Genomic DNA, 122,762 nt, shown 5'->3' on the forward strand with positions numbered 1-122,762 from the left:
GGTAGATCACTACAAGCCCAGAAAGACATAAAAGGATGCATTAATACAACTAATGGAAGGTATTGAGTGGAATTATAGCCTTAGAGAAGAATAAAAATTATAGGAATAAGAAAAAAATGAAGTTTAAAAACTATTGTTATATTTTAGGATAGGTTTAAGAGCAAGCAATAGGTTTTGTAATAATTTCTTGGGATATATTTGCCACTTAAGGTGTTTGAGGTACTCAAAAGACTTAGCTTAACTAAATCTGTAATTGTAGTTTAAATTTTATATAGGACTTAAGTAATTTTGTGTAGGACTTGAGTAATTATGTTGAAATCACTATTCAAATGTTTGAATAACTTTCTTTCTTTCTTTCTTTTTTTTTTTTTTTAAAGACAGGGTTTCTTGCTCTTTCAGCCAGGCTGGAGTGCGATGGGCGATCTCGGCTCACCGCAGTCTCTGCCTCCCAGGTTCAAGTGATTCTCCTGCCTCAGCCTCCTGAGTAGCTGGGATTACAGGCATGGGCCACCATGCCTGGCTAATTTTTGTATTTTCAGTAGAGATGGGTTTTCACCATGTTGAGCAGGCTGTTCTTGAACTCCCGTCCTCAAGTGATCCACCCACCTCAGCCTCCCAAAGTGCTGGGATTACAGGCATGAGCCACCAGGCCAGCCTCACATTCTTTTTATTTGTTAATTAGTTAACTATTTGTGTGTAACAAATTACTAAATTATCCCACAACTTATGCTTTTTGTGGGTCAGGAATCCAGTCATGGGTGACTCTGACTTAGGGTTTCTCACAAGGCTGCCTTTGGGGTGTGGGTGAGGGCTACAGTCATCTGAAGGCTCAGTTGGGGCAGACTCATATCCAACCTCATGCGCATGCTGTTGGCTGGTCTGAGGTCCTCACTCAGTGTTAATGGGAGAAATGTCAATGTCTTGCCTCATAGACCTGTCCATAGAGTTACTCACTTCATGGCAGTTTGTTAGTTTGTTTTCTGCTGGGGGTGTGTATGTGGGAGAGAAAGAGAAACAGAGATGCCAACTTGAGCACACGCTCTGGGAAGAAGATTACACACTGGCATGAATACCAAGAAGCTGAATGACGATTGGAGTTATTTTAGAGGCTGTCAACCACAATTAGGTATTGTACATTTGATAAACTAAAAATGATTCAAATGACAAATATTAGCAAATATTAGTCACCACTTGTAAAAGCCCTTGGTAAAATTTATAGTGGTAAATTTGCATTTATGTATTCCCATTAAACTATAAATTCCTGGAAATCATGCATGGAGACTTCATCTTTTTCATCAGCAGGGAATAGAATATCCACCATGTGGTAGGTACTCCAAAAACTCAGGTTGAAGAGATGAATTAGTGAGCTACAAACTGAGTGTTACAAACTGTTTGAGTTTGTAATCTTCATTTTATACGTTTCAGCTACAAACTGTTGAGTGTTACAAACTGAGTTTGTAATCTTCATTTTATATGGCTCCTGATAATTTTTAGGAATCCAAACAGCAAGAATGCTTCTGAAAACGTATAAGACTTGAGCGATTTGCCATCGCCTTATAATTTTGCTCATGACAGTTTTCAATAGGTTTTTCACTTCTGATTCTGTAATTTTGTACTATGGCCACCAGATGGCATCACGACATAAGCCAAACTCTAAAACCAAGGCTTATTTTAAAATACGTCTTGCTGGTCAGAATAAAGTGATAACTATATTCTGATAAACTGCTGTAGCAAATGTTAGTAGATAAATACTGCACATAAATTCGGCAAAATATATTTATAGCCTTAAAAATGGTAGTACTTTTTTGAGCCAAAGAGTCTACTAGAAATCTATCTTCAGAAGACAACATGGACAAAATGGTACACACTCAAGATTTTACCTTAGCATTACTGGAATTGTCAAATACCAGGTAAAATCTTGTGTCCAACAGTAATGAAAGGGTTAGTATATATGATACAATCATACAACTAAAAAACATACACACTGTCAAATGACTTTTATGAAGTATTAAATGACATGAGAAGTGCTTCTGGCATAATGCTAATTTATGAATTGGGTTGTAAACTAATGTGTGATTCCCAGTATGTTGCATAGAAATTATAGAAAGGAAACATATTAATGTAATTTTATAAGGAAGTGTTTTTTCTCTTCATATTTCTCCTTGTTACTCCAATTTTCAACAATGACTCATTGGAACATCATATGTTAATAAGAAAAAATCAAGTTAACAATAACATAACATTAGTTTTCTTATGACTGGGTGTAGTGGCTCACGTCTGTAATCCCAACCCTCTGGGAGGCTGAGGCAGGTGGATAACTTGAGATCAGGAGTTTGAGACCAGCCTGGCCAACATGATAAAACCCCATCTCTACCAAAAAATACAAAAATTAGCTGAGTGTGGTGGCTCACACCTGTAGTCCCACCTTACTTGGGAGGCTGAGGCAGCAGAATACTTGAACTTGGAAGACTGAGATTACAGTGAGCCAAGAAGGCACCACTACACGCCAGCCTGGGCCACAGAGCAAGACTCTGTGTCAAATAAATTAAAAGCTTTTTAGTACTTGTAACTTAAAATTCTTTGTCTTCTGTTATGTTAAACCATAAAAATATGCATTCATTGAGCCAGGCATGGTGGTTCATGCCTACAGTCTCAGCACTTTGAGAGGCCAATGTGGGAAGATCGTTTGAGGCTAGGAGTTTTGAGTTCAGCCTGGACAACAGAGCAAGACCCTGTCTCTATAAAAAGCGAAAAATTTTAAATATTAGCTGGGCATGGTGGCACATGCCCATGGTTCTTGCTACTCAGGGAGCTGAGATGGGAGGATTGCTTGCGCACTAGAGACAATTGAAAGTAGAGGCTGCAGTGAGCTATGATCAGGTCACTACACTGTGGCCTGGGCAACAGAGTGAAACCCTGTCCCAAACAAAAAACAAGTATCAAAGAGAAAGCATTCATTCAGTAATTATTTGTCTAGTGGTTTTTATATGACAGACATTGCACTGTATATTGATGGTTCAAAAGTGAGTAACAGAATTTCTGCCTTCACTGAATGTATGATCAACTTGGATTGAGAACTATATAAACAGATATTTTGTAAAATAATATAACAAGTACAATACTAAAGACTAATAATGGTATAATAAACTTTCTTCATCCCATTTAATAGTTGTAACTCTTCCAATTTGAATTATTCTATAATATTCGGTTTATGTGACATACTGAACTTTGAACATATATTTTTCATTGTATAATGATTTCCAACAGCAAATATGGTACATGAGTAAAAAGTATTTGCATTTGTTACAGGTATTTCTCTGTTGGAAAGGATATCTACCTGTGAGAAAAAGATTATTGGTGCTGTTATTAATGCAGATTATGGTAGAAAATACTGTTAATAAAATACCTTGGTTGTTTGATTTTTCCAACATTTGAATTGTGAGGCTGAGATGATTTTTAATAATATGGATTTCCACAAGATTGCCCCTCTTCTCTAGCACTCAGCATTTTAACACAGCAGAATTTGTATGTGAAGAGGGAGAATATGTATAGGCAGCTCTGTTTGGAGAGGAGGAGTTACCTTTGGAAAGCAGCTTTTAAAGATGGTTTTCCTCTTTCTAGCAGCGGATAATTGAATTATGATGAACAAGCACTAAGGTTTGAAGAGTTCGGAGCTCCATAGCGGGCTAAGGTATTGTTAGGACTTTGAACTGTGAACTTAAGGGTGTGTTAGGGAGATCATAAAATCTCCTTCCCTAAAAAGAAGAGTTTATGCTGAGGGTCTAGCTGAGGACTCTCAACTTGCTAAACACTGAAGTTGCAATTCTGATGATGGAGACACAGCAATCATTTTGAAAGCTGAAAGGTGGGTGTAAAAATGCTTTCTATGGGGCAACGAGAGTGAACACCTTTCCTTATTTAGGCTGCAAAATGACACTGCTTAGTGGCTCTCTCCCCATTCCACACAGTTCTCCAGAAAACTCCCAATCTGCCTACTTTTCAGCCCTCATATTAGCTACTTCCTCTCTTCTCATTCATTTTCTGGTATCACTGTGAGCTCATGTTGGCCACCTGGAGGCAAAAATCCAGCTTGTCCCAGTTCCATCCCTGGAGCTCATAGTTAAATTTGTTGGGGGGCCGGGTGCAGTGGTAAGCCCAGCACTTTGGGAGGCTGAGGCAGGAGGATCAAGAGGTCAGGAGTTCAAGATCAGCCTGACCAATATGGTGAAACCCCATCTGTACTAAAATACAAAAATTAGCCAGGCGTGGTGGTGCGCGCCTTTAGTCACAGCTACCCGGGAGGCTGAGGCAGGAGAATTACTTGAACCTGGGAGGTGGAAGTTGCAGGGAGCCGAGATGGCACCACTGACCCCAGCCTAGCCAACAGAGCGAGACTCTGTCTCAAAACCAAAAAAACAAACAAACAAAAAATCACATTTGTGTGTGATATCCCTTGAATGTAAAAAACTAAGTGATTTGTATGGAAAGGACTTTAAAAAATTTTGACAAACGTTTTCTATAATTAATTACAGAAAAGTAGGGTAAGAATAATCACAAAATTTATCCTCTTCTTCCTACCTATGTAAGTATAAGCAAGGATTAAAATAGACTACACAAAATATAGATGTGCATTAGTCAATTGAATGTCCTTTTGTGAGTCACCTAATGCCCCTAATTTTTCATCTCTGAAACATGGATATCATTTTGGAGAATTAGATAAGATGATATATATGTCAAACAGCAACAATAATAACAACAAAAAACCTAGCCCCCAAAAATCTGTATTTGGCATGTGTCTTTTCTATATATGGGTTTGATTCAGCTAGTAAACCATGGAATATGAATGACCGCACAAAGAATTCACCAATGCTTATTTTTGAAGAGAGTCAATAAAAGGAATTAGTTTTTTCACTTTCAATAAATAAACCCAACAAAGTAAATACTTTACAAAAATATGGAATCTAAGGTAAAGTATGACTATTAAGAAATCATAAAAAAATATGAAGGAAAACTTCCAAAAAGACAAAAAACAAAAATCACCAATCTGGGTCCAAACATTCTATTTTCAATCATCAGACATTTTAGTCCAATATCGCATTCTCATGTGAATGTTTCTTACAGTAAACCTATAGGGAGAATCCGTACTCAAGAGGCCAAATTTAAAGCAAACCAAGGATTTAAAGGTACATCTTAAATCCCTGCTAGTTTAACAATTAACTTTTGCCTTGTTCCTAGACCTTGGATGAAAGTGGGAGAAGAGAGGAGATCTTGTAAGGGTCACCCTGGGCCTCCTGGTACACAGTAAGTGAGCCCCTGTGTTTGAGGCTTCCTGTGTGGTTTTAACTCACGGAGCCCAGGTAGCTCCAGCTGCAGCTCTTCCTCTGGTGGGCTAGATGTCGTTAACCTCTCAGGAAGTATCTGGGTCTATTTTATGCTGTATTTTCATAGTGTCTTTGATAATAGATTTTCAATTCTTACGAGGTTGGAGGATTGAGTTGGCGTGGTGATGTAGAACTCGCTTATGTGTTATTTAATTATATATTTTATGTACTATTTATTATTCACTATAATTATTTCCATTATTATTTACTATATTATTTGCTGTTGGTTTGAATATGCTTTGACAAGATGGTATGACATTGGCTGAGTTTTAAACAATGGATTGCCAGTGAAAGTGGGCCGAAAAGATGAGGTACTAGGAAGAACCTAGGTGGGCATGAAAAAAATGCCAGTGTATACCCACTAGGTAGAGGAGTAATTGGAATGAGTCACTGAGAATGTGTTTAGAGCTATGGTGTCTACGCTATAAATTGACCCCCTATAGGCACTGCGCCTGTGCTTGGTGTTATTACCATCAGGCAAGAGGCAGTGCTCTATTAGGCTCAACCTGGAAATTATCATTTTCAGGTATTAAAAATTGAGAAGAGAAAAGAAACGTAAAGCATAATTCAGTCTAGTTTTTATTCTATAAGTATATAAAGAAATCCTGCTATTTGTGACAACATGGATAAACTTGGAGGACATTATTCTAAGTGAAATAAGCCAGACACCAAAAGACAAATATTGCATGATCTCGCTTGTATGTGGAATCTAAAAAAGTTGAACACACAGTAACAGAGAGTAGACTGGTGGTTACCGGGGGTTGGGGGGAGAAGTTAGTCAAACTTTTAGTTAAAAGATGAGTAAGTTCTGGAGACCTAACGTACAACATGGTGACTATAGTTAATAATAATGTACTGTATACTTGAAATTTGCTAAGAGTAGGTCTTAAGGGTTTTTACCACACACACACACACACACACACACACACACACACACTAGTGGCTAGGTGAGGTCATGGTTATGTTAGCTTCATTGTGGTAATTGTTTCACAATGTATACGAAAACATCATGTACATTTTAAATATATATAATGCTTGTCAATCATACCTCAATTAAGCTGGAAGAAAACCAACGAGATGCTATATAAATGATTAAACATATTCCCATTTTGTATCTAGGTTAAGAAAGAATTTTATATTCAGGTATAGCCTTGCTTTTGAACTATGGTCAACCTCTATCATTTAACTTTTTAGTTTCTCATTTTTATTTATCCCACCCAGGGGATTAATGGTAGGGATTGTTCACAGCTGTGACTCATTTGCTTCCAGTGCTAGCACCAGGGGATTTCAACCTTCAGTTGGAATAAGAATCACCTGGAGAGCTTGTTAAACTACTGATTATTGAGTCCCATTTCAGAGTTTCTGATTCAGTGATTCTGGTGGAGAGTCCAAGAATTTGCATTTTTAACAGTTCCCAGGTGACTGTTTAAGAGTTCCCACGTGGGGAACGCTTGCTCTGGTTTATTTTCAATTATTTCTCACTGAAAGTACTAATGATGCTGACCAATACTGTTCAGTCAATCTGAAAATTCCTTCCTTGGAGTTGCTTTCTCTGGCAGAAAAATATTCTGTTATTTCCTTAGACAAAGCCCCAATTGGCCTTTTCTTTCCAGAGCCTTATTTTCTGATTAAATGTTTTTTCCCTTAATAGAATCTGTTTTCTTCCCTCATTAAGGTTCACCACTTCCTGATGTGGGTAGTGTCAGACGGTGTCTGCTTTCCTTCCTCTTATGAGAATCCCACTTGTGAACGAAGAGTTCGGTTCAGTTCTGTCTTGACCAGTTGGCAAGACTGTCCCTTCGTGATTCTCAATCCCACACAGCGTGTCCAAGTTTCCTATCTTCTCCTCGGGGGAGCTTAAAAGTGACCAGAACTGTTGAAGTGGCAAGTTGTTCACAGGTGACAGGCAGATAGTAGAAAATGCATGACCTTATTTCTGTTCCATCGTGTTCAAGGGTTCTCTTGTTAGCATCCACTATCACTTCATTTTGCACTCTGCTTTTCTGCCTTCCCTTTCCCAATGCCTGGGGGAAAACATTGGGTTCAACAAATGAACTTTTACTTCAGACTCTTCAGAATGTTTTCTTTGCAAATTATCGTCAGAGTCCCTGGCTGGGGTATGAATGAGAGGGAGGGAAAATCCCTGAGAATAAGAAAACAACTGGGCTGTTAACCCTATAACTCTGTCTCTCTAGATTTGGATACCAGTTCATACATACGTCTGTTCATTCATACATTCTTTCTTTCCACAAATATTTATTAAGCCCTGTGTGCCTTTTGCTAACACTAACCACCACTTTTTAAGAGATTGATTTCCCTCTACATATACTATTTTCTAATTAAATTCAAATGGTATACATTATAAACATATACCTGCATATTAAACATATATTTAAATGTGCACTAGTGTAATATATATGTAAGGAGTGTGTTTAGTGTGTATGTGTTTTAGATTTTACCTCTAATCTCCAATCAAAGATGATGTAGAATTGATTTATGATACAAACATACAGGTGTTTTGTTTGTTTTTATCTCAGAATCACCAAGAGTTAAATTTTTTATTTTTATTTTTTGTTTTGCTTTAAGGTGCTATATTTTATTGAACACATTTCTGGAGTTTCTCTACAATGTCCTCCAGTTATTGTGTGCTCTTCTCTATGTGTCTACCTCATAATACATATGACATATGAAATTTTACAAATGTGTTTGTACAATATTCTCAAAGGCATGACCATGTGCAGATTAAATATCTGGAAGCCAGAATGAAATATTATTATTAGAAATAGTTACATAAAAGCACAAAGAAGACAAATTTCACCATTTATAATTACTTAAAAATTCTTTTAAAGATTACCTAAAATTCTTTTAAATACTCTTCCAGCCATTTTAAAATTTTTAAAAGCTTGTTTAATTAAACAAACAATTGCTTCTTAAAATACATTATAGATTCTATACTAAAACTTAAAATTGCAGCTAATTGCAAAGGAAAAAATTTTTTAAATCCAAAATGTTATATGTAACCAAGAAATAGTCATTGTGATTATATAATCTATTAATGTATTATAGTTGGATATATATACAGATGAATAAGTAGAATATTAAGGCAGAAATGCATTTAGTAAAATAGGATTATACTCTACGTATTATGCTTTAATTGTAAAGAAAGTATTAAATTTTATGTTAGCAGGATCTAGTAGAAAATAAAGACAGAAAATTAAACTAAATGAATATTTGAATTAATACTTCTTTAACATAAGACATTATTTCCTAAGTTTTCCCTTTTAAGATTAAGAGAAATACTATTTTTACAAAGATTTTGAAGTCATTAGACTTTTATTCTTTTAAAAATATGTTTTACTTGTAATAAAGATTGTTTTTCTGGTATGAAAACGTGAAGACTTGAACACTTTCATGTTTCCGTCCTCAATTTCCAAAGTTATTTTCAGATTAATAGTATCAACTGTATTTAAATCAATTTAAGATCATCACTATTAATTTTGTATGCCTGATTTTATTTTGATTCAATTTTTAAGTTAAAAGGTGTCATGGATTCTTATTATAAACATATGAAATAAAATATATAAAGTGTAGCCTACAGTTCACTTAGTAGAGTGCCCTCACTGAAAATCATCCAGAAATATATTTTTACAAAGGACTTTATTGCAGCAAAGCAATATTATAATGCTAACTCAAAAATAATCTATTAACAGAAACTGAACCAGTTGAGTTAAAAAAAAAAAATCATCTTGCTCGGACTTGTGCTTAGAAAACAAAAAGTCACAGAGATAATCGCTGTCATCTGACAACAAGAAAAATCCAGATAATGTATAAAATTATAACTTTGAGGATATCAGAGTGCTGAGGTCACAAGGCAACCACTTAAACTGAACTACAAGAGGGACCTGCACCACTAAGGAGAGATGGGACTCATAGACGGTTTCATTTTCGGCAGAGCATAAGAGGAAAAGATGGCAGACATAAAAGTAAAATAAAAACGCTAAATTTTGAACAAAGTCTTTAAGCTCAGTTGGGCTTTCATAGGTCACTCAGAGTCCTAGCTGCAAGGGAGTCTCCAGGTCTTTTCCGCAGGCCTCAAGTGGGAGCTCATTAGAAGGCCTGGGGCAGGGCAGAGCCAGAGAAAGCCCCTTAGCCATGGCGATGTCTAGGCATGAAACCTCAGCATTTCCCAATGCCTTGTCTCACCTGAAGCAAAACCTTTAAGATACTTAGGGAGGGCCAACCAACCCTCCTGCTCCCAGGAATCAGGCAGAGTTTGAGTGCTTTTAGAGAAGCAGTATAAGCAAAAGTTTTCTTCCCTTGGGGGAGGGGTAGGATAAACCTCTCTTTCTCCTGGTGTATAGAGAACGTAAGGTGATGCAAAGAGAAAGCTAGAAGCAAAATTTCTTTGTAGCAGAGAAAAGAGGAGGAAACCACCATACCTCCCACCGCAAACCTTGCCCCAGGCAACACACGATAACAGTCTACTGCTTGAAGAGGGGCAGAAAACTCCCCCATTACTGATTCTAGACAAAAACCATTCTGCTGTTGAAGGAAGGCGAGAAGAAAAAGATGTTCAAACTGAGAGAGGAGCAGGAAACCCTCTGGGGTCAAGGATCCCACAGTGACACAAGGCAGAGATCTGCTATGCCAGCAGAGGAGAAATTCGTTCCTGCCCAAGACTCCCCATAGACACAAGAAGAGCTTGGATGCTGAGGAGGAGGAGAAGGTAATGCTGAGGAAACCACACTCCTGAGGCCAAGGCACATAAGGCCTTGCCCAAGACTAATAGGCCAAAATAAATTAGAATTTCTGTTTCTCCCAATACTATCGTTATTTTCACATAACAAGCCACAAGAGAGGAGGGGCAAGAGCTTAGAGAGAGAACCCCTTCACACTGCAGCTGACCTGGGCCTGCTGAAATCAGAACAGAGCTCTAAGAAAGACCCTCCCACTCCCCAGACCCTGCACGAAGTGTAAGGTAGCGGCAGTACACCACCGGGAAAATGTGAAGCCTGTGGTGTACTAAAGGTGACCACAGGAAAAATGAAACATAAACTAGCTCAACACCCCAACTTTGCAGATTTACAGAAGAGGTATTGCCATGCTGGCCTGACATACAGTGTTTGCCATTCAATAAAATTCATGTTTCCTTCCTCAATTTCCAAAGTTGTTTTCAGATTAATAGTATCAACTGTATTTAAATCAATTTAAATTAATTTAAATCAAACCCCAACTTTGCAGATTTATGGAACAGGTATTGCCATGCTGGCCTGACATACAGTGTTTGCCATTCAATAAAATTCATGTTTCCTTCCTCAATTTCCAAAGTTGTTTTCAGATTAATAGTATCAACTGTATTTAAATCAATTTATTAATTTAAATCAAACCCCAACTTTGCAGATTTATGGAACAGGTATTGCCATGCTGGCCTGACATACAGTGTTTGCCATTCAATAAAATTATAAGAGACAAACACACAAAAAGTAAGAAAAGGACCCCCTGCCAAAAGAAATATTAGCTGAAAAAATTCAAGATATGTGTGTTCAAGATGTTGAAATTATCGGTGAGAAACTTAATTTTTTAATATGTCAAAGAAACAGTGGAAATATTAAAAAATGCATGGATATATGCTGCAATTTTTCAGAGATGAAAACTATGTTTTTAAAAAGAGTCAAATGGAAATGCCAAGGATAAAACTATGATATCAGAAATAAAGAATTCCTTCCATGCACTTCTTAGAAAAACTGGACACAGGATAGGGAAAAAAAGTCAAGTGAACTTGAAGATAAACAGAAATTATCCCAACTAAACTACCAAAAATAAAAAAAGAGTTAAAAAATAACGTAACAGGTCATCTAAGAGTTTAGAGACAATAAGAATTACAATTTCACATCTGAAACTGTGCAGATCAGAAGATGACAAAGTGACATTTTTGTTATACTGAAAGAAAATTCTGTCAATTACTGCAACAGAGATAAAGAATATTACATAATGTCGATGAGATCAAAAGCAGTAAGATGACATACAATTCTAAATGTATATATAACCTAATAACAGATCTGAAGATACACAGAACCAGAACTGTTACTTGTTACTGGTGGAGGGTGTCCAGATTCTTGGCATTTTGAACAAGTAATTGGATGAAATGCACAAACAAAACAATGAAAAAAAAAAAAAAAGCAGATTTGTTGAAACAAACGTACACTCCACAGAGTGGGAACAGGCCAAGCAAGCAGCTCAAGAAACTGGTTACAGAATTTCCTGGAGTTTAAATACCCTCTAGAGGTTTCCAATTGGTTACTTGGTTTACACCCTATGTAAATGAAGTAGTGGCCTGTGATCAGTCTGATTGGTTGCATAAGGTGACCAATCGGAGGCTGAAGTAAAGTTACAAGGTTACACACGAAGACTTGGCCTGTAATCGGTCTGATTGGTTTCAGGAGGGAACCAATCAAAGACACTTTCATTTTTCGTCTTCAATGCAGAAAAGGGGTGGGGGATGTTGCAAAGGGAGTAGCCCCTGATCCTTTTGTTACTTGGATGTAGAGAAGTGGGGTTTTCCTTTTGATTCAGTTCTAGGAAGTCAGCGTGAATCAATCTTAGGTTCCCTGTCTCCTGACCATATTCTCCTGAATCAAAACTGCCAGGACTGAAAGAAGAAATAGGAAATCCTCAGTTATAGTCAAACATGTCAAAACACTTCTCTCAGTGGTTACTGGAATATTTAGAGAAAAATCAGTAAAGATATAAAAAGTCTGGAAGAGCACTATCAACCAAATTGAAATAACTGGCATATATAGAATACCCTACTCAACAACAGAAAAAAAATACTCAAGTGCACCTAGAACAGTCACCAGGATAGACCATATTTTGGGACAAAATAGCCCATATGTTTAAAATAATTTAAATTATACATTGCATGTTCTCTGACCACAAATAAATCTAAAAATTCAACAACAGAAAAATATTTGGAACATTCCCAAATATGCTAAAATTTTAAAATGCGCTTATAAATAACACATAGGTTAATTTGCTAATTTTAGCAAATATTTTGAATTGAATGAAAATAAACGTGCAACATAGCAAAATTCTGCTACTATTGGAGTACTGCTTGGAGAGAAGTTATAAAATGCTATTTAGAAAAGAGAGGTCTAAAATCAGTTATCCAAGATTCCAACTTTGGAATTTAAAACATAAGGAAAATTAATTCCAAATCCAACAGAAGAAAGGAAATAATAAAGATAAGAGCAGAAATCCATGAAATAGGAAATAGGAAGTCAATAGAGAAAAATAAATCAAAAGCTGATTCTTTTAACATGCCAGCAAAATGGATTATTCCCCAAAACTGTAAGACAGAAATTACCATTATCAAGAATAAAAGTAGGAAAAGTAATACAGATGCTACAGATATTTAAAGGATATATTTTTCTGCTCATTAATTCTATAACATGTAAAGTGTAAAAATTTCTTGAAAGACACAATTCCACAGTCCACTTACGAGGGAATAGTTAAACCTAACTAGTTCTATATCTATTAAAGTAATTCAATTTGCAGTTAAAAAGCCTTCCCACAAAGAAAACCCACGCTTTCATGGTAAATTCTACCAAACATTTAAGGACAATGTAACACCTATTCCACTTAAACTCTTCCAGAAATTAGATGAGGAAGGAGAATTTCCCAATCATTTGATGAGACCAGAATTCCTCTAATATAAAAATTAGACAGGCATGTTGGGGAAAGAAAACTGCAGACGAATATCCTCCCTCAATAGAACTAATCTTTTTAAACAAAATATCAGCAAATCAAATTCGGCAATGCTCTCAGGGTGGGTTTTGGCTGGAGGTGAGCATGCGCAGATCCTGCAGTGCCCCCCCCCCCCCCCCGCCCCCCGCGCCTGCCAGGCCCAGAGGCAGGATTGAAGTCAGGAGGCGAGCATGCGTAGATCCTGCAGTGCTCCCGAGCGCCACAGCGCCTGCCAGGCCTAGAGGCAGGATTGAAGCCAGGAGGCGGCTGAGCAGGACCTGAGGACATTAACCTCCTCCAACAAGTGGTGGCCTCGGGCAGCAGTCACCTGCATCTCCAGGACACCCCTGGACGTGCTGAAGGTCCGCCTGCGCTCTCAATGCCCTGCTGTGACTGACACCTCGCTCCAGACTCTGGACCTCTCCTAAGCCAAATCGCCCTCCTCCTTCCAAGCCACAGGGCGGGGCCTCCTGTGCGGCAGTGGTGTCCTGGAGCCCCCGCACCTGTCTCCAAATGGTATCCGCTGTGCCATCAGAACCCGCTTCACTGGCACCATGGGTGCCTTTGTGAAGATTGTGAGGCACCAGGACACCTGGGGACAGCCTCCTAGCTACCCTGGTGATGACCCTGCCAGCCACCACCATCTACTTCACTGGCTTACGACAAAACTCCAGGCCGTCCTGTGTGACAGAGCCCTGACCTCTGATCTCTGCGCACCCTTGGTGGCCGGAGCTTGTGGGGACACAGCTGCAGGCTCAGCACGTGGCCTGCCATGAGCTCGGCACCCGTGTCTGCCTGTGGTGGCTCAGGGCGGCTGGCGCTCCCTGTGGCAGGGTTAGGCCCCACTGCCCTTCAAGATGTGCCCTTCTCAACCCTGCACGGGTCCAACTCTGAGCTGGAGAAGAGCTGGTTGAATGCTAAAGGACTAGAGGTTAGCTGACCTCAGCTTTGTGGCTGGTGGAGTCTCAGAGATGGTGACTGTGGTCCTGACACTACCCTTTGACGTGGTGAAGACTCAATGGCAGGCTGCCCTGGGAGTGGTGGAGGCTGTGATAGTGATGTTCCGCCCATCACACTGACTCCATCAGGCCCAGTGGGGCACCAGGGGACTCTGCAGACCTCCTCCTGAGGATCTTCTAGGCTGCCCTGTCCTGTGCCATCATGATCAGCCTTTATGGGTTCAGCAAAAGCTGCCTCCAGAGGCTCAACCAGGAATGGCCTCTGCGCCATGGAAAGAGGCGAGGAGAGGCGGACCCCATCTCTTCATAGGTAAGGGAGTGGGGGCAGGAGACTGAGCCAAATACCTTTTCCTCAGCAACGAGGGGAGGGTCCTTGATTCACTTCCCTCCCAACTGCCAGCCTCAGGGCCCCTCTGGGCCACCCAGGCCTTCCGGAGGATCCTCACTTTCCCACCCCCCAAGTTCGAGACCAAAGCTCTTAGAAAACTATAAATAAAAGATTATTAAAAATGATTAAATTATTTGTATAGATACGTCACCAGAAAAGATATACAGATGTCAAAAAAAAAAACCAGTATAAAAATTATTGGTTAAGAGGCGGAGCAAGATGGCCGAATAGGAGCAGCTCCAGTCTTCAACTCCCAGCGCCAGCGACACAGAAGACCGGTGATTTCGGCATTTTCAACTGAGGTACTGGGTTCATCTCACTGGGGAGTGCCGGACGATCGGTACTGGTCAGCTGCTGCAGCCCGACCAGCGAGAGCTGAAGCAGGGCGAGGCATTGCCTCACCTGAGAAGCGCAAGGGGGAAGGGAATCCCTTTTCCTAGCCAGGGGAACTGAGACACACAACACCTGGAGAATCGGGTAACTCCCACCCCAATACTGCGCTTTGAGCAAACAGGCACACCAGGAGATCATATCCCACACCTGGCCGGGAGGGTCCCACACCCACGGAGCCTCCCTCATTGCTATCACAGCAGTTTGTGATCTACCGGCAAGGCAGTAGCGAGGCTGGGGGAGGGGCGCCCGCCATTGCTGAGGCTTAAGTAGGTAAACAAAGCTGCTGGGAAGCTCGAACTGGGTGGAGCTCACAGCAGCTCAAGGAAACCTGCCTGTCTCTGTAGACTCCACCTCTGGGGGCAGGGCACAGAAAACAATAACAAAGCAGCAGACACCTCTGCAGACGCAAACGACTCTGTCTGACAGCTTTGAAGAGAGCAGTGGATCTCCCAACACGGAGGTTGAGATCTGAGAAGGGACAGACTCCCTGCTCAAGCGGGTCCCTGACCCCTGAGTAGCCTAACTGGGAGACATCCCCCACTAGGGGCAGTCTGACACCCCACACCTCACAGGGTGGAGTACACCCCTGAGAGGAAGCTTCCAAAGCAAGAATCAGACAGGTACACTTGCTGTTCAGAAATATTCTATCTTCTGCAGCCTCTGCTGCTGTTACCCAGGCAAACAGGGTCTGGAGTGGACCTCAAGCAATCTCCAACAGACCTACAGCTGAGGGTCCTGACTGTTAGAAGGAAAACTATCAAACAGGAAGGACACCTACACCAAAACCCCATCAGTACATCACCATCATCAAAGACCAGAGGCAGATAAAACCACAAAGATGGGGAAAAAGCAGGGCAGAAAAGCTGGAAATTCAAAAAACAAGAGCGCATCTCCCCCGGCAAAGGAGCGCAGCTCATCGCCAGCAACGGATCAAAGCTGGGCGGAGAATGACTTTGACGAGATGAGAGAAGAAGGCTTCAGTCCATCAAATTTCTCAGAGCTAAAGGAGGAATTACGTACCCAGCGCAAAGAAACTAAAAATCTTGAAAAAAAAGTGGAAGAATTGACGGCTAGACTAATTAATGCAGAGAAGGTCATAAACGAAATGAAAGAGATGAAAACCATGACACGAGAAATACGTGACAAATGCACAAGCTTCAGTAACCGACTCGATCAACTGGAAGAAAGAGTATCAGCAATTGAGGATCAAATGAATGAAATGAAGCGAGAAGAGAAACCAAAAGAAAAAAGAAGAAAAAGAAATGAACAAAGCCTGCAAGAAGTATGGGATTATGTAAAAAGACCAAATCTCCGTCTGATTGGGGTGCCTGAAAGTGAGGGGGAAAATGGAACCAAGTTGGAAAACACTCTTCAGGATATCATCCAGGAGAACTTCCCCAACCTAGTAGGGCAGGCCAACATTCAAATCCAGGAAATACAGAGAACGCCACAAAGATACTCCTCGAGAAGAGCAACTCCAAGACACATAATTGCCAGATTCACCAAAGTTGAAATGAAGGAAAAAATCTTAAGGGCAGCCAGAGAGAAAGGTCGGGTTACCCACAAAGGGAAGCCCATCAGACTCACAGCAGATCTCTCGGCAGAAACTCTCCAAGCCAGAAGAGAGTGGGGGCCAATATTCAACATTCTTAAAGAAAAGAATTTTAAACCCAGAATTTCATATCCAGCCAAACTAAGTTTCATAAGTGAAGGAGAAATAAAATCCTTTACAGATAAGCAAATGCTTAGAGATTTTGTCACCACTAGGCCTGCCTTACAAGAGACCCTGAAGGAAGCACTCAACATGGAAAGGAACAACCGGTACCAGCCATCTCAAAAACATGCCAAAATGTAAAGACCATCGAGGCTAGGAAGAAACTGCATCAACTAATGAGCAAAATAACCAGTTAATATCATAATGGCAGGATCAAGTTCACACATAACAATCTTAACCTTAAATGTAAATGGACTAAATGCTCCAATTAAGAGACACAGACTGGCAAACTGGATAAAGAGTCAAGACCCATCAGTCTGCTGTATTCAGGAGACCCATCTCACACGCAGAGACATACATAGGCTCAAAATAAAGGGATGGAGGAAGATTTACCAAGCAAATGGAGAACAAAAAAAAGCGGGGGTTGCAATACTAGTCTCTGATAAAACAGACTTTAAACCATCAAAGATCAAAAGAGACAAAGAAGGCCATTACATAATGGTAAAAGGATCAATTCAACAGGAAGAGCTAACTATCCTAAATATATATGCACCCAATACAGGAGCACCCAGATTCATAAAGCAAGTCCTTAGAGACTTACAAAGAGACTTAGACTCCCATACAATAATAATGGGAGACCTCAACACTCCATTGTCAACATTAGACAGATCAAGGAGACAGAAAGTTAACAAGGATATCCAGGAATTGAACTCATCTCTGCAGCAAGCAGATCTAATAGACATCTATAGAACTCTCCACCCCAAATCAACAGAATATACATTCTTCTCAGCACCACATCGTACTTATTCCAAAATTGACCACGTAATTGGAAGTAAAGCACTCCTCAGCAAATGTACAAGAACAGAAATTATAACAAACTGTCTCTCAGACCACAGTGCAATCAAACTAGAACTCAGGACTAAGAAACTCAATCAAAACCGCTCAACTACATGGAAACTGAACAACCTGCTCCTGAATGACTACTGGGTACATAACGAAATGAAGGCAGAAATAAAGATGTTCTTTGAAACCAATGAGAACAAAGATACAACATACCAGAATCTCTGGGACACATTTAAAGCAGTGTGTAGAGGGAAATTTATAGCACTAAATGCCCACAAGAGAAAGCAGGAAAGATCTAAAATTGACACTCTAACATCGCAATTAAAAGAACTAGAGAAGCAAGAGCAAACACATTCGAAAGCTAGCAGAAGGCTAGAAATAACTAAGATCAGAGCAGAACTGAAGGAGATAGAGACACAAAAAACCCTCCAAAAAATCAATGAATCCAGGAGTTGGTTTTTTGAAAAGATCAACAAAATTGACAGACCACTAGCAAGACTAATAAAGAAGAAAAGAGAGAAGAATCAAATCGACGCAATTAAAAATGAAAAAGGGGATATCACCACCGACCCCACAGAAATACAAACTACCATCAGAGAATACTATAAACACCTCTACGCAAATAAACTGGAAAATCTAGAAGAAATGGATAATTTCCTGGACACTTACACTCTTCCAAGACTAAACCAGGAAGAAGTTGAATCCCTGAATAGACCAATAGCAGGCTCTGAAATTGAGGCAACAATTAATAGCCTACCAACCAAAAAAAGTCCAGGACCAGATGGATTCACAGCTGAATTCTACCAGAGGTACAAGGAGGAGTTGGTACCATTCCTTCTGAAACTATTCCAATCAATAGAAAAAGAGGGAATCCTCCCTAACTCATTTTATGAGGCCAACATCATCCTGATACCAAAGCCTGGCAGAGATACAACAAAAAAAGAGAATTTTAGACCAATATCCCTGATGAACATCGATGCAAAAATCCTCAATAAAATACTGGCAAACCGGATTCAGCAACACATCAAAAAGCTTATCCACCATGATCAAGTGGGCTTCATCCCTGGGATGCAAGGCTGGTTCAACATTCGCAAATCAATAAACATAATCCAGCATATAAACAGAACCAAAGACAAGAACCACATGATTATTTCAATAGATGCAGAAAAGGCTTTTGACAAAATTCAACAGCCCTTCATGCTAAAAACGCTCAATAAATTTGGTATTGATGGAACGTACCTCAAAATAATAAGAGCTATTTATGACAAACCCACAGCCAATATCATACTGAATGGGCAAAAACTGGAAAAATTCCCTTTGAAAACTGGCACAAGACAGGGATGCCCTCTCTCACCACTCCTATTCAACATAGTGTTGGAAGTTCTGGCTAGGGCAATCAGGCAAGAGAAAGAAATCAAGGGTATTCAGTTAGGAAAAGAAGAAGTCAAATTGTCCCTCTTTGCAGATGACATGATTGTATATTTAGAAAACCCCATTGTCTCAGCCCAAAATCTCCTTAAGCTGATAAGCAACTTCAGCAAAGTCTCAGGATACAAAATTAATGTGCAAAAATCACAAGCATTCTTATACACTAGTAACAGACAAACAGAGAGCCAAATCATGAATGAACTTCCATTCACAATTGCTTCAAAGAGAATCAAATACCTAGGAATCCAACTTACAAGGGATGTAAAGGACCTCTTCAAGGAGAACTACAAACCACTGCTCAGTGAAATAAAAGAGGACACAAACAAATGGAAGAACATACCATGCTCATGGATAGGAAGAATCAATATCGTGAAAATGGCCATACTGCCCAAGGTAATTTATAGATTCAATGCCATCCCCATCAAGCTACCAATGAGTTTCTTCACAGAATTGGAAAAAACTGCTTTAAAGTTCATATGGAACCAAAAAAGAGCCCGCATCTCCAAGACAATCCTAAGTCAAAAGAACAAAGCTGGAGGCATCACGCTACCTGACTTCAAACTATACTACAAGGCTACAGTAACCAAAACAGCATGGTACTGGTACCAAAACAGAGATATAGACCAATGGAACAGAACAGAGTCCTCAGAAATAATACCACACATCTACAGCCATCTGATCTTTGACAAACCTGAGAGAAACAAGAAATGGGGAAAGGATTCCCTATTTAATAAATGGTGCTGGGAAAATTGGCTAGCCATAAGTAGAAAGCTGAAACTGGATCCTTTCCTTACTCCTTATACGAAAATTAATTCAAGATGGATTAGAGACTTAAATGTTAGACCTAATACCATAAAAATCCTAGAGGAAAACCTAGGTAGTACCATTCAGGACATAGGCATGGGCAAAGACTTCATGTCTAAAACACCAAAAGCAACGGCAGCAAAAGCCAAAATTGACAAATGGGATCTCATTAAACTAAAGAGCTTCTGCACAGCAAAAGAAACTACCATCAGAGTGAACAGGCAACCTACAGATTGGGAGAAAATTTTTGCAATCTACTCATCTGACAAAGGGCTAATATCCAGAACCTACAAAGAACTCCAACAAATTTACAAGAAAAAAACAAACAACCCCATCAAAAAGTGGGCAAAGGATATGAATAGACATTTCTCAAAAGAAGACATTCATACAGCCAACAAACACATGAAAAAATGCTCATCATCACTGGCCATCAGAGAAATGCAAATCAAAACCACAATGAGATACCATCTCACACCAGTTAGAATGGCAATCATTAAAAAGTCAGGAAACAACAGCTGCTGGAGGGGATGTGGAGAAATAGGAACACTTTTACACTGTTGGTGGGATTGTAAACTAGTTCAACCATTATGGAAAACAGTATGGCGATTCCTCAAGGATCTAGAACTAGAAGTACCATATGACCCAGCCATCCCATTACTGGGTATATACCCAAAGGATTATAAATCATGCTGCTATAAAGACACATGCACACGTATGTTTATTGCAGCACTATTCACAATAGCAAAGACTTGGAATCAACCCAAATGTCCATCAGTGACAGATTGGATTAAGAAAATGTGGCATATATACACCATGGAATACTATGCAGCCATAAAAAAGGATGAGTTTGTGTCCTTTGTAGGGACATGGATGCAGCTGGAATCCATCATTCTTAGCAAACTATCACAAGAACAGAAAACCAAACACCGCATGTTCTCACTCATAGGTGGGAACTGAACAATGAGATCACTTGGACTCGGGAAGGGGAACATCACACACCGGGGCCTATCATGGGGAGGGGGGCGGGGGGAGGGATTGCATTGGGAGTTATACCTGATGTAAATGACGAGTTGATGGGTGCAGCACACCAACAAGGCACAAGTATACATATGTAACAAACCTGCACGTTATGCACATGTACCCTACAGCTTACAGTATAATAATAATAAATAAATTTAAAAAAAAAAAAGAAAAAAAAAAAATAAAATAAATAAATAAATAAAAATTATTGGTTAAATCCCAGCACTTTGGGAGGCCGAGACGGGCGGATCACAAGGTCAGGAGATCGAGACCATCCTGGCTAACATGGTGAAACCCCGTCTCTACTAAAAATACAAAAAACTAGCTGGGTGAGGTGGCGGGCGCCTGTAGTCCCAGCTACTCAGGAGGCTGAGGCAGGAGAATGGCGTAAACCCCGGAGGCGGAGCTTGCAGCGAGCTGAGATCCGGCCACTGCACTCCAGCCTGGGCGACAGAGCGAGACTCCGTCTGAAAAAAAAAAAAAAAAAAAAAAAAAAAAAAATTATTGGTTATTAGGAGAATGAAATTAAAATCACAATGACATACTATACAGCCAATCAGACTGGCTAAAATTAAAAAGATGCACAATACCAAGTGCTCTCAAGGATGTAGAACCTGTAAAAACCTTCATATGAATGTGAAGTGGTATAGCCACTATTACTTATGAAGTTAAGCCGCTATTACTTATGAAGTTAAATATATACTTAATATATGACCCAGAAATCACGACTGGGTATTTACCCAGAGAAATGAAAACATGTATCCACACAATCCATATGACGTAAATGTTATGACTTCTTTATTCATAATTACCAAAAATCATAAGCAACTCAAATATCCACCAACTGGTGAATGAATAGCAATTCAGACAATGGAACAATTCTCAGCTGTTAAAAGGAATGAACTGCTGATACTCAAAACATTTATAAATCTCAAAAGCATTCTAATAAGAGAAATAATTCATAATTGAGCAGTTGTATATCGTATGACTCCATTCATACGAGCTTGCAGAAAGGGCAAACATAGAGAAATTATATTAGTAGTTGCCAGTGGTTGCCAGGGAAACAGGTAGTGTGAGACGATTATCTACAAAGGGGCATGAGGTAACTTTTTGGGAATGGAAACATTCTATATCTTGATTATGCATGTGGATACTGACTGTATACATTTGTTAAAATTCATCCAACTGTACTCTTAAGGCGAAAATTAGTATATGTAAATGACAAATCAATAAAATATTTCACTGAATAAATTACACTGTTGAATAAATTATCACATTTATCAAGCATCAAATCCTTATGGAGTTTCTCTGTTAAGGGCTCAGATGATCCCACTGATCTGGAGAGAAAACCATGACCATATTTTCAAATTTCACTGTCTCCTGTGATTGCACTTTTAGTAACTGAAGAACCATTTTTCTTCTCCTCCTCCTTCTATTCTCAGGGAAAAAGTTAAAAATCTCAGGAAGATTTTGAAAGAGAATCATAATATTATTCCATTTTAGATTTTAGGTTTAAGCATTTTAATTCTTTTCTATCATTCATCAATATCAACAGCAGTCATTGGGTATAACAGTGTAATTTATTCAAATATCTAGAAATTGCTGACTGGAGAATGATAGACAATTTCTAAAGAAGGTCTTTGTCTTTATCTTTATTGGTGTGGTAGAGGTGAAATATTTTCTGGTAATGTGCTTGAGGTAGATTGAAAACTCGGTACAATTTTTTAAAAAATGAAATATAACTATAATATCAATGTAGCTTCATTTTAAATTTTTGAACATCGGAATTTTTCATATCATCAAATTAGGACACATCATAATTAACAGTCAAGTTTAGTTTATACTTAACATTTTGAGAAAGAGTAGCATTCTAATACTCTATAAAAACATATATACATGTATGTATATACATGTGATATGTGTATGTAAATAAATGTAATTTTACTTGTTTGTGTATTTCAGATGAAAGCAGCATCATTTCAAGAACTTGGACTGATATAAATAATAAACACGAAGTCCAGGAGTAGGGTTGGCTGTAAACATGTTGCAGTAAGACTTTCAGGAACCTAAGTTCTTCTCATAATTGTGATATGGCTGTTGCAGTTCCAGGCATCACAGCCTGCACAGAATCTCCAGAGGAGAAAGGGGATCATGTTTTCTTTTGTCTTTTTTCTTTAAAGAAAGAAATGATTTCTCTGCTGAAGACTTCCTCTGTGTCTCATTGGTAAGAACTGGGCCCCATTCTAATTCCTTAATCAAATCAAGGTGAATTAGATGAATCTGGAAGAGAATGTGGTGGATATTGAAGAATCAATAAATATGGAAACTACAATAACTCAAATCTATTTAGGTATAAGGAAAGACTAATTTTTTTCTAGATGGTTAATTAATTTTCCCAGCTCCATTAATTGAATGATGCTTCATTCTAAGTCCTGATTTGATGACAAATTTATACTTTTTTCAAAACTGCATACATTATTTAATCACAGTATATAGTTATAGACATAGTATGTATTATGTTTAGTTTTTATTTATTTAAATATTTTTTAGAGACAGGATCTCACTCTGTCCCTAAGGCTGGAGTGCACTGGCACAATCACGGCTCACTGCAGCCTGAAACTCCTAGGCTCGAGTGACTCTCCTGCCTCAGCCTCCTGAGCGGCCACTACTACAAGCTCACACCACTACACCAGGCTATGTGTTATGCAATACATACTAATTACACAGTGTAATTAAAAGGATAAGAAAGTTGGATCTGAAAATAAAAATACAAACACCCTTGGCAGTATGATACGTGTTACAGACTGAAAGTCAACTTTACCCCTCTGGGTTTTGTTTTAGTATAATATTAACATAAAATTGTAGACTCAAAAATTATTCTTGAGATGGTTTAGTTTAATGTCTGGTTACTTACATGAGGAAACTGGAGAAGTCATTTTCTTAAGGCCATACAATTAATTTGTGGCATACCAAGGATTAGAACTGCTTCCTAGATTCAAGTTTAAGGTTCTTTCAGAAAATCTTGAGCTCACTTTGTTTTGTGGAAGATCGAATAGCAAAAAATTATGACTTTTAGATTGCTCACACTTTCCTGAAGTAGCTAGCTTTTACTATACACTTCAGGTTTCAGAGTGGACTTTATCATCACAGTCTTTAAATACTCATTTGTGGCTTGCGATTGAGAACATATTTATCTCTTTCCTTACACTATTAGTTAGCTTAGGTTTGCTTATTTATAATTATTTCATTAAAATAGGTATTTTATAAAGCAATAGAGGACGGAATCAAAAAAATACAAAAATCAAGGTTTAAGTACGTTAGTCAACTTAAGCCTCAGTTGTTATTGATCAACTCCTAAATGGTTTGAGTTTTGTTGTAGTCTCAGGAAATTTACTTAACTTATATGTAATTCATAGTTTTTCTTATTATTTCCTATTTTGTTTGCTTCTGTTTTTATTCTTGCTATTGAAGCTACTGGACTTTAGAGTTTCCATGAAATTGCTTATACCCAAGTCATCCCCGCATTTCTGTGAACTATTATAGCCCTTTGATATTTATCAAACTTCTAAGCTTTATTAGAGCTAAGGCTGGACTTTGTGCTCTAATATCTCATTTGATTGTGGCTTTGCCATCAATGTCTAACATCTGCACATAGATTCACATTACAAACCCTGTGAAAAACTGTTTTAGAACGACTTTTTTTCACACTAATGGTTTAGAGTTTTGAGCCCTTTACTGCTTTGTAAAGCCTAAGAGTATAGGCAAATCAATGACTTAGATCTATTGATATTTCAAAACAAAAGTGGCCTTTCATTATATTTATGTACACTCCTAACATTTAGCAGTAATATCTGACTGTACTAATGAACATGTAATTTTAGTGCTTCTTTGGAGACCTAGAAATAATAAAGTACATTTTTAACCTGCTTCTAAAATACCCATGCATTTTCCCTAGGTGTTAAAATATAAACAACTATAATTTTTGTCATACAGATTTTAATGACAGTATAGTTTGTGTGTGTGTGTGTGTGTGTGTGTGTGTGTGTATGTGTGGAAGAGACAGTGAAAGAACAAATATATTGCTTTAGGAAAGAAAATATTTTATTGCTTCAAGTTTGAATGCATAAAAAATATTTAAAGTGAATAAAATACGCCAATTGGAGTAATTATTACAAATAATTAACAGTGATTTTATGTTTATGATATTTCAGATCTTTGCATGCATTATTTCAATGCACAAAATCTTCAAAAAAGATGGTATGATTCTCATATTTTAGATAATGGAATTTATTTGTCTGATTATTCCAGGAATTTTACTTATTTGTCTGATTATTCCATAGTGTAGCTGTACCTTATCAATTCTTTAGGTGGTGAGAATTTGGGTTATTTTCAGTTTTGTTGTTATGACTAGTTCTTCATGCAACATTCTTCGACATGTCTTATGTGAAAGACTTCTTTTTTTTTTTTTTTTTTGAGACGGAGTCTCGCTCTGTCGCCCAGGCTGGAGTGCAGTGGCCGGATCTCAGCTCACTGCAAGCTCCGCCTCCCGGGTTCACGCCATTCTCCGGCCTCAGCCTCCCGAGTAGCTGGGACTACAGGCGCCCGCCACCTCGCCCGGCTAGTTTTTTGTATTTCTTAGTAGAGACGGGGTTTCACCGTGTTAGCCAGGATGGTCTCGATCTCCTGACCTCGTGATCCACCCGTCTCGGCCTCCCAAAGTGCTGGGATTACAGGCTTGAGCCACCGCGCCCGGCCTGAAAGACTTCTTCATGTGTCCTCTCTTTATCGCAAATCACCCTATGAGTAGAATTGTTGAGTAATAAGGTGTGTAAGAATTTAACTATACAGAATAATTTCAGATTATTTTCCTTTTTAAGTTCTTGCGTGTGCATTTTATTCTAATGCTTTCTTTTTATATACAACTGTTACTCTGTATATTTGAGTAGAAGGGAATAAGCAGTTCTAAGAATTCACAATCTAAACGTAAGAAATTTAATCTAATAATAACAAAGAAAGAAAATGATTACAGGAGACATCTTAGAATGTACCAAAGGAAAAAACACCATCATCATCATGATCATCATCATCATCATTTTAAGCAATAGCAGCAGCATTGCTAATGCTTATTGAACACTTACTATATTTTCCTTTCTAGCATATTTTCTTTTTTTTATTGATACATAGTAGTTGTATGTATTTGGGGAGTACATGTGATAATTTGACACCTTAAAATAATGTGTAATGATCAAGTCAGAATAGTTAAGTGCCATAACCTCAAATTTTTATTTTTCTGTATTCTAAGAACATTCAAATTCTTCTAGCTATTTTGAAATATATAATACAATATTGTTTCCTATAGTCACCCTACAGAGGTACTGAAGACTAGATTTTATTTCTTCTAACTATATTTTTGTGTCCATTAATCAACCTCTGTTTGCCTGACCCCAGTCCCCTTTAATTTCTCTGAGCCTCTGGTGACGGCCAGTCTACTCTCTATCTTTAAGATATCTACTTTTTTAGCTCCCACATATGAGATCATGGATTATTTGTCTTTCTGTGCCTGGCTTATTTCGCTTTACATAATGTTCTCCAGTTGCATCCAAGTTGCTGCAAATGACATGATTTCATCACTTTTTATGGCTGAATAGTATTTCATTGTGTGTATTATATACCACATTTTGCTTATACATTCATCCATTGATGGACTTAGGTTGATTCCATATTGTATTTTCAACAGTGCTGCAATAGACATGGGAGTGCAGACATCCCTTTGATATATACCTTTCTTTCTCTTGGATACATACTCAGTAGTGAAACTGCTGGATCATATTTTTACTTTTTTTTTGTTTTACTTTTTTTTTTTTTTTACTATTTTTTTTTTTTGAGTAATCTCCATACAGTTTTTCATAATGGCTATCTTAATTCCACCAATAGTGTACTGTGGTTCCCCTTTCTCTGCATTCTCACCAGTATCTGTTTCTTTTTTAAATCCTTTTCATAAAGCCATTTTAACTGGGGTGAGATGATATTTCACTGTGGTTTCAATTTGCGTTTTCCTGATGATTAGTGATATTGAGTATTTCATTGACCATTGTACGTCTTCTTTTGAGAAATGTCTATCCAGATCATTTGTCCATTAAAAAAACTATGTTGTTTTCTTTTTTGTCCCTGACTTATTTAATTTTCTTATATACTGTGGTTATTAATTCCTTATCAGATGGATAGTTTGCAAACATTTTCTCTCATTCTGTAGGTTGTCTCTTCACTTTGTTGATTGTTTCCTTTGCTGTGCGGCAACTATATACCTTGATATAATCCCGTTTGTCTATTTTTGCTTTCGTTGCCTGTGCTTTTGAGGTCTCACCCCAAAAAATCTTTGCCCAGAACAATGTTCTTAAGAATTTCTCCAGTGTTTTCTTCTGGTAGTTTCATAGTTTCAAGTCCTGCAGTTAAGTCTCTAATCCCTTTGGATTTGGTTTTGTATTTGGGGAGACATAAAGGTCTAGCTGCATTCTTCTGAATGTGCATATCCAGTTTTCTCACCACTGTTTGTTGAAGAGATTGTCCTTTCTTCAATGTATGTTCTTGGTATCTTTGTTGAAAATGAATTGGCTCTTAATTCGTGGATTGACTTTGGGATTCTTTATACTGTTTCATTAGTCTATGTGTCTGTTTTATACTAGCACCATGTCTTGGTTACTATGGCTTTGTATCATATTATGAAGTCAGGTAGTGTGCTTTGATAAATGGACAGACCCTGCAATACTGAAATATATGTTTTTGATATTTCATTTATCAGCAGACAAGAGACTGAATTATTTTTGAGATTCTTTACCTCTCACTTGACACAAGTTGCATACTTTTCATCCCTTATGCACATTGAGTATTAAGGAACTATCTTGTATGTTTTATCTTCATGCAGAGTATCATAAAGTTACTTTCAGCAAGTCAGACTTGAATTGGCATATCTTTTAAGGAAGAGGATAATGAATGAAAGTGGGAGAATGGCTCTTCTTCTCCTGGCCCGTAAGTTTCTAGTATATAATACAATTCCTTATTCCTTTCTCAGTGTTTCAATGTGTTTTGCTTAAATTTTATAAGTAATAAAGGCAATTAGCTATTTTATAATTTGTGTAAATATGCCTCTGTTATTAGATGATTTGATTATAATTTTTACAATAAATACAATATGGGGAAGAACATCATTATATATGAATTTTGGAACATCTCTGATATTTTTATTGGGAAGAAGTACAGAATTATTATTGTTTGGCCAAAGAGTTTGTACCTTTTTTGTGGTTTTAAGTAAAATTGTTAGATTGCTCTGTAGAACACTGCATTAGACAACTATGGGAAGCTGTTTTATCACTCTTTGCCAATGTTAGATAACGTTTGATAATTTGGATAGCTGATTACTTTTACTTTGTTCTTTTCAGTTATTTTCTTTTGATGTTTACTGAGGCTGTTATTCCTATAACCTATATAAAAATCTTTTGCCCATTTGATTGTATTTTATTGCTTAGTATGAATTTCTTATATATTAAGCTTATAAATTCTTCCTTGGACATCTTGCCTTTTTTTTTTTTTTTCTTTAGCAACTTGCCTTTAAAGTTCATTTGCTTTTATTGAGTGAACAAATGTTTGACATTTAAGTGGACTGAAATTATCTTTATTCATTTGAAATTTATTTTAGGATGAGATGGAAAAAGTTAAAGCACATACATGTGTATACATACATAGGCAGAATTATTTCTTTCTATATATATTTCAATTCAGCATTCACCTGCCAGGATACTGTTTGGATGATTCACTATTCTTTCATCACTGATTTTAATGTTATATTTATCATACAGTAAAAAATTAATATTTAAATAATTTGTGATTTAATAGGCAATTTAAATATTTCATAATCTACGCAAATATTTTTATCTGCAAACATATTTGGATATTTTCCTGGAATTGCTCATACTATTGCATCAAACTGTGAGTCTACTCTTGCTTTTATGATAATCATTTTAATTTTGTAATGTTGTTATTTGATTGTTCTTTTATACTTCAAACCTTGTACAATGTTTGGCACATAGAGCACTCAATAAATATGCTGAATTAATTAATAGGAAATGTATACAAATATGTTGGCAATATATTTTTTCTTTTCTTTTTTTTCTGAGATGGAGTTTTGCTCTGGTTGCCCGGGCTGGAGTGCAGTGGTATGATCTCGGCACACTGCAACCTCTGCCTCCCTCCCATGTTCAAGCGATTCTCCTGCCTCGGCCTCCTGAGTAGTTGGAACTACAGGTGCCCAACACCATGCCCAGCTATTTTTTTTATTTTTAGTAGAGTTGGGATTTCACCATGTTAGCCAGGCTGGTCTCAAACTCCTGATCTCAGGTAATCTGCCCGCCTCGGCCTCTCAAAGTGCTAAGATTATAGGCGTGAGCCACTGCGCCCGGCCTGCAATATATTTTTTCTAACACAGTTCAGACTTTTTAATTCCTTTGACATTTCGAAAAGGAATATATTATGTGTTTAATAATTGAGCAGATAAACCTTTGCTGATCCAACTAAACTGTCTTAATTTTGTGGTTAATAAACCTGTAAAATACTTATTTTATTACATTACTCAGAAGTGTAGGAAAACAATAAGGATTTTATGTGCCCATAAAATCTATGTGTGACTTTCATGCCTTAAATATAAATTTATTCATAATTAATTTATTAATTAATTAACATAATTCTCTTGGATGTATGCATGCATGATCAAAATTTTTTGGAAATTAATGGTGATAAGTGATATTTATCTGATTAAGGTTTTTTATTGCTGTCAAAATGAACCATAAATATATATAACTACTAATATGGTGGTTCTTATTCAAATGATGTTTCAAGTAATGTGGGAAAGGACCATTTATTTCATGAAAATTGGTTGTGCAATTTGGATAGTTATGGAGGCACAGTATACATTCCTCTTATACTATATGCCAAATATACTAGAAAGCATAAAAATTGCATGAGAATTAGAAACTGTAAAAATATTTGAATAAAATATAATAACTGAAGTCATGATCTGAAAGTCTTTTTAGAGCTAAAATTATAGTAAATATTTTTCAAATTTGGGTGGTTTAAAATTAAAAATCTAACTCTGGCAAAAACTGATGATTTTTCAGAAGAAAGGTAAGATTGTTGGAAATATATTCGCAAGCTACCTGACAGACAGTAAGAAAATACACTTAATATTTACGTGTGTCATATACCTCAGTTAAAAAAAGGAAGACCTCAAGGTGGTATATAGATAGAGTGCTAGAAAAATATTGTGGAGGAATAGGCAGAATTAAAGAATAATATTCTAACAATGTTAAGAATCTTGATAAAAATCTCACAGTAAAGCAATAGTTAATGTTTCTTTAAACATTTAACAGGACAATATAACAATAGATATAGAGAAATAATAGAGCACTAAGTAGCAGACAGGCTGCCCACTGCCAGAATGCCACTTTCTAAAAGAATTCATTTGCTCCTCAACACTCAACATAAAATGCAGAAACAAAGAAGATAAGTATTGTATTCGTATTACCCTCACATAAATAGTAGATTTTTTGAAGGAGGTCAGATTTTATCTGACCATTCTCATGTGCTTTAACATATAAGAGATTTTAACAACATTTCCAAGAATTTATATACACATATGTACACACAACTTTTTATACTTAAATCCTATATTTGAAGAATTTTTTTTCTGAGTCTATTGTTTCATAACTTTAAAAAGCAGAAAAATTTTAATTTGCTCTACACTAACAAAAGAAAAATTTTGATTATTCACATTTATTCCCTTAAGCTAATAAGGGAATATATTTTAATGTTATATATGGAGATTAATATTATTTTAGGTCAGCAGTAGAACCCAGGGATGTATAATCACAATGCCATCCTCAGTGCTGGTAAAAAGTTTGAATTACTTTATCAGAAGAACATGACAGAAAGTATATTTTCAATTAGTTACAGGTAAATACTTAAAAAAATAATGGACCATTGTAATCTATTTATAGGAAAATGGATCTTGAATATACAGCCTGCTATTACATTTCTAAGAAGACACAAAACCAGCAACACACAGAATAATTCTACACTAAATATTTTTCTTCTTTAAATTAAGAAGATTAATTGTTGTTATATTTATTTTTTGTTCAAAACAAATAGCTATGTCGTGATTTGTATTATAATTTGCATTTCTTCAAATTATGTTTGAGTGATGACCATTAATAGATGCTATATTGGAGATTTATTACAATAGCTTTATTGTGGTATAGTTTATGTACAAAAAAACTGCACATTTTTAATATATACAATTTGATGAGTTTGGACATATGCATACATTCGTGATACCATCACCCAATGAAAATAGCAGGCATGTTTATCATCTATGAAGGTTTTCTTGAGGACCTTTATTTTGGGAGCAGAGGGCAAGTAAGACACTTGACATGAGATCTACCCTCCTAACAGATTTTAAAGTGATCAGTGTATTGTTGCTAACTATAGGTACTATGTTGTACAGCATATCTCTAGAACTTATTAATCTTTCATAACTGAAACTTAACCAATTGAAAATGAGTCCCTGGTAACCACCATTCTCTGTTCCTATGAATTTGACTACTTTAGATAACTCATGTAAGTATAATCATAAAGCATTTCTTCTTCTGTGACTGGCTTATCTCATTTAGCTTAAGGTCCTCAAGGGTCATTCATGTTGTCATGAATGGCAGAATATTCTTTAAGGCTGAAGAATATTCTATCATATGTACATACTACATTTTCTTTATCCATTCATCTGTCAATGTACATTTAGGTTGTTTACATATTCTGGTTATTCTTAATAATCCTACTATTGATGTGGGAGTGCAGATATCTCTTCAAGATACTAATTTTAATTCTTTTGGATATACTGTATACCTAGAAGTGATATTATTGGGTAACATGGGTAGTTTTACTCTTAAATTTTGAGGAAGCTCTATACAGCTTTTTCATAGTGCATTCTTATCAACAATGTGCTAGGGTTCCAATTTCTTCACATTCTCACCAATATATATATAGATATATATATGATATGTATATGGATATATCATATCCATATATATATGGATATATATGGATATATCATATCCATATATATATGGATATATATGGATATATTCATTTTAAGGAAGAGGGTAATAAATGAAAGTGAGAGGATGGCTCTTCTCCTCCTTCTGGATATATATGTAAAATGACCATCCTAACAGGTGTTACGTAGCATCTTAGAACATTTCCCTAATGATTAGTGATGTTGAGCATTTTTTTTGTACACCCACTGGCCACATGCACATCTTTTGTGGAGAAATGTCTATTCAAGTCCTTCATCCATTTTTAAAAATTGGGCTATTTTTTGTTTTTGGTATTAAGTTGTAGAGGTTCATTATATATTCTCGACATTATTACCTTAACAGATATGTTATTTGCAAATATTTTCTCGAATCTATAGGTTGCCTTTCACTCTGCCATTTCCTTTGCCATGCAGAAGATTTTTAGTTTGATGTAGTCCCACTTTATATAATTTTGCTTTGGTAGTTATGCTTTTATGAATATTTGATGTTGTTAAAATATGCATACTATCCAAATACATCTATAGATTCAAAGCAATTCTGTTCAAAATCACAATTGCATTTTTTACAACAATAGAAAAATATTCCTAAAACTCATATGGAACCACAAAAGACACTGAATAGCCAAAGCAATCTCCAGGAAGAAGAATAAGGTTAAAGGCAGCATACAACCTGATTTCAAAAATATTACAAAGCTACCGTAGTTAAAACAGTATGGTACTGGCATAACAGACATACAGATCAAGGAATCTTTGAGAAATGTAAATCAAAACCACAATGAAATACCATCACCAGTCACAATGGTGATTCACATTTGACATTTTGATTAAAATGTCAAAGAATAAGAGATGCTGGTGAGGTTGCTAAGAAAGGGGACACTGATACACTGCTGGTGGAAATGTAAATTAGTTTGGAATTTACACTGTGGAAACCAGTTTGGAGATTTCTCAAAGAACTTAAAACACAACTACCATTTGGCCCAGTAATCCCATTACTGGATATATACCCAAAGGAAAATAAGTAATTCTACCAAAATACACTGGAATTTGTATGTTTATCACAGCACTATTCACAGTATTAAAGATATGGAATCAATGTAGGTGCCCATCAAAAGTGGATTGGATAAAGAAAATGTGGTACATATACACTCACGGAATACTATGAAGCCATAATAAAGAATAAAAAGATGTCCTTTGCAGCAACATGGATGCAGCTGGAGGCCATTATCCTAATCAAATTAACACAGGAACAGAACACCAAATACTTACATATTCTCACTTATGAGTGGGAGCTGAACATGAGTACACAGGGGCATAAAGATGAGAACAATAGACACTTGGGACTCCAAAAGGGGGGATGAAAGGAGAGGTGTAAGGGTTGAAACACCACCTATTGGGTACTATGCTCACTATTTGGTGATGGGGTCAATTGAAACCCAAACCTTGGCATCACACAAGTTATTTATGTAAAAAATCTGCACATGTACCTCTTGATTCTAAAATAAAAATGAAAGATTGAGATAAAAAAGAGATAAAGTGTATTTAGTACAGTCTATTAGGACATTCCTGGATTTAAATTGTTTCTATATAATATTTCTAATATGTAAGCTATTCCCCTATGTTTTGTTCTAGGAGTTTAAAAGTTTTAGTTCTTACTTTTAAATCTTCAGTTGAGGCCGGGCGCGGTGGCTCAAGCCTGTAATCCCAGCACTTTGGGAGGCTGAGACAGGCGGATCACGAGGTCAGGAGATTGAGACCACCCTGGCTAACACGGTGAAACCCTGTCTCTACTAAAAAATACAAAAAACTAGCCGGGCGAGGTGGCGGGCGCCTATAGTCCCAGCTACTCAGGAGACTGAGGCAGGAGAATGGCGTAAACCCGGGAGGTGGAGCTTGCAGTGAGCTGAGATCCGGCCACTGCACTCCAGCCTGGGCGACAGAGCGAGACTCTGTCTCAAACAAACAAACAAACAAAAAAAAAACAAAAAACCCCACAAAAAACAAAAATAAATCTTCAGTTGATTTTGATTTGATATTGTGCCTGGTGTATGATGAATCCAGCTTCTACATATGGATATCCAGTTTTCCTAACCCAATTTGCCAAAGAGACTGTCATTTCATGACATCCTTTTATTAATATAAAATTAGTGACCACCTGGGTTTATTTTGGGGTCTTCTATTCTGTCCCATTGATCTATATGTCTGTTTTTTTCTTTTTTAATCAGTACCATGCTGTTTTCATTATTGTAACCTTGTAGTATAGTTTTAAGCTAGGTAATGTGAAGCCTCCAGCTTTTTTGTTTGTTTGTTTGTTTGACATTTGGGATCTTTTTTGGTTCCATATGAATTTTATAATAGCTTTTTTTCAGGTCTGTGAAGAATGACATGAGTAATTTGATAGGAATTGCACTGAATCTGTAGATTGTTCTGAATAGTACAGACATTTTAACAGTATTTCTTTTTCCAATCCTTGAGCATAGAATGTTTTTACTTTTGTTTGTGTCATCTGTTGTTTATTTTGGCAATGTTTTATGGTTCTTCTTGTAGGGATCTTTCACCTCTTTGGTTAGATGAATTTCAAGTTATTTTATTATTTCTATGGTTATTGTAAATGAGATTGCATTCTGGGTTTTGTTGTCACCTTGAACATTATTGGTGTATAGAAATGCCACTAATTTTTGTATCTGAAAACTTTACTTAAGTCATTTACTGGGTTTAGGAGTCTTTTGAAAGAATCTTTAGGATTTTCTAGTGTAGAATCATACTCTCAGCCACACGAATTTACAACCCAAATCTACCAGACGTACAAAAAAGAGCCGGTACCAATCCTGCATAAACTCTTCCAAAAAATTGAGGAGGTATTTCTCCCTAACCCGTTCTGAAACCAGTGTTTCTGATATTAAAATCTGGCAAAGACACAACAAAAAAGAAAACTACAGGCTGATATTCATGATGAACAGAGGTGCAAAAATTCTCAACAAAATACTAGGAAACCACATCCAGCAGTACATCAAAAATATAATCCACCACAATCAAGTGAGCCTTATTCCTAGGATTCTGGCATGGTTCAACATATACAAATCAATAAACATAATTCACCACATAAATGGAATTAAAAACAAAAACAATATAATCATCTAAATAGATACAGAAAAGGGACTTGATAAACTGTAATATCACTTTATGATAAAAACGTTAAGCAAACTAGGCATTGAAGGAACGTATCTCAAAATAATAAGTACCATCTCTAATAAACCCACAGCCAATATCTTTTTTTTTAAATTTTTAAATTTATTATTATACTTTAAGTTCTAGGGTACACGTGCATAACGTGCAGGTTTGTTACATATGTATACTTGTGCCATATTGGTGTGCTGCACCCATCAACTCGTCAGCACCCATCAACTCATCATTTACATCAGGTATAACTCCCAATGCAATCCCTCCCCCGTCTTCCCTCCCCATAATAGGCCCCAGTGTGTGATGTTCCCCTTCCCGAGTCCAAGTGATCTCATTGTTCAGTTCCCACCTATGAGTGAGAACATGCGGTGTTTGGTTTTCTGTTCTTGCGATAGTTTGCTGAGAATGATGGTTTCCAGCTGCATCCATGTGCCTACGAAGGACACAAACTCATCCCTTTTTATGGCTGCATAGTATTCCATGGTGTATATGTGCCACATTTTCTTAATCCAGTCTGTCACTGATGGACATTTGGGTTGATTCCAAGTCTTTGCTATTGTGAATAGTGCCGCAATGAACATACGTGTGCATGTGTCTTTATAGCAGCACGATTTATAATCCTTTGGGTATACACGCAGTAATGGGATGACTGGATCATATGGTACTTCTAGTTCTAGATCCTTGAGAAATCGCCATCTGTTTTCCATAATGGTTGAACTAGTTTACAATCCCACCAACAGTGTAAAAGTGTTCCTATTTCTCCACATCCTCTCCAGCACCTGTTGTTTCCAGACTTTTTAATGATTGCCATTCTAACTGGTGTGAGATGGTATCTCACTGTGGTTTTGATTTTCATTTCTCTGATGGCCAGTGATGATGAGCATTTTTTCATGTGTCTGTTGGCACAGCCAATATCTTACTGAACAGGTAGAAGTTGGAAGCATTTCTCCCAAGAACTGGAATAAGACAAGTATGCCCACTGCTACCATTACTACTCAACACAGTACTATAAGTCCTAGCCAGAGTAATCAGGCAAGATAAAGAAATAACAGACTTCCACCAGGAAAAGTGGAATTCTAATTGTCTCTTTATCTAACTCTTTTTATCAGAACTATATGTAATACATATGTAACAAAATTTAAGACTATATTTACATTAAGTTTCTAAAACAAATTTTTCATTAATTATTTAAACAAATATTTATTAAGAATCTTTTTCATGCCAAACATGCATCTAGGTTCTGAGAATACAAAAGAAGAAAAAACAAAGAAGTCACTGTTCACATGAATGACCTTTAGTGGAAAGACACATAATGAATGAGTAAATTACATACATAGTCCTTGACTATAAATAATCATAACAAAGCAGGAAAGGATATTTTGCAGTGTCAAATGGCATGTTTAAATAAACTAGTCAGGAAAGCCTTGGCTGATCCGTGTTTCTTTCCAGTTCTGCTTTGGTAATCAAATAATCTAAAATCTCACTTTCTCTGCTGGGCATGGTGGCTCAACGCCTGTATTGCCAACACTTTGGGAGGCCGAGGTGGGAAGGTTACTTGAGGCCAAGAGTTTGAGACCAGCCTGGCTAACATGGTGAAATCTGTCTCTACTAAAAATACAAAAATTAGCCAGGAGTGGTGGCGGACACCTGTAATCCCAGTTACTCGGGAGGCTGAGGCAGGAGAATCGCTTGAAGAGACGGAGGTTGCAGTGAGCCTAGATGGCATCACTGCACTCCACCCTGGGTGACAGAGTGAGACTTTGTCTCAAAATAAAATAAAATAAAATCTCATATTCTCTTTGATAACTGAAATTCTCTTTATTTGCTGTTCTAACATGGCTTCTTGACAATATAATTACTAATGAATTGCATTATAAATTGATGGGGCTGTACCTTCTGATCTAAGAAATTTTTTAAGTGTACTGGTTCACTAGGTTGTAGAAACACAAAATATTGTTAACATTATGTCTTTTTTCTTGTGGTTTCTTAATGAAAACTAGGCCAAAAATAAGAAAAATCAAGGGGGGGAAAGTTATTCCCTTTATAATTTCACAAACAAGTAGACAGCAGAGAATTCTGCTGAAACCTAGGTACCCATTGAAATAAAACTATTAAAAAAAAGCTAATGGTAGTTGCTTAAATTTAAATATCCTATAATAGCCTTAAAACATATATAGATTACATGCAAAAATAAAAATGAAAACAGACAAATTTGTGCCTTTAGCATGACTAGGGGTCAGAAAATACCAAAACTTCAAATTATTGTAAATTAAAAAAAAAAAAACTTACAGTGGAGTTATTCCTAGATCCCATCTCTATCCTTTCATGGTGCGCTAGGGGTTTCAGTTAAACTGACAACTACCTCAGAAAGAGCAAGACCACATTAATTGTGAAAATGTAAAAAGGAGTTCCAAAAGGGTCAGATTGCTGGGTAGAAGCAAAGTGTGTTCTGGACTTGAAGAGTTAGTCTTGGAAAACCAAACTTCTGAGGAGAAGAGCGTAAAACATAAGAAAGGAAAAAGCACATTTAAAACCTGCTCAGTAAATGAGGGAAAAAAGCAAATGTGTGTATGTGTTGAAGAGAGGTATTAAAATAATCCTAGACAAAATGACATCCAAAAAACAAAACAAAAGAAACTTCTCTCCCCCAAATCATTCATTGACAAGAATGCATTGCAATATTTTGACAGAAGAGGACACTCTTGACTTAGGAATCCAGTACAGCGCTCCAACTATCATTCCAGTCCACAAAAAGCATTTTTTGTCTATTAATATACAAAGATACTATGGAAAGAACACAGAAAATGAGAATTAAAACATTCAAACTGATTTTTTAAATGCCCCATGAAGAACCATCATGAAACACAGACAAATATGATGCAACACTTCAAACTGATGTAAATATCCTAACAACAAATAAAAGTTGAACTAGTATACCAAAAATTCACAAGTTAAAAAACAAACTGTAGAAAGCAGGAAGAAATGCAACAGTTCTTTTGTTTTCCCATTTTCACTCACCTATTGTTATTGGGACTTTTTCATCTAAATTACAGACTTTATAGCTAAAAGCTTCTTCCTAGGAAGATCCCATATTTTAGAAACTTTCAGTATCGATTTTCCTTATATAAATCTTTATCAAATTCACTTATCATCAAGCTAACTTTTCTCTGGAATCATACAATGATAAATGATTTCCTGCCGCAATAAATTTTTACGTCCTGGATTTTAATTATTTCTGTCATATGAAATGACATATCAGAGTCCTATAACCACTAAATCCTTTCTAGTTTATTTTCTTTCTATACATTTTCACAGAAACCCTGGAATCTGGATAACCTATTGTGTAATTTATGCTAGAATAACCTTCTATAAAGTGTTTTAAGTACTATTTGTCTGACAATTATAAGCCAAGACTCAGAAAAAAATGTATCAGTGAAACAGAAAATGGCCCAAATCAGATGGTCAAAATCATCTATGACTTGGAAAATAAAAGCAGGAACTAAGACTGTGGCCATAAGCATTGAGGAACTAAATTCCTAGTGTTTAAGTCCTGAAAGAATAAAGTTTCAGCTAATAAGTGTTCTGTTCCTATAGCTTTGATAATTAATCATGGAATTTTCATTTTTTTAGATGACTGTAATTCTCTGACTTTGCTTAAAAAAATTAATTATCTCAATTTAATCACAGCTTATTTGAAAGAGATGACAGTTGTATATATCTGTGGTTTCTGTCACAAGAAAATCACTTCTTAGGAGAATTTTCTGTACATAACCAAGTTTAGAAATGCAAAAAATAATTTTAATTTATTTTTGTTTTATTTTCCTATAATATTGATTACAAAAGATAGGAATCCAGTATGGATGCAGCTGGAGGCCAAAATCCTAAGTGAATTAATGCAGAAACAGTGTATCAAACACTGCATGTTCTCACTTATAAGTGAGAGTTAGACATTTGGTACACAAATATATAAACCTGGAAACAATAGACATTGGGGACTGTTAGGGGGTGGGAGAGAGGCTGGCATGGCACCCAATACTACCTATTGGATACTATGCTTACTTCCTGGGTGATGGGATCATCTTTATCTCAGACCTTAGTATTACACATATACCCATGTCACACACTGTCATGTGCCCTCTGAATCCAAAATAAAAGTTGAAAAAAATGAATTAACAAAATCAAACATTAGATTTTAATTTTTATATATTACATGCCTTTCACAAAGACTTCTGTTTTTCTTCACACTGCTTAAACGTTATGGCTGTAAGAAAAAAAAAAAAGAAATACCTATATTGTCTCTTAAATATCATTTTGTGCTTTTCTATCTGTGGTGCAGAAAGAATAGATGCTCTAGGAAATGACATCAATTCTATATCATTTATTTATTCACTGAACTCACATGTATTGGTTAACATATGTGGCCAGTTGCTGTGTTAGCCCCAGGGTTACAAAGGTTAAGTAAGCATGGTCCGTTAAGGTAGTTACAATACATAGGGGAGCAAGTCACAGAAGTCAGAGTTCCAACACAAAGCTAGGTAAGCCTGGACTATGTGATAGGAGTATGTAAGATGGACCTTATTCAAAATTTTAGGCTGCCCAGTGTTTGCACATTTGAAAATCATTTTCTGGGATATTTAATATTGAATCAAATAAAAAATGAAAAGAAGATTTTGTACAAGACAGCATGTTCAAAGATACACTATTTTCTAGTCAATATTTTTCTTTTGCTCCAGCAAGCTAACAACAAATATTTCTCGGCTCCCAGGGGCTATGAAGAATTTCAAAAGGAGGTGGTGTAACTTCTCTGCTTAGAAAGCACTTACAAGTTAAATATGAGTGATAAAGTTGAAGGTATATAAAAACTTAGTATAACAATAGTAAGTAGAAAAATGAGTGTGTATGAGTGGTTGAGTGTGTGCGATGGATGTTTCTGCTCACCCCTGTAGAGAAACAGCAAGCCCCAGTGCTGCCAAGGCTGTGGTGGAAACTCTGTGGCTTCTAGGGGTGGTGTGTAGCTCAGCCCATGACATCAATATGGTTCAGGGTGCTATTTACTGACTATTTGGCTGGAACAATCTCCTGAATTTTATGTGAACTGCTTAGTGGAAAGTTTTAAAATCAAGCAATACCTGTAAATGTATTTCTTGACAAGAGAAATAACACGAAAAGGATAAAGTGGGGAACTTTTCTGGGCAGTGAGGTGAATAAAACACTGGTAGAGAAAATGAGACTGACCTAAAGATATTGACAAATACATTAGAAATGAGGAAGGGAGAAGATTAAGTTCTCATACTTGCCAGCATACAAAATTTGATCATTCACATATTATGTGAAGGGAAATCTGAAGGTTTAGGAATTGTATTGATACAGCTTACTAAAATTACAATCAGCTTTTTATTAGAAATGATATTAACACACATAAGTTCATAGCTCACTATTGATTACATTTATAAGAACAATAATACAAACATAGAATTTGTTGATATAAAATAAATTTGCTAGCAAAAAATTTAAATCTATAATTGTGAGTCAATGACTGGAAATAACTTTACAAATCTATTACAAATATTAAATATTTTATTATACTGAAGAAATATGTTTCCTAGAAAAGTATTTCATTAAATATATGAGATCTGATTATATATACATTGTGGAGTTTCATGTGTACAAAATTTTACGTTTCCACACTGGTTTAGGAAATAATATTATACATTTTTTTAATTGAAAGAATAATTTGTTTTTCATCTTTTTTTTCTCCTTGAAAGTGATCTGTTTTAAAAGTAATTTATCTTAATATTTCAGTTATAGAACCAAAGAATTATGCTTTACAAACTTAAAATTTCCTCTACACAGTGGTAAGATTTCTGGGCAACTGATTAGACATTGTATGAAATAACATGTTTAGTGTTTAGTTGGGTGTCTTTGCGTTCCATTTTCGATAAGTGGATTTGTGAAAATTCCTCCAGCCTGAGAGAAGTGAGTATCTTTGGTGTATCAGTCACAAAATCAACTACCCACTCATTGAGAAAGAAAAGGAGAGATACCAGGTTAAATTTAGAAAAGCCATGGCTGGTAAGGTGTTCTTAAATATGTGGCTTAAAATTCTAGAAAACCCTGAGTCAGGATTGCAGAAATTGACATTTCGATCCTGAGGTGTGCACAAACTTGATAAGTTTGAAGAAAACCCTTGGAATTTTAAAAGAATAATAATTTTAAAAGAATAATAATTTAAAATAATAATTTTAAATCTTTGATTGTGTCAGTGATACAGTGAATTTTGCGAAGATGTAAAAACATCATAAAAGCATGGGTATGTTTTATAAATTCAGAATAAAACTGCAAAGCATCCTTTTTTCTTTTCTTTTTTTTTTTTTGAGACAGTCTCTGTTGCCCAGGCTGGAGTGCAACGATGTGATCTCGGATCACTGCAACCTCCACCTCCCAGGTTCAAGCGATTCTCCTGCCTTAGCCTCCCTGATAGCTGGTACTACAAGTGTGTGCCAGCACTCCCGGCTAATTTTTTTGTATTTTTTTTAAGTAGAGATGGGGTTTCACCGTGTCAGCCAGGATGGTCTCAATCTCTTGACCTCGTTATGTGCCCGCCTCGGCCTCCCGATGTGCTGGGATTACAGGCGTGAGCCACCATGCCCAACACAAAGCATCCTTTTCTCCCCTAGATAAAAGGTAAATTTTTGCTTAGCTTTGAATTATATTGTCAGAACCTAGTAAAGTGAAAAATTTAGTTCTGGAAACACCATTCAATTTGAGCTCTATTAATATTTCAATTAGATTTAGTCTCGTTGTTAGGATATTTACTTGATGATGCTTATTTGAATGGGGAAAATTCTATTTATGGAAATACATTTTATTATAGGACTTACAGTGTATAGACATAATACAAATTATATTAATCTGCATGCTGGTATTCCAAAGAGCTTGTGGGGAATTTTCTGTTTGCTATTTTCCTTCAGGAACTATTTCAGGAATCCTAGCCAGGTTTAAATTACTATATCTGTGAAAATAATGTGAACATTGATATACATATTTAATTTTATAATTATGTATTTAGTAAAGATTCTCACTCAGATTTTTTTTTTATTCTGAGACAGATCTAGGAAACAAGTCTGTCTTCTTTAAAAGCATAGCTTCTGAAAAGAATAGATCCCAGACTAAATTCAATACAATTTTCAAATGTGTACCCAGAGACTTGAAGATTAACTCTGTTTTTGTCAGACTCAGCCTACTAACGTGTTTTATATTAATGGCAGAGTGGGCCCATGACTATCTTTCAGGCAGTTGAAATTGTCAAATCTTTTTCCTTTCTAGAAGGTATAAAATAAGAAAGCTATTATTCGATTCCTTCTGCTATCAAAATTCAATAGTGAGATGTTACTGTCCGTACCCCAGCATTAAGTGTTGAATATTGGATGTTGAGAATTATCCATAATGGGATACTGTAGGCAGTGGACAGTCTCTTGTCTTTGAAGGGTTATCCCGTGGTCCATGACACATTGGGAATATGAAAGAATCAAATGTATCTATAATGTATCATTCACAAGGTCTAAAATTTGAATAGAAATTACTAGAAAGGCTTGTTGATAAACGAGAAAATGGGACTGCATTCATTTCCCATGGCTGCTGCAACAAACTTGGCAGCTTTAAGTAACATAAATTGATTGTTTCACAATTTTGGAGGCCACATGTACAAAGCAAGTATCACTGGACTGAAATAAAGGTGTCTTCAGGTCCATGATCCTTCCAGAAGTTCTAGGGGAGAATTCATTTGGATATGGTTTGGATGTGTGTCCCCTCCAAATCTCATGTTGAAATGTGATCCCCAAGGCTGCCGATGACAGCCTAGTGGGAGGTGTTTGTTGGGTCATGGTGGCAGATCCCTCGTGAACTTCTTGGTGCCCTCCTCTCGGTAACGACTTAGTTGTCACTCTGAGTTTATGCCAGATAATGCTTGTTTCAGAGTGTGGCACCTCCCTCTTCTCTCTCGATTGCCATGTGATGTGCCTGCTCCTCCTTCACTTCCGCCCATAAGCGAAAGCTCCCTGAGGCCCACAACAGAAGCAGATACTGATGTCTTGCTTCCTGTCCAGCTGCAGAACCAACCATGAGCCAAAGTAAACCTCTTTTCTTTGTAAATTATCTAGTCTCAGGTATTCCTTTACAGCAACACTAAAGGATTAACTCACACTTCTTGCTGCTTTCAGCTTATGGTGGCTGTTGGTATTCTCCGACTTGTGGATACATTGCTTTAATTTTCAAGGCCAACATCTTCAAATCACTCTCTATTCCATCTTTGCATTTTCTGCTCTGTGTATCAGTGTAAAACTTCCCTATGCCTCCTGTTTGGATAATCCAGAGTAAGATTAGAACCCATAAAATGAAAGAACCCATTTTAAGATCATTATGTGACTTACATCTTTGCCTTGTTCCTTAATTTTAGAGGAAAGACCTTCAATAGGTTACCATTGAATATGATGTTAGTTGTGGGCTTATCATACATGACTTTTAACATGTTGAGGTAATTTCCTAGTTTACTGAGCTCTTTTATCATGAAAGGGTGTTAAATTTTTATCAGTGCTTTTCTGTATCTGTACTGAGAAAATCATGTGATTTGTTTCTTTCATTCTGTTAATCTGGTTGATTACATGAATTGATTTTCGTATGTTGTACCATTATTGTATTCCAGAAATTAATACCTCCTGGTTACAGTGTCCAATTCTTTAAATATGCTATTGAATGCTGTTTTGTAATATTGTGTCGCAGATGTTTACATTAATATTCATCATGGGTAGTTTTCTTTCCTGTATTGTTGTTTGGTTTGGGGATCCGGGTAAAGACAGCCTCTTAAAATGAGTTGGCAAATGTTTCCCACTCATCAATTATTTGGAGGTTTGTGAAGGATTGATGATAGACAGTGGAAACTTGGAAAGGTGAAGGGGTGGGAGGGGGGTGAATGATGCAAAATTACTTAATGGAAACAATGTATATTATTTGGGTGGTAAGTAGCATAAAAGCCCTGATTTTACTACTGCATAATCTATGCATGTAACAAAATTCACTTGTACCACATAATTTGATACAAATAAAAATAATTCTTCTTAAGCCTTTCAGAGAGTTCTTCAATGAAACCATCTGGTGCTGGACTTTTCTTTGTTCGGAGGCTTTTAACTACACAATTAGTCACCTTACTAGTTATAGGTCTGTTTACTTTAATTTCTTCATGACTCAGACTTGGCTAGTCACATGTTTCTATGAATTTTTCAACTTCTTTGAGATTATCGGATTTGTTGGTGTATAATTGTTCATTTTACCATCTTAAAACCTTTTTTATTTTTGTGGCGTCAATTGTAATAACTCCTTTTTTACTTCTGATTATTGCTTGAGTCTTCTCTTTTGTTTCCTAGTTACTTTAGATGAGAGTTTATTAGTTCTGTTGTTCTTTTAAAATCTGAATTTCGTTGACTTTTTTCTAATTTTCTTATGTTAATCATTTTATTTATTTCTGCTATAATCTTTGTCATTTTCTTCCTTCTAATTTGAGTTTATTTGTTCTTTCTTTTCTCATTCCTTAAGGTATAAAGTTAGGGTGTTGATTTGAGATACTTTTTCTTTTTTTAATTTAGGAATTTATCATTTTAAACTTCCCTCCTAGTTACTGATTTTGCTGCATCCCATACTTGTTGATATGATTTAACTCATTTTCACTTATCTCGAGGTATTTTCTAATTTCTCTTGTGATTCTCTTTGACTCACTAGTGGTTCAAGACTGTTGTTTGAATTCCACATATTGTGAATTTTCCAATTTATTTTGCTATTAATTTCTAGTTTTGTTCCACTGTGGTCAGAAAACATACTTGATATGAATTACAACTTTTAAAATGTGTTAACACTTTTGTCACCTAATATGTGATATATCCTGGAGAATGTTCTGTGTGCACTTGAGAGGAATGAGTATTTTGCTCTTGTTGATTAGAGTGTTCTGTATATATCTGTTAGGTTCAGTTGGACTATAGTGTTGTTGGAGTCTTCTGTTTTCTTATTGATCTCCCATGTGGTTTTTCTACCAATTATTGAAAGTGATATATTAAAATTTCCTATTATTGTGATACTGTATATTTCTCCCTTCAGTTATTTTAATAATCCCTTCATATATTTGGGTGCTGTAATGTATGTTTATAATTGTTATGTCCTCCTGGTCATCTAATCCTTTATCATTATAACTTAACATTTATTTTATCTGATGTAAATATGGCCATCCCTTTTTCTTTTGGTTCCCATTTGCGTGGAATTTCTTTTTCAATCCTTTCATTTTCAGACTGTGTGCCCTTACATCAAAGTGTTTCTGTGGTAGACAGAATACAGTTAGATCTGCCTTTTTACTCATTCAGCCATGCTGGGTCTTTTTACTGAATAATGTAATCCACTTATACTTAATTATATGAAAGGATTTACTGTTGCCATCTACTTCACCACTTTTTGTATTTCTTGTAATCATTTTGTTTCCTTTTTCCTCTTTGTTTCCCTTTTTTTGTGGGAGTGCTGGGGACAGGGTCTCACTCTGTCACCCAGGCTCTAGGGCAATTCTGGGTTGAAAATTCTTTTCTTTAAGAATGCTGAATATTGACCCCCCAGTCTCTTCTGGCTTATGGAGTTTCTGCAGAGAGATCTGCTGTCAATCTGATGGGCTTCCCTTTGTAGATGACCTGGCCTTTCTCTCTGGCTGCCCTTAACATTTTTTCCTGCATTTCGACCTTGGAGAATCTGATGTTTATGTGTCTTGGGTTGACCTTCTTATGGAATATCTTTGAGACATTCTCTGTATTTCCTGCATTTAAATACTGGCCTGTCCTGCTAGGTTGGGGTAGTTCTCCCGGATAATATCCTGAAGCGTGTTCTCCTGCTTGTTTCCATTCTCCCCGTCTCCTTCAGGTACTCCAGTCAATCGTAGGTTTGGTGTTTTTACATAGTCCCATTTTTCTTGGAGGCTTTGTTTCTTTTCATTCTTTTTTCTTTAATCTTGTCTGTATGCCTTATTTCAGCAAGGTGGTCTTTAAACTCTGATATCCTTTCTTCTGCTTGGTCAATTCGGCTATGGATACTTTTGTATGCTTCACGAAGTTCTCGTGCTGTGTTTTTCAGCTCCATCAGGTCATTCACGTTCCTCTCTAAACTGGTTATTCTAGTTAGCAGCTCCTCTAACCTTTTATCAATGTTCTCAGCTTTTTTGCATTTGGTTAGAACATGCTCCTTTAGCTCAACAGAGTTTTTTATTACCCATCTTCTGAAGCCTACTTCTGTCAGTTTGTCCATCTCATCCTCTGTCCAGTTCTGCGCCCTTGCTGGAGAAGGATTGCAATCATCTGGAGAAGAGGAACTCTGGCATTTTTGATTTCCAGCGTTTTTTGTTTTTGTTCTTGATTTCTTTCTCATTTTCACGAGTTTGTCTAGTTTTGATCTTTGAAGCTGCTGACCCTTGGTTGGGGTTTTTGTGGAGATTTTCTTGTTGTTGTTGATGCTATTGTTGCTTTCTGTTTTTCTTTCAATGGTCAGGTCCCTTTTCTGTAGGGCTGCTGCAGTTTGCTGGGGGTTCACTTCAGGGCCTATTCATCTAGTTCACGCCCTTGCCTGGAGATGTCACTCAAGGTGGCTGGAGAACAGCAAAGATGAGTGCCTGCACCTTCCTCTGGGATCTCTGACCTCAAGGGGCACCAACCTGAAGCCAGTAGGATTGCTCCTGTATCATCTGTCTGACAACCCCTGCTGGAGGGTCTCACCCAGTTGCGTGGCACAGGGAACAGGACCCGTTTAACGAAGCACTTTGTCCCTTAGTGGAGGGGTGTGCTTCGCTGAGGAGAAACCCCGCAGTCCAGATGAGAGAGTTCAGCTGGGCTGCCTCATTTCCTCAGAACTACCAGGAGGAAAGGCAGGTACAGAATTCCTGGTTAGCATTTTTTCCCCCAGCACTTTGAATATCTTATTCCACTTAAATCTGGTGTGTTATGTTCCTGCTAATAAATCTGCTGATAATCTTATGGAAACTTTCTTATACATGATTAGTTGCTTTTCCCTTGCTGTTTTCAAGATTCTTTGTCTTTGACTTTTGACAGTTTGGGTATAATGAATCTCACTGTCAACCTTTATTGTTCATCCTAGCTGGAGCCCTTTGTGTTTCTAGAGTTTAATGTCCAATTACTCAGATTTTGAAAGTTTTATCATATTACTCTTTGAATAACCTCTCTGGAAGAGTTTGTTTTAAAAAATCAAACTGTGTTTTAAAGAACTGTGTTCTTGAAAGATTTGGAAGAGTTAACCAGTAAAATCATTTGAACCTACAGCTTCCTTTGTTGCAAAATAATTAACAAAAATTTAACAACTTTAATTGATGCAGTTCAACGTAGGGCTTCTAATTTCTGTATAGGCATCTTTAATTGTATTTTAATCTAAGTCAATACATTTATTGGCATTTGTTCATAAGTCACTCATTCTCCATTTAATATCTGTAAGATTTTGCAAATGTTCCCCACACCTTTTCATTCAGATAATGATAATTTTTGTCTTGTCTCTTTTTTTCTGTTAACTCTAGTTATTTCAAACGTACTGATCTATTCAAAGACTGGCTTTCACAGTAATCAATTTTATCTATTAAGTTCTTATTTCATACTTTTCTGCTATATTATTATTTCCTTCCTTTTGCTTATTTGGGGTTAACTTGTTTTTCACTTGCTAGTATGTTAGGGTAAAGCTTAAGTCAATTATATGAGATCCTTTATTTTTCACTTAATGAAATAATTTTCTTTCTACTCATTACTAACACATCTCCCAAATTTTGATAGGTGTTTAATTTTTATTTATTAAAATATTTTGTAATTTTATGTCTCATGGATTTATGTAGAGGCGTGCTTTTAATTTTCTAAATATTAGTGGATTTTCTAGTGTCATTTTGCTAACAATTTCTAATTTATTTTTATTGTATGAGGGAACATACTATGCATAATTTCTGTCCTCCAAGACTTATTGAGGAGGGTTTTATGTCCAGTGTACGAACGAACTTGGTGAATGTTTCCTATGCACTTGTGAAGATTCTTCATTCTGCCGCTGTTAGTGGTAGTGTTTGCTCTAAACATGCAAACAAAGTTAAGCTGGTTGATATTGGTAATAAATTATTCTGTAACCTTACTAATTTTCCCTCTTTTTGTTTTATCAATTAAAGGTGGGGGCTTGAAAAGTCAATCTCATAGAGGTAGAGAGTAGAATAATAGTTACCAAAGGCTGGGAAGCATTTATGGAGGGGAGGGGATGAAGAGAGATTGAGTACAAACATAGATAAAATAAACGACTTCTAATGTTAGCTAGCACAGTAGTGACTACAGTTAACGACAATGTATTGCATATTTCAAAACAACTAGAATAAAGAACTTGAAATGTTTCCAACGCAAGAAATGACAAATGATTGAGTTATGGATATCGTAAATACCCTAATTTAATCATTGCACATTCTATGCATGACACAAAATATCACATGAACCCCATAAATGTGTACAAATATACATCAAAAAATGTTTTTAAAAAGAAAAGAGAGTTAAAATATCCAAATATAATGTTGTATTTTTTCTAATTCCATTTTGTTTTTAATCATTAAGCATTTTGAATCCCACTTCATAGATGCACACACATTTAGTGTTTTTATGTCTTCTTGAATGTTTGATTAATTTATCATTATGTGATACTGCTTTGTATTCATGGTAATATTTCTTCTTCTGAATTACATTTTGTCTGGCATAAATATAACCACTCCTGGTTTCTTTAGATTAATGTTTGAATGGTACATAATTTCCATATTTTAACTGTTAGTATATTATTTATTCATATTAACATAAATGGTTTTACAAATACAGCACATAATTGAATAATGTTGCTTTATCCAATTTTATGTTATATGTCTATTAAGTGTAGTCAGACCATTTATATTTAATGTAATTGTTCAAATGGTTGAATTTACATCTATAATCTTTCTCTTTATTTCTGCTTTGTCCCATAATTACTACCTTCAATTGAATTAATTGAGCTTTTAAAATTACTTCACTTTTTTTTCCAATGCTGGCTTATTGACAATAGCCTTTTCTTTTGATTTTATTGGTTGTTCTATATTAAAAGTTATTCAAACTTCCCTACACAGTCTATCTTTAAATAGTATTATATCACTTCCTGTGTAGTATAAAACTTTATAATAGTATGCTGAATGTTCCTGATTCTTTTTGAGTGAGAAATACTTTTAATATGTATCCTTATATATTTTTTGTGTTCCATATTGTCTCTCATGTTCTTTTGTGACACCAATTATATATGTGGTGTATTTTCTTGTATTGTCTAACCACTAATTCTTTACTCTTTGGTCCTTTTTCATATTTTTGAAACTTTCTTCTGTTTTCATTTTGGATAGTTCTTATCCCTGATTTATTCTTTTGCATTGTGTAATTGAATATAGTATTTATCTTGTTTATTATGTTTTTATTTCCAGTATTGCTTTTTTTTTTTTTTTTTGAGATGGAGTTTCACTCTTGTTGCCCAGGCTGGAGTGCAATGGCATGATCTCAGATCACCTCAACCCCTTCCTCCTGGGTTCAAGCGATTCTCCTGCCTCAGCCTCCTGAGTAGCTGGGATTACAGGCATGCACCACCACACCAGGCTAATTTTGTATTTTTAGTAGAGACGGGGTTTCTCCATGCTGGTCAGGCTGGTCTCGAACTTCTGACCTCAGGTGATCTGCCTGTCTTGGCCTCCCACAGTGCTGGAATTACAGGCGTGAGCCACCGCGCCTGGCCGCCCAGTATTGAGTTTTAATTTCTAGAAGTTCTATATGAAATTTTAAAAAGTAGAATTGGAAAAGGTTATATTTCTGTTTCTTTCAAATGTTAGACCACAAAACAAGACTTTAAAACATTCAAAAACATTGAACTCATACCAAGTAAGTTTTCTGACTACAGTGGAATAAACTAGAAATTGATAACAAGAGGAACTTTGGAAATTATACAAATACATAAAAATTAAGCAATATGCTCCTGAATGACCAGTAAGTCAATGAAGAAATTAAGAAGGAAACACAAAATATTTTGAAACAAATGAAAGTGTAAATATACAATAACAAAACTATGGGATACAACAAAAGTAGTACTAAGAGGAACATTTAGAGTAATAAACAACTTCATGAAAAATGTAGAAAAATTTCAAATAAATAACCCAACAATGGATCTTGAAGTAGAAAAGTGAAAGCAAACCAAATCCAAAATTAGTAGAAGAAAAAAATAATAAAAACCAGACATGTAAAAAGTGAAATTGAAATTTTTAAAAATACAAAAGATTAAGCAAAAAATTTATTTTTCAAAAAGATAAACAAAATTGACAAACTTTTAGCCAGGCTAAGAAAAAAATAAGACCCACATAAAGAAATCAGAGATGGACAAGGAGACAATACAACTGATACTGCAGAAATTTAAAGAAACATTAGAGACTGCTATGAGCAGCTATATGCCAATGAATTTGAAAACCTAAAATTAGATAAACTCATAAACACATATAATCTACCAAGATTGAACCATAAAGAAATTCAAAACCTGAATAGACCCATAACAAATAATGAAATCAAAGCTGCAATAAAGTCTTCCAGCAAAGAATAGCCTGAGACCCATGGTTTCACTGATAAATTGTACCAAACATTTAAAGAACTAATACCAATCCTACTCACACTATTCTGAAAAAACAGAGGAGGAAGGAATAAGCTCCAACTCATTTTATGAGGCCAATATTACCCTGGTACCAAACCAGACAAAGACACATCAGAAAAAGAAATCTACAGGCCAATATCCCTCATGAACATAGATACTGAAATCCTCAAGAAAATACTAGCAAACTGAATTCAGCAGTACCTCAAAAAAAAAAAAAAAAATTCACCACAATCACGTGGGCTTTATTCTTGGAATGCAAGTTTGACTCAACATTTGCAAATCTGTACATGTGATTTACCACATAAACCATCCAAAACAAAATCATATCTCAACAGATGCAGAAAAATTTTTTGATGAAATCTAACACGCCTTCTTGATAAAAACCTTACAACAAATTAGGCATTGAAGGAACGTATCTCAAAATGAAAAGAGCTATCTATGACAAAACGCAGGCAATATCATACTGAATAAGCAATAGAAGCATTTCCCTTGAAAACTAGAAAAAGACAAAGATGCCCATTCTCATCACTCCTATTCAACACAGGACTGAAAGTCCTAGCCAGAGCAATCAGGGAAGAGAAAGAAATAAAACACATCCAAATAAAATAAGTCAAGCCACCTGTCTTTGCAGATTATGTGATTTGATACCCAGAAATCCCTAAAGACTGCTCCAAAAGAATCCTTGTACTGATAAGCGGTTTTAAATAAATTTTCAGGAAACAAAGTAAATATACAAAAATCAGCATTTCTATATACCAATAATATTCAAGCTGAGAGTCAAAGCAAGAACATAATCCCATTTATAATAGACACACACACACGCGCACACCCACACACACACACAATACCTAGGAATACATCTAACCAAGGTGGTGAAAAATACAAAGAGAAATAGAAAACACTGCTAAAGAAGTCAAAGATGACACAAACTAATAAAAAGAAATTCCATGTTCATGGATAGGAAGAATCAATAATGTTAAAATGGTCATATGACCCAAAGTAATCTATAGATTTAACACTATTCCTGCCGCTATTTCTATGAGGTCAACTGTTTTTGGAATATACATCTATGTTAGATCACATGGTATATGTCTTTATGTGACTGGCATTTTTCACTTAGCTTGATGTCCTCTAGATTCATCTATGTTGTCACAAATGACAGTTTCCTTCTCTCTTAAGGCTGAGTCATATTCCTTTTGTGTGTACATACTACGTTTTCTTTATCCATTGATCCACTGATAAACGTGTAGCTTGATTACATTTCATGGCTATCTTAAATAATGCTGCAATATACATGGACATGGAGATAGATTGTTGATATATTAATATGCTTCCCTTTGGAAATATAATCAGTAGTTGAATTGTTGGATCACATGGTAGTTTTATTTTTTAACTTTGTGAGGAATCTCCACACTGTTGTTCATGACTACTGTACTAATTTACATTCCCACTAAGAATGTGCATGGGTTCCCTTTTTTCATATCCTGATGAACATTTGACATCTTTTTTTTTTTTTACAACAGCCTTCCTAACAGATGTCAAATGTTTAGTCATCATGTTTTTAATTTGCATTTTCCCGATGATTAGTGATATTGAGCATGTTTTTATATATCTGTTAGCCATTTGTATATCTTCTTTTAAGAAATGTATTTTCAGGTTCTTTGTCCATTTTTAATATTTTTTTCTATTGAGTTTAGTTCCTTATATACTTTGAATATTAACCTTTTGTCAGACATATGTTTTGAAAATATTTTTCCTGATTTTTTAGATTGCCTCTTTACTCTGTTGTTTTTTTTTTTCTTTTTCAGTGCAGTAGCTTTTTAAGTTTCATGTAATTCTGTTTGTCCCTGGCTTTTTTTTTTTTTAATTATACTTTTAAGTTCTGGGGATACATGTGCAAGACGTGCAGATTTGTTACATAGGTATACACGTGCCATGGTGGTTTGCTGTACCAATCAACCCGTCATCTACATTAGGTATTTCTCCAAATGCTATCCTTCCCCTAGCCCCCCACTCCCCAACTGGCCCTGGTGTGTCATATTTGCCTCCCTGTGTCCATGTGTTCCCATTGTTCAACTTCCACTTATGAGTGAGAACATGTGGTGTTTGGTTTTCTGTTCCTGTGGTAGTTTGCTGAGAATGATGGTTTCCAGCTTCATCCATGTCCCTACAAAGGACATGAACTCATCCTTTTTTATGGCGGCAGATTATTCCATGGTGTATATGTGCCACATTTTCTTTATCCAGTCTATCATTGGTGAGCATTTGGGTTGGTTCCAAGTCTTTGCTATTGTGAACAGTGCTGCCATAAACATACATGTGCATGTTCTTTATAGTAGAATGATTCATAATCCATTAGGTATGTACCCAGTAAGGCGATTGCTGGGTCAAATGACATTTCTGGTTCTACATCCTTGAGGAATCGCCACACTGTCTTCCACAATGGTTGAACTAATTTACACTCCCACCAACAGTGTCAAAGCGTTCCTACTTCTCCACATCCTCGCCATCATCTGTTGTTTCCTGACTTTTTAATGATCGCCATTCTAACTGGCGTGAGACGGTATCTCATTGTGGTTTTGATTTGTATTTCTCTGATGACCAGTGATGATGAGCTTTTTTCCATATGTTTGTTGGCTGCATAAATGTCTTCTTTTGAGAAGTGTCTTTTCATATCTTTTGCCCACTTTTTGATGGGATTGGTTTTTTTTTTTGTTTGTTTGTTTGTTTTCTTGTAAGTTTGTTTAAGTTCCTTGTAGATTCTGGATATTAACTGTTTGTCAGATGGATAGATTGCAAAAATTTTCTCCCATTCTGTAGGTTGCCTGTTCACTCTGATGGTAGTTTCTTTGACTATGCAGAAAGTCTTTAATTTAATTAGATTCCATTTGCCAATTTTGGCTTTTGTTACCACTGCTTTTGGTGTTTTAGTCATGAAGTCTTTGCCCATGACTGTGTCCTGAATGGTATTGCCTAGGTTTTCTTCTAGGGTTTTTATGGTTTTAGGTCTTACATTTAAGTCTTTAATCCATCTTGAGTTAATTTTTGAATAAAGTGTAAGACAGGGGTCCAGTTTCAGTTTTCTGCATATGGTTAGCCAGTTATCCCAGCACCATTTATTAAATAGGGAATCCTTTCCCTATTGCTTGTTTTTGTTGGGTTTGTCAAATATCAGATGGTTGTAGATGTGTGGCGTTATTTCTGAGGCCTCTGTTCTATTCCATTGGTCTATATTTCTGTTTTGATACCAGTTCCATGCTCTTTTGATTCCTGTAGCCTTGTGGTATAGTTTGAAGTCAGGTAGCATGATGCCTCCAACTTTGTTCTTTTTGCTTAGGATTGTCTTGGCTATACAGGCTCTTCTTTGGTTCCATGTGAAATTTAAAGTAGTTTTTTCTAATTCTTTGAAAAAAGTCAATGGTAACTTGATGGGAATAGCATTGAATCTATAAATTACTTTGGGCAGTATGGCCATTTTTATGATATTCATTCTTCCTATCCATGAGCATGGAATATTTTTCCATTTGTTTGTGTCCTCTCTTGTTTCCTTGAGCAGTGGTTTGTAGTTCTCCTTGAAGAGGTCCTTCACATCCTTTGTAAGTTGGATTCCTAGGTATTTTATTCTTTTGTAGCAATTGTGAATGGGAGTTTACTCATGATTTGGCTCTCTGTTTGTCTATTATTGGTGTACAAGATTGCTTGTGATTTCTGCACATTGATTTTGTATCCTGAGACTTTGCTGAAGTTGTTTATTAGCTTAAGATTTTGGGCTGAGACGATGGGGTTTTCTAAATATACAATCATGTCATCTGCAAACAGAGACAATTTGACTTTCTCTCTTCCTGTTTGAATACTTTTTATTTCTTTCTCTTGCCTTATTTCCCTGGCCAGAACTTCCAATACTATGTTGAATAGGAGTGGTGAGAGAGGTCATCCTTGTCTTGTGTCAGTTTTCAAAGGGAGTGCTTCCAGTTTTTGCCCATTCAGTATGATACTGGCTGTGGGTTTGTCATAAGGGCTCTTATTATTTTGAGATACATTCCATCAATACCCAGTTTATTGAATATCAAGGTGTGTTAAATTTTATTGAAGGCCTTTTTTTGCATCTATTGAGATAATCGTGTTTTTTGTCATTGGTTCTGTTTATGTAATGGATTACATTTATTGATTTGCATATGTTACTGTAGCCTGGCATCTCAGGGATGAAGCCAACTTGATCGTGGTTGATAAACTTTTTGATGTGCTGCTGGATTTGGTTTGCCAGTATTTTATTGAGAACTTTCACATTGATGTTCATCAGGGATATTTTCATGAAACTTTCTTTTTTTTGTTGTGTCTTTGCCAAATTTGAGTGTTAGGATGATGCTGGCCTCATAAAATTAGTTAGGGAGAAGTTCCTCTTTTTTTATTGTTTGGAATAGTTTCAGAAAGAATGGTACATCTCCACTTTGTACCTCTGGTAGAATTTGGCTGTGAACCTGTTTGGTCCTGGGCTTTTTTTGGTTGGTATGATATTAATTACTGCCTCAATTTCACAACTTGTTATTGGTCTATTCAGGGATTTTACTTCTTCCTGATTTAGTCTTGGGAGGGTGTATATGTCCAGGAATTTATCCATTTCTTCTAGGTTTTCTAGTTTATTTGTATAGACGTGTTTATAGCATTCTCTGATGGTAATTTATATTTCTGTGGGATCAGTGGTGATATTCCCATTATCATTTTTATTGTGTCTATTTGACTCTTCTCTCTTTTCTTCTTTATTAATCTGGGTAGTGGTCTATTCTATTTTGTTCATCTTTTGAAAAAACCACCTCCTGGATTCATTGATTTTTTGAAGTATTTTTTCTCTCTATCTCGTTTGGTTCTACCCTGATATTATTTCATGTCATCTGCTAGCTTTTGAATTTGTGTGCTCTTGCTTTTCTCTAGTTCTTTTCATTGTGTCAATTTTAGATCTTTCCCGCTTTCTCCTGTGGGCATTTGGTGCTGTAAATTTCCCTCTAAACACTGCTTTAGCTGTATCCAAGAGATTCTGTTATGTTGTGTCTTTGTTCTCATTGGATTCAAAGAACTTATTTATTTCTGCCTTAATATTGTTATTTACCCAGTAGTCATTCAGGAGAAGGTTGTTCGCTTTCCATGTAGCTGTGCAATTTTGAGTGAGGTTTTAAATCCTGAGTTCTAATTTGATTGTACTGTGATCTGAGAGACTGTTTGTTATTTTTTCTGTTCTTTTGAATGTGCTGAGGAGTGTTTTACTTCCAATTATGTAGTCAATTTTAGAATAAGTGTGATGTGGTGCTGAGTAGAATGTATATTCTGTTGATTTGGGGTGGAGAGTTCTGTAGATGTCTATTAGGTTCACTTGTTCCACAGCTGAGTTCAAGTCCTGAATATCCTTGTTAATTTTTCTGTCTCATTGACCTATCTAATTTTGACATTGGGGTGTTAAAGTCTCCCACTATTACTGTGTGGGAGTCTGAGCCTCTTTGTAGGTCTCTGAGAAATTGCTTCATGAATCTGGGTGCTCCTGTGTGGGTGAATATATATTTAGGATAGTTAGCTCTTCTTGTTGAATTGATCCCTTTACCGTTATGTAATGCCCTTCTTTGTCTCTTTTGATCTTTATTGGTTTAAAGTCTGTTTTACCAGAGACTAGGATTGCAACTCCTGCTTTTTCTTTTTTTTCTTTCTGTTTGCTTGATGAATCTTCCTCCATCCCTTTATTTTGAACCTATGTGTGTCTTTGCATGTGAGATGGGTCTCCTGAATACAACACACCAATGGGTCTTGCCTCTTTATCCATTTGACAGTCTGTGACTTTTAATTGGGGCATTTAGCCCATTTACATTTAAGGTTAATGTTGTTATGTGTGAATTTAATCCTGTCATTATGATGCTAGCTGGTTATTTTGCACATTAGTTGATACAGTTTCTTCATAGTGTCAATGGTCTTTACAATTTGGTATGTTTTTGCAGTGGCTGGTACTGGTTTTTCCTTTCCACGTTTAGTGCTTCCTTCAGAAGCTCTTGTAAGACAGGCCTAGTGGTGACAAAATTTCTCAGCATTTGCTTGTATGTAAAGGATTTTTTTCTCCTTCACTTATGAAACTTAGTTTGGCTGAATATGAAATTCTGGGTTGAAAATTCTTTTCTTTATGAATGTTAAGTATTGGCCCCCACTCTCTTCTGGCTTGTAGGGTCTCTGCAGAGAGATCTGCTATTAGTCTGATGGATTCCCTTTGTGGGTAACCTGACCTTTCTCTCTGGCTGCCCTTAACATTTTTTCCTTCATTTCCACCTTGGTGAATCTGATGATTATGTGTCTTGGGGTTGCTCTTCTTGAGGAGTATCTTTGTGGTATTCTCTATATTTCCTGAATTTGAATGTTGGCCTGTCTTGCTAGGTTCAGGAAATTCTCCTGGATAATATCCTGAAGAGTGTTTTACAACTTGGTTCCATTCTCTCCATCACGTTCAGGTACATCAAAGAAACAGAAGTTTGGTCTTTTCACATAGTCCCGTATTTCTTGGAGGATTTGTTTGTTCCTTTTCAGTCTTTTTTCTCTAATTTTGTCTTCACATTTTATTTCATTAAGTTTGTCTTCAATCTCTGATATCCTTTCTTCCACTTGATCGATTCAGCTATTGATACTTGTAAATGCTTCACGAAATTCTCTTGCTGTGTTTTTCACCTCCATGAGGTCATTTATGTTCCTCTCTAAACTAGTTATACTAGTTAGCAATTCCTCTAGCCTTTTTTCAAGGTTTTTAGCTTCCTTGCATTGGGTTAGAACATGCTCCTTTAGCTCAAAATTTGTTATTACCCACCCTCTGAAGCCTACTTCTGTCAATTTGTCAAACTCATTCTCCATCATTTTGTTCCCTTGCTGGTGAGGAGTTGTGATCCTTTGGAGGTGAAGAGACCTTCTGGTTTTTGGAATTTTTGGAATTTTCAGCCTTTTTGCACTGGTTTTTCCTCATCTTCGTGGATTTATCTACCTTTGGTCTTTGATGTTGGTGACCTTTGGATGGGGTTTTGGTGTGGACTTCATTTTTGTTGATGTTGATGCTATTCCTTTCTGTTTGTTAGTTTTCTTCTAACAGTCTGGCCCCTCTGCTGCAGGTCTGCTGCAGTTTGCTGAAGGTCCACTCTAGACCCAGTTTGCCTGGGTATCACCAGTGGAGGTTGCAGAACAGCAAAGATTGTTGCCTGTTCCTTCCTATGGAAGCTTCGCCCCAGAAGAGCACCCACTAGAAGCTCTCCTGTATGAAGTGTTTGTCACCCCTACTGGGAGGTGTCTCCCAGTCAGGAGGCATGGGGGTCAGGGACCCACTTGAGGAGGCAATCTGTCCCTTATCAGAGCTTGAGTGCTGTGCTGGGAAACCTGCCATTCTCTTTAGTGCTGCCAGGCAGGAATATTTAAGTCTGCTGAAGCTGCACCCACAGCCACCCTTTCCCCAGGTGCTCTGTCCCAGGGAGATAGGAGTTTTATCTATAAGTTCCTGACAGGGGCTGCTGCCTTTCAGAGATGCCCTGCCCAGAGAGGAGGTATCTAGAGAGGCAGTCTGGCTACAGCAGTTTTGCTGAGCTGTGGTGGGCTCCGCCAAGTTCAAACTTCCTGGTGGCTTTTTTTACACTGTAAGGGGAAAACCACCTACTCAAGCCTCAGTAATGGCGGACGCCTTACCCTGCTCCAGCGTCACAGGTCAACTTCACACTGCTGTGCTGGCAGTGAGAATTTCAAGCCAGTGGATCTTGGCTTGCTGGGCTCCGTGGGAGTGGGATCTGCTGAGCTAGACTACTTGGCTTCCTGACTTCAGCCCCCTTTCCAGGGGAGTGAATCGTTTTGTCTTGCTGGTGTTCAAGGAACCACTGGGGTGTGAAAAAAACTCCTGCAGCTAGCTTGGTGTCTGCCCAAATGGCCACCCAGTTTTGTGCTTGAAACCCAGGGCTCTGGTGGTGTAGGCACCCAAGAGAATCTCCTGGTCTGCGGGTTGTGAAGACCATGGGAAAATCGTAGTATATGGGGCAGAATGCATCATTCCTCATGGCATAGTCCCTCGTGGCTTCCCTTGGCTAGGGGAGGGAGGTTTTCAACCCCTTACACTTCGCAGGTGAGGCAACACCCCACCCTGCTTCAGCTCACTCTTTGTGGGATTCACTCACTGTCTAAGCAGTCCCAGTGAGATGAGCCAGGTACCTCAGCTGGAAATGCAGAAGTCACCCACCTTCTGCGTTGATCTTGCTGGGAGGTGCAGACAGGAGCTGTTCCTATTTGGCCATCTTGCCAGCTACCCTCTTGCTTTTGTTTTGAGGTAATGTCAAAATGTCTTTGCCCAGATCAATGCCAAGAAGATTTTTCATCGTGTTTTCCTTTAGTAGTTTTATAGTTTCATGTCTTACAGTTAGTTCTTTACTTTGTGTTATATATATATATGGTAAGAAAAGGGTCCCACTTCTTTTTTATGCTTGTGAATATCCAGTTTCCCTTACACTATTTATTGAAAAGATTGTCTTTTGTCTATTGTGTTTACTTGGCACTTGTTGAAAGCCAGTTGACCATAAATGTGTGGATTTACTTCTAGGCTCTCCGAATGTTTAGTTGGTCCACATATCTCTATTGTGCCAATGCCAAGCTGTTTGGATTATTCACCTTTGTAGTACATTGGAACTAAAATAGTGATGTTTTCAGCTTTGCCTTTTCTGCTGAATTTGTCGGCTATTTGAGGTCTTCTGTGATTTTATATGAATTTTAAGACTATTTTTTTCCTATTTCAGTAAAAATGCCCCTGGGATACTGATGAAGATTGCATTGAATTTGTAGGTTGTGTTGGGTGTTACGAACATTTTAATAACATTGATTATTCCAGTTCATGAAAACAAGATATCTTTCCATTTATTTTTATCTTCTTCAGTTTTTTCATCATTGTTATGTAGTTTTCAGTGTACAGATCTTTTATTTTTTTGATCAACTATATTCCTAAGCATTTTTTAATGCTTTTGTAAAGTGAGATTGTTTTCTGAATTTGTTTTCAAATGGCTTACCATTAGTGCATTGAAACATTGTTAATTTTTGTATGTTGTTTTGGTATCTTGTAACTTTATTGAATTAATTTATTATTTATAACAGTTTTTTTGGTTAAAACTTTATGGTTTTCTGTATATAAAATCAAGTTGTCTGCAGAGACAGTTTATCCTTTTTCTTTCAAATTTGGGTACCTTTAATTTTTTTTAGCCTAATTGCTATGGCTAGAACTTTCAGTACTATGTTGAATAAAAATGGTGAGAGTGAATATCCTTGTTTTAATCCTGAAATTAGAAATATCTTTTAGTTTTTCACCATGGAGTATGATGTTAGCTGTGGGCTTGTCATATATACCCTTTAACCTATGTTCATTGGGGATATTGTCTTGTTATTTTCTTTTTGTAGTGTGCTTGTCTTGCTTTAGTATCAGGGTAATGCTGAACTCATAAAATGAGTTTGAAAGTATTCCCTCCTCTTTGAATTTTTACAAGAGTTTGTGAAGGACTAGTATTCATTTTTCTTTTTAAATTAAATTAAATTTCAATAGTTTTGGGGGAACAGGTGGTTTTTGATTATATGGATAAGTTCTTTAGTGGTGATTTTGGAGATTTTGGTGCACCCATCACTCAAGCAGTGTACACTGTACACAGTATATAGTGTTTTATTCCTCATCCCCCTCCCACCCTTTCCCTGAATCCCCAAAGTCCATTATATCATTCATATGCCTTTGTGTCCTCGTAGCTTAGCTCCCAATTATAAATGAGAACGTAAAATATTTGATTTTCCATTTCTGAGTTACTTCACTTAGAATAATGGTCTCCAGCTCCATCCAGGTTGCTGCGGATGCTATTTTTTTGTTGTTGTTATGACTTGAGTAGTATTCCAGAGTTTGTGTGTGTATATATATACACACACATATATATACAGAATATGTGTGTATATATATACACACATATATATACAGAATGTGTGTGTGTATATATACATATATATACAGAATGTGTGTGCATATATACACACACTCTGGAATACTACTGAGTCATATATATGTGTGTATATATATAGATGTGTGTATATACATAGATATATATACACACGTATATATATATCACATTTTCTTTATCATCTCCTTGGTTGATGGGCATTTAGGCTAGTTCTATGCATGTAGAACTATCTTTTTCATGTAATGACTTCTTTTCCTCTGGGTAGATACCCAGTAGTGGGATTGCTGGATCATGTGGCACTTCTACTTTTAGTTCTTTAAGGAATCTCCATACAGTTTTCCATAGTGGTTGTATAAGTTTATATTCCCATCAGAAGTGTAAAAGTGTTCCCTTTTCATCACATTGACACCAAATTCTTGAATCCAAAATAGAGCCCACATAGCCCAAGCAAGACTAAGCAAAAAAAAATAAATAAATAAAAATAAAAACTGCATCTAGAGCATCACATTACCTTACTTCAAATTATACTACCAGGTTATAGTTACCCAAACAACATGGTACTGGAAAAAAAAGTAGGCATGTAGGCCAATGGTATTAGCTTTTATTTAAATGTTTGTTACAAAGTTGTGAAGCCCTGCAGTCCTTGACAAATTTTGATTACTTTTTCAATGCCCTTACTAATTATTAATCAGTTGATATTTTCTATTTCTTAATGATTTTTATTCTTGATAGATTGTATGTTTCAAGGACTATATCAGTTTCTTCCAAGTTAATCCAACTATTTGATGTATAATTGTTCATAATAGTCTTTTATGACACTGTACATTTATATAGTGTAATAATGCTGCTTCTTTCACGTCTGATTTTATTTACTTGATTATTCTCCCTTTTTTTCTTAGTCTAGCTAAATGTTTGTCAATTTTGTTTATCTTCTCAAAAAACTAACTCTTAAGCTCATTAACGTTTCTATTGTTTTATAGGTTATTTCATTTATTTCTAATTTGTTCTTTATTATTTTCTTTCTTCTACAAAATTTGTGCTTTGTTCTTCTTTATCTAGTTCCTTGAGTTGTAAAATTGAATTCTTTATTTCAGATCTTTCTTCTTTTTTATGTAGGTGTTTATTGCTATAAACTTTCTCTTAGAACTGTTTTTTCTGCATACCGTAAGTTTCACTGTTTCCATTTTCATTTGTCTGTCTCAAGATTTTTTTTATTTCCTTCTTGATTTCTTCTCTGATCCATTGTTATTCAGGAGCATGTTGTTTACTTTCTGCATATTTGGGTATTTTTAAAATTTCACCCTGTTAATAGTTTTTAATCTCATACCTTTGTGGTCAGAAAAAGTGCTTAATATGATTTCAATCTTTTTAAATTTTTTGAAGACTTGTTTGTGGCCTGAAATATGATCTATCCTGGAGAATGATTTATGTGCACTTCAGAAGAATGTTTATTCTTCTGCTTTGGGATGAAATGCTCTATATATGTCTGATAGACTTATCTGGTTTAAAGTTTATTTCAAGTCCTGTGTATTATTGAACTTCTGTCTGAATAATCTGTTATTAAATTGACATATTGGAATCCTCTACTATTAATGTATTGCTATCTAAGCTGCCTCCTTAACACAGATAAATTGTAAAGTCGTGTTATTTTCTTAATTTTAAGGGAAAATGAAAGATCAAAGTTGGAAAGTCATGAGGGTTTTATAAAACAAAGCACAGGTAAACAAGAAGGTAGGCATTAGACATGTTAGTGTGGTTGGGGCCATAACTCCTGGGATGAAAGATGAAGGGGAGGCATAAATAAGTGACTTGAAGCAAGGGCCTTGCCCTGATGAAGATATTGATATGCCTTGAACTAAGGTGTGTCACTAAAATTCAACCCCCTGCACAAGGACTAAAATAAATTCATATATTTTGGAACTAATTAGACATGAATGGTTATACAAAATTGTGAATGTATTAAATGCTACTGAATTGTGCACTTTAAAGACATTAATTTAATGTTATATGAATTTCACCTTAATACAAAATTAAAAATATATATTAATAATAAAAAATATTGCTATCTATCGTCCTCATTAGATCTATTAATATTTGCCCTATATATTTAGGTGATCTCTTGCTAAGTGTATATATTACAGTTTTTAAGTTATAGTTTATTTTGTCTGATAGAAATATAGCTATTCCTGCAGTCTCTTGGTTTCTATTTGCATGAATTATCTTTCTTTATTCCTTCCCTTTCAGTCTACATGTGTACTTAAAGCTGAAGTGGGTCTCTTGTAGGCACTATATAGCTGGGTGTTTTCTTTTCCCATTCAGCCAATCTGTGTCTTTTGATTGAATAGCTCAATCTTTTTCAATTCAAGGTAATCATTGATAGATAAAAAATTTGCTACTACCATTTTATTGTTTCTGGTTTTTTGGAGATCTTTTGCTCCTTTCTTTTTCTCTTGTTTTATACTTTTGTGATTTTATTATTTTCTGTAATGGTATATATATTAGTTCATTCTTACACTGCTATGAAAATACTACCAGAGACTGGGTGATTTATAAAAGAAAGAGGTTCGGCCGGGCGCGGTGGCTCAAGCCTGTAATCCCAGCACTTTGGGAGGCCGAGACGGGTGGATCACGAGGTCAGGAGATCGAGACCATCCTGGCTAACACGGTGAAACCCCGTCTCTACTAAAAAATACAAAAAAACTAGCCGGGCGAGGTGGCGGGCGCCTGTAGTCCCAGCTACTCGGGAGGCTGAGGCAGGAGAATGGCGTGAACCCGGGAGGCGGAGCTTGCAGTGAGCTGAGATCTGGCCACTGCACTCCAGCCTGGGTGACAGAGCAAGACTCCGTCTCAAAAAAAAATAAAAAAAATAAAAAAAATAAAATAAAATAAAATAAAAGAAAGAGGTTTAATTGACTCACCATTCTGCATGGCTGGGGAGACTTCAGGAAACTTACAATTACAGCAAAAGGGTAAGCAGGCATGTCTTACATGGTGACAAGTGAGAGAACATGTGAAGGAAGTGAAGGGGGAAGAGCCCCTTATAAAACCATCAGATCTCAAGTGAAAACTCACTCACTATCATGAGAACAGCATGGGGGCAACTGACCTCATGATCCAATCACCTCCCACCAGATCCTGCCCTCCACATGTAGGGATTATGGGGATTACAATTTGAGATGAGATTTGGGTGGGGACACAGAGCCAAACCATATCAGTATGTTTTGATTTCTTTCTCTTTTTCTTTTGTGTGTCTACTATAGATTTTTGATTTGTGATTACAATGAAGCTAACATAGAACATCTTGCAGTCATGCCAATTTATTTTAAACTAATAACAACTCAGGTTTGATTGCATATCATAACTCTGCACTTTTACTCTTTCCCTCATTCAATGTTTTCGATACACAATTTACATTTTTAAATATTGTCTATCCTTTAACAAATTATTGTAGGTATAAGTCTTTTTGATAGTTTTGTCTTTTAAGTTTATACTAGTAATATAAATGATTTACACATGACCATTATGGTATTAGAGTATCCTGAATTTGACTACGTATTTACCTTTACAAGTGAGTATTTTTTATTTTTGTTTTTAATGTTATTAATTAGCGTTATTTCATTGCAACTGTGGAAATTCTCTTGAGCATTTCTTGTAAGACAAGTCTAGTGGTGGTGAACTCCCTCAGCTTTTGTTTATCTGGAAATGTCTTTATTTTCCTTTCGTCCCTGAAGAATAGTTTTTCCAGATTTAGTATTTTGGTTGGAAGATTTTTTTCTTTTTCTGCACTTTGAATATATCAGCCCACTCTCTTCTGTTAAAATTTCTGTTAAAATGTTTGCTGATAGTCTTATGTAGTTTCCCCTGTAGTGTACCCTGTATTTGATTATGTGATTTCTTACTGATTTCAACTCTCTCTCTCCTGGCCTGGGATAGGCACAGAGCCAAGGGGACCTTTCTACCATGGAGAAAGGGTGAGTGAGCAAGAATCCCAGGATACCAACACTTCTGTGACAGAACTTCACAATCCTGGGCGTGGGAGATCTCTCCTAACTTCTTTCTCTCTCCTAGACTTCAGACCAACATGAAGAGCTGCCGGCTATCTGGGTAGAGAGACTGCTCAGGCCCATGTGTAGTCACACAGGTCTTGCCTCAGCAACAGATCCCATAGGCCTCCCAACAAGGGTGGTCAGGTATCTTAAACACCCTCATGATATTGGCCACATCCACAATGCTGAGGAGCAGATGGACTTCAGGCCTTGCCTCTGCTGTATCTCTCCAAGCAAAGCCAACTGGCCTGCTACCATGACGCAGCCACTCCATTCCTGCCTGAGCACTACAGCTGGTTGTAGCTCTTTATTTCTCTGTAATGGAGCTCCCACATGTAAGTGACAGGCTTGCTGTGAATGTTGCTGTCATGCTTCCTGCCACTGCTGCCCTCAGACTGGGGAGGGAGTGAATAGCCCAAGAATTGTCATTGGACTCTAGTGTGCTGCACTGCCATATGGAAAAGTGGCCAGGCCACATGGCTTCTTGCCCCTGCTACATCTCACTGGGCAGGCTCTCCTGGCCTGGGGCCCAGTGCAGCTGCCCTTCCCTTGCCTGATCACTTTATTCAATGGCAATGGCAGTCCTGTATTTCTCTAAAGTGGAGCTTCCAGAGGCAACCATGAGACTGTCATTGCCTCCACAATGATTCCAGTCCCTTCTCCCCCTAGGATATGGAGGATACAAAGAGTGTGACTAATTTCCGGCAATTAAAGTGCCATCCTACAAAGAGGACAGCTTGTCTTCCCCCATAGTCTCTGACCCTTCTAGTTTTGCCAGGCATAGCCCTCTGGCTTGGGCCTGTAGTGCAACCACCCTACCCCTGGATGATTACTCTGATTGGCAGTGGATCTGTGATTCTCCCAGAGGCAACTGACAGCCCCTCTATGACTGCCTACTATGGTACCCACCCTTGCTGTTCCTGGGCTGGGGAGGGAACAAAGACTTGATTGCTTTGCTTCTTTGTTCATGCCTCCAATACATCACAGACACCCTGTGGAGAGACAGCCAAACTGTCTTCCCCATGAGTCCCATTGAAGGTTTCCAGAAATGAAGCCAACTAACTAAACTTACCCCACAGTTAAAAGAACATCAGTCCTCCCAGATGAGAAAAAAACTAATGCACAAACTCTGGCAATTCAAGCAGCCAGAGTTCTCTCTTTCCTCCAGACTAGTCCACTAGCTCCCCAGCAATAGTTCTTCACCTGTCAGAAATGACTGGACAAACATAGAATTCAGAATCTGGGTGGCAAGAAAACTCATCAAGATTCACAAGAAAGTTGAAACCTAATCCAAGGAATCCAACAAATAGAGTAAGACAATAAATGACCTGAAAGATGAAATAGTCATTTTAAGAAATAACTAAACTGAACTTCTGGAGCTAAAAATTTTACTACGGTATTTTATAATACAATCAGAAGTACTAACAGCAGAATGGACCAAACTGAGGAAATAATCTCTGAGCTCGAAGACCAGATCATCAGATCAACTCAGTCAGACAAAAATACAGAAAAAAGAATTTTAAAAAATGAACAAATCCTTCAAGAAATGTGGGATTATGTAAAGAGACAAAATCTGCAACTCCTTGGCATCTTTGAGAGGAGGAGAGAGAATAAACAACTTCGAAAATATATTTGAGGACATAGTCCAAGAAAATTTCCCTAATCTCACTAAAGAGGTTGACACACAAATCTAATAAATATAGGGAACCCCAATGAGATACTATACAAGATGACCAGACTGAGGGCACATAGTCATCAAATTAACAATGTCAATACAAAAGAAAAATATCTTAAAGGCAGCTAGATTGAAGGGTGAAGTCACAGACAGAGGGGGTGCCATTAGGCTACTGGCAGACATCTCAGCAAAAACCTTAGAAGTCAGAAGATATTGGGGGCCTATTTTCAGCATCCGTAAGGAAAAAAAAATCCTACCAAGAATTTCCTATTCCACCAAACTAAGCTTTGTAAGTGGAAAAAAGGAATCCTTCTCAAACAAGCAAATTTTGAGGGAATTTGTGTCAATAAATCAGCCTTACAAGAGGTTATTAAGGGAGAGCTAAACATGGAACTAAAAGATTGACACCTGCTAACACAAAAACACACTTAAACGTATGGCCCACAGGTACCATAAAGCAAGTTCACAATCAAATCTACATAACAACCTGCTGACCACATGATGACAGTTTCAAAATCACACATATCAATACCAACCATGAATGAAAACAGGCTAAACACCCAACTTAAAAGACATAGAGTGGCAAGCTGGATAAAAACAAAATAACCAACCATCTGCTGTCTTCAAGAGACTCATCTCACCAGTAGCAACACACACAGTCTTGAAGGGGTAGAATAAGGACTGCCATGCAACTGGGAAAGAAAAAAAAAAGAACAGGAGTCATATTATCACATCAGATAAAAAGATTTAAACCAACAAAAAAGGACAAAGAATGACATTACAGGATTTTGGGCCAGCTCCAGTCTGCAGTTCCTATTGACACCAATGCAGAAGGCAGGTGATTTCTGCATTTCCAACCGAGATACCCAGTTTATCTCATTGGTACTGGCTAGGCACTGGGTAAAACCCATGGAGGGTAAGCAGAAGCAGGGTGGGGTGTCACTTCACCTTGGAAATGCAAGGAGCTGGGGGGGCCTCCCTCCCCCAGCCAAAGGAAGCCATGAGGGACTGTGCTACCTGGCCCATATACTACACATTTTCCTATGCTTTTGCCATGGCTTTTGCAATCTGCAGATCAGGAGATTCCCTTGTGTGCTTACGCCACCTGGGCCCAGAGTTTTAAACACAAAACTGGGTAGCTGTTTGGGCAGACACTGAACTAGCTGTAGGAGTTTTTTTTCATACCTCAGTGGCACCTGGAACCCCAGCAAGACAGAACTGTTCACTTCGCTGGAAAGGAGGCTGAAACCAGGGAGCCCAGTGGTATTGCTCAGTGGGTAAACAGTTATATATACTAATGGAACAGAACAGAGGCCTCAGAAAAAACACCATACATCTACAACCATCTGATCTTTGACAAACCTGACAAAAACAAGCAATGGGGAAAGGATTCCCTATTTAATAAATGGTGCTGGGAAAACTGGCTTGCCATATGCAGAAAACAGAATCTGGACCCCTTCCATACATCTTATACAAAAATTAACTCAAGATGGATTCGACACTTAAATGTAAGACCTAAAACCATAAAAACCCTAGAAGAGAACCTAGGCAATACCATCCAGGACATAGGCATGGGCAAAGACTTCATGACTAAAACACCAAAAACAATTGCAGGAAAAGCCAAAATTGACTAATGGGATCTGATTAAGCTGAAGATCTCCTGCACAGCAGAAGAAACTATCATCAGAGTAAACAGGCAACCTACAGAATGGGAGAAAATTTTTGGAATCCATCCATCTGACAAAGGTCTAATATCCAGAATCTACAAAGAACATAAGAAAAAAGCAAACAACCCCATTAAAAAGTGGGAAAGGATATGGAGAGACATTTCTCAAAAGAAGACATTTATGCGACCAACAAATGTGAAAAAAAGCTCATCACTGGTCATTAGAGAAATGCAAATCAAAATGCAATGAGATGGTATCTCATTGTGGGACCACCCACACTCAGAGATGAGAAAGAACCAAAGCAAGAACTCCAATAACTCAAAAGGCCAGAATGTCTCCAGACAACTGCCCCAGTTTATCCAACAAGAGTTCTTAACCAGGCTGAGCTGGCTGAAATGACAGAAATGGAATTCAGAATATGGATACGAATGAAGATCATTGAGATTCAAGAGGATAATAAAACCCAATTTGAGGAAACTAAAAATCACAGTAAAGTGATATAGGAGCTGAAGGATGAAATAGCCAGTGTAAAAAAGAATTTAACAACTCTGACAGAGCTGAATAATGCAATACAAGAAGTTCGCAGTGCAATCACAAGAATTAACAACAGAGTAAACCAAGCTGAGTAAATAATCTCAGAGGTTGAAGACTGGTTCTCTGAAATAAGACAGTCAGACAAAAATAAAAAGAAATGAACAAAACCTCTGAGGAGTATGGGATTCCATATAAAGAGGCCAAATCTATGAATTATTAGCATCCTTGAAAGGGAGGGGGAGAAAGCAAATAACTTGGAAAATATATTCCAGGATATCATCTATGAAAACTTCCCCAACCTTGCTAGAGAGGTCAACAGTCAAATTCAGGAAATACAGGGAACTCCTGCAAGATTCTGCACAAAAAGATTATCCCCCAAGACATATAATTGTCAGATTTTACAAGGTAGAAATGAAAGAAATAATGTTAAAGTCAGTTCAAGAGAAAGGGCAGGTCACCTTCAAGGAAACCCCATCAGGCTAGCAGCAAACTTCTCAGCTGAAACTCAATGGCCAGAAGAGACTGGGGGCCTATATTCAACATTCTTATATTCAACATTCTTAAAGAAAAAAATCTTCAACCAAGAATTTCTTACCTGACCAAACTAAGCTTCCTAAGTGAAGGGGAAATAAGATTCTTTTCTGATACAAATCTTGAGGGAGTTTGTTGTCACCAGATTTCCTTACAAGAAAATTTGAAAGGAGCACTAAATATAGAAAGGAAAGACCACTACCAGCTAAAACAAAAACACACATAAACACACAGACCAGTGTCACTATAAAACAAGCAAACATAACCAGCTAACACACATATCAATACTAACCTTGAATGTAAATGGGCTAAGTATCCCCACTTAAAAGGCAGAGGAGTGGCAAGATGGATAAAAAAGCAAGACTCAATGGCATACTGTCTTTAAAAGACCCATCTCACATGTAATGACACTCACAGGCTCAAAATAAAGGGATAGAGGAAAGTCTACCAAGCAAATGAAAAACAGAAAAAAGCAGGGGTTTCAATCCTAATTTCAGAGAAAACAGACTTTAAGCCAACAAAGATCAAAAAAAGACAAAGGACATTACATAATGGTAAAGGTTCAATTAGACAAGAAGTCCTAACTATCCTGAGTATATACGCACCCAAAAAAGGAGCATCCAGATTTATAAAACAAGTTTAGAGACCTACAAAGAGGCATAGACTCTCACACAATAATAGTGGGAGACTCCAACACTTCACTGACACTATTAGACAGATCATTGAGGCAGAAAATTAACAAAGAGATTCAGGACCTGAACTGAACAATGGACCAAATGGATCTGATAGACCTTAATAGAACTCTCCACCCCAAAACAACAGAATATACATTCTTCTCATCATCACATGGCACATACTCTAGAGTCAACCACATAATTAAACATAAAACCATCCTCAGCAAATGCAAAAGAATGAAAACCATACCAAGCACACTCTCAGACAATAGCACAATAAAAAATAGAAGTCAAATCTATAAAAATTGCTCAAAACCATGCAGTTACATGGAAACTAAACAACATGCTCTTGAATGAGTTTTGGGTAAATAATGAAATTAAGGCAGAAGTAAAAAAGTTCTTTGAATATAATGAGAAAGAAGTTACAACATAGCAGAATTTCTGGGACACAGCTAAGGCAGCATTAAGAGAGAAATTCATAACACTAAATACCCACATCAAAAGTTAGATCTCAAATTAACCACCCTACCATCACAACTGAAAGAATTAGAGAAGCGAGAAAAAACCAGCCCCAAAGCCAGCAGAAGACAACAAATGACCAAAATTGGAGCTGAACTGAAGGAAATCAAGACACCAAAAGCCACTGAAAAGACCAATGTGTCCAAGAGTTGTTTTTTGAAAAAATTAATACAATAGATAGACCACTTGCTAGAATAATAGAGAAGACCCAAATAAACACAATTACAAATGATGAATAGAATGTTACCACTGATTCTCCAGAAATAAAAACAACCACCAAAACTACCACAAACACCTCTATGCACACAAACTGGAAAACCTAGAAGAGATGGATAAACACCTGGACAGATACACCCTTCCAAGACTACCAGGAAGAGACCAATAGCAAGCTCTGAAATTGAATCTGTAATAAATAGCCTACCAATTAATAAAAGCCCAGGACCTGGTAGATTCACAGCCAAATTCTACCAGTTCTACAAAGAAGAGCTGTTACCATTCCTATACAAGCTATTCCAAAAAATAGAAGAGGGGGGACTCCTCCCTAAGTTATTCTGTGAGGCCAGCATCATCTTGATACCAAACCTGGCAGAGACATAACAAAAAAAGAAAACTTCAGACTGGCCATGGTGGCTCTGCCTGTAATCCCAGCACTTTGGGAGGCCGAGGCGGGTGGGTCACGAGGTTAGGAGATTGAGACCATCCTGGTCAACACGGTGAAACCCCATATCTACTAAAATACAAAATATTAACTGGGCATGATGGTGTGCACCTGTAGCCCTAGTTACTCAGGAGGCTGAGGCAGGGGAATCGCTTGAATCTAGGAGGCAGAAGTTGCAGTGAGCCAAAATGGCACCACTGCACTCCAACCTGGCGACAGAGCAAGACTCTATCAAACAAACAAACAAACAAAACAAAAAACAAAAAAACTTCAGGCCAATATCCTTGATGAACATCAGTGCAAAAATCTTCAATGAAACACTTGCAAAAAAAATTCAGCAGCACATCAAAAAGCTAATTCACCATGATTGAGTAGGCTTCATCCCCAGGATGCAAGGCTGGTTCAACATACGCAAATCAGTAAATGTGATTCATCACATAAATAGAACTAAAGACAAAAGCTAAATTATTATTTTAATAGATACAGAAAAGGCTTTCAATAAATTCAAAACCCCTTCATTTTAAAACTCTTAACAAACTAGGTATTGAAGTAACACACCTCAAAATAATGAGAGCTGTCTATGACAGACACACAGTCAACATCATACTGAATGGGCAAAAGCTGAAAGCATTTCCCTTGAAAATCAGTTCAAGGCAAGAATGACCTCTCTCACCCCTCCTATTCAACATGGTATTACAAGTCCTAGCCAGAGCAATCGGGCAAGAGAAAGAAATAAAGGACATCCAAATAGGAAGAGAGGAAGTCAAACTCTCTCTCTTTGCAGGCAACATAATTTTATATCTAGAAAACCCCATAGTCTCACCCCAAAATCTTCTTCAGCTGATAAACAACTTCAGTAAAGTTTCAGGATACAAAATTGACATACAAAAATTACTAACATTCCTGTACATGAAAAACAGTCAATCTGAGAGCCAAATCAGAAAGCAATCCTGTTCACAATTGCCACAGAATGAATAAAATACCTAGGAATAAAGCTAACCAGGGAGTTAAAGGATGTCTACAATGAGAATTACAAAACACTGCTCAAAGTAATCGGAGAAGACACAAACAAATGGGAAAGCATCCCATGGTCATGGATAGGAAGAATCATTATTGTTAAAATGGCCATACTACCCAAAGCAATTTACAAATTCAGTGCCATGTCTATCAGACTACCAAGATATTCTTCACAGAACTAGATAAATAAAACTATTTTAAAATTCATATGGAACCAAAAAAGAGTCTCAGTGGCTAAGGCAATCCTAAGCAAAAGGAACAAAGCTAGAAGCATCACATTATCTGACTTAAAACTATAATAGAGAGCTATAGTAACCAAAACAACATGGCACTGGCACAAAAACAGGCACATAGACCAATGGAACAGAATAGAGAGCCAAGAAATAAGATTGCACACTCATGATCATCTGATCTTCAAGAAAGCTGGCAAAAACAAGAAATGGGGAAAAGACTCCCTATTCAATAAATAGTGCTTGGATAACTGTCTAGCTATATGCAGAAGAATGAAGCTGAACCCCTTCCCTACACTATATACAAAAGTTAACTCAAAATGGATTAAAGACTTAAACGTAAAATTCAAAACCATAAAAGCCCTGAAAGGCAACCTAGGCAATACCATCCTGGACATAGGAATGAGCAAAGATTTCATGACAAAGACACTAAAAACAATTGCAACAAAAGCAAAAATTGACAAGTGGGATCTAATTAAACTTAAGAGTTTCTTATACTATCAACAGAGTCAACAGTCGACCTACAGAATGGGAGAAAATATTTGCAAACTATGTATCTGATAAGGGTTTGATAACCAGAATATATAAGGAACATAAATAAATTTACAAGAGAAAAACAAACTCCATTAAAAAGTGGGCGAAGAACATGAACAGACGCTTTCCAAAGGAAGACATACATGCAGCCAACATGCATATGAAGAAAAGCTCAATGTCACAAATCATTACAGAAATGCAATCAAAGGCACAATGAGATACCACTTTATACTAGTAAAAATGACTATATAAAAGTTAAAAAAAAACAAAAAAAAGGCTGGCAAGGTTGTGGAGAAAAGGGAACACTTATACACCATTGATGAGAGTGTAAATTAGTTCAACCTTTATGGAAAGCAGTATGGTGAAAAGCTAAACCTTTATGGAAAGCTAAAAGAGGAACTACCATTTGACCCAGCCATCCCATTACTGGGTATATATCCAGAGGAATATAAATCATTTCACCTTAATGACACATGTATGTCAATGTTCACTGCAGCACTATTTATGATAGCAAAGACAAGGAATCAACCTAAATGCCCATCAGTGACAGACTGGATGAAGAAAATGTGCTACATATATATCATGGAATACTATGCAGCCATAAAAAAGAACAAGATTATATATTCAGTGGGAATGTGGATGGAGATAAAGGCTATTATCCTCAGAAAACTAACAGGAACAGAAAACCAAATACTGCATGGTCTCACTTATAAGTACAAGTTAAATGATGAGAACTTATGAACACAAGGAAGGAAACAACAGACACTGGGGTCTACTTGAGAGTGGAGAGTGGTAGGAGGGAGAGGAGCAGAAAAGATAACTATTGGGTACTGGGCTTAATACTTGGGCAATGAAATAATTTGTAAATAAACCCTCATGACATGAGTTTACTTATGTAATAAACCCTCACATGTATTCTAAACCTAAAATTAAAAGATGAAAAAAAGGCTGCCAAAAGGCTACTAGAACTGGTAAATGATCTTAGTCTAAGGTCTCAGGATAGAGACTTTTGTTATCAATAAAATCAATGTACCAAAAGCATAGCATTCCCATACACTAATAATGTCTAGGCTGAGAGTAAAATATAAAACACAATCCCATTTATGTAAGCCACAAAGAAAATGAAATACATAGGAATACAGCCTACCAAGGAGGTGAAAGATCTCTACAAGGAGAACTACACAATTCTACTGAAAGAAATCAAAGATAACACAAATTAATGGAAAAACTTTCCAAGCTTATGTATTTAAAGGATCAATATTGTTAAAATGGCCATACTGCTTAAGGCAATTTACAGATTCAGTGCAATTCCTGTCAAACTACCAATGCCACTCTTCAGAGAATTAGAAAAAACTGTTCTAAAATTCATATGGAACCAAAAAAGAGCCTGAATAGCTAAAGCAATTTTAAGCAAAAAGAAGAAAGCTGGAGGCATTACATTGTCCAATTTCAAATTTTACAATAAGACTACAGTAATCAGAACAGCATGGTATGGTACAAAGTAGACATCTATCCTAATGGAACAGAATAGAAAACTCAGAAATAAAGCTGCACACTTAACAGCCATCTGATTTTGAAAAAGACAAAAAAAAAAAAAAAAAGATATAAAGGGACTCCCTATTCAATAAATGATGCTGATGAAATCGCCTTGTTGTCTGGGGTAATTTCTGAGGTTTGTTGTCCCATGACCACAGAAAACCAGGATGTGAACCCACCAGAGTGAGGTTAAGAGAGGAGATTTAATGGGCAAAAGAAAGAGAAGAGATCTCTGCACAGGGAGGTATACTGTAGAAAATGGGTTGCTGCTTCTGCAGTGAAATGTGGGTTTTATAGATGAGCTTGAGGGGGCAGGGTCTGATTTACATAGGGCATGAAAGATTGGTCAGACCAGGCATGCCATTTGCATAGCGCTTAAAGAAGCTGGCCACTCAACCCTAATCTTTTATTATGCAGATGGTTGTCTACCTGGCCTGTGCCATGTTCCCTGGTTTTTTACTAGTGACAAAGAAAAGGGAAGATGGAGCCTTCATGTTGAAAATACCTGACTTCCAGTCAGTCCCTTTTCTATTGGCACAGCTGCCATCATTCATGCATGCAACCTTCCAGCCTGCTTATCTACGTCTGCTGCTCGATTTTTCAGGCTACTCTTTGTTAGAAAAGAAGTTATTTGGGTCTGCTTTTTGTTAAAAGGGAAGCCTTGCTGAGGATTCCTTTACCCTCACTATCTGCCTAAATAATTTCTTTCTAGTTCCTGTATCGCTGGTATAACTGGCTAGCCATGTGCAGAAGAGTTAAAATGGACCCTTACCTTTCACCATATAGATAATTAACTCAAGATAATTAAAATTTTAAATGTGATACCTCAATCTAAAAATTTTAGAAGAAAACCTAGGAAATACTCTTCTCAACATCATCCTTGGCAAACAATTTTTTGGTTATGTCCTTAAAATCAATGGCAATAAAAACAAAAATTGACAAATGAGACCTAATTAAACTAAAAAGCTTCTGCACAGCAAAATAAACTGTTAATGAAATATACAGACAGCCTGCAGAATGGGAAAATTTATTTGCAAACTATGCATCTGACAAAGGTCTAATATCCAGAATCTGTAAGGAATTTAAACAGAACAACAAGGAAAAAATAACCTCATTTAAAAATGGGCATAGGACATGAACAGACACTCCTTAAAAGAAGACATACAAGTATTCAACAAGCATATTAAAAAACACTTATCATCACTAATCGTCAGAGAAATGCAAATCAAAACCACAATAAGATACCGTCTCACACTAGTCAGAATGACCACTATTTAAAAGTCCAAAAACAACAGATGCTGGTGAGGCTGTAGAAAAAAGAAAATGCTAATACACTATTGGTGGGAATGTAAACTAGACTAACCACTGTGGAAAGCAGTTTGGAGATTTCTCATAATACTTCAAACAGAGCTACGATTTGACCCTCAATTGCACTACTGGGAATATATCCAAATGAAAATAGATCATTATATCAAAAAGATGCACGCACTCATTTTTATCACAGCACTATTCACAACAGCAAAGATATGGAATCAACTTATGTGCTCATCAGTGATAAATTGCATAAAGAAAATGTGGCATATATACTCCATGGACTAGTACACAGCCATAAAAAAGAATAAAACTATGTTCTTTACAGCAACATGGACAGAGCTGGAGGCCATAATCCTAAGCAAGTCAATGCAGGAACAGAAAACCAACTACTGAAGGTTCTTACTTGTGAGTGGAAACCAAGCACGGAGCACACTTAGACAAAAATATGGGAACAATAGGCACCGCAGACTACTAGAGGGGAGAGGACAGTAGGGAAGAATGGTTCAGAAAACTACCTACTTTGGATTATACTCACTATCCTGGTGTAATATACCCATGTAACAAACCAGCACATGTTCTCCTTGTATCTGAAAATAAAAGTTGAAAGAAAAAAATTGGAAAAATTCATGTAACAAACCAGCACATGTACTCCCTGTATCTAAAAATAAAAGTTGAAAGAAAAAAAAATTGGAAAAATTATCAAGGACAATTGACTGGCCAAAGAGTTTTTGAGTAATACGCCACAAGCAGAGGAAACCAAAGCAAAGATGGACAAATGGGATCATGTTAAGCTAAAAAATAAACAAAACCCCCTACAAGATTCTCTTATCTTAGACTTTTGACAATGTGATTATATTGTGCTTCATAAGAGTGTTTTTTGGGCTGATCTTGCTTATGATTCATTGAGCTTCATGAATCTGGATTTCCATATCCTTCCCAAGTGAGGAAGGTTTCCAGACAGTATGTCTTTAAAGAAAAAATATTTTTGACCTTTTATCTCTCTCTTCTCCTTCTGAAGTTTCTATACTTTCTATACCATATTCTTGGTGGTGTCTCAAAGGTCTCTTATGCTTTATTTGCCACTTTTTATTCTTTTTTCTTTTTTTACTCTAATTTGTTAATTTTAAATGACTCTTTTTTGAGTTCACTAATTCTTTTGCATGTTTGAGTCAGGTATTGAAACTCTTTATTGACTTATTTCTTTCTTTCATTGTGTTCTTCAGCTCCAGAATTTTTGTTTGGTTGTTTTTAGTGGTTTATATTTCTTTATTAAATTCTTATTTTGTTCATGTATTTTTGTTTTAGAGTTTTCAGTACTCTCTTCTTTTGCATCTCACTGAGATTTTTAAAGATGATTGTTTTGAATTATCTTAAAGGAAACTTATAGATCTCCATTTATTTGAATCAGTTGCTAAAGCTTTATTCATTTCCTTTGGTGGTGTCATATATGTCTGATGCTTTGTTATTTGTTTATCCTTGTACTGGTGTCTGTGCACTTGAAAGAGCAGACATCTCTTTCAGTCTTTACAGACTGGTTTCGGTAGGTTAAGACCTTCTCCTATTAGGGTCCTGGGCTGATGAGATTGCCTTCAGTGTCATGGTTGAATGGGATTACAGCCAGATCACATGGTTGCTTATGGGTCCAGAGTGGGATCTTTGGTTCATGATCCTGTTACTAGGGCTTCTAGCAGGCTTGTATCCTCCTTAGTCCCTCAGAGGACCAAACTGGCTCTAGCATCATACTCTATAGGGCTGGGGAGGGAATGAGGGTCCACTTCAGGGTCTGTAGATGGTTGGTCTATTATTAGGTGTGTAGTTGGGGGAGAGTTTATCTATTTTTCTGGGAAGGCTGCTCATGGGTCTCTGAGTGGGTTCCTCAACCTGTGGAGAGGAGTTAGTGCTAAGTCACAAGGTTTCCTGGGAGTCTATAGCTGAAACCAGTGTCTTCATGTCTGTCTCTGGGGTCATGGATGAGTGTGTTTTCTGGCAGGTATCTGGGCAGGCAAACTTGCTTCAGACTGTAGTTAAGATGGGCTGGAGCTGGATCACAGGATTGTTTCAAGATCTGAAATAAAACTAAGGTCTGTACCTTTAGGGGCACTTATGATGTCTCTCTCCAGGTCCCTGTGTGGGCAAACTGCTCTCTAGCATAGCTGAGAAGGGTTGAACCCCCTTTTCTGGCCCATTTCAGGATGTGCTGTGAAACCTAGGTCAACGGTCTCCCAGTCGGGACATGGATGCACATGCCCTCCCTCTGTATCCCTGAGCTGGCAAGACTGCTCACAGCCCACAGCTGAGAAGGATGAGAGTCATGATTCAAGGCAGTTTCAGAAACTACCATGGAACTGAAGTCAGCAAGCCTGTACTGCTGACAAAGATGAGTGAGTCTCACAGCAATTTCCTGTGATTAACTCAGGCCACAGTTGAGAGGAGTTTCAGTGGAGATTCAGGGCCATTTTAGTATCTTCTAGAGGACAGAGGTCAGCAAGCATGCCTCAGGGGAACAGATGTATATGTCTCCCAGGAAGTCTCTGTGGGTGAAAGACTGATCTCAAAAGTTGTGGCTGAGAGTAGCTAAAGCCAAGTTAGAGGGCTGTTTCAGGGTCTACATTGAGACTACAGTTGATATGCCTACCTCCTGAGACACTAGTGTTTGAGTCTCCTCCTGGGCCCCTGGACAAATAGTTTTGGCAGCGCGACGAAGTCCTAATGCGGCTGAAGGCAAGTCCACAGGAGGATGGGTCTCTTTTCAGGTCTGGAGATGGAATCACTGTTGGTAAGTCTGCCACTTGGATGCAAATCTATTCTCTAAAACAACCCTCCTAGGTCTTGGGTTCCACTGGCATCTTACAAACTCCTACTTGAATTCCAAAACTCCCTCAAAGGGAGTTTCCTCCACTTTTGTCTGTGGATAGCTGAAAAATTATTGTTGCTATGGGGGCATATGTGTGGGGGACCACCTATTCTGCCAATTTGCTGACTTTCCTCCTAGTGAGATTTTAAAATTACTTTTTCTCCACACAGAGTTTGACTTCAGTTTTTGTCATTTACAACGAAATATTTCCATCGAAGTTGAGATAATTTGTTATGGTGGAGAATGGATAAATGAAGAATGTGATGAATAGATATTTAATATTTCAATCTCTGGTATGCTAATATATTTCAAAATTGATTAATATTTTACCTTTCCAAGATACATTTATTTTCATCAACGGTAATCTGAAGATTAAATAATCTATTTTTTAAAAATTAAATGCAAAAATTTAAGAACTAAGTTAATAACATAACTTTGGCAGTGATGGTTTTTGTGTCAGCTACAGTCAACTGAGTAATTACTGCAGTAATTTTTCAGAATAATTAAGGAAAAAATCAGTAGCTATCAGTTGATAATGTTACTATGAGTTTTAGAATGTTTTCTATTATAATGGAAGTGACATAATAAAATAATATAAAGAAAAGAAGTACGCAATGTTAAGATTTAGCAATCTAGTCTAAAAGGCACTCTTAACAAGGTGAGGGTTGGCAATGTTTGTGATCAAAACAGAAAAAAAAATTCTCATAGGCGCTTGAAAAATGGACCAACTAAATGACCCACTTTCAAAGTCAACCTTGTACTTTTAACAGACCAGAGTATCCTATATTTTGGAGGTGTGTGATGAGATTAAACTGATTTCACAATAGCCCATGTGTAGAATTTCCTGTTCAAACCTTAGTAACACGTTGATGAGAAATCTACTTTTTCCACTCTTGACTCACTCTGAGCCTTCACAGGGCAGTCTGCGAAGATTGTAGGCATTGTTTGTTCTTATCCTGAATTTATGCCTTTAAATTTCACCCTTTATTACCCAGCTATAGCAGGCCTTTTTGTGAGACTAACCTGGCCTCTCCACTAAAGGATGTGTGACTTTCTGGGGACAGAAGGTATGTGTTGCTACTCTCCAACTCTCTACTAGCCTACCTCATTTAGTGGGTGATTACAAGTGCTCAATATGGTACAAAGGAGGTATAATTAATATACAGTAAAATCAAAGTAGAATATTGCTGTCTTCATTTGAATAACTCAGGGTAAAAACCATATGAAATATGTTGAAGGATTTCTTAAAGTTTTCAAATTCTTGTTTGTGGAAACCTAGTGGGTTTGTTGATCAATATAATTTAAGTGAAACCTATTAACATCACAATAATGAACAATTAATTTTGTATTTTGTAATCAGTACATCATGTATCTTTGAATAATAATTTATATTTAGCTTAGCCATTAAAGATTATTAAAATAAATGAATCAATTGATGAAAGCCAAATACAGTTCCTCAGACATGTAGATTAAATAAAAGCAGTTTTTATTTTTAATAAAAATCACAATGAGGTAGAGTACATAAAATGCTAAAGGTAATACAAAACAATCAAAATACTTTTTTAAAGTTTATCAAAATATTGCAAAAAAAGATGTAGCACACGGATATAGGAGACTTATCTGAAGATTCATTTTCCATTCTTTAACTGACACGAATCAGAAACAGTAACATAACAATTGTGACTAAAATAATAATTAAAATAGCTAATGCTTATTGAGAACTTTAAGTGCCAGGTTGAGTGGTAAATGTTTTACATGCAACATTTTATATGTTCTTATTCCCATCTTAGATTAACAAACTGGGTTATTAAACATAGAATAACTTTTTAAAGGTCACACATTGTAAGTGTCAAAGCTAGAATTCATTCTAGATCTCACTGACTCCAGAGCCCATTGACTAAATGATTTAATTACATTATCTGAAATTTTACAAGTACTTATACAACAAAAGTGGCCTTTACTCACCTTGACAACTGTAAAATCTTTCTATAAGTTTAAATGAAATGTGCTTTAACATGAATTACCTATACTTTTATTTATCATTTTTTGGTTCATAATTTAGCCAGGAAATAAATTACCAATTACTTAATAAATTACCAATACTTCTATAAGTATTAACAATTTATATGGTGTTCCTAATACTATTTAGGTTATTCATAAGTTAACAGTGTCACATAGCATTTTCTGACATGTACAAATATTCACATTTGTAATCATTTTTAATAATTTAAATAATTTTTAATAATTTCTTAGAACATTTCAACCATTAAGAAAAGACCATTTAATTACCCCTATTGATTTTCATTAATGTATATAAATTACTAAATAAAAGTAATTTAGTGCAAGAAATTTATATATATGTGTGTGTGTGTATATATCTCAACTTTACTATTACTCATGTGCAGACCACATCGTCTTAACCATTACTGGATTTCAAAATTAACATAAAAAATGAGTGCAGAACTTTTTCTAATACATTTTAATTTTTAATACAGGTAAAGCATCAGACTTTAAGAAATGTATTTTTATTCCTGAACTTCTTTATTCTTTAGTAATTTATTGCTTCTTATTGCCCCAGCAATAATATTTTGTCAAACGTAGAAATTTCTCTCTTTTTTTTTTTTTTGAGTCAGAGTCTCACTCTGTCGCCCAGGCTGGAGTGCAGTGGCACGATCTCGGCTCACTGCAACCTCTGCCGCCCGTGTTCAAGCGATTCTCCTGCCTCAGCCTCCTGAGAGTTGGGACTACAGGCGCCTGACATCGTGTCCGGCTAATTTTTGTATTTTTAGTAGAGACGGGGTTTCACCGTGTTAGCCAGGATGGTATGGATCACCTGACCTTGTAATCGGCACGCCTCGGCTTCCCAAAGTGCTGGGATTACAGGCATGAGCCACCGCGCCCGACCCAAAAATATTTTTTTTAAAACAAATATTTTACCATAAGAAACTTGTTTAGGCTTGAAGAAAATTAGAGAAAGAACTTTAGATTCTTTAATGCAAAATGAGCTCCAATACTCGTTCTCCACCTCACCCTTTTAACTACACTAGGGAATATTGTATATAAACCATTTATTAACTTCTTAACTACGGTTATTGTAGAGTACAGTCCCTGACATCACACACTGCAGAGATGGATAACCAAGGAGTAATCTACTCAGACTTGAATCTGCCCCCAAACCCAAAGAGGAAGCAGCAAAAACCTAAGGGCAATTCAAACTCCATTTTAGTAACTGAACAGGAAATAACCTATGCGGAATTAAACCTTCAAAAAACTTCGCAGGATTTTCAAGGGAATTACAAAACCAATCATTGCAAAGGTAAAGCATTTAAAAGATCCTCAATATAACAGTCTAGGATGTGCAGCTTGGGGTACAGGGATGTGGGGAAAGATCAGGGAGTGCTCACATGTTTTCTATTTGTAAAGATCAGAATTTCAAGTTGAGATATGCCATTTAAATATAAAATATGAAGACTGATTTAACTCATTGTTGAAATGTGTAGTCTTCGTCAAAGAATTCATGAGCATTATTTTTACTGAAAATGCAATGCTATATTATTCAGAGAAAAAGATTACAATTGGAGATGAGGGTTTGGGGTCCAAGTTTCTCCGTATGATTCCTGTGCATTCAGGTTCTATTGTTTTTGAATCTTCTAAACAACTATGTCCACCTCTCCTTTCGCACTGTTCCCATTTCGCTCCCTGCAGATTTACCGTCAGCTCCAGAGAAGCTCATTGCTGGGATCCTGGGAATTATCTGTCTTATTTTAATGGCCTCTGTGGTAACAATAGTTGTTATTCCCTGTAAGTCTATTTTAGAAGATTACAAGGGGAATTTTCACGTTAATGATTGAATGTGCCTCTATACATTTCATATTTTCAGGGAATAGAATTCTCATTGTAATGTATGTCTTTGGACTGAATGTGGAATGGTCATTCAGAATTTGTCAAAGAATAAATGAAAGAATAATTGTTGAAAGTATTCGCTTCTGATGCAATTGTATGTATATATTTTGATTTCGTAACTCAAAAATATGTTATAGGAGTCTGAAAAACCTTACTGAGAAATAGAAATTAATTTTTGAAAGTAGTTAAATCAAGAATTATAAGAACTATATGAGATGGTGAAATTTGGTTCTTTAGATCTATGAAATACTTTTCCAAAAAACCATTATTACTTTATCAAATTTTTCTTAAAATCATTTTTATTCCATATTATTCTAACTCTAACACAAAAAATTTCAAACAAAAACTTAAAATTATTGTGATTGATTTAGATGCTAATTTTTTACAAAGATTACTTTAATTTTTCTAGCTACATTGACACAGAAGCACAACAATTCTTCTCTGAATACAAGAACTCAGAAAGGTATATAATAATTTTTAAAGTTTTAATATTGTACAGTTTATTTTTTCTTGATCTTAGGCTGTACAAAAGTAAAATTTGGGGTGAAAAATTATAAAATTTGGCAATAAATGTTCATAAATAAGGATTAGAGTAAGGCATTCCCTTGTCATCAACTGTAAGTAAAATCACTATGCTTTGTTTTTATCTGTTGTGTTCAAATTCTTATTGCTATAAGATAAGATACAAGTTATTTATTGTTCCTTAAAAATCAGATTAGTTTGTTCATTGATTTTCAAGACATGTATAGAGTAGATTTTTGTTTGCTGGTTTGCTTTATATGGGAACACAATTAGGAGATGAGAGGCTGACCCTTTATTGCGCATATGTATATAAGTGACTGGGTATTTTAAAACTACATATTTACCAGCCTCTGAAGATGCATAGATATGTTGCATACATATAGGTTTATATCTTTGCAAATATGTAAAAAAAATTTTCATTTTTAAAAATTCATATTGGTCTAGACAGTAATTCATATCTTTATTTAGCACGTCACTGTGGCCATTGTCCTGAGGAGTGGATTACATATTCCAACAGTTGTTATTATATTGGTAAGGAGAAAAGAACTTGGGCAGAGAGTTTGCTGGCCTGTACTTCGAAGAACTCCAGTCTGCTTTCTATAGATAATGAAGAAGAAATGGTAAGATGTCAATGTTATAAGCACTTTATGAAAAGCTTATTTCGGTCAATAATATATTTGTAGAAATCATCCATATGTGTGGGTATATATATTTAGCTTATGTTTTTAGTAGGGAGTAGTTTATATGTTTTCAAGTTTATGTAATAGTTAATTGATTGACTTAATAATGTTTAAAAATTCATATACTGCTAACGTGCTTTTGATTATTTTCAGTTTTTGCTTTTCATGGAAAACCATGCTTCTATAAATGCTTTGAATGCACAATAGATGTTGCTATCTAATTTTATCGGGCATTATATGATCTGGTTGTGCAGATTGGTCACAAAGTGAATGAACTCCTGTGATACAAGTCGGATCATGAAATAATAGTTTCCGGCTCTAGCAGTTCCACCCCTGTGTGTACCCTCATCACTTATCCTGACTCCTCTCCAAAACACTGTCTTGACTTTTAATGTTTTAAATAACATTTGCCTGTTTTTGATATTTGTGCAATTCCTCCATATTATTGCAGTTATCAGTAGTATGTTACTGTTCACTGCTGTACTATGTACAAAGAACACTAAGAATCCATTGAGTCTTTGTCTCTGAATGGGGAAGTGGGTCTCATGCCCTTAAGAACAAAGAGGACCCTGGGTGGTGCACTGGTAGTCATGGGGTCGCTTTGCTGATCCTCCTCACCCACATCCACCCTGGTGTCTCTTGGAATGAGAAGGAAGCACTTCCTCTGGCTGTATTGACCGCAGGTCTCCTGGTAGCTCATCCTCGCCAGTGGTACCAGCCTCGCCTGGTGGTGTGGAGGGGACTCCCCTTCAATACGGAGCAGGAGTCAGCTTTGCTGGGCCTCCTCCTGTTGCCAGGTTGGCTGTGAGGAAACAGCAGGCCTAGGTCACCTTCTTCTCTCGGGTGGGAAACTTCACATGCTCGCTCAGATACTTTGTTGAATCCTGATTCTAGGGTCCCAGACAATTTCATCTATCTCTTTCCACCTTTCAGAGTTCTCCACTGTTTTTGTCTTTCATTAATCCCAGAGTTTATAGTTATTTTTAGTAGGGAGTAGCAGAGAGAGATGGGTCTACAGCACCTGGTCAGGACCACTGTTATTCCACGAAAACCAAATCAGATAAAAAAGTGAGGGCTTATCTAGTTAAAGAATGGTGTGGTGCCCAGAAAACCCAATCTGTAGCTGCTATGTCATTTATTTCCGAATGACAACCTCTCATTTCTCTTCTAAATCTCCAACTCTGGGACATATAGTGCAAATATAGATTGATTTCGTCACAGTATCTGGAGGAATGAATGCACAGTATCAGGAAATTTATTTAAATCCTTCCTGTGTTTATTTGGTCCATTGGGGTAACTATTATAATGCAAGAATTAAAATGTCTTTATTAACATGAAAATAACAATGAAAGTACTAAGTATAAACATTGAAGAGTTCATTTATATCAAAATCATAAACATTTATGTAAGTTTTTGGTACCGCAAATAGTGGTTTTCAACTTTAATATATTGTTTTTGTAATGTTTTCATAAGTATTATTTAAATGAAGATTCTTTCTTTTCTTTTAGAAATTTCTGACCGCCATTTTACCATCCGCATGGATTGGTGTGTTTCGTGACAGCAGTCATCATCCATGGGTGACAATAAACGGTCTGACTTTCAAACATGAGTAAGTTGTTTTGTACGGTGCTATATAAAAAATATATAAAGGATAAATTCAGAAGAATAATATGAATAAATTTATGTGGAATCATATACATGAAGAAAGATGTGGAAAGTTAGTGAAATGTTGATATAAATATTTCACAATAGACCATAGTAGTCCCTATATGTCAACCGCTCATTGGTCAGCTAGTAACTTTCTTGGTTATGAGATGGGGCAGGGATGTCTAATCTTTGGCTTCTGTGGGCCACATTGGAAGAATAGTATTGGGCCACACATAAAATACACTAACACTAATGATAGCTGATGAGCTAAACAAAAAAAATTGCAAAAATATCTCAGAATGTTTTCAGAAAGTTTACATATTTGTGTTGAGCCACATTAAAAGCTGCCTGGGCCACATGCGGTCCATGGTCCGTGAGTTGGACAAGCTTGAGATGGACTATCAGGGAATTACAGTGCTTGTTTTCATTAAAAAGCCACCCTTATTTTATTTAAGAATATCCTCAAAGTACAAGAGCACTGCTGTTGGCATATTGCTTATAATTTTTTATTAGTAGTTATTGTTGTCAATCTCTTGTTTTGTGCCTAATTTATAAATTAAACTTTATCATATTTAGGAATGTGTAGACACAACACAATCTCTCTATAGGTTCTGTACTATCTGCCATTTCAGACATCCACTGGGGTCTTGAAACATATGCCCCATGGATGAAGGGGGGACTACTGTATTGAGTTTTCAGAATAATGACTTTTAGTAATAGTATATGAAAAATTTAATTACCCTTTTTCTTAAACTTGTTTTCTTACAGTACATGGAAAATGTTCTTGTCTCATGAATCACTTGCATAAAATGTAACAGAATTATGGATTTTTCTCCATTACAGGATAAAAGACTCAGATCATGCTGAATATAACTGTGCAATGCTACATCTAGATAGACTTAAATCAGTCCAGTGTGGATCTTCAAAAAGATATTATTGTAAGCATAAGCTTTAGAATGAAAGTATTTGAGTTTGCAGTGCATCAGATAAATTTTATATTTGTTAACATAGAAATGATATGATTGCATGTCTTAAAATGAATTGCATTATTTGCTCTAATAATAAGAAAATTCTAAATAAATTATTGAAATATAATACACACAATTTAAAAAGTACAGATATCCTAGCATTTAGGTCGGGCTCATTTTGCTAAATATGTTTGTGGCATTCGGCCTTCCTAAAAGTTGCATGTTATGTGGGTCAGTTTGTATGAAGTGTCAAGAACAAGCAAAACCATGGAGACAGAAAGTAAAACAGCGCTGCCAATGCCTAAGGGAGGTTGAAATAGGAGGTGGCCACTAATTGCTAGAATGTTTCTTTGTGTCAGTGATGAAAACTTTTTAAATTTCAGTAGTGGTGATGGTGGTAACTCTGTGAATATACTAAAAATCACTGATTTTTAATTATTTTAAACAGATGAAATTTATGCTATGTACGTGATACCTCAATAAAGCTCTCCAAAAAAAAAAATAATAATACTGTCCTGGGATTGCTTGAGTCTGCATTTAATCTCTAAAGTAATATTTAAAGATTAGCTTCTTGACTTTTCCAATCAATATCATATTGTGTCCTTCAATGTACTGGGTTCAATGTACCAGGATCTCTTTAATTCTTCTCTATTATATTATATATTTTGGGGGATTGAATAATTCGAAATGCAGATATGTTACATTCATGCTTTTGTAAATGGCATTCTGATTTTAATATTCCCTTTAATAATTTTTGTTACTGTAAATAGTAATACAATTGATGTCTGCATTTTGATTTTGTATCTAGTTATTTCACTTATTTTACATATTTAAATCTGTCATTTCAAACGTAGATTTTTCTGGATTTTCTATATAAACAGCAATTTTATCTGCAAATAATCACACTTTTATTTTTTCTATCCATGTGCCATAACTTATTTTTTCTTCATTTATTTTCTCTGGCTAGTGCTTTATATCCATAGTCGAATAGAAGGTACAATCAAATTTTGCATGTATCATGTGTATCATTGTCTGGTTTTGGCAAAAAATAATTCAGCATATTATTCATATTTACAAAATTTGGTGTTCTTTTCATCATATCTTTCTTATATTGAAGCAGTCTTATAATATTCATTTTTTCTAATAGATTTTATCAATTGTAACTTTTTTATTATTTTTTGTTACTCAGAATGATATGTGTTTTCTTTATACAACACTTTATAAAACAAATTAGTTTTATTTTTGTCAAATGTTAAACTAGGCTTTGTTTCTGAAACAAATCCATGCAGATCATTGTATATTGCCCCTTATAAAATATCAGTGCACATATTTTATCTAGGGTAAGATTTGTTTCTTTATCCATGTTCACAAGGATATTTGACCATGTTTTTATTTATAGCTATGTACTTGAAAAAGTTTTGGTCTCAAGGCTATCTTGGGAAGATTTTCTCTTTTTCTATAACCTGGAAGCATCTGTTAAGAGTACTGCTTTAGTCATGAAAAAGGATGGGTTCATGTCCTTTGCAGGAACATGGATGAAGCTGGAAACCATCATTCTCAGCAAACTATCACAAGGACAGAAAACCAAACACCACGTGTTCTCACTCATAGGTGGGAATTGAACAATGAGAACACATGGACACAGGGAGGGGAACATCACATACCGGGGCCTGTCGGGGAGTGGGGGATTGGGGAAGGAGGTATTAGGAGAAATACCTAATACCTTTTATATTAGGTATTAGGAGAAATACCTAATGTAAATGACAAGTTCATGGGTGCAGCAAACCAACCTGGCACATCTATGCCTGTGTAACAAACCTGAACACTGTGCACATGTACCCTAGAACTTAAAATATAGTAATAATAATGAAGAGTACCACTTTATTTTTAAATGTTATCGTTCACTAGTGATGCCATCTGAGTTTGCAGGCTATTTTTGTAGAAAAGTTTATGTCTAAACTAATGTCTTCAGTACATGTAGGGTTTACTCAGATTTCTATTTGAGGTACTATATTTTGGTAATGAGCATTTCCTAGGAATTTTCCATTTCATATGGACATTAAATGCATTGATAATATAGTTTTATCGCCTGTTTAATAACTGTAAATACCATAATGGTATTGCCATGTTTAAACTAGAAATAAAATATCTGTACCTTTTCAAAATCTTCCTTTAGTAGTCTTTTGTGACCATTCATCTTGATAATTTATTTGGCCCATATGTTATTTAGACATACATTACTGAATTAAAAACCATATAAGGTTCTCAGATTTTTGTTTATTGACTTCTATTGTAGGTAAAATATAGTTAGAACATTTTCTATGAAACTGGAAATGTTCATCCCTCTATAAATGTGATTCATGTGGTGAGGTAGTGGTTTTAAATGTTTTTTACTTTTTATTAATTAATGTTAAATTTGAATAGGTACATTTTGACTGTCTCCTGGCCAAGCTTGCCTATTGGTACTACATTGAAATTGAGTATATGTGTGAGTGTGTGTGTGAATGTATTCATATGAGTGATAGTTACTTGTCTAGTTTAAATCTTTCTACAGGCTCACTGGCCTGTCTTGTATTAAGCATCAAGAGAAGAGTCTTTAAAATCCCATTTATGATTGTTTACTTGTTCACTTTGTTCAATTATATGTTGAATTTGTATCATTAGGTATATGCAATGATAAAAAATATATTACTAATGGTTTGGAAAATTAATTTATCGTTATGAAGCATATTTCCCCAATTTCAGTAAATTTCATCTCAGCTCACTGCACCCTCAACCTTACCTCCAAGGCTCAAGCGATCCTCCCACCTCAGCCACCAGAGTAGCTGGCTACAGGCAAATACCACCATGCTGGCTAATTTTTGTATTTGTTTGTAGAAACGGGATTTCATCATGTTGACCAGGCTGGTCTTGAACTCCTGAGCTCAAGAAATCTACACGTCTTGCTCTCCCAAGTTGCTGGGATTACTGACATAAGCCACCGCACCTGAGTGCTCATGTACCATTTAGCTTGTGTTTTTAAAATCTACTTTTTCTGCCCTCCCTATTTTTAACTAAGTGACATTTTAAAAATTACTTTTCCCTCTCTATATAGTTTGATTTAAGCATTAGTCGTTTACAACAAATATTCCTATTAAAATGCAAACAGTTATGATTGGAAAATAAATCAATGAACAATATAATGAATGGATTTTTATATTTCAATCTGGCGTGGTGATATAGTACAATATTGTTTAATAATTTATTCTTCCCAGAGACATCTCCTTTAGTAGAAGATTGTAAATATTAAATGTGATGCAACAAGGTAAAGTTAATACAGAATAAAATCAAATTAGAACTGTCTTTACATGAATAATTCAGGGTGAAAAACAACCCAAAATATAACATATGTTTGAGGATTTTTAAAAGTATTTACATGATTGCCTGTGGAGAATTAGTCAAGTACATGCATACATAATAATAGGTTTGTTGATCAGTATAATTTAGAGTGTAACCAATAAATATCATGACAATGAAGAATTAATTTGAAATTTTATAATCATTATGGATGTAATAATACTTTATATGTAGCCCAGACTTTAATAATCAATATACATCAAATTGTGAATGTCAAACATAATTTCTCATACACATATTTAATTGAAGCAGATTTTATTTTTTTAAGAAAACAATAATGAAGTAGTTTCCATAAAATGCAAATCTAATCTTAATTATAAATAATAGGATGACTTTAAAAAATTGAGCCAAACAAACATTGCAGAAAAGATGTACTACACTGATACCGGTCTCCTACCTAATTAGTTATTTTACACAATCAGTATGAATTAGAAATAATAAAACGGCAATTGTGTTAAAAATAATTAAATTTTAAATAAATTAAATTATAAATAAATTAAAAATAAATAATTGAGGGCTAATGTGTGCCAGGTTGTATAAGTGTTTTACATACATTATACTTTATAAATTACTTTCCCCAATCTAGATTAGTAAACTGGGGTTGTAGACACTAAGTAACTTTGTAAACGGTCATGCATTATGAGTTTCAAAGCTCTAATTAATTTTAGGTCTCACTGGCTACAGAGCTCATTGACTAGATTATTAAATTATATTTTCTGATTTATTACAATTACTTACACAACCAAAGTGACCCTCATTGCCTTTTAAAACAGCCACAGGATCTTTCTGAAAGTTTGAACCTAAAGTGTTCTTTCATAGATGGTCCAAACTTATATTTATCATTTTCAGTTTTCCTATTTTAGCCATTAAACCAATTAGCAATCACTTCTGTAAAATAAACAGTTCAATGATTTTCTATAGTAATTAGTTTATGCCTAAGTTAATGTAATATTTTACAAGGTATAAAATATTTCTTTAAAATTTTAACAGTTTTTCTGATGTCCTCAATCATTCAGAATAAAAAACATTTGCTAAGACCTCATGCCCTTTTAGTAAATGAACGTAAGTCCCTAACTTAATGTACTTTAGTATTAAAAGTTGCTCTATATGCTAACAAACCATTCCTCCATCTTTAGCACTCAATCCTTACATTAATGAATTTTAAAATTGTCATACAATTAGTGCATTTTATTTTCAGATTTCAATTTTAGTGTTTTTACACAGGTATTGGTGATAAAATATTTCTGCAGAATTTGACTGTAAATTAATGAAGATATTTATTTTCATTTACTTCTTAGTTTTCACAAACGTATTGTTTTTTATTGTTCCCATTAATAATATTGTGTCAAATACAGAATACCTTTTAAAAAATGACCTATTGTTTAAAGAGATTTCAGTTTAAAACTTTAGGAAATTGGTACTAGACTTTTATATTGGTCAACAGCAAAATGAACATTATTACTCAGCCACCAGCACATGCAGTTTGCCTATACCAGGGATCCTGTCAAAATATACACCATTTATAACTTCTTAAGAGCAGTTATCATAGAGCACAGTCCCTGACATCACACAGCTGCAGAGATGAATAAAGAAAGAGGAACCTACTGCGAAGTGAGTCTGGCCCAGGACCCAGGGAGGCAGCAAAGGAAACTTAAGGGCAATAAAAGCTCCATTTCAGGAACTGAACAGAAAATATTCCAAGTAGAATTAAACCTTCAAAATGCTTCTTCAGATCATCAAGGGAATGACAAGACATATCACTGCAAAGGTAAAACATTAAATAGATCTTCAATATTATTGTTCTAGGATGTGCAGTTGAATGCAGAAGGGTGGGGAAAGATTAGGGAATATTTTGCACTTGTGACAATCAGAGGTCAAAAGTCAGGATCTAATATTCTAATATGAAATCTGAAGCCTGATTTTATTCAGGCATTGTTCAGTTGTAATCTCTGATCAACAACTCATGGAGCATTATATTACTGAAAATGAACCGGTATATTCTGAGAGAAACATTACTATAGTAGATGTAGATTTAGAGGCCAGAGTTTATCTTTTTTTTTTTTTTTAATACTTTAAATTCTAGGGTACATGTGCACAACGTGCAGGTTTGTTACATATGTATACTTGTGCCGTGTTGGTGTGCTGCGTTTATCTTTATGTTTCCCTGTGCATGTGGGTTCTCTTATATGTAAACCTCATCAACTCTCTATCTCCCCTCTCTCAGTGCCTCTATTTCTCTCCCTGCAGGTTTACTGCCACCTCCAGAGAAGCTCACTGCTGAGGTCCTGGGAATCATTTGCATTGTCCTGATGGCCACTGTGTTAAAAACAATAGTTCTTATTCCTTGTAAGTGTATTATTGAAAGATTATAAGGGAACTTTTCACTGTAATGATTGGAAATGCCTTGAAACATTTCATAATAATGAGGATTAGAATTCTCTTTTTAATGTATATATCTGAACCTCAAGATAATACGGTTCTTCTGAACTTTTCAAAATTATAAGTAACAGAATAATTGTAGAAAATATTTGTTTATTTTTGTCTCTGTGTTAAATATGTGTGTATATATAATACACACAGAGAGAGATGTATTATGATTTCATGATTCAAAGACACGATTTAAGAAAAAAATATTTAGAAAAACAAATTAATTTTTGAAAGTAGTTAAATCAAATACTGTAAGAGATGGTGAAGTTTTATGCTAATGGCTTTAAAAATATTTGTTTTAAAGATCGTTTTTATTTCAGATTGTTCCAGTTTAAAATAATTTTAAATTTTGTATTTCAAAGTAAGCAACTGAAATTATGGTTTATCTAGGTGTTAATTTTGTAAGAATTACTTTAATTTTTCTAGGTATTGGAGTACTGGAGCAGAACAATTTTTCCCTGAATACAAGAATCCAGAAAGGTACATTATGATTGTCAGTGTTCTGATGTTAGTACAGTTTATATTTTGTCTCTATCTTAAGGGATGCAAAATGACAAGAAAAATTTTGGGGAGAATAAACTATAGCACTAAGCCATAAATGTTTATAAAATAAAGATTACATGAGGGAAATTCCTTTTCTCCAATAATAAGTAGAAATAGTTAAAATCATTATACCCTCTTGTTGCGTTTAATTAACTGAAATTTCCTAATACTACAAGATGATAAGAGATAAATAATTTTACTATACTTAAAAAGCAGTTTTGTTCAGTGATGTTTAAGATGTGTAGGGTGAATTTTTGTTTGCTGGTTTGCTTTATATGGGAACACAATTAAGGGATGAGAGGTGGACCTTACATTGTGCATGTGTGTATGAGTGACTAGTTGTTTTAAAATATATATTTAACAGCCTATGAGGATGCATAGATATTGTGTACCTATGTGTTTATAGCTTTGCAAATATATAAAATAATTTTAATTTGTAAACATATTGTTCTGCATAGTAATTCATATCTTTATTTAGCATATGATTGTGGCCATTGTCCTGAGGAGTAGATTACATATTCCAACAGTTGTTATTACATTGGTAAGGAAAAAAGAACTTGGGAAGAGAGTTTGCTGACCTGTGCTTCAAAGAACTCTAGTCTGCTTTCTATAGATAATGAAGAAGAAATGGTAAGACGTAAATGTTTCAACACTTTACTAAAAGCTTATTTCCGTCAATATCATATTTGTAGAAATCATCCATATGTTTATACATATTTAATTCATATATTTTAAGTCTGTGTAATATTCAACTGACTTCATAATATTTTTATATTCATATACTGTTCATGCACATTTGATGATTTCCAGTTTTGCTTTTCATGGAAACCCATTCTTCTACGAATATTTTTATCCCAAAATAAATATAAAGAAAACTAAGCATGTCATAGTCATTCATATTGATCACAAAGTGAATGGATTCATGATACAAGGCAGATCATGAAATAGAAGTTTCCAGCCCCAGCAATCCTGCCCCTGGATATGCCTTCCTCACTTTTCCTGCCTCCTCTCCAAACCTTTGTATTGACTTTTAATGTGATAAATAAGCTTTGCCTGTTTCTGGATTTATGTCGAGGGAATCATACAGTGTGCATTTTCATTTGTGTCTTCTTTTACTCCTATATGATATTTGTGCAATAATGCAGTTAGCTGTTGTTTGTTACTGTTCATTGCTGCATGATGTACATAGAACACTTACAATCCATTCAGTCCTGTGTCTCTGGATAGGGAAGGGAGTCTTATGTCCTCAGGGGCAAAAAGGAACCTGGAAGTGTACGTGTAGTCATGGGTTTCCTTTGTTGATCCCTCTCGCCCGCACCTACCCTGGTGTCTTTTGGTTTGGGAGGAGAAGCACTTCCTCTAGCTCCTAATTGGTAGCAGGTCTCCTGCTAGATCATCCTTGCCAGTGGTACCAGCCTTGCCTGGTGTTGCTTTCAATACAGAGCAGGAGTGGGTTTAGCTGAGCCACCTCCCGTTGCTCTGAGAAACAGAGGACTAGTTCACTTTCTTCTGCTGAGTGGGGGACTGAAGATGTCCGGACACTCTGTTGATCCCTGATTCTGGAGTCCCAAACCATTTTGCCATCCTCTTTCCACCTTTCAGAGTCTTCCTATGTGTCTTTCCTTGCTTGCAGAGTTTAGAGTTGTATTTAGTAGGGAGTAGCAGAGAAAAAGGAGTGACGTACCTGGTCAAGACCGTTGTCATTCCACCAAAGCCGAATCAGATAAAAGTGAGGGCTTATCTAGTTAGAGAGTGGTGTGGTGCCAGAAAAGCCCATTTTTGGCCTCTGTGTCATTTATTTCCTCAATGGCAACCTTTCAATTTCCTTCTAAACTTCAAGAAGGAAAAGTTCCACTATGAGAAACATGGTGGAAAAATACATTTATTTAATCAGAATATCTGGAGAAAAACATGTGCAGTACCAGGACGTTTATTTCAGTTCTTACTGTGTCTGTCTTACCAACCCAGGCAACTATTAAATTACATGAATCACAATTTTGCTTATTAAAATAAGAAGAATGAATGTACTAAGCATAAAAATTGAAGAGCTCCTTTTAAGTCAAAATTACAAAAATTTGTAACAGTTTTTTACACTATAAAAGTCGTTTTCAAGTTTACTATTTTGTTTAGTGTATTTATTTTGTTTTGAAAATTAAGCATCCTATGAAAGAATGTATTACCTGCACTTTTAAAAATTAATAAAAATTTAGAATTCAAAGAAAGCACCTAAAAATTAATAAAATCTTTTATAATTATTATTTAAATAAAAATTTTGTATTTTCCATTAGCAACTTCTGGGCTCCCTGTCAGTTCTCTCATGGGTTGGTGTCTCAGCAGTGTCAGCAGCAGTGATCATCCATGGGTGTCAATAAATGGCTCAATGTTCAAATTGAAGTAAGTTTTTTGAATGATGCTATATAGTAGAAGAATATAAAAAGGTTAAGAATAACATTGTGAATAAATTTAAGTGCGATTATAGTCATAAATAAAGATGTTGAAAGTTAATGAAATGTTGATATAAATATTAAGGAATGATGCACAATTACATTTTCTGTGGTTTTAGTTACCCAGGCTCAACCACAGCCAAAACTATTAAAAGGAAAACTCTAGGAAGAAAAAATTCACGAGTTTTAAATTGTTCACTGTTCTGAGTAGTGTGATCAAATCCTTCATATAGTGTATGGATCCATCTCACCTGGGACATGAATCATTGCTTCATCCAGGGTACCTGCATAGCCTAAGTTCCCTGTCCACTAGTCACTCAGCTGTCTCAGTTATGAGATGGACTGAGGTGGTATTGTACCATTTGTGTTCAAGTCACTGTTAGTTTGCTTAATAAGGACCCCAAAATGCAAGAGTATTTATGCTGGTATATTGTTATAATTGTTCTTTTTCATTATTATTAGTTTGTTTTAATCTCTTAATGGGCCTAATTTATAAATTAAACTTTATCAAAGGTGTGTATGTATAGATAAAACACAGTATATATACAGTTCAGTACTATCTATGATTTCAGACATCCACTGGGGGTCTTAGAACATATCCCCTGCGCAGATGAAAGGACTGTTTCATTCAGTTTTCATATTACCAACTCATTATATTATTATATGGAAAATATCATCTGTTTTTATAATATTCTTTGCTTACAATTTGTGGAAAATGCTCTTGTTCCGTGAATTGTCCCCATGCAATCTAATGGGATTATGGATTTTTCTCCATCACAGGATAGCAGAATCAGATATTGGAAAGCATAACTGTGTAATGCTGCACTCATCTGGCCTTAAATCACACAGATGTGGATCTTCACAACTGTATACTTGTAAGCATAAACTTTGGAATTAAAGCAACTGAATTTGGAGTCTGTTCAGGTAATTTTAAATTTCATAAAATGGAAATAATATTTTGATTGAAAAAGTTTTAAAATAAATTACATAATTTGTCCCAATAATGAAAAAAGTTTTCAAAATCAGTTATTGAAATGTAATATGCACACCACTAAGTACAGATATCATTGCTGTTGTGTCTTGCTTTTCTTACTCAACATCATATTTGTGGCATTCAGTCTTTCTTAAAGTTTCACAGTATGCAAGTGTGTTTATATGAAATATCAGTAATAGGCAATTGCATAGAGACAGAAAGTGGAATAGTGGTTGCTAATGCCTAAGGGAAGGTTGGAATAGAAAGTGACTGTTTATTGTTAACGGTCTCTTTTTGGGATGATGGAAACTTCCTAAATTTCAGTAGTGATAGTCATAACTCTGAATATACTAAAAGTAACTGACTTATGCACATTAAATGGATGAAATGTATGCTGTATACATGACATCTTAATAAAGCTATTTTTTAAAAACTCCTGGATTTATATTTGGGACTGAATGTGATATCTAAAGTAGTGTTTAAATATAAGATTTCTTTATAACACTGACTTTTCTAATCAATATCATGCTGTGTCCTTCAATATATTAGGTTTTCTTTAATTTCTATCAGATTTGAGGGGATTGAAGTCATATAGAAATACAGGTATTTCACATTCATACTTTTGTAAATGGCACTTATTTTTCAATTTTCTTTAATATGTTTTGTTGCTGTAAATAGAAATATAATTGACGTCTGCATGATGATTGTACATCCAGTTACTTCACTAATTTTATGTGTTAAATCTCACATCAAGTATAGATTTTTCTGGGTTTTCCATTTAAACAGCTGTTTAATATACAAATTGTAATACTTTTCTTTTTATTTCCAGGTGCTATGAATTTTTTTCTGATATATTTTCACTGGTTAGGGATTCATTTCTGATGTTGAATAGAAGAAACAAAAAAAGTTCTGTGTATATTATATGTGTCATTTTCTGTTTGGAGAAAATATATCAACATTTTATTTATGCTTATGAATTTTTTATTACACCTTTCTCATATTAAAGCAGTTTTATCATATTCCTGTTTTTCTAATAGTTTTTATCAATTGATGTCACATTTCTATCATTTTTTATCAATTGAAATGATACATCTTTTCTCTGAATAATGTTTATTAAGTAAATTACCTTCATTTCTTTCAAATGTTAGAAAAGTATTGTGTTTCTGAAACAAGACCCTATTTATCATACTGCATTGCCCCTTTAAAAATAAATCAGTGCATATATTATAGTTAGAGTAAGATTTGTTTCTTCATCTAGGTTCAAAAGAGATTCAACTGTGTTTTTACAAACTGTGTACATGAGAAATTTTGCTATCAAAGCTATACTGGGAAGCTTTCCTCTTTCTCTATAACCTAGAAGTATTTGTGTAAGGGTAGTTTTATTTTTAAACGTTATTATTCACTAGTGGTTCCATCTAACTTATAAATTATGTTTTGTAGGAAAGTTTGTATAACAAACTCAATTTCTTTAATATGTAGAGTTTACTCTGGTTTTTGTTTCTTTTATTGTGTTTTGGTAATTTGTATTTTCTAGGAATTTTATTTTGTAGGATATTAAATGTATTCCTGATAGAGTTTAATATCTGGTATCTGTAAAAACGATAACGGTTTCCCCATGTTTAATCTAGAAATAAAATGTTGATGTTTTCTAAAACTCTTTCTATGGTAGGCTCATCAATTTTTAAAAGGTCGTTTCAATAAAAATACCTTTGGCCTCGTTGAGCTTCTCTCCCGTAATTGTGTTCTTGTTATGATTTTTTACTGTTTATTCTTTGTGTTTTTCTACTTTACTTATATTTAATTTCCGTTTTTCTGCTTTTAATCTCATTTGATGAGTTCTCAGATAATTCAATTCTACTTTCATATTTTACTCTCTCTCTATATATATATATATTTAAGGCAATTAGTTTTTCACAAGAGAGAATTTGCTCTATTTTCTTTGTAATTCATATTAAAATGTGACCATCCATTGTGATAATGTCTTTGGCCCATAAGTTATTTAGAAATGTATTACTGAGTTAAAATTATACAGGTTTCCTAATTTTTAGTTATTGACCTCTATATTAGATAAACTGTATAAAGCATTTTCTGTGAAGCTGGAAATATTCTGCGTTTCTGTGTGAATGTGGCTAGTGTGAGAAATTGATTTTATTTTCTATTAATTAATTTTATATTTGAATAGTTACATTTCAAGTGTCCATTGACCAATGCAGGCTAGTGATACTGCATTGAAATCATAGTTTAATATTTTTATATTAATATGCTTGGAAACATGAGATTATAGTGTACTTTTGGAAAATTTCCATGTGAACTCAAAAACAGAAGTATCCTGTTAGTATATACTGTCTGTACAAGTGTGTGTGAGTTTGGGCATATAGGTGATAGCTAATAGTGTAGTTCAAAACCTTTTAAAGATTCACTGGTGTGGCTGTTTGTGTGACAAGCTGTGAGAGAGAAGTGTTAAAACCTCATTTTTGATTGTTAACTTGTTCACTTCTTTCAATTCTTTTTTTTTTTNATTCTCTTTGAAGCAATTGTGAATGGAAGTTCATTCATGATTTGGCTCTGTGTTTGTCTGTTATTGGTGTATAAGAATGCTTGTGATTTTTGCACATTAATTTTGTATCCTGAGACTTTGCTGAAGTTGCTTATCAGCTTAAGGAGATTTTGGGCTGAGACAATGGGGTTTTCTAAATATACAATCATGTCATCTGCAAACAGGGACAATTTGACTTCTTCTTTTCCTAACTGAATACCCTTGATTTCTTTCTCTTGCCTGATTGCCCTAGCCAGAACTTCCATCACTATGTTGAATAGGAGTGGTGAGAGAGGGCATCCCTGTCTTGTGCCAGTTTTCAAAGGGAATTTTTCCAGTTTTTGCCCATTCAGTATGATATTGGCTGTGGGTTTGTCATAAATAGCTCTTATTATTTTGAGGTACGTTCCATCAATACCGAATTTATTGAGCGTTTTTAGCATGAAGGGCTGTTGAATTTTGTCAAAAGCCTTTTCTGCATCTATTGAAATAATCATGTGGTTCTTGTCTTTGGTTCTGTTTATATGCTGGATTATGTTGATTGATTTGCGAATGTTGAACCAGCCTTGCATCCCAGGGATGAAGCCCACTTGATCATGGTGGATAAGCTTTTTGATGTGTTGTTGAATCCGGTTTGCCAGTATTTTATTGAGGATTTTTGCATCGATGTTCATCAGGGATATTGGTCTAAAATTCTCTTTTTTTGTTGTGTCTCTGCCAGGCTTTGGTATCAGGATGATGTTGGCCTCATAAAATGAGTTAGGGAGGATTCCCTCTTTTTCTATTGATTGGAATAGTTTCAGAAGGAATGGTACCAACTCCTCCTTATACCTCTGGTAGAATTCAGCTGTGAATCCATCTGGTCCTGGACTCTTTTTGGTTGGTAGGCTATTAATTATTGCCTCAATTTCAGAGCCTCCTATTGGTCTATTCAGGGATTCAACTTCTTCCTGGTTTAGTCTTGGAAGAGTGTAAGTGTCCAGGAAATTATCCATTTCTTCTAGGTTTTCCAGTTTATTTGCATAGAGGTGTTTATAGTATTCTCTGATGGTAGTTTGTATTTCTGTGGGGTCGGTGGTAATATCCCCTTTATCATTTTTAATTGCGTCGATTTGATTCTTCTCTCTTTTCTTCTTTATTAGTCTTGCTAGTGGTCTGTCAATTTTGTTGATCTTTTCAAAAAACCAACTCCTGGATTCATTGATTTTTTGGAGGGTTTTTTGTGTCTCTATCTCCTTCAGTTCTGCTCTGATCTTAGTTATTTCTTGCCTTCTGCTAGCTTTGGAATGTGTTTGCTCTTGCTTCTCTAGTTCTTTTAATTGCGATGTTAGAGTGTCAATTTTAGATCTTTCCTGCTTTCTCTTGTGGGCATTTAGTGCTATAAATTTCCCTCTACACACTGCTTTAAATGTGTCCCAGAGATTCTGGTATGTTGTATCTTTGTTCTCATTGGTTTCAAAGAACATCTTTATTTCTGCCTTCATTTGGTTATGTACCCAGTAGTCATTCAGGAGCAGGTTGTTCAGTTTCCATGTAGTTGAGCGGTTTTGATTGAGTTTCTTAGTCCTGAGTTCTAGTTTGATTGCACTGTGGTCTGAGAGACAGTTTGTTATAATTTCTGTTCTTGTACATTTGCTGAGGAGTGCTTTACTTCCAATTATATGGTCAATTTTGGAGTAAGTACGATGTGGTGCTGAGAAGAATGTATATTCTGTTGATTTGGGGTGGAGAGTTCTATAGATGTCTATTAGGTCTGCTTGCTGCAGAGATGAGTTCAATTCCTGGATATCCTTGTTAACTTTCTGTCTTGTTGATCTGTCTAATGTTGACAGTGGAGTGTTGAAGTCTCCCATTATTATTGTATGGGAGTCTAAGTCTCTTTGTAAGTCTCTAAGGACTTGCTTTATGAATCTGGGTGCTCCTGTATTGGGTGCATATATATTTAGGATAGTTAGCTCTTCCTGTTGAATTGATCCTTTTACCATTATGTAATGGCCTTCTTTGTCTCTTTTGATCTTTGATGGTTTAAAGTCTGTTTTATCAGAGACTAGTATTGCAACCCCTGCTTTTTTTTGTTCTCCATTTGCTTGGTAAATCTTCCTCCATCCCTTTATTTTGAGCCTATGTATGTCTCTGCATGTGAGATGGGTCTCCTGAATACAGCAGACTGATGGGTCTTGACTCTTTATCCAGTTGCCAGTCTGTGTCTTTTAATTGGAGCATTTAGTCCATTTACATTTAAGGTTAAGATTGTTATGTGTGAACTTGATCCTGCCATTATGATATTAACTGGTTATTTTGCTCGTTAGTTGATGCAGTTTCTTCGTAGCCTCGATGGTCTTTACATTTTGGCATGTTTTTGCAATGGCTGGTACCGGTTGTTCCTTTCCATGTTGAGTGCTTCCTTCAGGGTCTCTTGTAAGGCAGGCCTGGTGGTGACAAAATCTCTAAGCATTTGCTTATCTGTAAAGGATTTTATTTCTCCTTCACTTATGAAACTTAGTTTGGCTGGATATGAAATTCTGGGTTTAAAATTCTTTTCTTTGTTTTTTTTTTTTTTTTTTTTTTTTTTTTTTTTTTTTTTTTTTTTTTTTGAGACGGAGTCTCGCTCTGTCCCCCAGGCTGGAGTGCAGTGGCGCGATCTCGGCTCACTGCAAGCTCCACCTCCCGGGTTCACGCCATTCTCCCGCCTCAGCCTCACTTTGGGAGGCCGAGACGGGCGGATCACGAGGTCAGGAGATCGAGACCATCCTGGCTAACACGGTGAAACCCCGTCTCTACTAAAATTCTTTTCTTTAAGAATGTTGAATATTGGCCCCCACTCTCTTCTGGCTTGGAGAGTTTCTGCTGAGAGATCTGCTGTGAGTCTGATGGGCTTCCCTTTGTGGGTAACCCGACCTTTCTCTCTGGCTGCCCTTAAGATTTTTTCCTTCATTTCAACTTTGGTGAATCTGGCAATTATGTGTCTTGGAGTTGCTCTTCTCGAGGAGTATCTTTGTGGTGTTCTCTGTATTTCCTGGATTTGAATGTTGGCCTGCCCTACTAGGTTGGGGAAGTTCTCCTGGATGATATCCTGAAGAGTATTTTCCAACTTGGTTCCATTTTCCCCCTCACTTTCAGGCACCCCAATCAGACGTAGATTTGGTCTTTTTACATAATCCCATACTTCTTGCAGGCTTTGTTCATTTCTTTTTCTTCTTTTTTCTTTTGGTTTCTCTTCTCGCTTCATTTCATTCATTTGATCCTCAATCGCTGATACTCTTTCTTCCAGTTGATCAAGTCGGTTACTGAAGCTTGTGCATTTGTCACGTATTTCTCGTGTCATGGTTTTCATCTCTTTCATTTCGTTTATGACCTTCTCTGCATTAATTACTCTAGCCGTCAATTCTTCCACTTTTTTTTCAAGATTTTTAGTTTCTTTGCGCTGGGTACGTAATTCCTCCTTTAGCTCTGAGAAATTTGATGGACTGAAGCCTTCTTCTCTCATCTCGTCAAAGTCATTCTCCGCCCAGCTTTGATCCGTTGCTGGCGATGAGCTGCGCTCCTTTGCCGGGGGAGATGCGCTCTTATTTTTTGAATTTCCAGCTTTTCTGCCCTGCTTTTTCCCCATCTTTGTGGTTTTATCTGCCTCTGGTCTTTGATGATGGTGATGTACTGATGGGGTTTTGGTGTAGGTGTCCTTCCTGTTTGATAGTTTTCCTTCTAACAGTCAGGACCCTCAGCTGTAGGTCTGTTGGAGATTGCTTGAGGTCCACTCCAGACCCTGTTTGCCTGGGTATCAGCAGCAGAGGCTGCAGAAGATAGAATATTGCTGAACAGCGAGTGTACCTGTCTGATTCTTGCTTTGGAAGCTTCCTCTCAGGGGTGTACTCCACCCTGTGAGGTGTGGGGTGTCAGACTGCCCCTAGTGGGGGATGTCTCCCAGTTAGGCTACTCAGGGGTCAGGGACCCACTTGAGCAGGCAGTCTGTCCCTTCTCAGATCTCAACCTCCGTGTTGGGAGATCCACTGCTCTCTTCAAAGCTGTCAGACAGAGTCGTTTGCGTCTGCAGAGGTTTCTGCTGCTTTTGTTGTTGTTGTTGTTGTTGTTGTGTAGCTGTGCCCTGTCCCCAGAGGTGGGGTCTACAGAGACAGGCAGGTTTCCTTGAGCTGCTGTGAGCTCCACCCAGTTGGAGCTTCCCAGCAGCTTTGTTTACCTACTTAAGCCTCAGCAATGGCGGGCGCCCCTCCCCCAGCCTGGCTGCTGCCTTGCCGGTAGATCACAGACTGCTGTGCTAGCAATGAGGGAGGCTCCGTGGGCGTGGGACCCTCCCGGCCAGGTGTGGGATATGATCTCCTGGTGTGCCTGTTTGCTTAAAGCACAATATTGGGGTGGGAGTTACCCGATTTTCCAGGTGTTGTGTGTCTCAGTTCCCCTGGCTAGGAAAAGGGATTCCCTTCCCCCTTGCGCTTCCCAGGTGAGGCGATGCCTCGCCCTGCTTCAGCTCTCGCTGGTCGGGCTGCAGCAGCTGACCAGCACCGATGGTCCGGCACTCCCCAGTGAGATGAACCCAGTACCTCAGTTGAAAATGCAGAAATCACCGGTCTTCTGTGTCGCTCGCGCTGGGAGTTGGAGACTGGAGCTGTTCCTATTCGGCCATCTTGCTCCGCCCCCCTAAGTTTTTTTTTTAACTTAAAGGCCAGTGTGATAGTAACCAAGGACTAATTATTGAATAGAAGCTAATTTCCCACTTTATCTGCAATGTTACCTTATATTTTTTAATCTATGTACATGACTTTTTCTTGTCTGTATTTTTTCCCTTCTCAATTTGTCTATCTATGTCCCACATGCCACTTTGCCTTTATTAATATGGTTTTAACATAGGTCTTACTATCTAATAAAACAAGGCTCCCACGTTTTCTTCATCTTCAATAGTGATTTTCCTAGTCTTGACTTTTGCAATTTAATGTATATTTAGAATTCTGCTTTGTAAGTCCCACAACAAAATCTGAGGTATTAACTGGAACTGAATTGAATCTTTAAAATATTTAGGATTAAATGGCATCATTTAAAATCATCATTTTCAAATCCTAAAATGTTATTAAAAATAATGGCAAAACTAAAATTACTTTTGCACCAACTGAACATTTATCCAACCATGGGTGGTCTTACCTCTTTTACCAAATTAACAATATTTCTATAGTGATAAGGCGGAAGTACTGTGGTTTATGTTTTTCCACAGGAAGGTGAGATTATAACATTTGTCACACCTTTCTCAAAGATAGAATTTCACTGAGTATCTCCACTTTCAATTCTAGATCAGGAACTGAGAACATATCTAAATTTTCTAGTTTTATAGAAGACTTTTATCCACAAGAATCAAGATCTTCCCTCTCTGAGCAGGTGTGTGTATGTGTGTGTGTGTGTGTGTTTATTATTCAAGATATGAGAAACTATATTTCGACCTCAAAAAAATAAAAATATTTACACTGTAAGGTAATTCTAATTGTTTCTTAGATGCTTGACTAGAACTCCTGAGGATACAGAATACTTATCATTTCTGATGTATATTCTATCACTGTATCTGATGATAGGGAATTAGGATATACCTATTAAAGAATTAGAAGTTGTAATATTACTATAAGAAGAAGCTTTGTCTCTAAGCAAAACTAGAAAAAATTGAATCTTTACCTTTAGGATTAGAAGAATTGAGTTTCAATTTGAATTCTCAAATTTTTGAGTTTTCTGATGTTGTAAGGGGCACTTACCTTTGACACACATCTTTACATGCAAGGTGAAACAAGTTATATCTGTGCTTTCCCACTATCATAATCAAATATGAAATAGCTTTTATTTTTAAAGTCTAAGCACTAGGCATATTTATTAGTTTTTTTTCTGGAAGCTCTGCTGTGCATTGCTAAGATGTTACTAAATAAACATGTGAGATTAGTTTTATTAATGATGATGGTGATGAGAATTTGTTGTTGATGATGATGATACGGGCACATTGGATGAAAATGCACTAGAAAAGGACATTCAATAAAAGTGCATAAAACTTACCTGAGTTTAGCTAGCAGAAAGAAAACTAAATTATTGCCAGATAAAATAAACAACTATAAACACTTGGTCTTAGCTAAAAGGCCAAGAAGCAATAAATAACTATAAACAGAAAACTGTGTGTGCTGTTATCTAATATCAGTAATGTAAAATATTTGTGTTAAATATCTCAATGTAGGTGAATTAATATATTCATTATATTGTTATGACATTTTGAAGTAATTGGCGATTATTTTACAACCAAGAGATATGTATACAATTATTTTTGCCTGGCTTTATGTGAATTGTCATTTCTATTCTTTTCTTAGAGGCATGCACGGGGGAAAGTTTCTGCATTTTACTTTTCTATTCAAAATATTTTCTCTCACCACAGGAAAGAGAACAAAAAACAAATACTCAATTTTATTTTATTCAGGAATCCTTTGTGCTTTGAAGACTTCAGATTCCTCTCTGAGGTAGACGTGCACTTACAATTATTTGATGGGGTGGATTCGTGGTCGGAGGCCTCGACACAGCTTGGGTATGTGTTCACCACATAAGTGTGTAGTTTTGTTTGTATACAATTTTAAGATACCAAGAATTTTACACAAGCATATAAGGCATAGGCAAGCAATTTACTCTGATTCTTTTCATGTTCTATTTATGTTGATTTCATGTTACGTCCGTATTGTATGTGAAATCAAGTCTTCCAAAACTTAAAAACTTTTTTTCCCTTTATTTTATTAACTATATTATGGTAAAGTCACAATTTGGGCCAGCTTGAAATAATGAAACAGATGTGGAGTCATACTTGAATTTTACTCAAACTTTTACCGCTCTCTAGATTTGAAATGGGGTCAATCTGCAACCTCTATGTAGTTTAGTTTAGTTTCTTTTTCTATCAAATACAGGCATGAAACATTCCATATTGATCTTAGTAGATTTGTGTAATATTCAAATCAAGTGACATGTATTTTAAAGCCCTTTTTATCCTAAAGGTGTTTATACATTTATAACTTATTCACAGTTGGTAACATTATATTAAATAAGCTTTATGATTTTGGCCATCTCTAATATTCAGTTTCTTCATCCATAAAGTGATACCTACTCTCTTTACTCCATATGTAAAATAACTGAGTTAGATATTACATGTGCAAACAATGTCTAAGTCTAATTTTAGCTATAAAAGATAATTCATATTATCATTTAATTTATAAAAGGCTTTTGTACAACAAACCCCCATGACATGAGTTTACATATGTAACAAACCTTTGCATACAACCCTGAACCGAAAATAAAAGTTTTAAAAAAAGCTTTTAAGAAAATATTAATCATCAGTAAATAATTAATATTTCAAGAGAGCAAAATGATTCTTTCAGTATTTTGTTCAGAGGCAAGATTATCTGTCTTTGTTCTAAAGGGTTAGATCCTACTATTTTAGCCTATGTATGTCCTTCATTATAAAGAAAATTAGACGGCTAGGCATAGTGGCTCATGCCTGTAATCCCAGAACTTTGGGAGGCTGAGGCAGGTGGATCACCTGAGCTCAGGAGTTCGAGACCAGCCTGGCCAATATGATGAACCCCCGTCTGTACTAAAAATAAAAAAATTAGCCAGGTATGGTGGCACAAGCCTGTAATCCCAGCTACTCAGGAGGCTGAGGCAGGAGAATCGCTTGAATCCAGGAGGTGGAGGTTGCAGTGAGCCAGGATCACGCCACTGCATTCCAGCCTAGGCTACAAGAGCGAAACTCTATCTCAAAAAATAAAAAATAATAAATAAATAAATAAATAAAAGAAAATTAGACACACTAGTATTTACTAAAAGCTTACTAAATGATTGATGTTATTGATGTTAAGTTCCTTATATTTTTATTTCATTTTTAAAATACCCATACTGGGTTGTAATAGTATCCTTTTCTTTTTTATTTCTTTCTTCTTTTGCAAGTTAGGAAACTGGGATGCAAAAGCTAGATTATTTATGAAGTTATATTAAGTTTGTATATGTGGATAGGTGATTTAAATACATGTCTTTCTCCAACATGTCTTTTCACTATACCAAGTCCCTTTCTGGTAATGTTAGATTTCATTATACATTAGGATTTAACTAATTTTAATAGTTAAAATTAGTTAGGATTTGCTGAGGGTACTTTGCATGGCATAAATGTAATTTTATTTATATAGTAAAGTGTAAACATAATAATGTAGTAATATAAAATGAAAGTAAATTCATGTTGTACTTTAAAAAGGATTGTCATGAGAAGTACATAGATGGAAATGGCAAGTGGAATTTTTTAAATGTATGCACCAAATAGCAGAAAGGCCATAACTCATATAAGCCTGAATTCTTTCTCTCTAGAGATGAGTGAATTTCATAATTATAAGTTGGGTCTAGCAAAGAGTGATTTTTCAACACGATGCCAAAAGCAAAGATGTCCAGTAATCAAAAGCAAATGTAGAGAAAACGGTAAGTCCTATGTTCCATTTGTCTACTCTCAGTATATTCAAATGAATCTTGGAAACTATGTGATTAAATCAATGACAATCATTCAGTTTACTTTATCTTCATCAGGAAAGCAGGAATACCCCCATGAACTCTAATATAATATTAAAATATATAATAAAATTATGGTATTAAAAGCTATTGAGTTTAGAATATTTTCATGGCCTAAAAAATGATGAGTTTATTTATCATGATAATATAATTGAGGCAGGAATTTCTAAGAGATTACTGAAAAGAAAACTAAATAGAAATGAAAAACAGAAAAGATATTTTAAAAATCCTCCAGAAGGCCGGGCGCGGTGGCTCAAGCCTGTAATCCCAGCACTTTGGGAGGCCGAGGCGGGTGGATCACGAGGTCAGGAGATCGAGACCATCCTGGCTAATATGGTGAAACCCCGTCTCTACTAAAAATACAAAAAACTAGCCGGGCGTGGTGGCGGGCGCCTGTAGTCCCAGCTACTCGGAGGCTGAGGCGGGCGAATGGCGTGAACCCGGGAGGCGGAGCTTGCAGTGAGCCGAGATCGCGCCACTGCACTCCAGCCTGGGCGACACAGCGAGACTCCGTCTCAAAAAAAAAAAAAAAAAAATCCTCCAGAGATATGTTCCTAAATATTATAGAAGTGATAGCTAGATTATTATTTATACAATTGTTTCTGACTGCAGTGAAGAAGATGTACTCTCCAATGTCTTTTTTCAAAGCAGAATATTATGGATAATAGACCTTTATATAGTTTGTATGAAAAGCAAAACAACAGGTGACCCCTCAATTTTGATTAAAAACTAAGAAACAAATTATTAATGAATAGCATCACTTTACAAGAATTAATTTAAGGAATGCAAAGTGCTATATGTAAAAATTCCTTTTTGGACTAAAATATTCAATTGTTACCAAAATTTTAAACCCACATGCCTTTTCACTCAGCAATTATCATTGTGGGAATTTATCCCAGAGAGGGACTCAAAAATATGCACAGATGGGTATGAAATGTATCATTATTTCTAATAGAAACACCTAAGAAACAAATTAAATATCCACTGGAAAAAAAATTCAAAGTCTGTCAAAAATTAGATTCTGTCCAGAGTTGTCAGTGAAATACAATGCAGCTATTTATAAATTTGGTATCCTTAAACGCCATGAGAACTAATCACCAGGATATTGTCTTAGGTTAAAAAATAAAAATAAAAATTCATAGGATATTTTGTATATTATAGTTTCTTTAAAATGTATTTTTAATATGTAGCTAAGGGGAATGGTAATTTTTATTTATTTCTAGTTGGCATGTAATAATTATACATATTTAAGGGATACAGTGATATTTCCATACAACTATACAATGTCTAATGACCAAATCAAGGTAATTAGCATATCCATCACCTCAAACATTTATCAGTTCTTTGTGTTGGGAACATTCAAAACCTCTTCTAGCTATCTGAAAATATACAATAAATTACTCTTAACTGTACACTCCCTACAGTGCTGTAGGAACACTAGAAAAAGCCCGCATGTAGCTGTAATTATGTATCCATTAACCTCTCCCAATCTTCTCCTCCTCACTATTCTTTCTAGCCTTAAATAACCACAATTCTACTCTCTAATTCTGTGAGCTAAAAGTTTGGATCTCCTACATATGAGTGAGAATACGCAGTATTTATCTTTCTATGCCTTATTTACTTTACTTAACATTATGTACTTCTGACGCATCCATGTTGGTGCAAATAATAGGATTTCATTCTTTTCATTCTTTTTTTATGACTGAATGGTATTACTCTGTGTGTGTGTGTGTACACACATTTTGTTTAGCCATTCATCTGTTAATGGACACAGGTTGATTCCATATCTTGGCTATTGTGAATAATGCTGCAATAGATATGGGGCTGCAGACATTATTTCAATATACTGATTTCTATTTTTGGTTTTTTAAGGAACCTCCATACTGTTTCCATAATGGCTATACTAATTTACATTCCCACCAACATTATATAAACATTAGCCTTTCCCTGCATCTTCACTGTCATTTGTTATTTTTTGTTTTTTTAAATAATAGCTATTCTAACTTAGGGTGAGATGATACTCATTGTGGTTTTGATTTTCATCTTATTGATGATGAATGATGTTGAACTTTCAAAAAATATATCCATGGCTATTTGTTTATCTTCTCAGAAATATCTATTCAGATCCTTTTCTCATTTTCAAATCAGTTTTTGTTGTTGATGATGCTGTTGAGTTGTTTGAATTCCTTGTATATTCTGGATATTGTTCTCTTGTCAGAGGAATAATTTGCAAGTATTTTCTCTCATTCTACAAGTTGTCTCTTCACTCTGTCACTTGTTTCCTATGCAGTAGTGTTTTAGTTTGATACAGCCTCATTTGTTTCTTTTTGCTTTTGTTGCCTGTACTTTTGAAGTCTTACTCATAAAATCTTTGCCTAGACTCATGTCCTGTGGTGTTTCTCTTATCTCTTCTAGTAGTTTTGTAGATTCAGTTCTTACCTTTAAGTCATTAATCCATTTTGAGTTGATTTTTGTATATAGTGTGAGATGAGGGTCTAATTTCATTCCTCTGTGTGGATATCCAGTTTTTTCAGCTCCATTTATTGAAGTGCCTGTCCTTTCCCAGTGTATGTTATTGGTGCCTTTCTGGAAAAATCAGTTGGCTGTAAATAGATGGATTTATTCCTGCATTGTCTATTCTGTTTTATTGGTCTAAATGTCTAGTTTTATGTCAACGCCATACTGTTTAAGTTATTATAGTTCTGTAGTATATATTGAAATCAGGTAATGTGATGCCACCAGTTTTCTTCATTTTTGTTCAAGATTGCTTTGACTATTCAGTCTTTTGTGGTACCATACAAATTTTAGGATATTTTTTCTATTTCTGTAGAGAATGTTATTAGTATTGTGATAGGAATTGCATTGAATCTATAGATTGCTTTGAGTCATATAATTACTTTAACAATATTCTTTCAGTCTATGAACATCAGATGTCTTTCCATGTTTTTGCATCCTCTCTGGTTTCATTAATCAGTATTTTATAGTTTTCATTGTAGAGATCTTCCACTTGTGTGATTAAATTTATTTCAGGGTATTTTATTATTTGTAGGTATAAATGGAATTGACTTCTTGATTTCTTTTTCAGCCAGTTTGTTATTGGTGTATAGAAACACTACTGATTTTTGTATGTAGATTTTTGTATCCTGAAACTTTACTGAATTTGTTTATTTGTTCAAAGGCATTTTGTTTGATTTTCATGTATCTGTGCAGTTTCCAAAGTTCCTCTTGTTATCAATTTCTAGTTTTATTCCATTGTTGTCAGAAAATTTACTTGATATAATATTGAATTTTGAAAATGTGTTGAGACTTATCACCTAGCATATGGTCTATCCTGATGAATGTTCCATATGATGATAATAAGAATATGTGTTTTGCAGCAGTTGGATGAAATGTTCTGTACATTTAGTAAGGTTCATTAGGTCTATATTATAGTTTTACTTGAATGTTTCTTTGCTAATTTTCTCTCTGAACGATCTGTCCATTGCTTAAAATGTGTGGTTGAACTCCTCTACCCTTATTGTATTAGTCTATTTCTCCCTTCAGATCTATTAATATTTACTTAATATATCTGAGTGCTGCAGTATTGGGTGCATATGTATACTTATAAATACAATATTATATTGCTGAAATGACCCATTTGTCATTATATAATGGTCTTCTTTGACTCTTTTTTACTCTTTTTGACTTAAAGTCTACTTTATCTAAGTATAGCTATGCCTTCTCTTTACTGGTTTTCATTTTCATGGAATATCTGTTTTCATCCTATACTGTCAGTCTATGTGTGTTTTTACGAGCAAAGTGAGTTTCTTGAAGGCAATGTATTGTTCAGTTTTGTTGTCTTTTACTTGGAGAATTTAGCCCCCTTGCATTTAATATTATTATTGGTAAGTAAAAACTTACTATTGCCATTTTGTTCCTTGTTTTCTAGTAGTTTTGTAAGTCTTCCTTTCTTCCTGTCTTCCTTTGTGATTAAGTTGCTTTCTCTGGCAGTGTATTTTAATTCCTTGATTTTCATTTTAGTGTATCTATTATAGGTTTTTGTTTTGTCGTTACCATGAGACTTACAAGGACATCTTATAACTATAGCAATTATTTTATACTGATGACAACTTAACTTTGATCATGAAGAAAAGAAAAACAAAACAAAAAAAAACCTAAACAACTCTACACTTTAACTCCATCTCCTCTCACATGTTGACTTATGTTTGCATGGATTTACATCATTTTATATTGACTATCTCTTAACAAATTATAATTACTTTTATTTTGATAGAGTTGTCTTTTTATCTTTAGAAGATCTGTGTGGTTGAGGCACCACTATTGCAGTATTAGAATATTCTGAATTTGTCTGTGTACTTACTTTTATCAGTGAGTTTTATACCTTCAAATCTTTTCTTATTGCACATTTATGTTCTTTTTTTCTGACTGAAAAAACTCTCTTTAGCATGTCATGTAAGACAGGTCTAGTGGGAATAAATTCACTCAACTTTTGTTTGCCTGAGAAATATTTTTTCTCTCCGTCATGTTGATAGTTTTGTTGGGTACAGTATCTCAGTTGGTGTTTTTTTTTCCTCGGGTCTTTGAGTATGTCACCCCACTTCCTCTTGGCCTATAAAGTTTCTGCTAAGAAGTCTGCTAACAGATGTGTTGAAGCTTCTTTATATTTATTTTGCTTTTTAAATTTTGCTTCCTTTAAAATTCTGACTTTATCTCAAGCTTTGAACATTTAAATTTTATATGCCTTGTGGTAATCTTATTTGGGTTGAATCTGCTTGCTAATCTTTGACCTTCCTCTATGTGGTTATTCATATCTTTCTCTGGGTTTGGTAAGTTTTCTGTTTGTCCACAGCTTCCCAGACCAGTGCTGTGCCAGGGCTTGCCCAAGGGCCATGGTTGCTATGGCCTGCAACCACTGAAATTTTCCTGAGACCCAAGGCCACTTTAGTCAGCTGGTGATAAAATGGGCTGAGACTAAGGTTCCTCCTGCCTAAGCAGTGGATTCCTTTCTGGCCCACGTGGGTCAAAATGCTGCCCGTATGAGCACTGGTGTGGAATCAAAGGCCATGGGGTCTCTGTCTTTTGCTGTGTTCCAATGTGGTGGGGCCAGGTCTAAGTTCCAACACAAAGTCCCACACTCTTATTTCCATTTACTGAGCAGGCAGTTTCTCTCCAAGCACTGCAGTATCTGGGTTTGGAAGAGGGGTGTTTAGGCAAGGCAAGATGGTCTTTTCTTACCTCTTTAATGTGTTTTTTCTTGTTATCATGCCAAAATCAGGGTACTGTGATAGCTCACCTAATTTCTTGAATTCTTTTGAAGGTACTTTCTTGCATGGATAGTTATTTAGTTTGATGTTGCTGTGAGAAGATAATAGCTAAAGGGTTCTTCATAGCCAGCTTGCTCTTCTGTCATTTTCTTCATTGTTCTTCGGTATACCTGTTGTTTCACCTACCCATTGATTTTTTTTCTCCTCTATCATTATCTATCTTTGTGGTTTGGTGGTTCTCTGCAGTAATAAGATTTGATTCCTTTCTCTTTCTTATTTGTGTATCTGCTCTACCAGTTTTATACTTCTGTGCATTTTTATGGTGATAGATATTGTCCTTTTGCTTCCAGATATAGGACTCCCTTAAGCATCTCTTGTGGGGCTAGTCTAGTGGTGATGAATTCCCTCAGTTTTTGCTTGTCTGGAAGAATATGTCTCCTTTATTTCTAAAGGATAGCTTTGCTTAATACAGTATTCTTATTTGGCAGAGGTCTTTTTTTTTTTTTTTTTTTTTTTTGGCATTTTGAATTTATCATCCCATGCTCTTCTGGCCTGCTGCTGGAGAAAGTGAGATTGCTGGCCGTGGTGGCCGTGGGCCCCAAGCAAGTGGCTCTGGGAATCTGGGGTGCACATGCATGACTCTGTCTATGCTGAGGACAGACTCTCTACTTGGCTGCATCACCTGTTCCCTGGACAAAGGGCTCTGTATGGGCTTGACGCAAGGGTCACGACTACACCATTGATTGGGATCACCTGGTGTTGCTATGCTGCAGTCCTCTAGGTGGATTTGGTGGAATGTCAGCAGGGTCCCAGGCATGTGAAGATGCAGAAGCTATTGGGCCCCAAAGATGTGAAGATAAAGGAACTATTAGGCCCCAGGGCAGAGTGTACTTTGGTGGTGGCTACACTCTCAAAATGGTGCAGTGCTGCTGCAGCCTGTGTTCCAGAGAAGAGGAGGGACCCCAGTGTGAACTCCCACCCTGAAATAATGCAGTGATGTGGGTTCCAGTCAACTCCCTATACTGGACTCAGGGATTGTGAGGAATGTGGAGCTCTCCTATAGCTAGGAGAGCAGGTATTTATAATGGGAATGTGGACCCCTGGGGAGCTCCTGCTTACCTTTTCTCCTCAATGGAGAGTCCCTCTTGGCTCTAAGCTGATCCATGTCACCTGCTTCTCTTCCCTTTCTATGCTATCGCCCTGAGCATCTGTGCCTCAGAGAGACTTGGTCACTTTCTTGCTGAATTCCAGCCTTCTCCCTTCAACACTCTATTCAACGTGTGGTTATCTACTTGTTGTTTTGGTCCCTTGTGGAAGTGAGTGCTGGGTGCCTGCAGTTAGCCATCTTGATGATGCTTCCTCCTTCTTTGTTTATGTTTATTATTGTATCTGCATAAAAATAATAAATCATAAGCATAATTTACTCTAGGGATGACTGGGGAACTTGTAGAGAAGTATAGAAGGAAATATTACATTGTTGTACTCTAGTTTTTGATCATTTGCAAAATATTTATGCTCTGTTCTGGGAAAAATAATTAAGGCAGAAAAAGGATCAATACTACCTTCTCATTAAAAAAAGAAAAAACCTCTAATATTTATATTAAATACAAAGATACCCAAACCCTTTATGCTTCTTTTTCTGATCTGTCTCTTTTTTCTTTGACAGCATCTCCACTTTTTTTCTGCTGTTTCATTGCTGTAGCTATGGGAATCCGTTTCATTATTATGGTAACAATATGGAGTGCCGTATTCCTAAATTGTAAGTGATAACAGAGAAGTAGATTGCAACATTGTTAATTTAACAATTATAATGTATTACTTTTGTTAGTATTCAGAAACACAGAAACATAAACTAGAAATATTAAATGTATCTTTGTCATATTTTTGCTATTAGTCCAGAAATGTGTAAACTATATTTGCTTATAGTATAAATTACTAACAATACAAACTTTTTAATACTTATGGTTATTTTAATAGCATTATTCAACCAAGAAGTTCAAATTCCCTTGACTGGTAAGTGAATTTTTTAAATGTTTTAGAACATATATTATATGTATCTACCTACACTATTGTGTAGGCATGTATTCAATGATGTAAGAAAAGGAAAAATTAAATAATTAATTCTAGTCTGTAATACACTATGGCTTCTGTTTTCCTTTTAACAATGAGGGAATACTTGTAAAAGTAGAGGATTCTTAGGTTTGGTATCTTTCTCTCTCTCTCTCTTTCTCTCCAATACTTGTGAAAAATAGAGGCTACTTAGGTGTGGTTTGACATCTTTCTCTCTCTCTCTCTTTTTTTTTTTTTTTTTGAGATGGGGTCTCACTCTGTCACCCAGGCTGGAGTGCAGTGGGTTGATCTCAGCACAGTGCAACCTCTACCTCCCGGTTTCAAGTGATTCTCATGCCTCAGCCTCCCAAGTACTTGGGACTGCAACCTCCACCTCCTGGGCTCGAGCAATTCTCGTGCCTCAGCTTCCCAAGTAGTTGGGACTGCAGGCATGCGCCACCACACCGGCTAATTTTTGTATTTTTAGTAGAGGCAGGTTTTCACCATGTTGGCCAGGCTGGTATCAAACTTCTAACCTCAAGTGAGTCGCCTGCCTTGGCCTCCCAAAGTGCTAGGATTACAGGCATAAGACACCACGCCCAGCCTGGCATCTCTCTATGAATATGTAGAGATATGCCTTTGGTTATGACTATGATAATTTAATAATCTGAAATTTTAGAGTTGGAGTGAAAAAGACATTTAATTTGTATAGATAAAATCTGCTATAATGTTCACATGTGTAGAATTAATAATATATTCTCCTTTTCTAGAAAGTTACTGTGGCCCATGTCCTAAAAACTGGATATGTTATAAAAATAACTGCTACCAGTTTTTTAATGAGAGTAAAAACTGGTATGAGAGCCAGGCTTCTTGTATGTCTCAAAATGCCAGCCTTCTGAAAGTATACAGCAAAGAGGACCAGGTTGAGTATTTATTTTAATTTCCCATCCTATATTTAATCCTAACATCTGAGGCAAATCATTGGAATATGAACCTGGAACATATAAGGGACACTATGACTTGGTTATTCTAATACCAACCCTAAATCTTTCTTCATTGAAAATAACAAAGCATAGAAATTGCAGGTATCAGACACATGAAAAAATGCTCGTCATCACTGGCCATCAGAGAAATGCAAATCAAAACCACAATGAGATACCATCTCACACCAGTTAGAATGGCAATCATTAAAAAGTCAGGAAACAACAAGTGCTGGAGAGGATGTGGAGAAATAGGAACACTTTTACACTGTTGGTGGGATTGTAAACTAGTTGAATCATTGTGGAAAACAGTATGGCGATTCCTCAAGGATCTAGAACTAGAAATACCATATGACCCAGCCATCGCATTACTGCGTATATACCCAAAGGATTCTAAATCATGCTGCTATAAAGACACACGCACACGTATGTTTATTGCAGCACTATTCACAATAGTAAAGACTTGGAATCAACATTCCACTGATGGAATGTTGGAATGTCCATCAGTGACAGACTGGATTAAGAAAATGTGGCACATCTACACCATGGAATACTATGCAGCCATAAAAAAGGATGAGTTCGTGTCCTTTGTAGGGACATGGATGCAGCTGGAAACCATCATTCTCAGCAAACTATCGCAAGAACAGAAAACCAAATACGGCATGTTCTCACTCATAGGTGGAAACTGAACAATGAGATCCCTTAGACACAGGAAGGGGAACATCACGCACCGGGGCCTATTATGGGGAGGGGGCAGTGGGGAGGAATGGCATTGGGAGTTATAACTGATGTAAATGACGAGTTGATGGGTGCTGATGAGTTGATGGGTGCAGCACACCAACATGGCACATGTATACACATGTAACAAACCTGCACGTTGTGCACATGTACCCTAGAACTTAAAGTATAATTAAAAAAAAAGAAAGAAAGAAATTGCAGGTATCATGTATGTGTGCTCAGATGGGAATTATGCTAGTTGGGGGGCAGAATGCATGTTTTTACAAGTGTGAGAACAGATGAAATGGCTATGGTCTTGCGTTTACTAAAATTATGAACACTGATTTTACTTACAGTGTATTTGTGATTTCAAACAGGATTTACTTAAACTGGTGAAGTCATATCACTGGATGGGATTAGTACACATTCCAACAAATGGATCTTGGCAGTGGGAAGATGGCTCCATTCTCTCACCCAACCTGTAAGTCTTTGACCCAATGGGTCTCTAGTTTTGAATTTTTTTCCTAAGCTTTCCCTGTAATAATTCTAATCACTCATTTCACATAATCCCAAGACATTTGCATGTTCTAATAGATTTACTAAAAAGTGCTTAGGCCCTAAATTTAGGAGAAAGTTGTATTCATTGTAGAGTAGCCAACACAAATACTAGTAAGTAATATAAATTGTTTAGTATATGGTAAGTACTATGCAAGGCAGGTCTAATATTATGTTCGTTTTACAGATAAAGAGACAGAAGCAGAGAGGTTAAGTATCACATACATTTCTTTCTGAATTTATTACCAGACATGTTGAGATATAATTAACATAATAAATTGCACATATATAAAGTACACAATTTAACAAGTCTCAAGAAATATATATATATATACTCATGAAACCATTAAGAACATCAAGATAATTAACCTGGAAAACATTCTCTAGGCATGCACCTTTGTGATTTCTCCTCTGTGTCCCTACGTACTTACCTCTTTCTCTTTCCAGTCAATCAGTTTTCTGCCACTTTAGTTTGCAATTCATAGAATTTAATATAAATGAAGTCCTACAATATGTATCATTTGCAAAGTCTTATTTTCACTTAGAAAAGTTGTCTTGAGATTCAGCCATCTCATTGCATGAGTAAAGAGTTAATTACCTTTTATCTCTTCATTTATTGATGTATATTTAGGTAATTCCCAGTTATTGATCATTACAAATAATGCTACTTGCTAATAATATTTGTGTACAAGTATTTGTATCATATTAACGAAGTCTTTCTTTTCCTTAATATAAACACCTAGAAACAAAATGACTGAATCATATAAGTATATATTTAACCTTTTTAAAAGTGCCACACTGTTATCCAAAGTGGTGGTGATATTTTACAAATTTTACTTTCTACCTATCTGTATGTAAGAGAAAATCTGAGAGAGAAGTTGCTTCATATCCTAGTCAACACTTGCTTTGATTAGCCTCTTAAATTTTATACTGGTTGGGCGCAGTGGCTTACGCCTATAATCCCAGCACTTTGGGAGGCCGGGGCAGGCAGATCACCTGAGGTTGTGAGTTCGAGACCAACCTGGCCAATGTAGTGAAACGCCGTCTCTACTAAAAATACAAAAATTAGCTGGACGAGGTGGCAGGCACCTGTAATCCCAGCTAGTCAGGAGGCTGAGGCAGGAGAAACGCTTGAAGCTGGGAGGCGGAGGTTGCAGTGAGCCGAGATTGCACCACTGCACTCCAACCTCAGTGACAGAGCGAGACCCTATCTCATAAATAAATAAATAAGTAAATTTTAGACACACTAAATGATGTGTTTTGGTATATGAGTGTAGTTTTAACTTGTATTTTACTAATGCAATGATGTTAAGTAGCATTTTTTTGTGCTTATTTGCCATTGAGGTAAAAATTTTCTTCTCACTGATTTCTGCTTTGATCTTTATTATTTAATGTCTTCTTATAGTAGGTTAAATTTGCTTTTTTAGTTTCTTATATTGAAAGCTGATATGTTGATCTGAAACTTTTTTTCTAATAAAAGTTATACTATTAATATGTGAGATGATTTGGCAACATCCCCACATATTTTAAGATACTATTTTTTAATTTCCATTCAGTTAAAAATAGTTTCTAAATTGTCTTTTGCATTCTTTGATTCATTGATTTTTAACATGTGTCATTTAGTTTTCAACATTTGTGAATTTTTCAGACATATTTTTATTGTTGATTTCTAATTTAATTTCAATTTTATTAGAGAATTATTTTGTATAGTAAATCTGGCACTTTTTAAAAGTGTTCTTTTCATTGATTTTCAAATTTACTTTGCTACTTTAATGATTAATTGACAATGATCAATGCACAACCTTTTACTCTCATGTATTCTTTTCAACTTTCCCCTTGTGTTTATTGTAGCAAGAACTCCTTACCTTCCTTCCTCATTATCTGTTTATAATTTGGAAGCCCCAGTATACCTTAGAATTGATACACAACGTCGTCATTTATGTATGGTTTGCAAGTTTATTTTTAACAGAAAAAACATTGGTTCTCTAAAAAAAAAAATAAGAGTTGTATCATATTTTCTCAATATTTTCCTATCTACAAGGACAAAACTTTCTTTCAGAAGCAAAACGACTGGCATACTAACTTTCTGTTTATGCATGTAGTAATTATTTGTTGACTGCTACACAATTTCTAGGAATTATGCAGAGAAAACTACAGAGATGAGTAGAATAAAACTCATTTAGGAGCTTCAAACTCTAGTCAGAGATGTAGTTGTAAGCAAATAATCCAGTGTTGTTAGGTACTCTGGCAGAAGTGTGATGAAAGTAGTATGAAAAAACACACACAGAAATTGAAGGAACACACGGACAAAGTGATATTGAAAAGAACGAGGCCGAGTGGAGTGGCTCATGCCTGTAATCCCAGCACTTTGGGAGGCCAAGGCAGGGAGACTACCTGAGGTTAGGAGTTCAAGACCAGCTTGGCCAACATGGCGAAACCTATCTCTACTGAAAATACAAAAAATAGCTGGTTGTGGTGGCAGGCACCTGTAATCCCAGCTACTCACGAGGCTGAGGTAGGAGAATTGCTTGAACCCAGGAGGCGGAGGTTGCAGTGAGATGAGGTTGTGCCACTGCACTCCAGGCTGGCTACAAGAGCAAAACACTGTCAAGAAGAAGGAAGGAAGGAAGGAAGGAAGGAAGGAAGGAAGGAAGGAAGGAAGGAAGGAAGGAAGGAAGGAAGGAGGGAAGGAAGGAAGGAAGGAAAGAAGGAAGGAAGGAAGGAAAGAAGGAAAGAAGGAAGGAAGGAAGGAAGGAAAGAAGGAAAGAAGGAAGGAAGGAAGGAAGGAAGGGAGGGAGGGAGGAGGGAGGAAGGAAGGAAAGAAGGAAGGGAGGGAGGGAAAGAAAGGGACTCTAATGTAGACTGAACCTAGTAAGAGCAGTTATTAAAAAATCTAGTCTGGAGCCGGGTGCAGTGGCTCACACCTGTAGTCCCAGCACTTTGGGAGGCCAAGGTGGGTGAATTGCTTTAGGTCAGGAGTTCATGCCCAGCCTGGCCAATATCGTGAAACCCCATCTCTACTAGAAATACAAAAATTAGCTGGATGTGATGGCACATACCTGTAATCTCAGCTACTCAGGAAACTGAGACAGGACAATCACTTGCACTTGGGAGGCAGAGTTTGCAGTGAACCAAGATTAAACCAGTGCACTCCAGCCTCGGCAGTGGAGCAAGATTCTGTCTTAAAAAACAAGCAAACAAACAAACAACAAAGCAAAAACTCTTTAAAAATAGTTTTCTTCCTACAGTGGTCGATTGTTCAATTATAGAACAGAGGTCATTACATTGTCCTTTTAAATAGGGATAGCATCAGACCATAATATTTCTATTTTTTGTCAGTTTTACATTGAAGTGACATCCTCACTCTTTCTTGAGCTTTCTATTTCCCATCTCTTATGAAAGAAAACAAGTTATTATTAATCATGTAATTCCAAAAGATTAAAGATGCCAGAGTAAAACACATATATAGATATAGAAATCTCTACATGAAATGCCTAAACACATGCACGCATGCATACAAACACACACACTTATATACACTTGTGAATGTGTGTATGTATTAGAAGATTTGAAGTTTTATTTTCATTTCCTTACCAAGTAAAATTGCATATATCTGAAGAATATGTTTTATTTTTCCACAAAACACAGTATGAAATTCTAAATTGAATTCTGAATTGATTTCTCACTTAAATATTTGTTTTAAAATAAACATTTTAAAGTTTTCATTTAACTTGGGTATACATATGAACAGATTTTATACTTCAGAATTGACTAGTTTCCAATGTATGATAAAAAGAGTGGCACATTATTTACAATTTTTACTTTTATTATCTGAGTTGGCTATATTTTGTTTATAAATTAGGACTAGGCATGGTCCTAAAATATCCTAAAATGGTATGAAGTTCCTATATTTGAAGTTCAATAGGTATGATTCATTTTTATTTTCCTGCATTAATAGAATCATGTTTGTAATTTTTAATTGTCTCTCCTCTAGACTAACAATAATTGAAATGCAGAAGGGAGACTGTGCACTCTATGCCTCAAGCTTTAAAGGCTACATAGAAAACTGTTCGATTCCAAATACATACATCTGCATGCAGAGGACTGTGTAAAGATGATCAACCATCTCCATAAAAGCCAGGAACAGAGAAGGGATTACACCAGCGGAAACACTGCCAACTGAGACTAAAGGAAACAAACAAAACGGGACAAAATGACCAACGACTGTCAGATTTCTTAGAGTCCACAGGACCAGACCATAGAACAATTTCACTGCAAACATGCATGATTCTCCAGGACAAAGAAAGAGAGATCCCAAAGGCAATTCAGATGTCCCCAAGGCTGCCTCTCCCACCATAAGCCCAGAGTGGATGGGCTGGGGGAGGGGTGCTGTTTTAATTTCTAAAGGTAGGACCAACACCCGCGGGATCAGTGAAGGGCGAGAAGCCCAGCAGATCCCTGAGAGTGCAACCCCCACCTCCACAGGAAATTGCCTTATGGGCAGGGCCATAGCAGAGAGACACAGCATGGGCAGTGCCTTCCCTGCCTCTGGGGATCATGCTGCCACTTTTAATGGGTCCTCTACCGCCCCCAGCCCCTCTGGGTTGGATTAGTGGTCGGTCCCTGGGAGGTGATCAAGCTCCTCTTCATCCCTATGGCACGGGCTTTCCTGCCTTGGGCCTTTACTCCTTACCGCAGTTCCTGAAGTGCTGGTATTGTCCTGCAGCCCCGTCCGGTTGCACTGCCAGGCAGGGTGCCAGCACATGGGGAGAGCCGGTCTCCATCCGAGTGAAGCTCACCTGCAGCACACCTTGCATGCCGGGTCTCCCCTGGCCCTGGGGCTCTAGAACTGCAGGCAAAGGGGACAGTAAATCTGTCATCTCCAATCCCGGGTGACCCCCAGAAATGTAGTGCGATAGATAAGAAATCAGAGAGACCAAGGGGTTGAGGAGGATATTTATTATTTAGGTGCACTGGACCAGTCAGATTAACATCCAAACGACTGAGCCCTGAACAAAGAGTCAAGTTACCTTTTAATCATTTCGTGGGTGGGAGATTTGTGCAGGGGGAAGCATATTACAGAAACAAGAAACAAAGACGTTATTCAATTGAGACGTGCATCACATCATTTCTTACTTTTCAAGGAAAAGCATATTTTGCGACTTGAGTTTATCTGTCTAGTGACCTTGCAGCTGCACAGCTAGAGAAACGGGTCTTCACAATGCCTGGGAAAGGGAGAGATAAGACTCACTAGCTACAGAAAAACAGGCAGCTAATTTTTAAAGGACTCCAACTCTTTCTCTTCCTCAGGGGGAATTGGGTTTTCTTACATACAACTGAGTTTTTGCTTACACATTTTTAAATTTATTTTGATTCCTGTTCCATGCCAACCACCTATGCTGCTGTTTTCCCCTCTCCTTCCCCTTCCGCTAGGGGAGGGACCCGCAGCAGTGGAGCTATTCTTTCTTCCCCCAAGAAGAAAGGAAAGGGGGATTCTGAATATTTTTCTTACTACCAGAGATTTGTGTGAGGTTCAACCCCCTACCCCCCCCCCCCCCCCACACACACACACACATGGGGATTCCTCACCTCTTTCTGAGGTTCAACACCCCCTATGGGGATTTCTCACCTATTTTTAACCTCCAAGACATCCTGACTAAGGAATACTTTACCACCCCTGCGGTTTCTCTCTCTTTGGTATGTCCTAACTAAGGAATGCTTTACTGTCCTGAGGCATGTTTTTTTTTTTAAGTCCCGATCACCGCGGAAATACTTCACCGGCTCCCGCAGCTTCTTCTTGCTTGGTCTGTGCACAGAGTCATCACCGCAGTATGTAAGGATCCTTTAAGCTAGATTGCTGGCCAGTTTCTTTCTTTCTTTCTTTCTTTCTTTCTTTCTTTCTTTCTTTCTTTCTTTCTTTCTTTCTTTCTTTCTTTCTTTCTTTCTTTCCTTCCTTCCTTCCTTCCTTCCTTCCTTCCTTCCTTCCTTCCTTCCCTCTTTCTCTCTTTCTCTCTCTCTCTCTCTCTTTCTTTCTTTCTTTCTTTCTTTCTTTCTTTCTTTCTTTCTTTCTTTCCTTCCTTCCTTCCTTCCTTCCTTCCTTCCTTC

At 36.2% G+C, this 122,762-nt stretch overlaps 2 protein-coding genes, 1 long non-coding RNA gene and 1 pseudogene across 3 annotated transcripts; 3 read left to right on the forward strand and 1 right to left on the reverse strand.

The window, feature by feature from the left end:
• Positions 1 to 6,334: 6,334 nt before the first annotated feature.
• On the reverse strand, positions 6,335 to 11,611 carry LOC112635527. The gene is made up of 2 exons (XR_003121934.1): positions 11,470 to 11,611; positions 6,335 to 7,405 (listed from the first exon to the last, which is right to left on the reverse strand). It is a non-coding gene; the product is annotated as an uncharacterized LOC112635527 (long non-coding RNA).
• A 66,439-nt stretch (positions 11,612 to 78,050) lies between these two features.
• On the forward strand, positions 78,051 to 86,192 carry LOC112634679 (NKG2-A/NKG2-B type II integral membrane protein). Its single transcript, XM_025402377.1, has 8 exons — positions 78,051 to 78,407; positions 79,481 to 79,552; positions 81,584 to 81,801; positions 82,191 to 82,286; positions 82,798 to 82,851; positions 83,379 to 83,530; positions 85,099 to 85,199; positions 86,081 to 86,192. Exons 3-8 carry the CDS (start codon positions 81,615 to 81,617, stop codon positions 86,190 to 86,192), a joined length of 702 nt encoding a protein of 233 aa, XP_025258162.1. The 5' UTR covers positions 78,051 to 78,407; positions 79,481 to 79,552; positions 81,584 to 81,614.
• A 4,990-nt stretch (positions 86,193 to 91,182) lies between these two features.
• Positions 91,183 to 93,184, forward strand: LOC112634538 (annotated as a pseudogene).
• Positions 93,185 to 103,794: 10,610 nt separating this feature from the next.
• LOC112634537 (NKG2-D type II integral membrane protein) lies at positions 103,795 to 121,243 on the forward strand. Its single transcript, XM_025402106.1, has 8 exons — positions 103,795 to 103,906; positions 104,976 to 105,080; positions 106,898 to 107,005; positions 114,023 to 114,115; positions 114,334 to 114,369; positions 115,176 to 115,327; positions 116,480 to 116,583; positions 120,652 to 121,243. The coding sequence occupies exons 2-8, from the start codon at positions 105,041 to 105,043 to the stop codon at positions 120,767 to 120,769; spliced, it is 651 nt and encodes a 216-aa protein (XP_025257891.1). The 5' UTR covers positions 103,795 to 103,906; positions 104,976 to 105,040; the 3' UTR covers positions 120,770 to 121,243.
• Positions 121,244 to 122,762: the final 1,519 nt, after the last annotated feature.

The sequence above is a fragment of the Theropithecus gelada genome, chromosome 11 (genome assembly GCF_003255815.1).
Source record: "Theropithecus gelada isolate Dixy chromosome 11, Tgel_1.0, whole genome shotgun sequence".
Taxonomy (NCBI): Eukaryota; Metazoa; Chordata; class Mammalia; order Primates; family Cercopithecidae; genus Theropithecus; species Theropithecus gelada.

Coding starts and splice junctions, on each gene's coding strand:
- LOC112634679 (XM_025402377.1), top strand. CDS start 81,615: ATGGATAACCAAGGAGTAATCTACTCAGACTTGAATCTGCCCCCAAAC. Junction 82,287..82,797: donor AACAATAGTTGTTATTCCCT/GTAAGTCTATTT, acceptor TAATTTTTCTAG/CTACATTGACACAGAAGCAC. Junction 83,531..85,098: donor TAGATAATGAAGAAGAAATG/GTAAGATGTCAA, acceptor CTTTTCTTTTAG/AAATTTCTGACCGCCATTTT.
- LOC112634537 (XM_025402106.1), top strand. CDS start 105,041: ATGGGGTGGATTCGTGGTCGGAGGCCTCGACACAGCTTGG. Junction 115,328..116,479: donor TATACAGCAAAGAGGACCAG/GTTGAGTATTTA, acceptor GATTTCAAACAG/GATTTACTTAAACTGGTGAA. Junction 116,584..120,651: donor TCCATTCTCTCACCCAACCT/GTAAGTCTTTGA, acceptor TCTCTCCTCTAG/ACTAACAATAATTGAAATGC.